This window comes from Emys orbicularis, chromosome 21, assembly GCF_028017835.1.
Source record: "Emys orbicularis isolate rEmyOrb1 chromosome 21, rEmyOrb1.hap1, whole genome shotgun sequence".
NCBI lineage: Eukaryota > Metazoa > Chordata > Testudines > Emydidae > Emys > Emys orbicularis.
This window is the reverse complement of record NC_088703.1, coordinates 5251987-5393014: the sequence shown is the minus strand read 5'-3', so window position 1 is coordinate 5393014 and position 141028 is coordinate 5251987. Positions and strand designations below refer to the sequence as shown.

The window sequence follows — 141028 nt, the reverse complement described above, 5'->3', positions numbered from 1 at the left end:
TCTGGAGCAGATTCTCAGCTGTTTTCGATAGGCCCAGTTCCTTCAGTGACCCTACACCGATTGACACTAGCTGGGAGTCTGGCCCTTTTGTTATTTTTTTTTTAAACTATAAACACGTTTCCTGAAAGTTGGAAAAAAATGTGTTTGAGTAAAAAAAAAATCTTGTTGTTTAAAGTGAATTCTTTTTACAGCTGGGATACCACATCCTGGGAATCACATTAGCTATTTGGTTCTATTGAGATTCTCATGACATTTTGCTCCGTTGCTTTGCCTTCTTTGTTTGCAGATCAATTTGATATTCTTTAACGATTACAAATAAACCCCAAAAACCTCAACCGCCAACTGGTTCAAAACTAGCCTGCCCTGTTCATTTTGCAAAGCTTCCGATCCCTTGTCACTAAGATTCCCCCCCCCGAAACGTGGTTGTTTCTCCAAAGAAGAATGCTCATCTAGGACTTGATTCTGCTATCAGCCGCAGACCGACCACTGCTTTTAATACTGGATCAATCCCTTCACCGAAGAATAGTCGGGATATGTAAAAGCAGTGGGACTGATTCCCTGGTTACTCACAAATCAGGACTACCTGTGTGGGCAGACAGTGGAGTCACATTAGCACCAACGAGATGAGAATCTGGTTTTATTAGCTAGATAGTCTGCATAGATGTGATGTCTTTAAACAACCATGACACCAGATAGAAATAAGGCTGATCATTAATATGTAATAATAATTCAGGTGATCATTAAATAATATGAATAATAAATACTAATGTGATTGTTCATAAATAGTAATAATTTAGGCGAGTGACCCTGAAAGTCTTATTCTGTCCAAACTCCCCTTGAGAAAGGCAGAATGAAGCAAAATCGACTTTTCTAGTCCTGCAGGGGTAACTCGATTTCACTGAGATCCATGGGACACACGTAGACTTTCTCATGTGTGTTAAGTGTCTGCAAGACTGGGGCTTTCTGTGGTTTTCTCTTTAATACTGAACACTTTTAAATAAATACTTTTACCAAAAGGGTCCTAAAAAAAGTGCATGCATATCCCCCGCTGCAACCCCCCCCCCAACCTCAGGATTTCCTCTTAAAACACAATCCAATAATGCAAAGAATTGTATCCCCTTTAAACAATATCACGGGCAATTATTTCTGCAGTCCTTAGATATGAAAGAGACAAGATGATACCAGGCCAGATGCCCACCTTGTGTAAACTGGCGTTGCTTCACTGAAGTCTGATCCGCACCAGGTTCAGGATTCTGGCCCCGAGGCAGTCTGGCGGGTTTTTTTGGAAAATTCAAAGCGTAATATAGAAATGAAAACAACTGAACCGCTACAAGAGTCAGGAAGGAACATGCAAAACTTAGCCAACTGCTGCTGATTAAAAACATTCCTAGCAACAAGACCAGGGGGAAAATCAGGAGCTGGGGGAGAATTTTCCAACGGCTCCGAAGTGCTTTAGGGGCTTTTGACAATTTTACCCCTGATCCTCAGCTGGTGTAGATCAGCATTGCTCTGTTGAAGTCACTGGTGATTTACACGGAGGTGGCTCGGGTCATTCAAAATATTAGCAAGCAGTAGGAGGATCTAGGGGCCAGATCTCCAGCTGGTGGAAATCAGCTCACGACGGGAGTCGCACCAACGGAAGATCTGTCCCTGTTTTGCACTGTTGTCTCAGACGGTTCCTAAGTGCCCAGGAGAGCAGGTGGAAATTGACCCAGCACGGGATAGAAACGAATCCACCAGAACTGACCTTTGGTGGCCGGACGCCGTTGGGTGCTCTAAACGCAAACCAGGGCCAAATGCCTCCTGCGCGGGCTTGGATCTAGCAGAGGGCGGGCGCGTTCAGGGCAGAGCCGGGTTAAAGGGAGAGCCCTGATTCAGAGAGGCCAAGTAGCCTGGGAACAGAGAGGCCCCGGCTGGGGCAGGCTGCGGTCTCTGGGCCAAGATGTAGCTGGCCTGTCCCGCCAGGAGATTGAAGGAGTTGAGGGTGCTGGGTGCAGAGAAGCCACAGGACATGGAGGAGGCCACGGCGACCTGCTGGCGATGTCCCCCGTATGGGACGTCCCCTCCCCCAAAGAGCCCGTCTGCCCCGGGGCAGAAGGCCGAGGAGTAGGAGCCGGGGTAGGAAGCGTAGCCGGCGGTCGGGGCGGGCTGCTGGGGCAGGGCCAGGAAGGGAGGCAGGGGCCAGTAGAGCGAGCCGGCGAAGGCCACCCCGGCCCCTCGGCGAAAGGCCACCTTGGCCCGCCCGGCGGGCGCCCTCCTCCGCAGCTTGCCTGTGGTGCCGCCGATGAAGACGTCCTCGCTGGACGGGTGGAGCGTCCAGTAGCTACCCTTGCCCGGGTCGTCGTAGTGCCGCGGCACCTTGACGAAGCACTTGTTGAGGCTCAGGTTGTGGCGGATGGAGTTCTGCCAGCCCTGCCGGTTCTCCCGGTAGTAGGGGAAGTTGCGCATGATGAACTCATAGATGCCGTTGAGGGTCAGCCGCCGGCCGGGGCTCTGCCGGATGGCCATCATGATCAGGGCGTTGTAGCTGAAGGGGGGCTTGTCGTGCCGCTTCCCCGGCGCCTCCCCCCTTCCCTTCTCCGGCTCGCCTCCTTCTGCTGCTGCGCTCCCGTCTTCCCCGGCTCCCCCATGGCTGCTGGCCACGGCAGGATCCGTCTCGGCGGCCCCTCCGGGAGGCTGCCCTGGCCTGTCACTCAGCGCCACGTCTTGGAGGAGGCTTGTGATGCTGAAGGAAGACTTCAGGGTGAAGCTGGCTCCGGTTAACCCTTCCATCACCGCGGGATGGCTTCCTGGGTCCCCGGCAGCACCCCGTGGCCAAGGGGCCCATCCAGCCAGCCCAGCCTTCAGCCAGAGACTTTCCCTTGACGCTTGGTCATTATAACCCCGGGCTCCCTCTCTGCCCGGCCAACCGGGGGCTTGCTGGCTTGCCGCTGAGCCAATCGCGCCCGGCAGATTATACTAGCCCTGCCCCCCATCTCTTGTCCCCTGAACCATCCTCACCAGCAGAATGGGCCTGATTCTCACATCGCTGGCACCGGCCTGACTGGTGACTGCTGGGGTGGATCCGGAGCTTGCTCGGTGCAATAGGTTTACACCTCATTTGCACCGAGAGGCGAATCGGCCCCACTGATTCCAATGGAGTTCCTCTGGATTTACACCATCTGGGGAATCAGGTGCCATCTATGTAAATCAGCACCGTTGGCCTACGGCGAAATCTCAGCCCGACCCAAGGAACGGAGTCGCGATCAGAAAAAACAGAGCTGACTTTCCCCTTCTGATCCATGTCAAATATTAAATATATTCCCCCTTCTAGCAGACTTTTCTGGCTAGGTCACATGGGAGAGATTGGTTCAACAATCCACTCTGCTTAAAACAGAATGAATAATTAATTGGCCGTAATTTGACTCAGATCTCGTATGGATTTGAGACGTGGCTGCGAAATAGAACTTCGGCATCAGAAATCGCTGTGCGATTGGATTGAATTGTCCGACGATCGGAGGGTCAGGGGCAGGGCGTTTCTGGGATGAATATGCTTCAAAAGGAAATCAAATCAAACCGTTCCTTCCCCCTGCCCCGCGAAGTGAGGCCCGTGTGCCTTTCGATATGGATAATTGCTGATTTTTGACCATTTGAAAATAATTCCCTTTCATTCGAGATCTGACTTTCCACGTGAGATTTTTTGAACTGGGTGAAGGAGGCTTTTAAATAATAATCATAAAAAAGTTTCCATCTACTACCCAGCTCCGCTCATATTACAAGTCGCTTTACAAACAAACAGGACTGTTATGGCACTGAAAAATACACAAATCACCAGTTATTTCTAGGGATTCGTTTCAATTCCCGGACTTTATTAGCTGCACTAAGGTCAGAGTCAAACACTACAGCCCGTGATGACAGCTGCAATTGATTTCAATAAAGCAGGATTGATCCCAGCCCCAAACAAACGGTTTTTATATTTTAGGGAAATCTTTGCCCATATGAAGTTATTGGCATTTTGCCATTGATTTTAGTGGGGCCCGAATTTCACTCTATTTACAACCCTATCCTGCTATTAATGGGTATGTTGACTTAATAACAAACCGACATGATGGAGCACTGTAAAATGGTTTCATATCAGTAAGGCGCTTGCGTTGCAAATTGCATTTAAAAGTAAAATATCGGGTCCTTTTAAAATCTCTGACGTGTCATTTTTTGAAACTCACAGTTTTTGTAGAATGACACTGTCTTTTTTCGGAGAGGAAACTAAAACAGAAACAAAGCCAAACCTGCCACCCAAGAAGCAGGCTGAAAGCAGAGAGAAATTCTGAAGTTCTCGCTTTTTCGAGATTTTTTTAATTGAGAAGGAAATACCTTCGGCATCAAAAAGCGTACACGGGAAACAAGACCTGGGAATGGTTTGTTTGGCGCGGATGATTTGAAAGTTCGATTTTGGTGGGCAACAAGATCAGATCATTTGGGGGGGAAGAATACACAGAAAGGAAGAAAGAAACGGGTAGATTGTTGGAAAGAAATTCAGGATTAATTTTGCACTGTCTTTCCCTTTGGTAATAACAATAAGGAAGACGCATACTTAGCTCTTATACAGAAAGCAACACAGAAGAAATGCAAACTGGTCGCTCAAGATAAAGCGGACTGATTTTTCAGACCCACATGATAAGTGACCAAGCTCTACTGATGTTCAGAAGGGTGCGTTCTAAGCTACTCTCGTGGGGCGTTCTCTCTCCGAGGGAAACTTGTTTCTGTTTTCATGTGGTTGCTCCGTTTGACCTGTAAAAGCAACTCGCGGCAATTCTTTAGCTGCTGTATATTTACAAGGCTGGCCCTTGCTGTTTAAGGGGGCACCGAACTGGGGCTTGACGGCACCAGATAACAGGCCTTTAAGGTACCTTTGAAATAACGTCCTCTTAGTCCCATGCTAGTGCTTTTAGTGTGTTGCTGTTTACAGCAGAGTGTGGACAGCGCGGGGAGATTATACGGCTTGTGTGTCACATACACAAATAGATATAGTTGCTCGCTCCTTGTACGTACGTCCCTGTGTGTACACATTTGTGTAGGGCGCAGGGATGCACACGCGCATACTCTTTACGGGCCTTCGAAATATACACAATGTACACACAATTTACCCAGACACACAAATACGCCAGTTATATGTACACACACTTACTACTGGGGGCACTCTGCGCCAAAAAATTAAAAATTCTGCGCAAACAAATTGAAAATTCTGCGCACGGTAATTTAAAATTCTGAAAATTTTGTCAAAATAACACTATATCATCATGCCACTTTCAATTATGTTGGTAATTTATTTCAAAATACCTGTCAGCAAGTATGTCTGTAACAATACAGAGACACAAAAATTCACCCAGGAGTAGAGAGTTAAAGAAACCCCATACGACAAACCAATTCCTGTTTCTCTGCCCCCTTACCCTCCCCAGAGGCCCGCTGGGGGGGGCCAGACACTCACAAGCCCTCCCCCCGGAGCCCACCTGCAGGGGCCCTCCCCAGCCAATACACCCAAACCCCCTCCCTCCCAGAGCCCAGCCATGGGGCTACCCCAGCCCAGATACCTGCACCCCCCCAGAGACCAGATGCAGGGACCCCCTTTGCCCAGTCACTCGCGCCCCCCCCCCAGCTCAGGGATCCAGAGGGAGAAACAGCCTAATGCTCCGTCCCAGGCTTGCATGGAGTTCCCTGCCTGCCTCCCTCTCTTTCCCTCAGGGCGTGCTGGGAACTGCAGCTGCCAGAAACCCTCTAGCTCCCTCTTCTTCTATGTGTGAGCTGGGCTCTGCTGGGTGCAGTGACTCCTAGTGGCGGCTAGCAGCACTGCAGCCTATTTCTGTGGGGGAAAGGAAATTCTGTGCATACAATGTTAATTTCTGCAAAATTCTGCATTGCGCAGTGGCGCAGAATTCCCCCAGGAGTAACACACAGTAATGCTGTTTATAGCTCTGTTTCTACCTAGTGTGTTGTTTGTGGGTATTGTGGTCAGTGTGTGGTTTGTGTTTTGTGCACTTACCAAGAACAATTTATGTGTGTACTGTGTGTGTGTGTGTGTATTGCACACAGCATGTGTGTATTGTGTACAGTGTGAATTGTGTATATTGTGAGTTACTGTGTATTGTGTGTGCTGTGAACAGTGGGTGTTGTGTTGTTTATATAGTGTATGCATTGTGCTTTGTATAGAGTATGTTCTGTATGGTGTCTTGATTCGTATATAGTGTGGATTGTGTGTGTGCATTGCACACGGCATGTGTATTGTGTCTGTGTACTGCACACAGTGTGTGCATTGTGCGTATATTGTATTGCACACTGCATGTGTGTATTTTGTGTGTGTGTGGACTGCACGCAGCATGTGTGCATATTGTGAGTTACTGTATATAGTGCATGCTGTGTGTTGTGTACACAGTGTGTGCAGTGTGTGTGTTGTATAGTGTCAGGTTGGTGGGCAGAGTGTGTTGCACGCAGAGCGTGTGCAGCTTGTGGGTGCAGGGACACAGGGGTACCCGGGGGCAGTACAGGGAGCGGTTCCCCCATGTGGGGACAGGGACAGACAGCTCCCCCGGGCCAGCGCCTGGATCCCACCTTCCTGCGCCCGCACTGGCGACAGCACCCATCTGACTGCAGGGGCTGAAGCCGGATACGCTTGTGTGTAGACAAGGGCTGAGCCCTGCCCCTCATTGCCCTCATAATCCCCTCCCCCTTCCCCTATCCCTGCCCCCAGAGCCCCCCAACCCCTCCCTATCCCCATCCCTGCCCCCAGAGCCCCCAACACCTCCCCCTTCCTCATCCCTGCCCCCAGAGCCCCCTAACCCCATCCCTGATCCCAGAGCCCCCAACCCCTCCCTTATCCCTTCCCCCAAAGCCTCCAACCCTATCCCCATCCCTGCCCCGCATAGCCTCCTAACCCCTCCCCATCTCTGCCCCTATAGACCCCCCTTCACCCTCCCCCTCCCAGAGCCCCTGCTCCTCACCAATCCTTCCCATCCTTTCCCACCATCCCTGCCCTTCCCCCTCCCTCCCTCCTACCTCCATCTCTGCTCCCCTGTAATCCCCCGGCCTGCCCCCCCAATCCATCCCATCTCCTCCTTTCCCTATCCCTACCCCCATAGCCACCTGCCCCTCCTCAATCCTTCTGATCCCTGCCCCCCCCTCCTACCCCTGTCCCTGCCCCCCCCAACCTCCCCTCCCTCCCCGTAGCCCACTTGGTGCATCCCCTGCTGCTGACACTCCTGCCCTGCCCCCTGGCACCCCCGTGCCTGCCGCTGCCTCCTGCCCCCCCTCGCCCTGTCTCTCAGCAGCCTCACAGCTGATCCCTCCAGCCTGCCCACCCCAGCCCCTCCCCAGGCCGGCTTCATTTCCCTCCATCATTTTTTGTTGTGGCTACGAGCCATTGTGCCCCCACATACCCACACACCGGGTGCACTGCCACCTCCCTTCCCTTCGCGCTGGGCCCAGGCCCCCACAAGCCGTCAGGGCTGGACAGAGGCCAGCTGTCGGGAGCCAACCCTGACTACAGAGTTTTCCAGAGAGGGGCTGTCCCGGTGCTGCAGGGAGGGGCTCCCCAGCCAGAAACGCCCCCCCCCCATCTCTGGGGTGCTGAGCCAGGATCCCCACCAACCCAGCCCACTGCTCAGCTCCTGCCGGCTTCTCTTTAACCCCTGGGATTGAGCCCTCGATTGCATCTGGTTCTGTCTGTCCCCTTCCTGCAAACACGGCGCGTGCTGGTTGGGGGGGGGGCCACCTTGCAAAGAAAGGGGTGTACTTAATGTGGGGTCGGACACGGGGGGGGGGGCAGGCTTGAGTTCCACCCGCACCTGCCCTATAGGCTCCCGCTGCTAAGAGGAGTTTAGAACACCCCCGTTTTGCAGTGTAGACGTCCCACGAATCCCGCGTTTCACGGCACCGTCCCTCTTTGACCCCCCAGAACTCCTTGGGGCTGACTGGGCTTGGCTCCCCACTCCGGACATTGCAATTAGGACTGCTGGCGGAGGGGGGATGTATGGCTGCTCAGGTTTGGCCCCGGCACCCCCACCCGGGGGACAGCAAGGCCAAAAGTGAGCAGGCAGGGGGCAGCCAGCACTTCCCCTCCTGCCCACTGCAGTGGGGCTGGCTCCAGCACCAGTGCCCAGGCGCTGGCTGGGGAGTTGCGGTCAGGGCCCGCACGGGGGAGCTGGCTGGGAGAGGGGGGCGGAGAGCCTTGGAGGAGTGCCCCGCTTAAGCCACTGGAAGTGTTGGGAGGGATGTGTTGGGGAGGAGGGGTTAGAAGTTGCTCCCTAAGATTCTGAATCCTTCTTCCACCATGACTGATTGGGACTGATGAGCCATGACGGAGTAAGGGGCCCAATCGGCTAGATACTCAATTTTTTAAAAATGAAAATTGAGATTTTCGGGTAATCCCGTGACTCCAAGAGCTGGGGCTTTACGAGAAGACCGAGTTAGGAAACCCTCATGATTTTTAAGCCAACCTCAAGGTTTGGAGGGGATGCGAGTCATGGTTTTTGACCTCATTGGGTTGGTAAGACTGAAAATGTGTTAAGTTGGCCCAGCTTCATTGGTACATAGATTTTAGGGCCAGAAGGGGCCACTGGATCAGCTAGTTGACTCCCTTATAGCCTCTGCTCGCACCATCACCCAAACACCCCTCTGTTGAGCCCCATAATGAGCTTGCAAAGGCCTTAAAAGCAACTCAATGGCAATGCGAGAACGTTTGAATGCCGCATCCAAACTTGCGGGGAGTGTTCTAGACAGCAGCGGGCCACACACAGAGGTGGCTAATGGGAGTTTTGGAGGGAGTTGGGAACAGGAGGCTGGGAGCTTTTTCTTCTAGGGGCAGCACTATGTGTGATATCAAGATGACCAGCAATGGAACAATGGTGGGGACCTGCAGCAGATGTACCATGTTCTCTCTCCTCCATGCCCAGGAAATCTCTTTCCTCTTCAGGAAATGCAAGCGGGTGGCTGTGCTGGAGGCAGAGATTCTTGGATTGGAGAGGCAAGTTGAGACGCTACTGTGAATGCGAGAAGCTGGGGAGTTCCTAGACAGCCAGGCTCAGGCAATACCAGTGCCCCAGGTTCAAGGAAGAACCACCAAGGAATTGGAGAGAGAGGGAGTCACCAAAGAGGCCTGGGAACTTGTAACCCCCCAGAGGCAGGAGATCACAGTGCCATCCGACATGGCTGAATATAGATGAGGATGGGCAGAGAAGAGGACCAGGCGGAATTCCATAGAGCTAGAAGTTTCAAAATCGATACCAAGTCCTCAACATGGAAACTATGGACGAGTCCTCTCAAGATCCAGCAGGGCCAAGGGAACGGAGAGAGGTACGGGACACATGTGTGGATGGCAGCTCGGCCCAACCTGTAAGACAATCAAGCTCACCTTCCAAGAGTTCTCCAACCGTCCAAGGTAGTCGGACGGCCCTCGTTGGAGATTCTGCACTCAGAAGAACATTCTGCAAGGGACAGGCTGACAACAGGGGAGCGTGCTGCCCGCCCGGAGCGGAGACACGAGACGTCGCTCTAAGATTGGATAGGCTCTGAAGTTGATGGGCCAGGATCCCTTGGTGCTGGGTCATATCGGCTGCATCACGGGATCTCTCACAGAGAGTGGGCGACTTCCGGGAACTCGGAAGTGTGCTGAAGGAGAATGTCCCAGCGATCCTCTCTGAGAAACTTCCGGTCCTTCAAGCAAAGGAAGAGAGACGGCAGAAGATTCTGGAAGGGAGCCGCGGGCTAAGGGAGTGGGGTAGGATGGAGGGTTTGGGTTTTGTGGAACGTTGGTTCTATGGGGAGAGGGGGCTGGATAGTTGCGCTAGCAGAAGCAGGACCAATCTCCTTGGGGACAGGCTGGCTAGAATAGTGCGGAGGGGGTTAAACTAGTAACAAGGAAGGATCAAGCCCATTTAGGAAGGATCAAGAGGGCACAGGGGAGGGACACTGTCAAAAATGGCCTTCCCTGTTTCCGAGCCACTGGTAACTCGGAAGACAATGCTGTTGAATGCTCAATGTCCTAACAGAGAAAGCACAAGATGGGGTATTAGTTGGTGTCTGCTACAGACCACTACAGCACGCTAGGAGACCGGATGACCGGCTCCTTATGCGCCTCACTCTACCGTCAGGGGGGGGGAGGGAATCTGTGTGATCACAGGGGACTTCAATCTGAGTGACACATGCCGGAGGTCTCCTGCTGCTAGGCTGAGCAGACAGCAAGTGTGAAAAATCAGGACAGAGGTTGTGTGTGTGGGGGGGTAATAGGAACCTATATAAGAAAAAGGCCCAAATATCGAGACTGTCCCTATAAAATCAGGACATCTGGTCACCCTACCTGCTGCCCATACTAACCCCCCCTTGGAATTTCTAAATGTTAGAGATGGCAATTTCCTAACTCAAGGAGCTCCCACCTGGGCGGCTCACAAACAGCCGTCCAGCATGCAAGCCCCACCCGGAGGGTCTGTGTGGAATTGCAGCCTGCCAGCCGTATGCTGGCTCTCACCAGCCTGGGTTATACTGCAGGGTGACCCCAACGCACCCCCAGTCTCAGATTCCCTCCCAGAAACGTGTGTCCTGCACTGCCCAGCCCTCTCCTGGACCGTACAAAATATTTGAAATCCATTATTCCTTAAAAGGAATATACCCGTTTATCTCAAATACTTATCCAGATGTTTCAATGTGAACACACAGGATTAGATCAAACAAGTTGATTAACTACAAAGAGATTGATTATACAAGTGAGTACAAGTAACGAGGCAAAAAAAAAATCAGAAATGGTTACAAGAAAAATAAAGATTAAAAGTGCCTAACTTAAACTGTATCAGAATCAAGGAAAGTTTCTCACCACATGCTTTCAGACGTCTTACTGTCCAGACTCCATAGGTCAGGACCCCTCGCTCAGAGTCCAACGAATGCTTCCTTTGTCTTCTTCAGGTGCAGTGAATGCACTGGACAAGGAGAGAGAGAGGGGTCCCTGGAGCTGTTTGTCCCTTTTTTAACATTTCAGAGCCCCTCTTGAAAAACATTTCCAGCAGGGCACTAGGAGACAAAGAGTCTATGTGGAAGGAGGTTCCCTGCCGGCTTTTTCTCACCTGTTTGAGCTTCCTTCGATTCCCTCCCTGCTTGATGACTCTGTTTACTGCTTAAATGCTAATTAAGCAGAGCACACATTCCTTTGTTTAGGACCTGACAAGAAGCCTGGGAAACAAGCAGGAAGTCCTGGCACAATCAAGGAACTATGATGTGATTGGAATAACAGAAACTTGGTAGCGCAGTTCACGTGACTGGCGCACTGTCATGGATGGGTATAAACTGTTCAGGAAGGACACGTACGGGAGGAAAGGTGCAGTAGCGTAGCTAGCCGGGTGCAGGGGAAGCAGCCGCTTCCGCTCAGCACATTTTCCAAATGCGGCGCCTGCCAGGCCGGCGCTGGGGGCAGCACGGCCGGAGGAGCTGCGGGGGGGCGGGGCGGCGGGCGCGGCCGGAGGAGCGAGGGGGCTGGCTCCTCGGCCATCGCGCTCCACGCTCAGCACGGCCCCAACATCGCCGCAGCCACCTCCTGCAGCGGCTCAGGGCTCGGCGGCCAAGCGCTCCCCGCCCCTTGCTAATGTGGCAGCAGCAGCATCTCCCAGCAGCGGCTCGCGGCCCAGTGAAATATTCCGCGGCCCCCGCATCCCATCGCGGCGGGCCGGGGGAGGCGAAAGGGCCCCTGCGCCTTTAAGGCCGCCTGGGTGGTGAGCCCCGCGTGGAGCGCACCGAGCGCCGGGAGTGGGGCAAGCTTGTGGATCCGGGCTGGCGTTTACCCTGGACAGTGACGGGAGGGTCAGGGCCCGGCCCGGCCTGGCCCAGCAGCGCCATGGAGTGAGGCTCGGCCAGCGACTCACGAGCCGGATCCGGGATCCGCCCGCGGCGCGGGGCCGGGATCGGCCGGGGACAGAGCTCAGCCCCCTCTATCCCCCCCAGCAGGGGGACACACACACAGACACACACACACACACACAGAGCTGGGCTCACACACCCACGCGGGATCCTCCACAGCCATGCTCCTGGTTTTCTCACGTGCACAATGCTCCTGCCTGGCCCGGCGGGGGTCCGGGGCCTTGCACTGGGGGGTCCGGGTGAGGGGCTTCCCGGGGCTGGGCCCGCAGGGCAGGGGCGCAGGCTGCGCTGTCTGGACGGGGGGCCCTGGTGCGGTGCAGGAGCCTGGAGCCCGGGCCGGGGGGGACGGGACCCTGCGGGTGGGACCGGGTGGTGCAGCCCGGCGGGGGACACCTGCAGAGCGGGCTGGGCAGGAGAGACTCTCTCGGGACCGCGGGGGGATGGGGGTATCCCCACCCCCGGGAAGCCCGCAGGAGTCCTGAGCCGGGCCCCGGGGTTAATCTGGGGGGGAAATGGGAGGAGCCAATGGGGACGTGGCCAGAGGAGGGGCCAAAGGGGGCGTGGCCAGAGGAGGGGCCAAAGGGGGCGCCTTTTTTATGTTTGCTCCCCCTACACTTAGAAGCTGGCTACGCCACTGGAAAGGTGGAGGAGTTGCATTGTGTGTAAGAGAGTGGTATGATTGCTCAGAGCTCCAGTATGAAACTGGAGAAAACCCTGTTGAGAGTCTTTGGGTTAAGTTTAGAGGCGAGAGCAACAAGGGTGATGTCGTGGTGGGCGTGTGCTATAGACCACCGGATCAAGAGGATGAGGTAGACGAGGCTTTCTTCGGACAACTAACTGAAGTTTCCAGATCACAGGCCCTGGTTCTCATGGGGGACTTGGACTTCAATCACCCTGACATCTGCTGGGAGAGCAATACAGCAGTGCACAGACAATCCAGGAAGTTTTTGGAGAGTGTTGGGGACAACTTCCTGGTACAAGTGCTGGAGGAACCGACTAGGGGCCGTGCTCCTCTTGACCTGCTGCTTACAAACAGGGAAGAATTGGTAGGGGAAGTAGAAGTGGGTGGCAACCTGGGCAGCAGTGACCATGAGATGGTTGAGTTCAGGATCCTCACAAAAGGAAGAAAGGAGAGCAGCAAAATACGGACCATGGACTTCAGAAAAGCAGACTTAGACTCCCTTAGGGAACTGATGGGCGGGATCCCCAGCGAGGCTAATATGAGGGGGAAAGGAGTCCAGGAGAGCTGGCTGTATTTTAAAGAAGCCTTATTGAGGGCGCAGGAACAAACCATCCTGATGTGCAGAAAGAATAGCAAATATGGCAGGCGACCAGCTTGGCTTAACAGTGAAATCTTCGGTGAGCTTAAACTCAAAAAGGAAGCTTACAAGAAGTGGAAACGTGGACAGATGACTAGGGAGGAGTATAAAAATATTGCTGGAGCATGCAGGGGTGTAATCAGAAAGGCCAAGGCACAATTGGAGTTTCAGCTAGCAAGGGATGTGAAGATAACAAGAAGGGTTTCTACAGGTAAGTTAGCAACAAGAAGGCGACCAAGGAAAGTGTGGGACCCTTACTCAATGCTTTTTTGCCTCAGTCTTCACAGACAAGTTCAGATCCCAGATGCCTGCACTGGGCAACACAGCATGGGGAGGAGGTGAGCAGCCCTCAGTGGTGAAAGAACAGGTTAAGGACTATTTAGAAAAGCTGGACATGCACAAGTCCATGGGTCCAGATCTAATGCATCCGAGGGTGCTGAGGGAGTTGGCTGATGTGATTGCAGAGCCATTGGCCATTATCTTTGAAAATTTGTGGCAATCAGGGGAGGTCCTGGACGATTGGAAAAAGGCAAATATAGTAGTGCCCATCTTTAAAAAAGGGAAGAAGAAGAATCCGGGGAACTACAGACCGGTCAGCCTCACTTCAGTCCCCGGCAAAATCATGGAGCAGGTACTCAAGGAATCCATTTTGAAGCACTTGGAGGAGAGGAAGGTGATCAGGAGCAGTCAGCATGGATTCACCAAGGGCAAGTCATGCCTGACCAACCTGATTGCCTTCTATGATGAGATAACTGGTTCTGTGGATAGGGGGAAAGCAGTGGATGTGATATATCTTGACTTTAGCAAAGCTTTTGATACGGTCTCCCACAGTATTCTTGCCAGCAAGTTAAAGAAGTATGAGATGGATGAATGGACTATAAAGTGGATAGAAAGCTGGCTAGATCGTCGGGCTCAACAGGTAGTGATCAACGCTCGATGTCTAGTTGGCAGCCTGTATCAAGCAGAGTGCCCCAGGGGTCGGTCCTGGGGCCGGTTTTGTTCAACATCTTTATTAATGATCTGGATGATGGGATGGATTGCACCCTCAGCAAGTTCGCAGATGACACTAAGCTGGGGGGAGAGGTAGATACGCTGGAGGGTAGGGATAGGGTCCAGAGTGACCTAGACAAATTGGAGGATTGGGCCAAAAGAAATCTGATGAGATTCAACAAGGACAAGTGCAGAGTCCTGCACTTAGGACAGAAGAATCCCATGCACTGCTACAGACTGGGGACCGACTGGCTAAGCAGCAGTTCTGCAGAAAAGGACCTGGGGATTACAGTGAACAAGAAGCTGGATATGAGTCAGCAGTGTGCCCTCGTTGCCAAGAAGGCCAACGGCATATTGGGCTGTATTACTAGGAGCATTGCCAGCAGATTGAGGGAAGTGATTATTCCCCTGTATTCGGCACTGGTGAGGCCACACCTGGAGTATTGCGTCCAGTTTTGGTCCCCCCACTACAGAAGGGATGTGGACAAATTGGAGAGAGTCCAGCAGAGGGCAACGAAAATGATTAAGGGCCTGGGGCACATGATTTACGCGGAGAGGCTGAGGGAACTGGGGTTATTTAGTCTGCAGAAGAGAAGAGTGAGAGGGGATTTGATAGCAGCCTTCAACTACCTGATGGGGGATTCCAAAGAGGATGGAGCTCGGCTGTTCTCAGTGGTGGCAGATGACAGAACAAGGAGCAATGGTCTCAAGTTGCCGTGGGGGAGGTCTAATTTGGATATTAGGAAACACTATTTCACTATGGGGGTGGTGAAGCACTGGAATGGGTTCCCTAGGGAGGTGATGGAATCTCCATCCTTAGAGGCCCAGCTTGACAAAGCCCTGGCTGGGATGATTTAGTTGGTGTTGGTCCTGCTTTGAGCAGGGGATTGGACTAGATGACCTCCTGAGGTCTCTTCCAACCCTAATCTTCTATGATTCTATGACCTGTCTGGGCAGGGCTGTGGGGTTTGGAACATATGTTAATAGCACCATACAGGGGAATCTTATAACTTCACATACAATATTGCCACACATATTTTACCAGGACAATAATGTTCAGCAGATTATGGGTTTTCAGATGATACCTTACAAGGCATACTTTGCACAAAGATTATTACAATAGTGTGTAGGGTGTGAATACAGGGATGTGTTCTGTCATACTATTGTCTGAACTGATCAAGAGGAACTGACCCCAGAACTAATAATAATCTTAACTTAGGTACAAGTTATCATGACTTGATCGCATTTATAATATGCATGCACAATAAAGTCCAGATCAGTATTATATACACTTGGTGCTTTCATAGGGCCAGTTTCACAAAGCTGAAAACAATCATGAGCCAAATCAGCTGGGAGGAAGAATTTAATCAGAAAAATGTGTTTGATAATTGGGAATAATTTCAGAAGACCTTACTAAATGGCCAAAAAGCCACACTCTAGGAAGAAGGCTGTGATGGTTACAAAACCAACCTGGTTTAGAGGGGAAGTGAAGGCAGCTGTAAAAAATATAAATTTAAATAACAAATGGAATAAAAGGGAAGTTGATAATAGTGCATATAAATCAGAAGTTTGAAATTGTAGAAAATTGATAAGGGAAGCCAAGGGACATAAGGCGAACTCTATGGCCAGCAGAGTTAAGGACAATAAGAAGGAGGTTTTTTTAATACATTAGGAACAAAAAGAATCCTGACAATGGTATTGGTCCATTACTAGATCGAAATGGTAGAATTATCAATAATAATGCAGAAAAGGCAGAAGTGTTCAATAAATGTCTTCATTTGGGGAAAAACAGATATCGTCTCATCATATGGCAACGATACCACTCTTTCCATTCCATTAGTATCTCTTCAGGATGTTAAACAGAAACTACTAAAGTTGGACATTTTAAAATAAACAGGCCCAGATAACTTGCATCGAAGAGCTTTAAAAGAGCTGCCTGAGGAGTTCGCTGGACCGTTAATGGTGATTTTCAATAAGTCTTGGAGCACCAGAGAAATTCCAGAAGACTGGAAGAAAGCTAATGTTGTGCGAAGTGTACATGGGATGACCCGGGGAATTATAGGTCTATCATCCTGACAAACATTGATCCTGAGCAAGATAATGGAGCAGCTGAGGCAGGACTTGATTACGCAAGAATTAAAGGAGGGTGATGTAATTAATGCCAATCAGCTTGGGTTTATGGAAAATAGCTCCTGCCAAACTAATTTGATATCTTTTTTTGATGAGATTACAAGTTTGGTGGATAAAGGTAACAGCCTCGATGTAATATACTCAGACTTCTGTAAGGCGTTTGATGTGGTACCGCCCGGTATTTTGATTTAAAAACTAGAACGATTTAAAGTGACCATGGCAAACATTAAATAGATTACAAACTGGCTATCCGACAGGTCTCAGAATGTAACAGTACGCGGAAAATCAACATCAAGCGGGTCTGTCTCCAGTGGGCAGAGGCGTAGCGAGTGCCCTCCGTACCCTACGACCGGAGGGGGCCCCGCAAGGAAGGGGGCCCCTAAAAGTGGCAAAATAAATACCGCATTCCAGTTTCTGCATTGTAAGGGGCCCCGCCCGGACATATGTTCGGAGGGGGCCACCATTCGGAGGGGGCCACGTTCTTTGTTGCTATGGCTCTGCCAGTGGGGTCCCACAGGGATCGGTTCTTGGCCCGACGCTATTTCACATTTTTATCAGTGACCTGGAAGAAAACATAAAATCCTCACTGGTCAGGTTTGCAGAGGACACAGAAATTGGGGGAGTGGTAAATAAGGAAGAGGACGATCTGGATCGCTGGGGAAGCTGGGCACAAGCAAACACTATGTGCTTTAATACAACCACACGTAAACGGGCACCTCTAGGAACAGAGAATGTCGGCTGCACTTACAGGCCGGGACCGTCTCCTGGGAAGCAGCGACTCTGAAAAAGATTTGGTGGGGGAGGGAGGCGGCTAATCAGCTAAGCATGAGCTCCCACTGCCACTCTGTGGCCACAAGGGCTAATGCCATCCTGGGATGTTGTAACCAGATTAGCTGCCACCCTGCGTGCCCCCCCCCCCCATGGCAGGGTTGCCCCAGCCCTGCACTTTCTTCTCCCTTTTCCAGGCCCTTTGGCAGAGACTTGCCCCCTCACTTGGCTCATCCCATCACAACCCACTTCTCGGGGTCTGGGTTGATTCAGAGAAATTAACGTCAGAAGTAAAACTCAAAGCCCCCCGCCCCCTCCATCTCCCCAGGGCAGGTCTCTTAGACGTCTTTTGATCTGTTTTTTATGAGGTGACCCGCTCTGGGGTTGGGCTTGCGGTTGCCCTGCTTGGTGCCGACACCCTTGCAGATGTCCCAGAATCAGCTCCCCCATCGGGGCTCCCTTATATCAAGAATTGGCTGGTTAAGGGCCCAAACCTGTCCCTGGGCCAAGTGCCTCTAGTTGGCTCCTGTAGACGCCTGATCCAGGGTTCAAGACTCCTGCAGGCGGCTCCCTCGCTCCTTTGCTCTCTCACCGATGTATAAACGGGGAGCAGGAGCAGAGAGGTGATTTTATCTCTGTATTTGGCACGGCTGGGATCCTGTGTCCAGTTCTGGTGCCCACAATTCAAGAAGGAAGTTGATCATTGGGGAGGAGTCAGAGAAGAGCCATGAGGATGATTAAAGGATTGGAAAACCAGCCTTGTAGCGAGAGACTCAAGGAGCTCAGTCTATTTAGCCTAGCAAAGAGACGGTGAAGGGGTGACTTGATCCCCGTCTATCAGTACACACACGAGGAACAAATATTGAATCATATTCAGGCTCTTCAGTCTAGCAAAGACAGGTGTCACATGATCCAGTGGCTGGAAGTTGAAGCTAGAGAAAATCAGGCAGGAAATAAGGCGTACATATTTAACGGTGAGAGTCATTAACCATTAGAACAAGTTATGCAGGGTTGTCGTGGATTCTCCATCACTGACATTGTTTAAATCAAGATGGGATGTTTTCATAAGAACATAAGAACGGCCATACTAGGTCAGACCAATGGTCCATCTAGCCCAGTGTCCTGTCTCTGACAATGGCTGGTGCCAGCTGCTTCAGGGGGAATCAGCAGAAGAGGGCAATTACTGAGTGATCCATCCCCTGTTGTCCAGTCCCAGCTTCTGGCAGTCAGAGGTTTAGGGACACCCAGAGCATGGGGTTGTGTCCCTGACCATCTTGGCTAACAGCCACTGATGGACCCATTCATCTTCACAACATCCCCTGGCAAGGAGTTCCACAGGTTGACTGTGCGTTGGGTGAAGAAATATTTCCTTATGTTTGCTTTAAACCAGCTGCCTCATCGGGTGGCCCCTGGTTCTTGTGTTATGTAAAGGAGTAAATAACACTTCCCACTTTCACTTTCTCCACACCAGTCATGATTTTATAGACCTCTATCATATCCCCCTTAGTCATCTCTTTCCAAAACTGAAGAGTGCCAGTCTTTTTAATCTTTCCTCATACAGAAGCTGTTCGATACCACTCGTCATTTTTGTTGCCCTTCTCTGTACCTTTGCCAATTCTAATATATCTTTTTGGAGATGGGGTGACCAGAACTCCGGTTAGTATTCAAGATGTGGGTGTGCATGATTTATATAGTGGCATTATGATATTTACTGTCTTATTATCAATCCCTTTCCTAATGGTTCCTAACATTGTGTTCGTTTATTTGATTTTTTTGACTGCCGCTGCATATCGAGAAGACGTTTTCAGAGAACTGTCCATGATGACGCCAAGATCTCTTTCTTGAGGGGTAACAGCTAATTTAGACCCCCTCATTTTATATGTAGGGTTGGGATTATGGTTTCCAATGGGCATCACTTTGCATTGATCAACAGTGAATTTCATCTGCCATTTTGTTGCCCAGTCACCCAGTTTTGTGAGCTCCCTTTGTACCTCTTCGCAGTCTGCCTGGGACTTAACTCTCTTGAGTAATTTTGTATCATTTACCAACTTTGCCACCTCACTGTTTACCCCCTTTTCCACATCATTTCTGAATATGTTGACCAGCCCTGGTCCCCCCTTGGGGAACCCACTATTTACCTCTCTCCACTGTGAAAACTGACCATTCATTCCTACCTTTTGTTTCCCATCTTCTAATCAGTTACTGATCCAGGAGAGGCCCTTCCCTCTTATCCCATGACTGCTTGCTTTGCTTAAGAGCCTTTGGTGAGGGACCGTGTCAAAAGTTTCTGAAAGTCCAAGTACACTATATCCACTGGGTCACCTTTGTCCTCATGCGTGCCGACCCCCTCAAAGCATTCTAATAGATGGGTGATGCATGATTTTCCTTTACAAAACAGTCTTACCTAAGTGATCTGCTCTAGGGATTACATTGGGGCAGGTCTCTGGCCTGGGCTATCTGGCAGGTCAGACTAGATGACCACACTGGTCCTGCTGGCCTTGGAATCTATGAGCCCTTTTGATTTAGGGGAAAATCAGGGAAGGGGGCAAAAGAGGGCCCCCCGGGGCCCCACCATCTGGTAGCAGAGGTAGCAGCTTTGGCTCTGCAACCGTGTCGCCATCAACACCTTCCCGTACAACAATCCGACCCCTCAGCGCTGCTCTCCCTCCCAATGGAGTTTAACAATGTGGACATGCTGAAAGACAAAAGAAAGGAAAATGGGAGGGAATGGGGGGCACAGAGAGCCCCTGGTACGGGGAATGGGGGGCACAGAGAGCCCCTGGTACGGGGAATGGGGGGCACAGAGAGCCCCTGGCATAGGGGAGGGGGAATGAGGGGGGCTGACTCTTTAGCTCAAGCAGAGCAGTTTGTGCTGTCAGCGCTGGAGGCACCAGTTCGATCCCCGGGACTGGGGTGAAGGCCTGGGGCCCCTCTCGCACAGACCCAGCCGGAGGGAAGAGCTTTAAGGGCTTTGCAGACAGCTTGGCCGCTCCAGCAAAGACCCCACCCCCCCGGGCTGGACTCCCCCCACCCTGAAGTCGGGGTCTGGTTCTCCAATCTCAGGGTGTGCCCGTCTCCTGCTGGTCAGGCCCTGCTCTGGAGCAAGGGCCGGTAGCTGCTGCAGGGCCAGCATGAGCCAGCCCCAAGGCCTCGGGCAGGGGGAGGAGGGGAAATGCCCTGGCCTCCTGCCCCACTCTGGGGTCCCCCAGAAAAGAGGGGGAGCAGTGTGGACATGCTGCTGGTGTGCACCTGGGGCGCTTGCCTCACCCCGGTATCTCCAGGGGGACGATGGCTCACCCCCCCCTCCAGCCCCTGGCAGCTCGGTCCACTCCCTGCTCAATGGGGGCTTCTTTCGACCACCCCCTTCCCTCAGAGTAAAGGGGCGTGTGGCAATGCTGTGCTGCCCCCTGCTGGGCACAGCGGGATGATCGGTCTCTCAGTTAATACCGTAGTCATAGGAGTAGGACTGGGTCCCTTGAGGATCTGAACAGCCACGGGGGGGGAGGCCTCAGGGAGGGAAACTGAGGCATCAGACAGGGAAGTGGCTTATCCTAAAGTCATCTAGCGAGTTAGTGGCTTAGGTATCAACGGCTCTGTGCCTTGGTCCTACTGCCCTCTGCGAGCTGGAGAGAGAACCCAGGAGTCCTGACTCCCAGCCCCACCCTGCTCTCATCACTAGATCCCAAAATCGTCTTTAACGGGGCCAAGATTTCACCCTCTGTGTCACTTTCCCAATGCAACTCCACTAGGCCACGCGCAGAGCTGATGCTGTGAACTGGGGGGCGGCGGATTCCTGGGGGTTCCGGGTGCAACCCAGAGAGTTTGGTAGCTGCAGCGCTCTGTGACTTAGCACCTGCCCGGAGATACAGGCTCCGTCCCTTCCCTGTCATGAGCCTCGTAGCCCCCCTGGCTGTGACTGACCCATGGGGGGGTTATTCCCAGCTGCAAGAGGGCTGGGAGCCAGGACTCCTGGGTTCTATCCCCTGCTCTGGGAGGGGAGTGTGGCTCTCGTGTCCACATGCAATGACGAGAGGGGAACAGGGTTAGACCCCCGGCTCCATCCCTGTCCCCACTGCAGGGCCGCGCCATGCACCATGTGTGCACACGTCATGGGAACATGGTTACAACATGTGTCGGTCTCCTCTGCGTTGCGTGATTCAACCATGTTGGGGATGACACACACTTGTCATGGTGCTGTGGTTTTCGGGTCCCCGTGTGTTAGCTTGGGGGACATGGCCCTGACACCTCTCTGTCTCGTGGGTAGGACAACACTGAAGTGCATGGGGACCGTGTCAGGGGCCACGTGCCCACACATACTTCCAGGGATCTGGTTAGCCTTGGCTGTGCGGATCACATTTTAAAGGGGGATTTTGCTTGACCCAGCTCCCCCGACCCAGAAAGGATTCTACTGTAGCCAGGAACTTCCTGGGTCAATCTGGTCTCAATTGACACTGGTGTAACTCCAGAGTGATCCCCACTAGAGTCACTCCAGATTTACGCCTGGGTCACCGCGAGCAGGATCAGGCTCCAGCTCCACTGATGTTAATGGGATCACAGTGTATTTCCCAATCGGGTCAGAACTGATTCTGAATTGCACTGGAGCCAGTCTGGATTGACACCAGGAAACAGATCAGGATTCAGCCCTAAACCTACTGCAGTGAGGCCAGATGGTGTAGCTAATGAGATCCAAATTGGGCCATGACTCCCTCCTCTTTGCTGAAGTCACTCCAGATTTAACTCAATGTAACGGATCAGAATCTGGTTCTGACTGTTTGGGGCCCCGATCTTGGCTGGTCCCATGACACTGCTAGAATAAACATGATTAATAATAATAACGAAGGGTTGTCTACCCGGGGAGCTAATCCAGAACCACTCTGTGTGTACAATCTTGTTCCTGCCTTGTTCTGGTTTAGCATAATTGACTTTGGAAGTGGATTCAGATAAACCAGAAAAGGGCACCCCTAATCTGGAATAAGAGCATCCACATATGGAGTTATTCAGGAATAGCTATTCCATTTTAAATTCACACCCTACCTTAATCCGAATTAACTTTTAAGTGTAGACAAACCCTAACTGCAGCCAGGGGAGGACTCCAGATTTACTCTGGGAGAGCTGAGATCAGAGTCTGGCCTGACCCTGTTGCAGTCGGGGTAATTCCGGATTGACCCCGGGGTGAGCTGAGATCAGAATCTGACCCTGTTAAACCCCATTGCAGTCAGGGGGTAACTCCAGATTGAGTTCCCCCAGTTTCCCAGGGGAGCTGAGATCAGAATCTGGCCCTGCCCCCATTGTAGTTGGGGTGACTCTGGATTAACCGGGGGTGGGAGGGGGGGCTGTGATCAGAGTCCGACCTGACTCCATTGCAATCAGGGGGTGACTCCGGATCGACACGGGGGGCTGAGATCAGAATCCGGATTGACCCCAGGAGAGCTGAGAGCAGGATCTGGCCCTGCCCCCATTGCAGCCGGGGGTGACTCCGGATTGACCCCAGGAGAGCTGAGAGCAGGATCTGGCCCTGCCCCCATTGCAGCCGGGGGTGACTCCGGATTGACCCCAGGAGAGCTGAGAGCAGGATCTGGCCCTGCCCCCATTGCAGCCGGGGGTGACTCCGGATTGACCCCAGGAGAGCTGAGAGCAGGATCTGGCCCTGCCCCCATTGCAGCCGGGGGTCACTCCGGATTGGCCCGGGGCCGATTCGTGGCCCGCAGCTCCCGCGGAGGGGCTCTCGCGGCCAGCCATCTGCCAGCAGCGGGGGGGGGGGAGCGGGTGGCCCCGGAGTGACACCCCCGCCGCCCAATCCCCTCGCGCAGCAGCACAAAGGCCCTGCGAGTGTGCAAGGGCTGCACGGCGGGGAGGGGGCCCCGAGCGGGGGGGGGGAGGGGGAGCCAATGGCACGGCTGGGGGAGGGGCGGCGGAGGGGGTGTAGCTTGCAGGGGAGTGGGTTTCGCTGGAGTTGGTGGGGGAGGACGGAGCAGTGCAAAGGGACGCGCCGCGGAGCCGAGCCATGGAGAGCAGCAGCCTCCAGTGTGCAAGGTAGCGGGGGGCGGCGCGGGGGGGGCACCCCTGCCCAGGCACGCCGGGGTTAACCCATGAGGCGCCTGAGGCGGGGCGATCTGGGGGCCCGGGCCTAGTGGGGGGGGGGGTGCACGGGCTGCAGCCGGGCTGCGCTGGCTCGATACAGTCCCTGCCCCCCCCCCCCCCCCACAGCCCGGGGGTCTTGGGAACTGCCGAGTCAGCAAGATCCCAAGCAGGGGCGTATTTAGTATGGGGCACGGGGGGGCAGTCCCCCCCCTGGATTTTTCATAGGTCTCTGCTCCCCCCCCCCGGGTATGCAGAGATAAGATCACCTGTAATGTTCAGGAGGCTGCACACAACTCTCCCCCCCCCCCCAGGAATTTGTCTGAAATGACACCCCGCTTTGCAATGCCCCCCCTGCCCCCCCCCAGTTTTGCTTGGAGTGGGGCAGTAGTCACAAGCGCCCCCTTCCCCGGCTTGCATTGAGTTCTCTGGCTGCTTTCGGGAAGGGGGGGAGGTGGGGGGGGCGAGTCTTTGCAGACATGGTCGATTGCGGGTGGGGGAGGGGCGATGACTTGATAATGCCAAAGTTTGGCTCCTTGTGACGTCAGCGGGTGAATTTCCCCCGGGGGAGTGTATGTGGAGGGGAGGGGTTTAGGGGGGTTATAGTTTGTTTGTTTGTGGGGGGGGGGGCGGCAGGGATGCACCCAGCGGAGCAGAAGCTACAGCTGTGCCAGGGTTGATCCGCTAATATGGGGGGGGGAGAATGGGCTGGAAGACCCCCCTCCCCCATCTCATCTCCAGGGCCAAGCTCACCAGTTTCTGTAGCCAAGGTATGAGGAGGGAGTGGGTGTGAACAGATTCCCCCCCCCCCCCCAACATACACACTCTCCTTCTTTGCAATCTTGCCCTGAGCGTCTCCCTGAGCTGCCCCCACTGGAGTAATCGGGTTTTGGGGTGCTGTGCGCGGAGGGGTGGGGGGAAGAGAAATGCAGCCCGCTCCATCCTCCCGGAGAGCCATGGGGACAGGTGTCTGATCACAGCAGGGACCTCTCTGGTGCCAGGCGGGGGCTGGGTCTAGACATGCTTGTGCTGAACCCGGGGCTGAGTTTTGCTAGTCTTTTAAACCCTGCTGGTTTCCAGGCAGCGCCCTGTGGGCTGGGGCTGAAATCTACCTGAGCTGTGCTTGGCGTCCGATTCCTTCATAGACGGGGGAGTTTGGACCCAGATCAGAACTTTCCCTAGAGCTGGGGGTGGGGGTGGTGGGGGAAGCTGGTGCTGGAAGGGGTTAGGTGAGGAGTTTGGCCTTGAATGGACACTCCCTTGAGCAAAGGTGCGGCTAACCTCCCTGAGGTTGATCCCAACCAGGCAATGGCTCTGGGAGCTTTACTGTCCCCAGGTGCTTACACCCCGCTCATCACCGTCCCGTCTGAGCACTTGGATCAGAACCGCCGGGGGTGGGGCGGGTGGGTTGGGTCTCGGGGGCTGGGTGTCCGGTTTCCTCTCTGTTATAGGAACGGGGCCGGAGGGTGTGAGGTTGGTGTGAGGATCGGAGCTTTCCCTGGATCTCTGGTGCGGGGATCGCATCCCGGGACTGTCTCCGCTGCGTACGGAGATGAGAACGGGTCTGGGGCTCGAGTGGGGGGCGGCCAGCCCCGGAGTTTGCCTTCCAGCTGCCCCGCCGTTTAACGAACAAAGTTATCCGAGGGCGGCTGTCGGGCCGGAGGTGCTGGGCTGTGCTGGGAGCGGGCTGAGCGCCAGGTGGGTGTGTCAGGCTGTTGTTTTTTTGGGATCGGAGGCCACCGTCAAAGTTTTTCCTGGCCCATTGGGGTAAAGGGGCCTTGATGCCAATGGAGCAGGGCCGGTCTACACCAGCTGGGGATCTGGCCCCTGCTGGTGTCTCTGTAACCCTTGCCAGTGTTCGGGGCACACAAGAAACCCCTTCCCCACCTGGTGCGGGGGATGACTGTGGCTGCAGCAGAAATCCAGAAGCCCTGCATGCCGATCTCCTCCGTGCTGCCCCCTCTTGGCCGGGGTGGGGATCCCTGCCTCCCCAGCCCCTCGCCGGTCCCTGCAGCCTGTGGGCCTGCGACAGAGATTTCCCAGCCCTGGGATTGAAGGTCGGGGTGGCACACTTTGCCCAAGCTGCACTTGGGTATCCCACCCCCTGCTCCTGCGGCTGGCACACTTGTCTGCCCCCAGGATGCTCCTCCGTCCGTCTCTGCACAGCGCCCCCTCGTGGCTGGGAGATATTTCCTTGGTGCCCTCTTCTCCCCCCCCCCTTTGTATGGTTGGCACAGGGGGCGCTCCTTGCCTGCAGTGCTCTCCTGGGTCGCTGTGGCACTCCCAGAACTGGGCGTGTATCCCCTGGGGCATGGCTCCCTCCTCCCCTCGAGGGTGCCCCCGCCTGGCACCAAGCCTGGTCCAGCCCAGGCACCTGACTCTTTCCCTCCTGGGTTCCTCCCCAGCGTAACGCGGCTGTCCGGCTGCCCGCGGGTGCTTCATGGGGGGGGGCGCGCAGGGGGAGCGCGCACGTGTGTGTGTGTGTACATCACATGTTCCAGCCCGGTGCCAAGCCGTGACGTGGGGGGGGGGGGGAGGAGCTGCGCCCTCTGGTGCCATACGGAGCAGCCAAGTCCTGCTGATCGGGGCGGCGCTGATCCGGGGCTGGTGGCGGAGGTTGGCGGGAGGTGCTGGCATTCGGGGCCGGCGGGGCGACTCGGTGGGATGTTGGCACGGCAGCCAGGCGGAAGCGGCACCTGTGGGGTGAGTCAGCACCTCTCGCGTATCTCACCAGCATCTTCCTTCCTTCTCCTCCCTCCTGTCTTCCTTTTCCCACCCATCCTCTGCCTTTTCTCCTCTGTCCTCTCTGTCTTGCTCACGCGCTCTCTCCTGTCCCCCCCCACCCCACTCACGGCCCTCTGGAGGCCCCCAGCGTCGCTGTTTAGCTGGGTCCCACCCCGGCGTCGGCGGGCATCTTTCTGTCACCTGAGCTGGGCTTGTGCTGCTGCCCCGGCTGGACTGAAGCAGGTGGTGTTCTCTGAGCCCAGCTTGGTCGGGGGGTGGCTGGGAGGGGGCAGAGCACGATCCGGCGGGAAGCTGGGAGCCGCGTAGCAAGGATGATCAAGAAGCAAGTTCAGAGGGGTGATCTCCCGCTGCCCCCGGCACACATCTGGGCTGCTGCGGACTGAGCTACGGGCACCGTGCGTGAGGTCCTGCTCCCCCCACCTATGGCTGTGCCCAGTTCCAGCTTGGGAAGCCATCCAGATGGCGTGTCACTTGAGAGGCACCATATTCTTCTGGGTCTTTTCTCTGCTTGGCAGCGTAGGTGGGTGAGTGAGGTCTAGTGGTTAGAGCAGGGGGAACTGGGTGTCAGGACTCCTGGGTTCTCTCCCCAGCTCTGGGAGGGGAGTGGGGTCTAGTGGTTAGAGCAGGGGGGATCTGGGTTCTATTTCCGACTTTGGGCCAGTTCCCATCCCCTGTCTGTGCCGCTGTTCCCACCTCTGCAGAACCTCCGGCTTCCTAGCGGAAAGGTTAACGGGATCGTGTTGCTGTGGGTGCGCAGGGCTCTGTCTGCGGGAGTGACCAGCAGGGGGCGGGATTGGGGGTGGAGGTATTGCCGCTCGGACCAGCTGCGCAGCTTGCAGGTGTCTGCTTCTGTCCTTAAAATAGAAGAGGAAATTGCAGGGAGTCGCCCCAGCATGGGCTGGTGTCCATCTGCCGGGGTGTGTGTGTGTATCTTGTTCATCCAGCTCTTTGTAACCCTCGGATGGAAGGTGCTTTTCCTGATTCAGTGTCATCTTACAGCTGGGGAACCAGAAGTGGGAGGGAACACCCCCGAGATCACCCAGTGAGGGATAGAACCCCGGAGTCCTGACGCCCGGCCCTCCTAGTCCAGCCACGAGACCCCACTCCCTTCCCTGATCTGGGGATAGAACCCAGGAGTCCTGACTCCCAGCCTCCTCTACTCTAACCACTAGACCCTACTCTCTTATCTGGGGATAGAGCCCAGGAGTCCAGCCTCCTAGCCTGTATTTATCGCCAAGGCCATCCCTACAGTCCTGAGCCCAGAGAGCTGGAGACCTGGGTGTAACGGGCACTAAGACGTGCCCATGGTTGTTTTGGGTCCCTTTTCCGCATGAATCCCCGAGTCCTGTCCCCGAGCCCTGTCCTTTCTTGACCCCCTCTCCGATCCCACAGCTGGAGGGCGGGCGACGTTTCCATGAACTGACGCCTCCAACTTCCAGCACGGTGCCCGGGGCTTGGCATCCAAGCCAGCCGGCCGGGCCCAGCTCCCAGCTGGACCTGGGGGCAGGGAGTTCGGTGGGGGCCAGTGAGGTTGGCAGGTGGGAGCAGTGGAGGAGGCTGGGGAGGTCACTTGCGGGGGGGGGGGCGCTTGGTCAGCAGCCCGGACTCCTGCTTCCCTTGCCGCCCCGCCCAGTTCTGTCCCTGGAGCCCAGCGGGGGAAGTCACTTGGGGTGAGGGGGGGGTCTCTGGGAGGTTACATGGCTCCTGCTCCCCCCCAGTTCTGTCCCTGGTTACCCTGGGTTACTCTCCTGCCAGTTTGTCCCCCCCCCCCACTTCTGTCCCACGTCTGAGCCCAGCCCCCCTCCACACCCTGTCCTCTATGTCCCACACCGGGTCCCCTCCCCCTGTTCAATGTGTGCCCCATAACCCAGCAGGGAGGAGGTGCAGGGGCTCCCTCCAGCTCACCAAAGGGGCATGACCCCCCCGTCCCCGGACGGGCAAACTCCCTCGCCCTGTCTGGTCTCTGCCCCCAAATCCCCCTGTCACTGCCTTCGCCCACCCTCCTCCTTGGAGCGGGGCCGTGGTTCGGGGAGAGCTGGCGGAGGAGGGCAATGGGGGGCTCGGGCCCAGCTGTGATGCTCTATGGCAGCACCCTGTTCCCGGCCAAAATTAGCTGGGCCCTGGGAGCAGCAAACAGGAAAAGGCCTGGCCTGGCCGCTGCCTCCCCCTCCCCTCGCCCGGCTCACGTAGGCCCAGCTGGGAGAGGGGCCTCTGGGCCGCCTGCCAAGGGCGGGGGGGGGGCAAGCGGGAGCTAGCACTCCTCCAGCCCCCCCCCCCATCAGTGCTCTCTGGATGGCTGGAGCCCTGCCCCTCCAGGAAAGGGGTTAACGACCCCCCCCCGGAGTACGACTCCCCCTCACTCAGGCAACCCCCACCCCCTTCCCAGGATTAGCTCAGCTCTGCCCAGCCACATTTCCCTAGCGGAGGGCTTCCCATGGGAACAGGGTACCCCCCGACTATGGGGGGAGCTGTGACATGGGCGGGATTTGCCCAAGGTCACACAGCGGAAAGAACCCAGGAGTCCTGACTCCCAGTCCCCTCCCTGCTGTAACCACTAGACCTCACTCCCGCCTTATCTGAGATCGAGGTGGGGCAGCCCGGACGCACGGGGTGCACTGAACAGTGAATGTCTGGGTGGCAAATTCCAAGTTGAGCTGCTTTTAAATGAAAACAACAGCTAGAGATCCAGCGATGGGGAGGGGAAAGGAAAAGGTATCCAGGGGGCCGTGAGCTGGGTTTGGGATCCAGAAGGCGCTGACTCTGGTTCTGGTTCAGGATGCGGCTCAGTTCTGGTTCTAGTTTGGCTTGGATCTGGTTTTGATCTGGATCTGTTTCTGGGTCTGGTTCGGATCGGATTCTGGTTTGGCTCGGATCTTGTTTTGAGCTGGGTCTGGTTCTGTCCCGGTTCTGTGCTGGCTCAGTTCATTCATTCCCACGCAGTGTACTTGGCTCCGTCGGCTGGGCCGTGGAATCGTGCCGAGGAAAGGTTGTGTTGCCTGCCAGCGTCGGCCGGCCGTCCCTCCCGCTCCCGGCAGCGCCAGGATGCAGCAACGTGGCCCGTGGCCATCCAGGCCCGTGCTGTTGGCTCGGCACCCGTGCACGGGCTGTGCGGGGCTGGGCGTGGCACGGGATCGGATGGGAAACCCAGGACAGATGCTCTGTCGGCTGTGTGACGTGGGATTGGTCATTCAGTAGGGGGTGCTCTCCCAATGCAGCCAGTGCTAGCCCCAGTGCAGTGCTAGGGGGCGCTGTGCTGCAGGGAGTGGGGAGGGGGCTCAGTAGGGGGGCGCTTTCCCCTCACAGTCAGTGCTGGCCTCAGTGCCCCAGCACGGTCTCTTCCTCTCCGGAGCACGTTGTTGCGAAGTTACAGCTGCCAAGCCCCAGCCCAGAGCTGGCTGCATTTCAGTGTTGGGTGAGGGATCCCTGTACCAAGCAGTCCTTAAAATGCTGTGTGTACCACTGCACAGTTGTGTGTCATAGGTCCCGTACTGCTCCCAGCTGATGGGGATTCTCCATTCTCATTTGGAGCAGGGGAAAAGGGTCTGTCCCTTGCTGTGGCTGCAGTTGATCTGCCCTTTGCCAGGGCGGGCGGGGGCTTCTTCCTCCCCCTCCCGCTGGCTCTCTCACTGCCTAGGGCACCACCTCCCTCCTTCCACCCATGCCGGTGGGGGAGGGTGTCTCCCCACCCTTCCCTGCTGCCCCCAACCCTTTTTGGTGCAGGGGAAGGGGCTGGGCAGGTGCGGAGGGCGATTGAGGGCAGGGAAGGGGATGGTACCAGCCCCTTGATGGATGGGGGGGCAGTGGGGCTTCATGCCCCTTAGACCTTGAGAGGCCTCAGGTACAGGGCCCCCTCCTCCCCCTGCACTGCACCCCCTCAGGTGGGGCAGCGGGGACAGAACACTCCCAGCCCTGGGGGGCCGGGAGCTCAGACTTTTTGCTCGCTCAGGGGTAGATGGGGGGGGTAGGTGAAAGGGGGTCCTGGGGACCCCCACTCCCAGGCATTTCTAAGAGGCCAAGCAGGCTGGGCGAGGGGACCCCTGCCCAGGGGTATATTGTTTGGAGGGGAGGTGGGCTGGGGAATAGGCTGGAGGGGCCGATCCCACCCCAGGGGGTGGCTGTAGACTCTAAGGGGAGAGGAGGATGTTGCCCCGGAGGGGGGGTGATCCTGCCTGGGAGGGTGGGGCTGGTTGGAAGGGACCTGCTGGGGTTGGAGGGAGGGTTGGTTAGCAGAGTGGCTGGGCTGGAGGCTGACAGCTCCCTCTCCCCCCCCCCCCCCCCCGCTGCTCCAGGCAGCCAGGCCTGGCACCCAGCCCGGTGTGCAGAACACGGTGTCCTGGACAGGCTGCCAAGTGCACGTGCGGACACGGCGCGCGGGGGGAGGGGGGGAGTGGACTAGAGGGGAGGGGAGGGGAGCTCTCCTATGGGGGGAGGGGAGCTTGATTTAGGGAGTCTGTGCTGTGTGGGGGAGGGAGGAGGCGTGATTTGAGGGGGTCTGTGCTGTGGGGGGGAGGGAGGCCTGATTTTGAATTCGGGGTGCCCTCTGGGGGGCAGGTGTGCTCTTATTGGGAGTGAAGGACCCATGGAGGGAGGCGTGGGGCAGAGGTGCTGTATTTCATGGGCAGATGGTGGAGAAGTGGGTTAACTCACCCAAGGAAGATTCCCACACTGGTGCCGAGCAGGGCACTGCTCCGGGGAAGCTCACAGCTTCGGGGTCCCACACTGGGTGCCGAGCAGGGCACTGCTCTGGGGAAGCTCACCGCTCCAGCGTTCAGCCCATGCTGAGAAGCAAAGCTGCTTGCTGAGCCCTGGCCTGCAGTGAGGGTGTGAAATCAAGGGGCGTACACGTTTTTGGGGGGGGGGTGTCCTGGCCTCTGAGCTGTCTGTTCCCTGGGGCTGGGCCACCTACTGTCACGTGCTCGGTGAGGTAACTCACAGCTGTCAGAATAGAACATGGAGGGGGGGAGGGAATGCTCCCTCCCCCAAACAAGCTTCATCTGGGGCAGGCGTCGGGGCACTGCTATGAGGAAGCTCTCAGCCACACATCTCAATTCACCCCCCCTCCCCTCGCACACACTTGCTCTGGGACAGGCATCAGGGCACTGCTGTGAGGAAGCTCGCAGCCACGCCTTCCTCGCCGCCCCCTCTCCTGCAACATGCCCCGCAGTACCTGTCGGACAGAGAACTCTGCAACTCGGGGCATGAGTGAGTGGCTCCCCCCGATGGCAGGGCTCGGTGTGTCGATGCCCTCCTGCCCCACGCTGCCCCCCAGATTCTAGCCCCCTTCCATGGCTCTGTCTTTTCCCCACTGGAGCATCCCCAGCTGGGGGCTAGCTTTTGCCCCCCACCTCCGGTGCCAGGTTCCCATCTCCGCCCACAGCTGGCCCCGAGCCCCACTCCCGCGCTACGTCGCTGGCGGCTAAGAGGTGGATACCTCTGGCAAAGCCCCACGTTCTCCCCGGGCGCCCGGCTCCCAGGGTGGGGTGGGAAGTGGGCAAAGGGCCAAGGACAGAGGCAGAACAGGCTGTTCTCTCACGGCTGAGGGGGAGGGGGCGGGCTCGGCAGCTGGGCCCGGCGGATGGTGGGAGGGTCCGGCTGGAGGAGGGCAAGCCAGGCTGGAGGGGGTGCCAGGCTGGAGTTGCGCCGGTGACGCTGGGGGCGCAGAGACGGGGGATGGTTTGGGTAGGAGCTGGGGAGTGGGGGGGGGGGTTGGTACTGGGATATTGGGGTGGGCAGCAGGTACCATGATATTTGGGAATATGGGGTGGGGAGCGGGCACAGGGCACTGGGATATTGGGGGGTGCTGGGGTGGGGAGTGGGAAGGGGGCACTGGGATATTGGGGGTGCTGGGGATGGGTGGGGGCACTGGGATATTGGGGGGCGCTGGGGTTGGGAGCGAGCAGAGGGCACTGCGATATCGGGGGTGCAGGAGTGAGGAGTGGACCGGGCTGTGGGATATTGGGGGTACAGGGGTGGGCAGGGGGCATATTGGGCGGTGCTGGGGTGGGGAGTGGGAAGGGGGTGGTGGGATATTGGGGGCACTGGGGGGAGTGGGCAGGGGGCACTGGGATATTGGGGGCACTGGGGTGGGGAGCGGGCAGGGGGCACTGGAATATTGGGGTGCTGGGGTTGGGAGTGGGAAGGGGTAGTGGGATATTGGGGGGCACAGGGTGGGGAGTGGGCAGGGGGCATATTGGGCGGTGCTGGGGTGGGGAGCGGGCAGGGGGCACTGGGATATTGTATGTGTGGGGGGGAGGGAGGGAATGGTCCTAGTCTCTTTCCTATGCATAGTTGGCTTAGACTCCCCTCCCCTCATCACACACTGCCCCCCTCCCCTCGAGGTTCCCCCACATCTCCCTTTGCCCCCTCCCCCAGTTCCCACCCCTAATATTAACAGTCTGTTGGGACCCCATGCGGGACCTGGCTCTGAGCAACCCTGCAGCTGCTGGGGGGTGGTGTGTGTTGGGGGTTTTCTGGTTGTGGGGGGCTCTGGGAGGTGTCCCTGTGCAGGGGGCTGCCCTGGCCCCCTGCTCTGTCCCCCCTCCCCCACATGGATATTCCGAGGGGCCCTGGGAGAAGCTGGGTGAACGGGGCTTGGGGTGACCCTGTTTGGCTGAGTACAATCAGGGGAGCCATGTCTGGCGTGGGTGGGTGGGGGGCTAGTGGGGTCAGACCATGGAGCCTTCCTGCCCCTCCCAAAATCAAACCAATCAGCAGTACAGCTGGAAATAGAACTCAGGAGTCCTGGCTCCCAGCCCTCTGCTCTAACCACTAGACTCCCCTCCCCTCCCAGAGCTGGGGATAGAACCCAGGAGTTCTGGCTTCTAACCACTGGACCCCACTCCCCTCCCAGAGCCAGGGAGAGAGCCCAGGAGTCCTGGTGCCCAGCCCCCCTGCTTTAACCACTAGACCCCATGCCCCTCCCAGAGCCGGGGATAGAACTCAGGTGTCAGGCTTCGCTCTGGGGCCTGACGTGTGTGTGCTGGAGGGGGGAACGAGCGTCCCCCCGGAGCAGGTGTCCTGACCTGGCGCCGTGTCTCCCCCCCCTCCCCCCGGCAGCCGGTCTACGACAGAGCTCCGCAAAGAGAAGTCGCGGGACGCGGCGCGATGCCGGCGGAGCAAGGAGACGGAAGTGTTCTACCAGCTGGCCCACACCCTGCCCTTCGCCCGGGGGGTCAGCGCCCACCTGGACAAGGCCTCCATCATGCGCCTCACCATCAGTTACCTGCGGATGCACAAACTCATCACCTCGGGTGAGGCCCCCTCCCCACCTTTGGGTGCCAGGACATTCCCGGCTCCCCGCCGGCGCTCGGACAGGGGCGAGGGGCGGCCCCAGCTCTGCCTGCTCCCGGCAGCCGGGTGGGCCCAATGGGATTGCAGGCTTCAGGGCGCCGGTGGGGTCAGGGTCAGGAAGGGGATCCCGTCCCCTCTGGGCATTGTGGGGGAGACTCAGCTGGTGCGGAGGCGTCCGGGATTGGCCATTGCTGGGCAGGGGCTGGAGGGGCCCATGGGTCTGAGCTGGTGGGGGGGGGGGGGAAGGGAGAGAGATACCAGGCTGGATGGTCCCTGATGGAGGGCACCAGGGGTCTCTTGTCACTGGGGGAGGGTTGTGGGGCAGACTGGAACCTGCCCCTCCCCCTGTTAGAGCCCTGCCCCCCCCCCGGCTGCCCTGGGGCGGGGGGCCCGCCCTGACCCCTGTGCTTGTGGCCGGCAGAGGAGTGGCGCGGGCAGCCGGAGCAGGTGGACGCCTGTTACCTGAAGGCGCTGGACGGTTTCGTCATGGTGCTGACGGAGGAGGGCGACATGGCATACCTGTCGGAGAATGTCAGCAAGCACCTGGGGCTGACACAGGTGAGTGTGTGTGTGTGTGTGTGTGTGGGTCCCCGCCCCCCCTCCGGCAGGGAGCAGGGCTGGGGGCTCCATCCCCGGCCCCACTCTGGGATCCCCTCCGCGGCCGCCACTGGGAATGGGAAAGGAGTGGGGGGGGGGGGGAGTTGCTCTGCGGGTGGGAGGTGGGGGAGTGTTAATCCATCAGCTGGTCGCCCTGCTCGGGTAGGCAGGGACCAGGGGCCTGCAGGGGAGGTGCTGAGTGTGTAGTGGAGGGCGGGGGGGGGGAGCAGGTCTGGCATAGGGTGACCCACCCCCCCTTCCAACACTGGCTGTGATTTTTCCCCCTCCCCCAGCTGGAGCTGATTGGACACAGCATCTTCGATTTCATCCACCCTTGTGACCAGGAGGAGCTACAGGATGTGCTGAGCCCCCGGCAGGGTGAGTGCCCCCCCCCCGCAGGGTGTGTGCTCCCCCAGGCTTCCCCGCCTCCCTTCTGGATCCCCCCCGCAGGGTGAGTGCTCCCCCCAACCCCCTGCGCAAGGTGAGTGTCCCCATATGCACCCTGTCCAATCAGCCCCCCCATCCTGGAGCCCCAGTCACCAAGATCTGACCTCTCACCCCCACTGTCACACGCAGCCCCTGTAACCGCCCCCACACTCACCCCACTCTTGTGATTACCCTCCCCCCCAAATCCCACAGCCTCCACTGCTCCTCTCTGCCCCCCAATCGCCCCCCCCCATGGGCACCAGCCTCCCCTCCTGTCACCGCCTGACGCTGCCCTGCCCTCTCCCCGCCGCAGGCTTCTCTAAGAAGAAGGAGGTGAAGACCGAGCGCAGCTTCTCCCTGCGCATGAAGAGCACATTGACCAGCAGGGGGCGCACTGTCAACCTCAAGTCGGCCACCTGGAAGGTGAGGGGTGCGGGGGAGGTGGCTGGAACCGGGAGGGGTCTAGAACAGCTGCGGGAGGGGGGAGATGGAACTGGGTTCTGGAGCAGTCCCCATAGAATTCTGCTCTAGAACGGGAGTGGAAGGGTTGCTATGGAAACAGTATCAGAGTGGCCGTGAAAACAGGGTTCTAGGGCAGTACCAGGGTGTTACGGAAATGGGGTTCTAGAACAAGGCGGGCGGTCGGCATGGATATGTGGTTCTGGGACAGTGGTCGGTCACTATGGAAACAGGGTTCCAGAACAACTGTAGGTAGGTCGCTGTAGAAATGGGGTTCTAGAGCCACACTAGGGTGAGATGAGAATGGGGGCTGAGGAGGTTGGCATGGATACAGGCTTCTGGAACATTGGGGGATGGGCCACTATGGAAACAGAGTTCTGGAACAGCTGCGGGTGGGTCGCCATGGAAACAGTTCTAGAAGAGAAACGGGGGTTGCTACGACAACAGGGTTCTAGAGCAGCAGCGGAGGAGTTGCTGGGGGATGGTGGTTTTGGAACAGTGGTGGGCGGGTTCCCATGGAGATGGGATTCTAGACCCCCTCCAGCGTGGTGTCCCAAGGCGGAGCCTTGTGAGAGTTGGGGGTGGAGTCTGGAGCAAGAGGGCTCTGATTGGTCCCCCCCCCCCCCCCAGGTGCTGCATTGTGCCGGCCACATGCGGTCCTACACGCCTGCGCGGGAGGGCCCGGAGGAGGCGGAGGGGGGGTATGCGGAGCCCCCCCTGCGCTGCCTGGTGCTGATCTGCGAGGCCATCCCCCATCCTGCCAACATCGAGACCCCCCTGGACAGCAGCACCTTCCTCAGCCAGCACAGCATGGACATGAAATTCACTTACTGTGATGAGAGGTGAGGGGGCGTGGCTGCTGGGGGCCCCGCCCCCATCACTTCCACTTCCCCACCCCCACGAGGGCACAGCTCCACCCCTGAGAGCCCCTGAGCCACCCCCACTGCTTCCCCCTCCCCCACCTTGCTCTCCTGGGGGGAGGGGGTTCTTCCTTGGGGTCCCCTCTCTTCACCCCATGCTGCTCTTTGGCCCTCCCAAGGGTCCCCTCTGCTCCTCTCTGTCCGTCCTCTCCCCCACAGGGCCCCCTCCTTTCTGCCCCTTGCAGCCCCCCACTCCGAGTCCCCCTTCCCCCAGTACTCTGATGCTGCAATGGCTCTGGGGGTGACGGCTGTTCCAGGATACTGGGGCACCACCCCTGTGTTGGGGGAACCCCTGGCGTGACGTTGCGGGTGGGGGATTACTCAGAGCTGCGTGGGATCTAGCCGGGGTGGTGAGGGGGGGTTGATACGAGAGCGGGGGAGGAGTGTTTCACTGACTGGACTCCCTCCTGCCCCCCCGGTCTCCCGGGTAGGATCGCGGAGGTGGCGGGGTACACGCCCGACGAGCTGCTGGGCTGCTCCATCTATGAGTACATCCACGCCCTGGACTCCGACGCCGTCAGCAAGAGCGTCCACACCCGTAAGTGACTCCCAGCCTCCCCCTCTCCTGCAGTGGAAGAGAGAGCCCCGGATCCCCCTGCTCGAAAAGTCCCCCTCCCCCGCTGCAGCTAAAGGAGACTCCCCATTAGCTACGAGCAGTACTGGGGCTATGACACATGGCGGAGCAGTTCCCATTGCATCCAGCAGGGGGCGAAAGTGCACCTCCTAGCCAGTGCATTGCATTATATGGGAGAAGGTGTGCCAGATCCGACCAGTGGCCCTCTAGCTTGGGGCACACCCCCCTCAGTCAGACCACGGCCCATCCAGCCTGGTATCCCCCGCCCAGTCAGTGCAAGAGCCTCCTTCCCTACAGCCCCCCACCTCTCGCCATGCCGTCTCTCTCAGTCCGTCTGTCCATCCTCTCTCTCTCTCTCTCTCTTTTTCTGTGTTCGTCCTGTCCCGCCTGTACTCTCCCTCTCTCCCGTCTTGCCCCGTCTCTCCTGTCCCATCTCTTCCGTCCCGTCCTGTCTCTCCCTTCCCATCCTGTCTCATCCCATTTCTTTCTGTCCAGTCTCTCCCCGCGGGCGGTTCTGACCCCTCCGCTCCTCCCCGCAGTGCTGAGCAAAGGGCAGGCGGTGACGGGCCAGTACCGTTTCCTGGCCAAGAGCGGGGGCTACCTGTGGGCCCAGACCCAGGCCACGGTTATCTCCAACAGCAAGAACTCCCAGCCCGAGAGCGTCGTCTGCGTCCACTTCATCCTCAGGTGGGAGGGGCCGGGATGTCGGGGAGGAGGAGGGGCCCGTCTGTTGGGTGGGGTCGTGTCCCGGGGCCCCCCAGAGATGTGCAGCAGCTCCAAGGAGAGCGGGGTCATGGCCCACCCGGCACCTGGCCACTCTTGCTCTGTGGCCCCCGCTGGCTCGGCCCAGGGTCGGGGGGGAGGGGACTGACCCCGGGATGGAGGGGCTGGGGGGCTGACCCCAGGGACCAGCTGGGCTCAGCTCAGCTGGGGAGGGTGGGGGGGGGGGGGCGCTCGGCTCAGCTGGGATGGGGGTGACCCTGGCCCCACTTAGTCCGTATCCCCTGGTTGTGCCGGTAGGAGCTGAGCTGTAACAAACCTGCGGTTACCAGGGGCTTCCTGGTCATCCTGTGGCTGGTGCTTTGTGGCCACTCGGCCTCCCCCGGACAGAACCCAGATTGCCTTGTGCCAGCAGAGCTGAAGGAGAATCCCCATCAGCTGCCGGCAGTATAAGGGCTACGACACGCAGCAGCGTGCCCCTGACTGCGTCCTGCAGCACTGGAACTGGTGTGAGCTGCTGGACCCTGACACCTTTGCCTTCCCCTCCTCACTTCTCCCCCCCCCCCCCACCCCGTTTCCTTTACAGCCAGGTGGAGGAGACGGGCGTGGTTCTGTCGCTGGAGCAGACCGAACGCCAGGGTGAGGGGCGGCGCCTGCCCCCGGAGCCTGCCCCTGCCCACCAGGCCAACGGGAGCCCTGAGGAACTGGAGCCAGACACCGGGGAGACCATCCTCAACCTCAGCTTCGGTACGGAGCATGGGGAACGGGAGCCAGTCGTGGACACTGGGAAGGGGAGCAGTCTGGCTCCAGTTAGTGCCTGAGGGGAGTGGGGTATGGGGTGGGTGTGCTGGGTCTCTGGGATGCCGGGGGAGTGAGCCATGTGGAGTGGTGGGGGTTGGGGGGTTGATCAGGTATGGGACAAGTTCAGTGGGGTTTCTGGCAGTAGAGATAGGGTGCAGGGCGAGGTGTTGGGGGTGTGTGTGGGGGTGGCAGAGGTGGGGCATGAGGCAGGGCGTTGGGGGCTAGTGGGGGCAAGGCGGCAGAGGTGGGCAGGGGGGCAGCAGTGGGGTATGGGGCAGGGTGTCGGGATTTAGTGGGGGTGGGGCAGGGTGTCAAGGGGCGGTGGGGTGCGAGGTGGGGGTCCGGTAAGGAGCCTGCTGTGGGGCATGGTGCGGGGTGTTTGGGGGTCTCCGAGTGCCGGGGGGAGTGAGGGCCGGCAGATTTGGGGCCCGGGGCAGGGTGTTGGGGGCCGTGAGGGCGGAGTGACAGAGGTGGGGTGCAGGGCAGGGTATCTGGGAGGTGAGGGTGGAGTGACAGAGGTGGGGTGCAGGGCAGGGTGTCTGGGGCGGTGAGGGTGGGGTGACAGAGGTGGGGCGCGGGGCAGGGTGTCTGGGGCGGTGAGGGTGGGGTGACAGAGGTGGGGCGCGGGGCAGGGTGTCTGGGGCGGTGAGGGTGGGGTGACAGAGGTGGGGCGCGGGGCAGGGTATCTGGGAGGTGAGGGTGGGGTGACAGAGGTGGGGTGCGGGGCAGGGTGTTGGGGGCCGTGAGGGCGGAGTGACAGAGGTGGGGTGCAGGGCAGGGTATCTGGGAGGTGAGGGTGGGGTGACAGAGGTGGGGCGCGGGGCAGGGTGTTGGGGGCCGTGAGGGCGGAGTGACAGAGGTGGGGTGCAGGGCAGGGTATCTGGGAGGTGAGGGTGGGGTGACAGAGGTGGGGCGCGGGGCAGGGTATCTGGGAGGTGAGGGCGGAGTGACAGAGGTGGGGTGCAGGGCAGGGTATCTGGGAGGTGAGAGTGGGGTGACAGAGGTGGGGTGCAGGGCAGGGTGTCTGGGGCGGTGAGGGTGGGGTGACAGAGGTGGGGCGCAGGGCAGGGTGTCTGGGGCGGTGAGGGTGGGGTGACAGAGGTGGGGCGCGGGGCAGGGTGTCTGGGGCGGTGAGGGTGGGGTGACAGAGGTGGGGCGCGGGGCAGGGTGTCTGGGGCGGTGAGGGTGGGGTGACAGAGGTGGGGCGCGGGGCAGGGTGTCTGGGGCGGTGAGGGTGGGGTGACAGAGGTGGGGCGCGGGGCAGGGTGTCTGGGGCGGTGAGGGTGGGGTGACAGAGGTGGGGTGCGGGGCAGGGTGTCTGGGGCGGTGAGGGTGGGGTGACAGAGGTGGGGTGCGGGGCAGGGTGTCTGGGGCGGTGAGGGTGGGGTGACAGAGGTGGGGTGCGGTGCAGGGTGTTTGGGGGAGGCCGGGCCGGGAGCCGGGAGGGGCACCGCTCCGAGAGCGGGCTGTCCCGGTCACCCGGGTGACCCTCCGCTCCCCCCAGAGCGGCGCGGCCCCCGGCTCCTGGCCTTCCTGCGCCCGGCCCACGTGAGCGAGGTGGAGCTGCAGCGCGACCCGCGCCGGTTCTGCAGCCCCGACCTGCAGCGGCTGCTGGGGCCCATCTTCGACCCGCCCGGAGCCCGCGCCAACGGGGAGGGGGCCCCGCGGGCACGGTCCTCCCCCCGCCCCCCCGAGGCCGGCCTGCCACCCCAGGACTCTGCCAAGAGCGCCGCCCAGGTAAGGAGCCTGCTGTGGGGCAACAAGGCGGCTGGGCTAGTGTGGGGGAAAATGGGGGGCTCACGAATGGGGGGAGCGGCTGCTTCACATCGGGGGGGCAGAGGATGTGTCTGGGGCTAGTGAGGGGAAATGGGGGGCAGTGGCTGTGCTTCTAGGGGGCAGCGGGGGTGATGGGATGGGGGGTGACGGGGACAGCGAGGGGCAAAGGGGGCAGTAGGGGGACTGTGTCAGCGGGGGACTAGGAGGGGAAGTGGGGAGCAGGGCTGCATCATGGGGGATTGGGGGGCAGCGTGCTGTGTCCATGGGGGCTGCATCACTGGGGTGCAGTGAGCTGTGTCCATAGGGGCAGAGGCCGGAATGGGGGTGGGGGGAGGGGCTGGGGGAGTGCCGGATGGGAACCGGGGTTGCACTATCAGGGGCCAGGTGCCGTGAAGAGGGGGGCTCCCAGTTGGCCCGTGCTCCCAGCCCTCCAGCCCTGTTCCCCTTCTCCCCCCAGGCCGAGCTGCTCTTTGACATGGAGAACGTGCAGAAGCTCTTCGCCTCCACCCAGGAGGCCGTGGAGACGGCGCTGCAGGTACTGGGGGGGGAGGCAGTGACCCCTATTGCCGGGGACTTTGTCCCCCTGGGGCTCCCAGCCCCTGCTCCCGCACCCCCCCAGGCAGACAGTTCCCCAGCTGGACACAGCCAGGGAGTCGCCGCTGAGATTCAAACCCAGTTACTGACTCCTGGATCCACGCGTGATCCCACCCCAGTCCTTATATAAGCAGCCCCTGGGCCTTGCCCCAGAGGTGGCTGCATCTTGGTGCTGGGCGAGGGGTCCCTGCTGCTGCTAATACCGCACTCCCCCTGCAGGATTACGAAGCGCTCGACCTGGAGATGCTGGCTCCATACATCTCGATGGACGACGATTTCCAGCTCAGCAGTACCGACCAGCCCCCCTGGCTGGCCGAGAAGCGAGGTGATCCTGCTGCAGCCAGGGGAACAGGCCCCCCGCCGCCACCTGCCTCGCCCCCACCGCGTCCTCGCTCCAGCAGCTTCCATGGGGTGTCTGCCCGCGAACCCGACCTGCCCTGCCTGCCCCGCTGGGGCAGTGAGACCAGCCTGAGCCAGCCCCGGTCCCTCCAGCCCCCAGAGGAGGAGCCCATGGAGCTGGAAGGGCCTGGGTCACCACCGACAGCGCCCCCAGGAGGCAACCGCAGGGATCACCCAGCCTCACACCTGGGGGCTAGGAAGAGGTGAGAGGGTGGGGCAAAGGAGACAGGGTGGGGCAGGAACCACAGGGGCCATGAACCTGGTATCCCCCCATCTCTGCCACCCCAGATCAGATCCATGCGCCCATGTAGCCTGGCACCCCCCATCCAAATTTTAACTCTAGTAAATTCCTGCAGCAGGGAGTCCCACGGGTAAATTATTTGCGGCCGTTGGTCCCTGTGAGGTTTGTCTGCCTTGTAGCTGCCCTGCCCTGGGTCCCCCTTGTTCCTGCGCCAGGAGTGAGGTGGGCAGGGAGGGCCCGTCTGGCCAGCTCCTTACGTGCCCCGCTTCCCCCCCACACCCTCCAGGGCCTTGGAGCTGAACCTGGAGGAGGAAGGGGCCGACTTCCTGGAGGCGGCGCCCCTGAAGCGCGCCCATGGCTCCGAGCCCGACGGCTTCCTGCTGCCCTCCCTCAACCTGGTACGTCTGGCGCCCTAGCACCGACGACTGGTCTGAGAGATTCAGGGACGTGGGGGGCAGGCCAGGGGTATCAAGGAAAGGGTGGGGGAAGGGGTCAGGTTGGGGTGCTTGGGAAGGGGGCCAGGTGGGGGAATGGGAAGGGAGGGGGTAGATTGGGGTTAGGCTGGGTGGGGGGAAGCCTGAGGGAATTGGGGAGATGGGGCTGGGTGATTTCCCCCATCCTCTCAGCTGCACTACTCTTTTTCCCCCCCCTCGCCGCCAGGGTTTCCTGCTGAGTGTGGAGGAGGGGCTGGACGCCGGGGTTCCCCGGGGCGGCATGGTGCTAGGGCGGAAGCTGCTGGCCCTGGAGGAACCAATGGGTGAGTGCTGCATGGCGTGGGGGCGGGGCTCAGTCTGAGTCAAGGTGGGGGAGGCTGGGGCATCCCTGGGGGGCAGGGCAGTGGATCCGACCATCCATAGCCCATCTTGTCCCCCCCAGGAGGCACCTCGCTGCAGATTCTGCCCCGGGATGGGTTTCCTTCCTGAGCCCCCACTGGGGAGCCACTCCTGCCCCGATGTGGGAGGGGAGGGACCTGCTGCCCTAGCTAAGGTCGCAGCAGACACTGCTCTCAGCGGGGACCAGCCTGGCCCCCTGCCTCTGGGGCTATGGGAGAATCAACCGTAACAGTACAGGGCATACACAGGCGAGCAATTCTGGCTGCATCCAGCAGAGGGCAGCAGCATACTTACTGGCTCGCTCCTTGCACTCCTTGGCTGGCACGCTTTGTTTCGCCTGCCTTGTTAACCAGCGGAACTCCCTGCCACATGAGATTAATTCCCCGCTCCTTTTTTTTTTTTCTGTCCTATCCTAACCACCCCCATCCCATTATCTTTCACACCCTGCACCTCGCCCCCTCCAGCCCTACTGGGTGACATGCTGCCCTTCGTGGTGGATGGTCCAGCGCTCTCCCAGCTGGCTCTATACGACGGTGAGGATGAGGCCTTGGAGCAGAGTGGCGGGCACTTCCAGCCGGGCGAGGAGCTCCTGGGGGAGCTGGACCAGGCCACCTGATGGGTCGGGCTCCCGCCCGACGCTCCCACTCCGCAGATGGGACAAACGGAACCAAACCCGACCCCAGTCCGTTCCGGGGGGAGGCACCTGCCTCTCCCCGCCATCCCCCCACCAGCAACACTCACCTGCTCGCCTTCCCCTCCGGGGCCCAGAGAATGCTACCTACCTCAGCCCTGCCCCCCCAACCGGGCATTCTGTTCCTTAGGCCTCCCCCGCCCCCCGAAATATTGGGGTGCGTCAGGGAGGGGAGCTCACTTGCCCTGGGGGGTGGGGAGGGGCAAATCTCTCTTTAATGCTGGCCACCCCTTAATGGTGCTGGGGGAAATCTGCCTCCTAGGGGTGACACTGGGGATTGCAATAGAAGCCAACCAAATGGGGGAGGGGCCAGTCCCCCCCCTACCCCCCCTTCCCCCGTGCTCTGGAGCTGTGTCTGGATCAGAGATCCAGGCTGTTGTGCTGGCTGGATCTTGGCCCCAATTGGGGCGGATCCCGATAGCCGGGGGATGTTGACGGGGCTGGTGATGGGGTACGGACAGTCCCCCTTGTCCTTCCTGCTCAGGGCAGGGTGCTGGGTGGGGTCCCTTCCCCCAGTGCGGTTGGGGGGATTGGCTCTCCCTATGTTCTGCTCACCTCACCGGACCCCCCCATCTTTCCCTGCCCTAGCTGGGACCACCCTGAGGGGTTGGGGCTGCTTATATTCCCCCTCCTCCCTTTCCCCCCCAGTCCTTACCCAGAATCCTCCTGGTGCCTCTTGCCGCATTTACCTCAGCAATGCCGTCTCCTCTTGCCCCCCGTGGGGGGAGGGAGCACAATGGGGGGCCCAAGGGACGACACCCCATCCATCACCAACTGGCAGCTATTTTCCCCCTGGCACAATTTGGCCCTAGGACCCCAAATCTCTCCATTTTTTTTTTTTTAGTGGCCGAAACAGTGGCTTTGGTGGCCGCAGTGCAAATGCTGCAGAGGCCAATTAAGCAGGGACCCCTCCCCCCTTCACCCCCGGTCTTTCGGCCACTCGGGATTGTGTTTTCCAGACCAGTTGCCCCGTCCGAGCCTCATGGCCCCGAATGGTCCTTTTCCAGCTGGCGGCTCCCAGTCTGTAGCCACAGCCCCCTCGCTCTGCCTAAGAGGGGATCCTGGAATGGGGGCAATCCATCCTGCACCCGGTGTGTTCCTTTGGCTGTCCAGGATGTTCTGGCAAGGGGGGGGGGTTGTTATTTCATGGGGGGGGCAGAGAATTCTCTTTTCAAATGGGTTATTTTAAAGCTTTGTTTCTGGTTGATTTGGGAGCAAGGGAATCTCCAGCCACCCTTTAGCGTCCGAGTCCAGCCTCGGGTCCAATTCTGCTCACGCTGACGCCGGAAGGGAGAGCAGCGCCCGCCGAGCGCCTCCAGCCTGCGGATACCACGTGCCCCGGAGCGGTGCCAGCTCCCCGTCCCCCTGCACCGCAGGCTGCCAGCTCACGAGGGCTCGTGCTCACTGCCGCTCGGCACCGGGCTCTGCACGAGCGGGGTGGGTGATGGTGAACCGGGCGTGACGGGGCGAGGGGCTGCAGGATCGGGACAGAATCGGGTCTGCAAAGTCGAGTACGTTGAGAGGTGAAGGACGTAGGCAGGGGAAATGTTCTTGTTCCGATCCCGATGAAATCCCACAGCAGGGTTTCAAACCCGCTCTGGACCCCCTTCCCACCGCATTTCTTTCTTTCTCCTACCCCCATCTTTCCTTCCACTCGGCCGGGCAAGACCTTACTCCCCTGCCCGCTTTGAACAATTTTTTTCAGTCACAATGGGATGTTTTCCTAAAAGCTCTGCTCTCGTTCAAACAGGGCCGAATCGATCAGACTAGACCAGTGGTTTTCAACCCGTGGTCCGCACGCCCCTGGGGGTCCACAGCCTGATTCCCAGAGGGGTCTGCACCTCCATTTGAAATGGTTTAAGTGTCCGTCACAGGTTGGAAACCACGGGGCCAGCCGATCGCAGCAGCCCCGTCCGGCCTTACGAATATGTCAGGGTTGTGTTTTTACTGGTAGCGTTCTACTAGTCCAATCTCGAATGTGGATGCAATTACTCTTGGATTAAGTTAAACCCGTGAAGCGTGTTCCCCTTCCTATACAGGAATAAGCTATCCTGGGACGACTGAGTCCACCCTAGGGGGAGTTGTACTGCATTAATTACCCCGGTGCAGTTAAGGCGGGGTAATTATTGTGTGACATAACCCTCTGTTTTCCCACCTAATCAGTTCCACTTCTCCAGCCCTTGGGTCACCAGGGGGGGAAAATTGAACTAGATCGATATTTAAAATCCGTTTTCACTGATCCCCTTTTCAAAGCCACTTAGCGGGAAAGTTTCACCATGATTTGAATTCTTTGAACAAAAGTTGGGGGGAACGAAAGTTGTGGGGGGTTTTATTGGTTTTTTTTTTCCCCCCTTTACCAAACCGAGATGTGGGGACTTGCTTCTTGTTTGGTATTAAATTGGATTTACAGGAATGGTGGCAGAGGTGGGACAGGGGACGACGCTTCCACCCTGGTTCCTTGTGCCATCGCTTGTGTTAGTGCAAGGCCTACGCTCCTCGCTGGGCACCGGGGTCGATGGTTGCACAAGGCGCGATTCAAGCCCTGTTTTTTTTCCTTAATGTCAGTGGGTTTTGTTTTTCTTTCCCCCCAGATGTTCCCTTTAAGCAATCATGGCCATGCCTCCTCTACCTCCCCCTTCCTACCATATTTCCCTGCAGGGCTGTCCCCCCCGCCGTTATCTTGCCCGATGCCAGTTGCCGGGAAGTAGGGTTGCCAATTTTGATCGGACGTGTTCCTGGAGGTTTGATCACTTGACATAATCTTTAATTAAAGATTCATCTTGAATTCCTGGAGACCCCAGGCCAATCCCAGACAGTTGGCAACCCTAGCGGGAAGTGGGGTGAGGGAGGAGAAAGAGGGGGGCTGAGCCGAGCCCCGCGTGGGGCGCCATGTTTCAACGCCGACTGTTAATTGCGTTGCGAGCGCAACACACCCACCCACACACGTGCACAATCTGTAGACGGGCTCCGCCCACCCAGGCAGCTGTTCAGAGCCGCACATGGCCACACGCACAGACTCCGAGCCCGGAGAAGGACGCGCCCAGGGCTGGGGGTGGGGACAGGGCCGTGTGCCCCTTTCTCCGGCCGCGGCCCTGCCCCGCCCTCCCAGCGCCAGCGTTTTTGGTTTTGTTTCGTTGATTTCATTTTCCGAGACTGTGGTGCTCTTTTTTTTCTTCTTGTCGTTCGTTATTATTGTAGGGTTAGCGTTTTCCTTGTTGTCGGGTTGTTACGCGCACACACCCCCCCCCCAAGCCTGGCGCCCCCCCAGCCAGCCCCACCGTTGGGGGGTGTCTGATGCCCCCTTCCCACCCACCTCTCTTCTGATGGGGTGTGAACCCTCTGATGGCTCCCCCATTAGCAACCTGCCTGGTACATGGCACTGGGGATCCAAGTTAGCCCCCCCATATCCCTGGGGTGTTTACCTTACCCCATGGCAGCTACTCCACACCGGGGCAACCCTCTTTTAGGAGCACCCCATTTTTAATTAGGGGGGGATTAGAAATACTGTGACTTGGATCCCCTCTTTCCCTCCTGTAATATGGGGGGGCAGAATCTGTGGGAGATGGTGGAGCAGGGGGCTACCCCAGTAGAACTTGGAGCCCCCCCACATTGTTTTGCATTAGAGCTGAGCAATTTCTTGGGGGGGGGGGAGCTCTTCACCTTGTGTATCTTGGCTCCTTGCAGCCCCACCCCAACCTTTGCCTCCCCCCTCTGAGCCAGGAAGCCCAGGGTCTGACACCCTGGAGCTGGGGTCAGGTCTGATTCGGATCTTGCTGACACCCTGGGACACTGAAGTCTATGGGTGTTAATCAGGAGTGACTCCAGTGGGGTGCTGGACGATCAGGATCGGGTCGCCCAGAGGAGGGATTTCTGGCGAAGGAGGTGAGGGGGGCAGCCCCGTGGGGGTTGGCGGGCGCCAGGCTCTGGGGCGTGGGTATTTTTTCTATCGTCTCCTCTCCCCGTGTGCGTCCGGTTTCTTTTGGGGCCGGACTCCTCCGGCGCCTTCTGGACCTATCACTGTTGTGAGACATAAACACGTCTGGTAACAAACCTCGGCTCGCCTTGTCATTGGCTGCAGGGACCAAGCCGGAAGGGGGCTCTGACCTGCGGGTGAGGAGAACCCCTCTGTGCCAAGCCCACCAGGAAAGGGGAACTCTAGGAGCCTACAGGCTGAGGCTGCCAGGCACTTCGGTGTTCTGGGTTGGCTTTCTTACAAAATCAGTCCCGTGAGAACTTGGCACCGGGAGGTAGCTCATTTCTCTGGCTCTAACCACGAGACCCCACTCCCCTCCCAGAGCTGGGGATAGAACCCAGGAGTCCTGGCTCCCAGCCCCCTTGCTCTAACTCACCAACAGTCTGACAGAAGCCCTAGGCTGGACAAAGCCCCTCAGAGGTGGGGGGAAGATGGGGGGGGGGGAGGGGACATGGCCTTGGGACCAGAGCTAAGGCACGGAGGAGCTCTGTTACTGCCGTGCTGTGTGACCTGCAGTTGGTCCCCTCCCCTCTCTGTGCCTCAGTTTCCCCCCCCCCCCCCACGCCTGCCCAATGCCTCGGGTACAGCTGGGAGGAGGGTGGGAGTCAGCGGTGCGGTCTCTGGGTGAATGCCCCCGCTGAGCGTCTGGTGCAGGGCACGGCGGGCGCGTACCCAGGGGCACGGGGGGAACCCGGAACTGGCTGCCTGTGCCTGCCAAAGTGGTGCCGGCAGGGGCCAACCCCCTCCTTCTCCCAAAGGGCTGGAGGGTGAGGCTGCAGCCCTGCCCCCTTAACATAGAGCCCCCTGGTATCCCATGGGCTCTGTGGCCCAGCTGGCCAGAGATGAGCAGCTGGCTGGAGCTGCACGGGTGCAGTCTTACCCCAGGGGTGAGGGACGCGGTGCTAATAGGGGGCACTGGGGGGAGGTATGGTGAAGGGCCAGCCAAGCTCAGCCACCCCGCCCCCAGCTGGGGCTCTGCCGTCCCGGCGGGGCAGGCTCCAGCGCCCCTCAGAGCATGGCATGGTGAAGAATGGGACATCGTGGCCCCGTCGGGCACACGGTGACCGAGATCAGGGCCCCGTTGCGCGAGGCGCTGCCCAGACACACAGTGACCGAGATCGGGGCCCCCTCAGGCCGGGCACTGCCCAGACACACAGCGACCGAGATCGGGGCCCCGTCGGGCCGGGCGCCGCCCAGACACACAGCGACCGAGATCGGGGCCCCGTCGGGCCGGGCGCCGCCCAGACACACAGCGACCGAGATCGGGGCCCCGTCGGGCCGGGCGCCGCCCAGACACACAGCGACCGAGATCGGGGCCCCGTCGGGCCGGGCGCCGCCCAGACACACAGCGACCGAGATCGGGGCCCCGTCGGGCCGGGCGCCGCCCAGACACACAGCGACCGAGATCGGGGCCCCGTCGGGCCGGGCGCCGCCCAGACACACAGCGACCGAGATCGGGGCCCCGTCGGGCCGGGCGCCGCCCAGACACACAGCGACCGAGATCGGGGCCCCGTCGGGCCGGGCGCCGCCCAGACACACAGCGACCGAGATCGGGGCCCCGTCGGGCCGGGCGCCGCCCAGACACACAGCGACCGAGATCGGGGTCCCGTCGGGCCGGGCGCCGCCCAGACACTCAGCGACCGAGATCGGGGTCCCGTCGGGCCGGGCGCCGCCCAGACACTCAGCGACCGAGATCGGGGTCCCGTCGGGCCGGGCGCCGCCCAGACACTCAGCGACCGAGATCGGGGCCCCGTCGGGCCGGGCGCTGCCCAGACACTCAGCGACCGAGATCGGGGCCCCGTCGGGCCGGGCGCTGCCCAGACACACAGCGACCGAGATCGGGGCCTTGTCGGGCCGGGCGCTGCCCAGACACTCAGTGACCGAGATCGGGGCCCCGTCGGGCCGGGCGATGCCAGAGTTGCAAGAGCCAGCTGGAGCTGGAGCCATCGCATCAACTTCTCGGCCACCAGAGGGCATCAGCGCACTGCACAGGGGGGTCCCGGTCCCGGTCCTGGTACCTGCTCAGCGTGTCCCTGTGGGGTAGAGCGGTGTTAGCCCGGGGATGGGGCAGAGTCCAGGTGCTAAACAGAGTGATGGGCACCCCCTGTTTAATCACCCCCAGCACTGCATTGGGAGGGTGAGGGGAGAGCGCCCCCTACTGGACCCCAGCTCTGCAACTTGCAGCACAGTGCCCCCTAGTGCTGCATTGGGGTCAGCACTGACAGCAAGAGAGCGCCCCCAAACTGATCCCCCCACCCCACTCCTTGCAGTACGGTGCCCCCTAGTGCTGCACGGGGGCATTGGAGCCAGCCCTGAGTGCAAGGGGAGAGCGCCCCCTGCTGGTTCAGCTACAAAGCATTCCTTGGGCTTTCCCATAACACTGGCCTAGTTGCCAGCCCAAAGCTCAAGGCTGAGCCACCTGGCATCCCTGAGCTACCCTCCTCCACCTGTCTCTGGACAGAGAGACAGACAGACTGGCCCCCCAGTGGAGGGTCCTTTTGCCATGGGGCTGACTTCCGTCCCCATTCTCCCCCCTCCAGCGCACAGGCTGCTCCATCCAATACAGGTGGGGTGGGAAGGGCAGCAGGCAGGTGGAAGTGACCCTGCTCCCAAGGGCACCCGGGGGGGGGATGAGTTCTCTCCCCGCTGGGGCTAGGCCCAGCCCTCGCTGCTCTTCCCAGGCCCCACAGGAGCTCTCAGCCGCTGGCTGCACGGGCCAGGGGGAATAGCTGGGTCAGCAGCAGACGTCAGAGCAGCAGGCAGAGATGGGAGCGGATCTGCCTCCAGCATCACTCTGGAATGTACACACAGGGATACACACACAGCCAGATACACATAGACACCCCCCCACACAGACCCCAGATACACACACACACACACACACACAAACAGAGCTACACAGATATCTAGTGACACACCCAGCAATAAACACAGACCCAGCAATACACAGAGCTACACAGATATCTAGACAGAGCTACACACAGACAGATATCTAGACACATACACGCTGATTCACAGATATCTAGACACACAGAGATACACACAGACAGGGATACACACACAGCTACAAAAATATCTAGATTTACACACTAAGATACACACAGACACGGATATCTAGACACTCATGGATACACAGACATACACACGGACACAGCTATACAGATATCTAGAGACGCACACACAGATACACACAAAAAGGACACACACAATGGAGGAGCAGTAGATGCTCCACACTTCCAAGACTGCAACTGACTTTCCCTTACAACCCTGATAATTTCCCCTCGCTAAAATGCACAAAGCCCCCAACCCAACACCCCCCCCACACACACACCCTCCCCTCCCCGCCCCACTCCGGTCGGCAGGTTCACTGCAGGGATAAGGGAGGACGTTTTCCTTCTACTAAACGTGCAATGGCTCCGACAGGGGCCTCCCGACCCGGGTCCCCAGCTGTCGCTGCGGTAGAAGCCGGCTAACTTGGCCTTTTTTGCCCCTCTGTTGCAAACTAATAACAGAAAGAAGGGGTCAAACCCGCGTCCTCGGCCCCCTCCCAGCTGGAAGCCAGCACCCAAGAGCTGCTCTAGGAGGGTGCAAGTGAAGCTACAAGCCAGTCGCCTTTTCTTTAGCCACTTCACTACGGACATCTGGCGTGGTCTGTTGTAGACACGTACCCATGGTCACAGGCATGTGCTCTGCCACACACGCTCACACGCACATGCTCTATCACACAACTTTCTCACAGCATACACGATCACACCCACACGTACTCAATCAAGCACAAAACACGCTCGATCACGCACCTGTTGTATCTCACACACATACATGAGCACATTCCATCACACAGACACACAAGCTGTCACACACAATCAGACCCATGCTCTTTCATGCACAATCACACATGCACACGCTCGATCACGCACCTGCTGTAACTCACACACATACACAATCAGACTCCATCACACAGACACACAAGCTGTCACACACAATCACACCCACGCTCTTTCACACACAATCACATGCACACTTTCTCACACGCACATACACACAAACCGCCTCCCATGATCACACTCACACTTCATCACACCCATGCTCACACTCTGCACTGCACGCCTCAGGCACAGACGCCCTCTGGTGGAAGTGGCTTCTACTGGACCCTACAGAAAGGCTGAGCCCTGGCTGGCAGACACTTAGCAGCACCTGGTGTTCAAATCCAGCAACAGCCACTGAAAACGCCTCTCCTCCCGCCCCACATCTCTCTCCCTTTACCAATTCTTTCCTTTCACCCCCTAGCACTGGCTTTTCCAAGTGGGTTTGTATGAACGCACCCGTCTCCAGGCCCTGGTTCTGGCCCGGGACGGAATGCTGTGGGGCCAGGACAGGCGGGATGCCGCGCTGACATCCCGTCACAGGGCAGAGGTGCCCGCATAGGGTGACCAGATGTCCCGATTTTATAGGGACAGTCCCGATATTTGGGGCTTTTTTTAATATAGGCTTCTATTACCCCCCAATCCCTGCCCTGATTTTTCACACTTGCTATCTGGTCAGCCTATGCCTGCATGGCTGCGGGTGGGGGGGGGGGTTGTGTTGTGTTGAGGACACCGGGAACAACGGGGGCGCCCCGGGGCAGAGTAGAGCCCGCCTAGCCTGCAGGGGAGTCTGTGCGCAGCATCAGGAAAGCGCGGGGCAGTGGTGCAAGCACCCGGACTCCTGGGTTCCAATCACAGCTCTGAGACAGACTCATGCTAGGTCCCACCCCCCCTGCCCGTCCCCAGCGCCCCATTCCCGGTTACCCAGAATCCCCCAGGGCCCTGCCCGTCCCCAGCGCCCCATTCCCGGTTACCCAGAATCCCCCAGGGCCCTGCCCGTCCCCAGCACTGAATTCTCTTTCTTTGGGGTTGAGGTCAGAGTCAGAGTCACTATCCAGGATCCAGATCTAAGGGTTGAACCGGAGGGCAGGAACTGGAGCAAGCAAGGTAGCAGGCAACCAGGGGTTCAAGGCAGGGGCAGGACAGAGGCCAGGCTGGGTGCAAGGCCGGGGCAGGAGCAACCCGGTCACACAGGAGTGGGCACAGGGGTGGACAGGAGCATTAAGAAGCCACCAAGAGGCTGTTGGCTTAAGAGCCAGCCTGCTGGCTGCTTGTGGCCAATCTGGTGGCGTGGCCAATCTGGTGGCGTGGCCAATCAGGCAGCCTGCTGCTGGCCAGCTGCGCTGATGCGGCTACCTGGGGACTAGCTCTGCCGCGGGCCCTGATTCCCGACAAACACCAACACAACTCAAGCGCGTGGGAAGAGAAAGCCGTGAGAATGATCTTCAACAGAGACCACACCCTGTGTTTGCTGATAGCGCAGCATTCCAACGGGGGATCCTATTCCACACTGAGTACGTCCCCTTTACTGGCGGTTTATTTTCCAAACGGTAGCCAATTTGCGGTTTCCATTCAACGTGGCACGCATCGTTTTCAGATTCAGCACGTTTGCATTACGAAAGAAACCGTGCTTACCAGCTTCTCCCCAGAAATGCTTTCTGTTCCCTGAACAGCAGTGCCGCTGGGAATCTGGCCCCGTCTACACTAGAAACGTATATTGGGATAGCTATGTCCCTCAGGCGGTTGAAAAATCCACACTCGAGAGATGCAGCTATACCGACCGAACCCCGGGAGCAGACAGCACTAACCTAGCTACCGCCTCTCGGGGAGGTGGATTACCTATGCTGATTGGGAGAACCCCTCCCATTGGCACAGGGGCTACCACGACACAGCTGTACTAGGAGTGGTGGAAGCTTCCTAAAAGTGGGGGGCCACTGGTGCCCAAACCGTGGCCCTGCCCATAGGCGCTGACTCCGGGGGTGCTCCGGGGGTGGAGCACCCACGGAGAAAAATTGGTGGGTGCTCTGCACCCAGCGGCAGCTCCCCGCCCCGCCCCAGCTCACCTCCGCCTCCACCTCCGCCCCTGAGCGTGCCGCCGCATTCTGCTTCTCCCCCCTCCCTCCCAGCGCTTGCGCTGTGAAACAGTTGTTTCTCGCGGCAAGCGCTGGGAGGGAGGGGGAGGAGGAGGAGGAGAAACGCAGCATGCTTGGGGAAGAGGCGGTGATTTGGGGAGGGGTCCAATAGGGGCAGGGAGGGGGCGGAGTCAGGGCAGGGCCGGGGATGGGGGGGCACAAGCACCCACCGGCGCCAAAGAAAGTTGGCGCCCGTGGCCCTGCCCCATGCACCGCCCCTTCTCCCAAGGCCCTGCCCCTTCTCCCCGAGCCCCCGCCCTCATGCCGCCCATTCCCCCAATGCCCCGCCACCCTTTCTCTCCAAGGCCCCGCCCTCACGTTGCCCCTTCCCCCAAAGACCCACCCCCGTTCCGCCTCTCCCCCCAAGACCCCGCCCTCTGCTTGCTCCTCTCCACTCCGTCCCCCTCGTCGCTTGCCCTTTACACTGACACTGCATCGACCTTTTATTACATTGCCCATGGAGGTGGAGTTATTAAGTCGGTGTGGCGGGGTAGTTACATCGGCGGGAGCAAAATTTTAGTGTAGACACTTCCATAGTTAGGTCAACTAAAGCTGCCTTGCGTTGACCTAACTCTGTAGCGTAGACCGGACCTCTACCCTCAAACGAGCATAAAGGACCCTAGCTCTGTGCACTGTTTTCAGGATGCATGAGCCACGGAGAAGCTAATGAGGAGCAGCTGCCAGACCCGCTGACCCTGCACCCCTCTCTTGGGCCCTTGCACAACATGACCATGGCTAACGACCAGTTCTGGGTTCTCAGCTCCCTAGATGGTTCCCAAATGACCCACGCTGTTGAAAACTCTCCCCTTGGAGAACTTCCTGGGGAGGTGGGTCAAGATGCAGGTTTACCCTGAGCACCTAACGATTGGGTGGGTCTAGATGATCATGGAAATAGCCTAACGTCTGCGTTCAGAGCCCCAGGGGCAGCTCCACTGATATCTGGCAGCGTGGCCTAGCACGTTGAGCACTGGACTGAGACTCAGGGCACTTGGATTCTGTCCCTGGCTCCACGGATGGGTGATCCTGGGCGAGTCACTGCCTCGCTCTGTGCCTCAGTTTCCCCATCTGTAAAATAGTGATGATGATACTGACCTCCTCTGCAAAGTGCTTTGAGATGTACCCATGAAAAGCACTAGATAAGAGCTGGGGATGATATTATTATTACTCCACAATAGATGCTGTGGGGGAATCATCCCATGCATCAGATGGGGGCTTGCAGTATTCAGCACGGCCACACGTCCTCGGCAGAGCTCTCAGGTTGGGAGGCTCATTCAGGGGATGACAGCCCCAAGCCCCACTCTGCATCAGCTCAGAGCCCATGGCACTCATCAAAGCCAGGTGCTTTGGGATGGGGCCACACGCTGGATCTCTCTGCACCTGCTGAGGTCCTGTGGCCCATGGCCACGCGTCCCATGACGGGACTCGGTGAGAGCGGGCACCCCCCATGTTGGCTCAGAGATTTTCCCTTGGTGCCGCCCAGTCATAACCATGCCATGTCCTGGCCTAAGCCCCCAATGCCGCCCAATCACGCCTCCTGCCCCGGGTGCTGCCCAATCATGCCCCCCTGGTGCCAACCAATTATGTGCCCCCATGATGCCGCCCAATCACGCCTTCTCCTCCAGGTGCTGCCCAATCATGCCCCCCCCATGCCATCCAATCATATGCCCCCATGATGCTGCCCAATCATGCCTCCTCCCCCGGGTGCTGCCCAATTATGCCCCTCCCCCGGCCCAGGTGATGCCCAATCACGTCCCACCGGGCGCTGCCCAATGGAGCCTTGGGGCATGGCCACTCTAGCCCCCCTTCCCTGGACTCTATGGTGCGGAGTCGCCCTTCCCTCGCTCCCCCGCCTCTCTATGGCTGAGCTCCGAGCCCCGCCCCCTCGCCGTCAGAGGGGCCCGGCGCCTCAGCGCGCGTGCGCCCGTTTGCGACACCCCTCGCGGCCCCTCCGCGTTGCTGTTTGCGGCAGCGCTCGGCGGGGCGGTCGGGTGCGCGCGGTTGCCAGGGTCGCTTTACGGCCCGGCGATGGCGGAGGGAGAGCGGGCGGAGCAGAACGGCGGCCTCGGGCGGCCCCCCCGGGAGGGGGAGGCGGGGGCGCTGGAGCGGGCGGAGGCCCTCAAGAGCCAGGCCAACGAGTACTTCAAAGGTAGCGGGGGGAGCTGCCAGATAAGGAGCTATTGGGGGAGCCGGGAGGGGCTGCCAGATGTGGAGCCAATGGAGGGGGGGGGGGCTGCCAGATGTGGAGCCATTGGCGGGAACCGGGGGGGGAGGGGCTGCCAGATATGGAGCCATTGGGGGAGCCGGGGGGGGAGGGGCTGCCAGATATGGAGCCATAGAGCAGAGTCATAGCGGGGAGGGGCTGTCCGATATGGAACCATTGGGGGAGGGGCTGCCAGATGGGGAGCCATTGGGGCAGTCGGGGGGGGGAGGGGCTGCCAGATGGGGAGCCATTGGGGCAGTCGGGGGGAGCCATTGGGGCAGTCGGGGGGGGGAGGGGCTGCCAGATGGGGAGCCATTGGGGCAGTCGGGGGGGGAGGGGCTGCCAGATGGGGAGCCATAGGGGAGAGTCCTAGCGGGGAGGGGGCCGGCACACAGGGCGCCATTGTAGGGCGGGGTTAGGGAAGGGGCAGCTAGATGGGGAACCAAGGGGCGAGTGGGAGGGATGATGGTGGGCAGGTCCTGCCAGCTGTGGGGGAGGGGCTACCAGAGAGAGAGAGAGTCCTATGTGGGGAGCAGAGAAGGTGGTAGGTCGCCAGAGGCAGCCTAGTCTAGTGGCTAGAGAAGGGGAGTGGGACTCGGGGCTCCTGCGAGTGGGACTCGGGGCTCCTGCGTTCTAGTCATGGATTCCAAGGCCAGCAGGGACCAGATCATCTAGTCTGACCCCTCGTACAGCAGAGGCCAGAGAACTGCCCCAGATAATTCCCAGAGCAGATCTCTTAGAAACCTGGCACTGGCCACCGTCGGAAGACGGGATACTGGCCTAGATGGACCTTTGGTCTGACCCAGTGTGGCTGTTCTTATGTAAACCCATCCCATCTTGATTTAAACATGGTTGGTGATGGAGAATCCACCATGACCCGTGGTAACTTGTTCCAAAGGTGGTTTACCCTCACCGTTAAAAATGCATGCCTTATGTGGGATGGATGGAAGTGGGAGGCTTGTGGGGTCTAGTCATTAGAGCAGGGGATTGGCTCCTGGTTTGTGTTCCTGGCTCTGCCAATGGTGTGTGGGGTGACCATGAGCAGGATGCATCCCTGCTCTGCGTTTCAGTTTCCCTATCTGTAAAATGGGGATAATGATATTGCTCTGCTCTGTACAGTGTTCTGAGATCTACTGCTGAAAAGTGCTGGAGAAGAGCTCAGGATTATCACCATGGCTATGATTTGTAGTTACGTGCAGGGCAGAGGCCTCATGCCAGCAGTGGAAGCACACTGCCCTACACGCTCCGCTCCGTTTGCAGGGGTGCCAACAGACAGGGCATTATGGTTTCAGAGCGAATGCTTTCCCCTTCTCTTGCTCTTTATCCAGGATCTCCAAGCAGTTTGCAAGGATTTGTTAATTCGCCCCTACATCCCCCTGGGCATCCTAATTTCACAGCTGGGGAAACTGAGACATGGGGCGGGGGAGGTGACTTGTTCAGGGTCACCCAGGCAGTCTGTAGCAGAGCTGAGAGTAGCACCCAGGAGTTCCGGCTCCAAGTTCCCTCTTCTAACTGCTGATGTCTGCTCTACACGGGAAAGCTTTATGGGTATAATTATTGTGACTCGGGAAGTGATTTTTATTTTTTAACTGAAATAGTTACACCAGTGCAAGCCCTAATGTAGAAGCAGTTACACTAGGATCACTTAGGAGAATAAACTATACTGGTCTACGCACATTTATACTGATGTAAGTGTGTCCACCCAATAGGGTTGTACTGCTGTACCTGTGCTGGCACACTTAAAGTGATTCAGTTTTGATGTGTAGCTGTTCCCTGATACCCATCACTGGGGTATTAAATCAGAGTAAGAGAGGCCGAGCTAGCAAAGGGCCTCAGGATGTGTGGGTGGGGTGGGGGGGAAGGTGTTCAGCTGAAGTGACTAGCATAACGATCTGATCTGTTGATGGGGTTAGTGTTAGAGGAGACGTTGATGTGTCAGAGGGTTTGTTTACATATGGCGCTATTCTGGAATAACTCCATGGTTGAATCAGTTTAAAATAAAACCTTGTGTGTGGACACTCTTATTTCCATTTAAACCAGGCTTATTTCAGTTGATCTTAAATTGGTTAAGAATCAGTTTAAATTAACCAAAAGTAAGCCCCTCTTAAATCAAACATCCACACGGCAGATTAAAACTTATATCTGGTTTGAAATCAGATATAAGTTAAACCAGTGCAACATTTTTGTGTAGACAAATCCTTATTCCAGAATAAGACCATCCACATGCACAGTTTATTCTTTTAAATTCACATCCTACCTTATTCCAAAGTATTTTATGTAGACAAGTTCTTATTCTGGAATAAGAGTGCCTTTTCCCAAATTAGCTTAGTCTGTTTTGGAAATGGATTAAGCCAAACCAGAGCAAGGCCCTCTTGTTCTTGGATAAGAGCGTGCACACATGGAGTTATTCCTGAATGGCTGTTCTGCTTTAAATTCACACCCTACCTAATTCCAGAGTGACTTTCATGTGTAGACATGTCCTGAGGTGAGGTGAGGGCAGTACCATCTGATGCAACAGAGGGCATATTCTCTCAGGGGAGGATTTGTGGAGCTGAGCTTAATAGTGAGTGAGATGAAATAAATTATTGGAGGAAGCGACTGGCGGGAGAGGGAAGACATTGCGGATGGGCGTCACAAATAGGGCACTGGTTCCCATAGGTTCCCACCTTGTGGCTTGGTTCTGAATGCTTCAGAAGCAGCCTGGCCTGTTTCTTTGGCATAAACAGGAAGAGACTAGCTGTGCCCTGCCAGCTGGGAGCCGCCTGAAGAAATACTTCAACTCGATTGTTGCTTTGCTTAACTTCCCTCTTTCCGTATTAGGAGGGGTTAATGTCCAGTCTGAGAGCAAACACGGCCCTCTTGGAATAGGCCATGTGTGTGAGCTTGTTAAGGCCACTTGTCCTTAGCCCTGAATTTCTGTCCATGGGAGTGTCTGGCTGGCCTTGTGCTAAAGAGACCCCATCTCCCCAGCTTTGAGAGCTTTTCAGCAGGAGATAGCCTCCTTTCTTCCTTGCTCTTTGTCAGCCATTTCTTTATCACTGTAACCCTCCTCTCTGCAGGCAGCCCTTCAGGGGGAGACTGGAAGTCATTTCCCCAACCCCAGGTACCGCTCTTACCTCTAGATATGATCTCTCCGGGGCAGGATGGAGGACTATGAGGAAGTCTGTGCTTCCCGTCCTGGAACTTAAACAAACCCTGTCACCGCCACTGACTCTAGGAACAGAGGATATGCCAAACTGGATCAGACCTAATGGGGGGTAGTTCCAGTTTCCCATCTCTCCCCAGCGCTCAGCACCAGCTGCTTCAAGGAAGGTGCAATGGTGGAATTAACTGATCAGAGCAGAAGGTTCTTCCCCATCAGTCAGCGATTTGGCTCTTGCTGATAGCACTTCTAAAAAATGCTTTGACTTGTGTCTAACCGACGTATGGAGAGCAGAAATAGGGAAGTATATCTATCTAGAAGCGATTACCTGGCTTAGCGTCTGGTGAGATCACGTGATCAGGTATGTCTTTACTAGAAGTGAAGCCCCTAAACTGCACACACAAAGTTCCACGCGTTGTGACTGGTCCCCTTGATTTCCATGGAGTTGCTCTAATGGTCGAAGTTAAACGTGTGTAGAGGAAGGATGGCACAGTGATCGTGGCACTCTGGTTTAGGACTGTAGAGATGCAGGCCTAGTTCTCTGTGCTGCCACAGTCTCCCTGTGTAACCTTGGAAAGTCACTTTGCCTCTCCGGGCTTTGCCGCATTGGGGTGTTGTGGGAGTATGTACACTAAGTATTGGGAAACGCTTTGAGATCTAGGGATTAAAAAGTGCTGTACAAGAGAGAGGTGTTATAGAATCATAGAATATTAGGGTTGGAAGAGACCTCAGGAGGTCATCTAGTCCAATCCCCTGCTCAAAGTAGGACCAACACGAACTAAATCATCCCAGCCAGGGCTTTGTCAAGCCGGGCCTTAAAAACCTCTAAGGTTGGAGATTCCACCACTTCCCTGGGTAACCCATTCCAGTGCTTCACCACCCTCCTAGCGAAATAGTGTTTCCTAATATCCAACCTATACCTCCCGCACTGCAACTTGAGACCGTTGCTTCTTGTTCTGTCATCTGCCACCACTGAGAACAGCCAAGCTCCATCCTCTTTGGAACCCACCTTCAGGTAGTTGAAAGATGCTATCAAATCCCCTCTCACTCTTCTCTTCTGCAGACTAAATAACCCCAGTTCCCTCAGCTTCTCCTCATAAGTCGTGTGCCCCAGACCCCTAATAATTTTCGTTTGTCCACATCCCTTCTGTAGTGGGGGAACCAAAACTGGACACAATACTCCAGGTGTGGCCTCACCAGTGCCGAATAGAGGGGAATAATCACTTCCCTCAATCTGCTGGCAATGCTCCTAGTAATACAGCCCAATATGCTGTTGGCCTTCTTGGCAACAAGGGCACACTGCTGACTCATATCCAACTTCTTGTCCACTGTAATTCCCAGGACCTTTTCTGCAGAACTGCTGCTTAGCCAGTCGGTCCCCAGCCTGTAGCAGTGCATGGGATTCTTCCTTCCTAAGTGCAGGACTCTGCACATGTCCTTGTTGAACCTCATCCGATTTCTTTTGGCCCAATCCTCCAATTTGTCTAGGTCATTCTGGACCCTATCCCTACCCTCCAGTGTATCTACCTCTCCCCCCAGCTTAGTGTCATCTGCGAACTTGCTGAGGGTGCAATTCATCCCATCATCCAGATCACTAATAAAGATGTTGAACAAAACCGGCTCCAGGACCGACCCCTGGGGCACTCCACTTGATACCGGCTGCCAACTAGACATCGAGCCATTGATCACTACCCGTTGAGCCCGACAATCTAGCCAGCTTTCTATCCACCTTATAGTCCATTCATCCAAGCCATACTTCTTTAATTTGTTGGCAAGAATACGGTGGGAGACCGTATCAAAAGCTTTGCTAAAGTCATCTTATCCAGGTTCCTATTTTTGGTTTGATAAAACTTCCAGTTTGTGACTTGCAATGAATCGGCCACTAGGGGGCTTCCTTCACAGTCCTTTAAAATATACGGTATTAATTTCTGGAGGCGTCAGTGCTAAGAGGGTGTCAATAAGATTGCAGTGATTTCAGAGAAAAGCAAACAAACGGTCAAGGGGCTGGACGGGAACGGATTTATTGGGAAAGGCCGAGAGAGGGAAACTTGCCTAGTTTGGCCAAATGACCACAGGTGCGGGGTGGTACATAATGACCTAGTCGCATTCATGGTAGAGAACGTTACTGCAATACAAGGGGATGAAGCAAAGCAAGGGGTGAGTATCAGGGAGAAGTTTCCTGGATAACAAGATCTCAACCCCAGGAAGGGATGGAAATTGTATCGGAACGGGACAAAGCCCTGGAGGAATCACCATAGTGAAGGGACAGTCTGGGCTGGAGCGTCATGCTGGATTCAGTGCGATGTGGTAGCTTGTGCCCTTTCCTGATTTCAGTGACCTCTGTGTTGACCAGTGACCTCATTTAAAAGGTGATGGGTGGGGAGGCGGGGGTGCCCAGGCTGGGCATCTGTCCATGCCAGGTTGCTCCATGTAGAACAGGGTGCCAGCCAGCGAGCGAGTGTTCCCAATACAGCAGCTGCTGTGTCCTGTGGGAAAGCAGCAGTCAGCCAGGTCTCTGCTGGGGGAGGAGGAGCTGGGTGCCTAGTCCTCAGCAAGGGACACAACCTCCAGGCTTTGTGTCCAAGGCCTGGTCTACACTGGGGAGGGGGGGCGGATCAATCTAAGATACGCAACTTCAGCTACGAGAATAGCGGTGCTGAAGTCGATGTATCCCAATCCGGCGGGTAGTGTAGTCGTACCCCATCTCTGGGCTGTCCAGGCTCTGCAGGGTATTTTGGGGGGATGTTCGATGACTTCAGCCTGATCTCTCTGGGAGGAAGCGGTCAGCGTGCGAGGGGCTCTGTGTGTTGTGAGTTGGCGAACGTGTGAGTTTTCTTCATAGGCTGTCCCAGCGATAGTCGGTTCAGCAGACCTCAACAGTGCTATCCAGAAAGCCCACAGGCTCGGGTTGGTGGCAGAAAGGCTCGGCTAAGTTTATTGTCTCCAAAGCACGTGATCAGCGTCCCACACGCTGCATGGGTGCACTGCTTGTATGCTCGTGACAAGGTACCAGCAAGTTCAACGTCAAGTCATCCCTTAAGTCAGTACAAAGAATCAAGGGGTGGTAACTCGATATTTATGGGATGAAACAAACAGCTTCTTCCATATCACCTTCCGTGCTTCCTGACATCTGCTTATTACCTCCCCTTGTACCTTGCTGCTGATGTCTCCCAATGCACAAACCAAATCCTTGACCAATTCTTTCTGTACCAGTCAAGGCCAGCCATTTTTTGTACTGTTAATGTCAATACTCGCGTAGCATTCACACAGCTACCACCCATTATTCTTTGTGCAGCCAGCCTGGTTGATTTCAGAACCTATTTCTGTCACCAGGTGCACACCAGGGTGGATAAAAATCAATGATTTTTTAAAAAAATATAAACAAAATCAGATTTTTTAATTTAAATAGATTTTTTTCATAAAATGCTTTTTGAAGAAAGAACCTATCTAAAGATAGTTTTAATTAAGATACATTATAGCTCAAAGATATCTCATCATGGAATAGGGATTATAAATTCTAATTCTCTAGTATGAGACAATATATTCATGTAATGTTTAAGAAAAGTTTTGTAAATGAGTTCCAATAGTTCATGGATTAGGGACCCAATTTTATGGGGTTCCAGGGGCTTCTGTATAGATTATTTAGGTTAATCTTCCTATCTACTCAATGGGACTCAGTGCTCAGTCTAGAAGATACCATCAGAGATGCTTAGTTTTGCAGTTCTCAAACTGTGGATTTGTGTTTCCAGAGATAACATGATTGTTAACAGCAAAAATGTTTTTAAATAAATAAATAATGTGGAGATAAGAAATAAGAGACCTCAACCCTATTGTCCCTCTGCAGATTTATGTACACAGAGTCAATCCCTTACCTCTCTCTAAAAGTGTAAAGTTTCAAAAAGTTCAATGAACAGAAGATTGTTGGGGGCGGAATAGATCTGGACAAGGAGAAGAAGTCTGGAGATAAATGTGAGAAGGGAGGGACAGGCAGTAGAAACAAAAGTGAAACTGTTTGAGCAGCATATTCCAGAAGTCTTGAGGTCTTTCTGAGTGTAGCCTTCATTGATTTGAGAACTACCATACCATTCTCTCACTAGAAGGGAAAACCTATAATGGCAGCAGGCCATAAAAGATACCCAGTTTGGGAATATTTTAATGATGTTCCTCTACCGGTGAAGTATATGTATTAAGGTTACAACACCCAACAAGAATGCACTTTTATGTAGAAATCCATGATTAAATCGAGTCCTCCTGACTAGTGATTTAAATCATAATTTAAATCAATTTGATTTAAATCAAATCCACCCTGGCACACTACGATAGGGTTGCACATAAGTGTTGTTTACTAAGGTTCCTACACTGTTGGCGTAAGATACCTTTACTGGAGCTTGGGTCCACCTTGGGATAGCCATCATAATTTGAATATTTTTACTCTTCTTACTACTGTCTAGAAAACAAATTGTAAGAAATCTGGAGTAATATTCTTTATTTCTTGCTCCTGTATCTGTTTTATAAAAGCGGGGCCATTTAATAAGCGGGGCCATTTTTGTAGCCTTATATGTAACAACCCTTGTTTGATTATTTCAGTTACCCTGTCTCCATAGGTTACCCAAGCCACTGCCAATGAAACATCATTATTTTCCAAACTATTGATTATTTACTTCTGGGGGAATTTTGCGTCACTGCACGCGTACAGAATTCATGGTCCCCGCATATTTCTTTGCTTCCCCGCAGAAAAATGACTTCTGACGGGGAAGCAAAGGGAAGCTGCAAGAGTGGTCATGCGCTCCCTGCCCGGCAGTGCAGGCAGGTCGGTTTGGGCACCCAGAGCAGCCGGCAGAAATGTAAATCACCACTAGGTGAGGAGGGGAGGCTGGGCAGTTGTGTGTGTGTGTGAGAGAGAGAGACTGTCCCTCTGGCTTGCTATTGCGGCATGCTCGGCATGGAAGGGCAGGGCTTTGGGGATGGTTCTGAAGAGGTACACATGGGGTGGGCAGGCTCTGTTCCCTCAGGCAGAGCAGAATGTAGCAGCCTGCCTGCTTAGTGAATTGTTCCCATTGTTTTTAGTGAATTCCCCCAGGAGTATAAAACAGGTGTAAAAATTTTAAGAGTCCTGTACATTGCCAGAGTATGGCCTTTTAAATGCTTGTGGTGCTTTAGTGATTAGAACTGGTCTACATTTTTGGGCTGAAAAAAATTCCTATCAAAATGTGCTCCATGAACTGTTTGCTACTGACCTTTTTGGAGATGGTCAATAGCCAATATAAATGGTGAGTTTGAGTCACCAGCCCACACTTGCTCTTCAGTTTCCTGTGATGTAACACTGAGCATATGGCTCCATTTATTTGTTGACTAATAACTAGAAGTAAAGGGTCAATACTAGCTACATTACTATTAGACAGAGGGGGTTTGGCGATTTCTGCCAATGCTCCCCACTCCCATTCTCCAGGTATTGTACTATAGTTTAAGTAAATTACCATAATAATTGAAACCAGCTTGATTATATTGCGTTCATTTGACAAAAAAATTGCAGAATTTTAAAATGTGTGCAGAATTTTTATTTTTTTGGTGCAGAATTTTTAATTTTTGGCACAGAATTCATCCAGGCGTAAGTCATTGAAAGGATAGTGGCGTTGAGGTATTCAAACCCGGGAGCAATCAAATGTATGTTAGCAATGGTTATTGTGTGTTGATAAAGCAACAGGTGACTACGTCGCCCAGTTTTCACTGCCTTTCCTACCCCATTGATGATGCTGTTCATTTTTAGATTTAGGTTTTCAATATCTCCTGTCTTCCATACAGACAGGCCGAGGCTTGTGCCTCCCCACATTGTGTCTGTGACACTTCTCTTTTCCCATCCTTGTCGCTTCATTAAAGGATTTTGAAAACCTTTCCAATATTGTATCTGTACCCTAATCTCTGTATTAAACCAGTCGTATTGGTGGATGTGCATAGCCATACCGGTGAAATTATAATTTGAGTGGCCCATCCATCCATCCATCCCACATTTTCCACCAGGAACTCAGTGGTAGGATGTAGGAAGAGGCCCGATTCCGGCCACGGTTGCAAATGTGGGCATTTCATTGATGGAGCAGTGATAGTGGTAGACTAAGTTGCGGGGATAAGATCGGTACCACGGTCGGACAGGTCCGTAATACCCTCGCATGATAAATATATTTGCTAATACCTGGAGACCTTACCCAAATTCCTGTGTATAAAGCCTCATCTTCCAGCTGGAGATAATTAATACAAATGGATGCACTGCACTTATCCTCTACGTTGATAAAAGTTACTCTATCTGTCAAGGCCCTGTATGTTTTAATGATTCCTTCCACGTGGTTCGTTACTGGGTTGACTGCTTTAAAATAAAATCAACTGCTACATCAGCATTCTCACGTGGGTATGATTTAATATTAGACGGCAAAGTAAGGTTATCCCCTACTATTGCTGTAATTGGACGGTCCACTCTTTGATGTGTGGTAAGTGAGACTTGTTCCCTCTCCTGAATTCCTGCTTCCTTTTCCGTAGCTTGCGGGGGTTCCTGTACAGTGGGGCTATTAATTGCAGGTGTGTCAGTGTTTTCTGTAACAGCTGAGTCAGTGTTGGGAGCTAAAGTACGGGTAATGGCTAGGGATGTAAATCGGGTTTAAAAATAGTAACAGTTTAACCTGTTAAAATTCTATCGGTTAAACATTAACTGTTAAGGAGTTCACATAGGCAGGAAACTAGGGGTGCGGAGGTGTGTGCTGCAGCAGCCCCACGTCTTATGCGGGGCTCCACTGCTGCCCGCACCCGGCATCCCAGCTTCCGCCCCGGGCCCAGGCTCCCCGCTAACGCCCCGCGCCCGGAACTCTGCTGCCGGCAGGGGCACGGGGCTCTGCTGCCAGCCCCTCAGCCGCTCTTTGCTGATGTAGCCCGACTACAGCCTTCCTTCTGTTTCACATATTACATTTAGAACTGTTCCTGCAGGCTGGCCGCTTCCAGTTCAGTGGGATTATTTGAAATTTCTACCCAAATTCTTTGGTCACGGAACGTGTCTGGTTTAGTCTTTGGGTGTTAGCCAGTCCCTCTGCACGTTGGATCGCTACCATTACACTCGGCAGTCCTCGTATCCAGATTAATTTCATGACCTGTGAAAACAAAAACAATCACTTCTTGGGGTTTTTTTTTTTTTTAAGCGGCTTAATTGTATGTATTGTAAACCTTATTTGATTGAGGTACATTGGAAAGGGCAAAAGCCATTTTCCTGCCAGCGCTCCACATCCAATTCAAACAAAATTTCATCCTCTGTCATGGGATTTCCAAAAAAACCAAACTAGGATTTGGTTGGATTGTAGGCCCGGCACTTGTCCATCCAACCTTTGGACCCAGCATCTAGAGTGTTTTCTTTCCTTCCTGTTCCATTTTCCATATTGTTGTGTATCTGTTATTTCATCAAATAGTTAGTACCTTGTCTATTTTCCACCATATTCATGCTTTTCCAGTTAACTTGTCTGACAGGATAAGGCCTACTTAATTCAACGGTTGTCATTTGATTCCAGGCTACTTATGTTAATGCCTGGGGCGCTGATACGGCCCATAGGCCCAAATTTAATAAAACTCCATCCCAATTTGAAAAGATTCCATTTTACTTGTAGATGGTTATCTTTTGAGATCGTCTATAAAAAAAAGCACAAGAGATGTAACGTACAGTTTAAACTCTGAACTCTTTGAACTGCATGGCGTGTTTCCACCGAGGTTGGTTCTCTCTTTCGACCAGGTACAGTGATGGTCCCAGTTTATTTATAGTCTGATGTGGACCAGGCCATTCCGTTTCTTTTTTGGGTGGTGGGACAGTTTTAACCATTAGTTAGTCCCTAATTGCCACTATTTTCATGAAAGGCTTGATTCACTTTTTGCTGGTGCTGCGGCTAACCCCTGGACCGGGCCCAGTCAATATTTAAAACTATTCATCCAGGTTTCTGTGGCCAATGCTGCTATCTGGGGGATATCATAGATTTTCTGATGCAGGCATAGGCCTTCCAAACAGTATTTTATGTGGGCTAAGCCCAGTCGTACAGTTTGGATGACTACGGATTCTTATGGGCACCCATGGGAGATCCAGATCCCAATTTGTGCCTAGTTCATCACGTACCGTAGATAACTCAATTTTAAGAGATTTATCCATTCTTTCTACTTGTCCTCTGGCCTGAGGGTGGTATGGGAAATGCAATGGTAAGGGAATACCAGCCCGAGCTCCCATGCTTTGGTACACGTCCAATAAATGCTGGCCCATTATTAGAATCGACACTGTGAGGTAAACCCCATCTAAGAAATACTTCTCTCATTAAGGCTTTGCGGTGAGATTGCTACCTTCCTTTCATGTGGGGAATGCCTCCACCCACTTACTGAAACTATCCACAATGACAAACAAAAATCAGTTCTTCCTAGATGTTATAGGCAGTGGCCCTACAAAATCCACCCGCAGGCTTTGGAACAGCCCTTTCGAAGCCTGATGCATTAGCTCACCTCTTCTTTTTCGTTGTGCAGGATCTTGTTTTGCACATGTTAAGCAGCGGTGTGTATGCATTTCCATGTCTTCCCTTATCCTTGGCCACCAGCCTATAGCCTCTTCTAACTTGGGGTGTCCCCCTACAAGAGAGTCACGTATCCAGCTCACCGATAAATGTCGTCGTTGCTGTGGAATTACTAAAACCCAGTCGTTCTCTGGATTGGCCAAGAGTAAATTCTTTTTTATTTATTGTAACCCCATGCCACTTTGAAGGGCATTCTGAAATCTATTGCTTGATAAGTCATCTTGCATTTTCTGCAGCGTCCGTGATCCTTCCTGATTTTCTCTACTTCTCTTTTGTTCTTCCCTTGCCCGAGCATGGGTGGTTACAGCCACAGGGGTGGTTTCACACAAAGTATCCTCAATTGCTGCTGCTTTGGCTAATCTATCTGCTTGTTCGTTTCCCCCACTGCAGTGGCCCCCTTTTTTTTAATGTGACTTTATTTTAACTCTTCTGATTTTTTTTTTTTAATAGCTAATTGCCAGGTTCTCTAATCTTTGCCATAGTGGTTTGTGTTTAATCTCAGGCCCATCCGTTCTTGTACAGTTTATAGTACTCTACCAGGGAAGGTAGATTGTAACACCTTTGTACACGTAGTCTGAATTGGTCCCAATAATGACTTTACAGATGCTCCCCGACGTACGCCTTGCGTAACTTGAATTTTGCATAAATCGGAAACGTATACCTGACCATTACGCCAAACAAACAAACAAACAAAACCTTCCTATTTCTAGCTTACGGAACTTTTTCCGTAAGTGCGGATTTGCGTAAGTCAGGTTTGCGTAATCTGGGGGGCATCTGTAGTTTGTTTTCCTTTCATTAGTTTTCACACTTCTCTGAGTGCAGCTGCTTTTGCAACTTGTGTTCCCCTCTATCCAGCTTACGTTGAAAGCACTCCTGTAGATGCAATTCCCCGTGATGTTCCTACATCGCAGGATGGTTTTGAGTTACCCGAGTAATCATTTGAGTAACGTTATTCTCAAACCCAAATGTGTGGGTACTTAAAGAGCCCAGTAGTGTTCGAAAAAGCAACGGCTCCTCCTCCCAATGGATTCCCACCTCTTGCAGCAACTGGGAATGTTTGTGTCTCTGCAACAGAAATTCATTACAATTTTCGAATGGTTCCCACTAAAGCAGTTAGTTCATTAATCTTTAATGCATCAAGTCTAAGTGTGAGTCCGCTGGATAGACTCCAGGCCACGTTTCCTCACTGTCCTTTTTGAACTCGTGTTTGCTTTGCACATCTACGTACGTGTGAGTTTTCGCTGCATGCTGTCCCATCTCTGCACAGATAGTTGGTTCAGCAGACCTCAGTAGTACTACCCAGAAAGCCCACTGGTTCGGTTCGGTGGTAGAAAGGCTCGGCCAGGTTTATTGTCTCCAAAACACGTGATCAGCGTCCCATACGCTGCACGGGTGCACTGCTTGTGTGCTCGTGACAAGGTACCAGCACATTCAACGTCAAGTTGTCCCCTAAGCCAGCACGAAGAATCAGGGTGGTACGTTGATATTGGTACGGTGAACAAACATGTTCCGTACCACCTTCTGTGCTTCCTGACATCGGTTACCTCCCCTTGTACCTTGCTGCTGATGTCTCGGACAAAACATCCCTGTTCATCACTTCTGTCAAACCATCTTATCTTGTGCTCGATTAGGGTGGACCTGGGTGAGTCTTCTCTTCTGGGATGTGTTTACACGAACACCCAGTGCCTAGTACTCAGGAGCACCTGGGTCTCAGCCCCACTAGCCGTGCCTTTGCCAAGTTCATGTGCCTCATGGTGAACTTGTAAGCAAGTGTCTGTTTGATGACAGGGCCTGACTTTGGCTCCTAGCATGGCCTGGCTTTGCTGACAGTGGTTCAGGCCTCAGGTCTTGCCCCAGGGCCCATGCTCCAGGCTCTCTCGCTCTACTCCACTGTACTTCAGAACGCCTCTCTGAGGGGGCTGGGGGTGGACGAAGGCTTTATAGGCTCCGCCTTCCTCTCTGGGCCTGAGATGTAGCACTGTGGGGCTGGGCCAATCCCAACATGCTATTGAGTGCGGCTCTGCTTCAGGGTGGGGAGGGGCCCCCGGCCACATTCTGGCAAAATCGCCGGGGGACGGCTTGAGTTCTGGAGAGGTGCAGGGGAGCCCTGGGTGCCTGAGGGCTGTTGTGAGTGCTGGATGGACCCGTAGGTGCCACCTTTACAGTGGGGAGGCGCTGCAGGAGTGGGAAAGGGGCCCTGCTGGCTTGCCATGGCTGGGGCAGGCAGGCTCACCCCCTCTGGAAGTCCTGGCTGGCACCGCTGGGGAGGTAGCTGGCAGTGCCCTGGGGAGAGCGGGGGGAGAGTGCCCTGCACTGTCACTGCTGAGGTGGGGGAACCTCAGTTCTGCTGACTCGTGCCCTTGATCCTGACTGGCGCGTCCGAGAGAGCTCGGGGACAGCCCAGGGCTGTAGGCCGCCTCCTGCTGCTGTTGCTGCCCCTGAATGGATCTGTTACCCCCGCAAAATGCTCCTGGGTCCCCCGGTGCTGCTCAGTCCTGGTCATCCCGCTGACGCCCCGTCTCTGTTCTGCTCCCCCCCCAGGCAAGGACTACGAGAACGCTGTGAAGTATTACAGCGAGGCCATCGACCTGAACCCCTCCAATGCCATCTACTACGGCAACCGCAGCCTGGCCTACCTGCGGACAGAGTGCTATGGCTACGCGCTCTCCGACGCCACCAAGGCCATCGAACTGGACAAGAAGTACATCAAAGGCTACTACCGGCGGGCGACCAGCAACATGGCCCTGGGCAAGTTCAAGGCCGCCCTGCGCGACTATGAGACGGTGAGTGCGAGCCGGGGAGCTCTGCTGGGAACCCAGCGTCAGCGCCGCAGTCCCCTCCGGCATTGCAACGCTCTGGCTCGAGTTCTGCCTTTTCCAACACCTGGTCGGTAACATCACCTGGGTGTAGCTGAGAGCAGAGCTAGCCGTGGAGGGCGTCTGCACCCAGGAGGGTGGTGGGTTGAAACGGGGAGGGGGACAGCCTAATGCCAAGTCTCACACTTCCCCGGGCCTCTACTTGTCATGCCCCTTTGTCTGCCTTTCCCTCTGTTTCTCCCTCCTGCCTGACGCTGGCCTGTAATGGACTCTGTGCTTTCCCCCTTCCAGGTGGTGAAGGTGAAGCCAAACGACAAAGACGCCAAGATGAAGTATCAGGAGTGCAACAAGATCGTGAAGCAGAAGGCGTTTGAGCGCGCCATTGCCAGCGACGAGCACAAGCGCTCTGTGGTCGACTCCCTGGACATAGAGAGCATGAGTGAGTTGGGCTGCGGGGCTCCGGGCCTGGCTTCTCTGGTCACGTGGATTCCAGGGGTGCTGGGGGAGAACTGGCTAACTTGAGGGAGGGGCAGTTACCACGAGCTCCCGGAGCAGCGCTGGGGCACAGAGGGCTAATGGCACCCTTGGATGTTGAAACGGGGATAGTGAGTAGGGGCGGGGAGGGGCTTTTCCCTCTGTACCCGGCCTTGGCGAGCCGACGCTGGATCCTGCGTCCAGCTCTGGTGCCTGCATTTTAAAAAAGGATGTTGCAGAATTGTCAAGGGTGCAGAAAAGAGCCAGGAAATGAAGGCCTCTGATGTCTGCGGAGAAAGGCAGAACAGGGACCAATGGCTGGCAGGTGAAGCCGGAGAAACTCCAGCTGGAAATCAGAGCCAAATGCTTACCAGTGCGGGTGACTAACCACTGGAACAAACAGCTCAGGGAAGTGGTGGGTTCTCCAGCCCTTGATGTCTCCCAGTCCAGCCCGGCTGCCTTGCTGAAAGACGCCTCAGTCACACACAAGTGATTAGGCTCGGTACAGGGGAAATACTCCGGCATGCGCTGTACAGGAAGTCAGAGGAGACTATGATCTGGTCTTGCTTCCTATTGCATGGATATCTTGCCATAAGTGCCTCGTGAATGATGCATGTCTCATGAACGCAGCTACCAAAAGGTGTGGCTCTGGGCCTAATATAATAGCTAGTTGGCCTCTGTGTCGCCTCTGCTCTGTGTAGTTTTAATCTGGGCTCTCACGCCACGATCACCCGCACCACACCTTGTGTGTGTGATCGGCATGAGACTGCAAGGACGTTGCTGGAGAGGAATATGTGTGTATGATTCCGACAAAGCTGGATCCCATGTGCCTCTGGCATCCTTACAGAGAATTGGGGCAGGTTCAGGGTGGTGTTACCCTGACCACAAAGGCTGCTGATTCATGACTAAAACCGAGGATTGGAAGCTGGGAAATCTCGGTTGCTTTTGAATCTATCTATACAGTAACATGTGCTAGGGATCAGCGCCCCCGTTCTGCCAGGCAGTGCACGTACACAGTGAGTCAGTCCTTGCCTATGAGAGCTTGCAGTCTGAACAGATAAGGCGAGGGAAAAAGGAACAATCGCTATCCCTGTTTTACAGATGAAGAGCTGAGACCCAGAAAGATTTAGGGATAAATCTTTCAAAAGCGCCTTAATCCCATTTGTAAAACATCCAAGTCATGGAGACTCGGGCGCCTCAGACCCTTAGGGCAGGTTTTCAAAGGAATTTAGGCACCTAAAGAGGCAGATTGGCACCTAGTGGGATTTTCAGAGGCACCTAAGCAGGTGAAATCAATGGGGGTTTTGGCACCTCACCTGCCCAGGCACCATGGAAAATCCCACCTTAGTTAAGCACCTAGCTGCATCTTTAGGCTCCTAAACATCTTTGAAAACCCGGCCCTAAGGGACTGAGCCACCCAGCTCCTGTTGATTTAATGAAAACCTGCGTAGTCACTTCTGAAAATTCTTGCCCCAGACCACACAGCGAGTTCATGGCGGAGGCAGGAATTAAACTCAGCTCTGCCAAGTCCCGATCAGGGGCTGTAACCCTCTCCCCCGTTCTCCTGCTAGTATCAGAAGGGCCCGTGGCAGGGACGCAGGCTTCCCGACTCTGGAAACCAGACTCGACTGGTAGCCCCTCGGAGTGAGTGCCGTGCCGAGCTTGTAAAAAGGGGTTCTGCCAGAAGTGCATTGTGGGCTGTTTTCTGTCAGCGACTTCCATCAAATTTGCTTCATTTATAAGAGCAAAAGGCTCCCTCTTCCCCTTGATGTTTCAGATGTCTCAGGAAGAGGCCCAGGTAGTCTGGTGGCTCGGGGAAGCAGGCTCTAGGATCAAAGCCATCTATTTCACACACCACGCAGGTGAGGTGGCTCGGCTTTGCTGTCGTCCCGTCCCCCCCCCCCCCCCCCTTTTTTTTTTTTTATGAATCACCCAAATCATTTTTCCTCGTAACCTCCTGGCTTCCGGGCTATTTACAGACATTCTGGGGTCTTAGATTTGTCAGCCTGGCCCTGTGTCAACCCAATCAGTCGGCATGGCAAGAGAGGAATGTGTGTCCTCTTCCAACCAGAGAGCGCCAGATTTATACAATGACAGTGTCCTTCATAGGGTGTGTTTGGGGGAACTGTGAAGGCTGTGGTGTATTGGCTGTGGAGGGGCGTGTCTGGCTGGACGAGTAGAAGATACAAACTCCGAGTGCCTTTGGGGGGTCTACTGAGAGCTAGGGTACAGCTGAGAGTAGGGGGGCGCTAAGGTGGCTTTAAGCCACTTTTATGCCCTCCCAATCTTGGGGTGCTTCAGGGGCTGGAAAGGCCCCACCGGCATATCTTAGATAGTCCTGGGGGCCTGTCTAAGTCACAGCACTATAGGTTGCGTCCTGACCCCAACACCCCCTTATGCCAGCGCTTCTGAAAGGGTCCTCTGCTGACAGCCTTACAGCTGTCTTCCACAGTGCCTGCACCGGGGAGAATCCTGGCCTGGCTGGATCTGGTGGGGTTTAGGCCCCTTTACACCACTTTGGCTCTTCTGCGTAAAGGGGCTGGAGCGTCGCTGATGGTTTCACCCCTTTTCACTTCTTTGCTTTCAAGGGTGTGTCTGCGGTAGATAGTAGATGTGTTGTCATGTGTTGCTGGCAGACGGCTGGCCGGGAGCCACTGGATTAGCTCTGGTTTATTGGGGCTCTTCACTTCTGATTTTTTGGTTCTCTGAGTCAGACCTGACTCCACAAACTGCGGTTAACTTCCCTCACCCATAAGTGAACTTTGTCGTGCGGGACGATAAAAGTCACCGCTTGTGTAAATCCAGCACACGCTGTTGGGAATTGGACCAGCATTCCTGTCTTGCTGAGCTGAGTGAATGGGGTGGGTTCCAAGGTGCTACAGTCATACAAATAATAATATGGGGAAAGGCCAATAAGTAGCTAGGCAGCAGCAGTTGGGAAAAGCTGAGCTGTTAAAGCAGTGATCCCAGGGTGTCTATAAATAGCCCTCCAGCTGGAAAATTACAAGGAAACACGATTTTATGACTCAAGAATCAGAGCAAAACATCACCTAGGCCAGATTTTCTGAAGAGCTCACGCGATTGGGTGCTGAGATCTCTTGAAATTCTGACCCTTTGGGGGCACAGATTCCTCAACTTTATTGCCGGGAGGGATTGTTAGGTCATCTAGTCTGATCTACTGTATAACACCCATCCCACTACCCCTGTGCTGAGTCCCTTAACATATGATGGGCTAAGTGTCTCTTCCGGAAAGGTCTTGACCTCAAGCCGTCGAGAGATGGAGAATCCACCCCTTCTCTCGGGAGTTGGTTCCAGTGGTTAATTGCCCTTGTTGTTCAACGTTCAGGAAGAGGAGTGCTTACAAATTCCGAGTGCTGGCCCCTTTACCGAGCAAATGGCTACAGGATCATCCGCCCACATGTTGATTTCAGCTCAGCAGAGCTTTGTGCTTGTGGTAGGAATCAGTTCTTCCTACCTGAGAGCAGCTCCAGTGCCCAAAACATGCACCTAATCCGCTTCTCTGCCTGTCCCAGCTCAGTCTCCTCTACCAGGCTCCCCTGGACAATTCATGGAGGGTTTTTGATCAGTGGCTTGTCCCTCTGTCAGGTGAATGTCTTTGGTTCCAGGGCCTGTTTGAGCCGATGGGGCTTCATCCCATGATGTGTCGAGCGCCCTCTGGAGTGGGAATCAAGGGGACTCTGCCTCTGGCAGGATCACTCCCCTGACGACACTGCCTTTGGAAGCTTCGACTCTTAAGCTGATGCACGAAGGAGTGGATTCCTGTGCAGCTGGGGATGTGTGGGGTGCAGCTGGGTGGAAGCGGGCAGCCCGTGGAAGCAGCGGAGGCGGGTGGGGCAGTGCCCGCAGGGCTCTGGATTATTGGGTGCCATCCTGTTGCTAATGAGTGATTCTGCTCTCCTCCTGTCTCCGCGTCTGCCAGCCATCGAGGACGAGTACAGCGGCCCCAAGCTGGACAACGGGAAGGTGACGCCAGCGTTCATGAAGGAGTTAATGCAATGGTACAAGGATCAAAAGAAACTCCACAGAAAATGTGCCTATCAGGTAATTGCCCGCCCGCCCTGCCATAGGGCGGGAGGCTCATGCGTGGAATCCTTCGCCTCTTCTTCAAAAGGAGCTGGCATCCTCTTTCCCGGCTGTGGGTGACAAAGACTGCCGCGGCAGGCCGACAGGAGTCCAGGGTGTAAAATGGAGCCAGCCAGTGTCACCCTGTAACATAGAGGGAGCCACAAAGACTACACGTCCCAGCATGCAGTGCTTCCGAGTCATCGAGATGGCACATTGCATGCTGGGAGATGAACTGTCCATCCTGCATGTCAGGACCCTTGTTTGCAAGGCCAGGGACTCGCCCAGCAAGACGCTGGGAAAGGGCGGGAGACAGGGCTGTCTCCTGTGTATCTGGAGATAGGGCTGTGTCGTTCATTTCCTGCCCTTGCTAACTCTTCCCTTTTCCCCTTGGGCAGATCTTGGTGCAGGTGAAGGAGGTGCTCGTCAAACTTCCCACGCTAGTAGAAACCACGTTAAAAGAGGTGGGTATCCTTCTCTGCAGCCTGGGGGTGGCAGGTCCTGGGATGTGCTTTGTATAACCGGGGGGTGGGTTCGGATCCCAAACCCGCAGTGCTGGGTGAGCAGAAGCTCCGGTGGCTTCATACCCCACCCCTCCCAGGCTGCTTGGGGGCCAAAACACCTGTGGTGTAACTTGAGCCATGGCCTGCCTGCACTGCCTATGAGCAGCTATTAAATCCATGCCATGTCTCCTCCCACATCTGACCTCACCTCCCTTGGAGCTTGCCCGGCTAACTTGTATGGGGCCCTGGACCAGTGGAGATCCATCCCTGGCCGGCTAAGCCGCTCCTTGCTGCAGCATGGGGCAGTGGAGTGGAAGGGGGAAAGGTGTCCAACCCTTATCTGAGAGCGTTTGCAGCTGGCTGAACAGCTGTTTAACAGCTTTCGGTATTGCAGTGGGAGGCTCTGACCTGTCTGTCCTTTGATCCACCCATTGCTGTTGTAACCAGGGTCAGAGCCCGCAAAGGGGCAGGGTTGTTTGAAATAGGCCATGGTCTTCCCCTTGAGTTACATACTTCCCTCCTTGCCCCAGCATGGTGATGCCGTTATTATTGATTCAGATGCATGCGATTCCAACCTCCCTCCCTAAATTCCTGGATGCAGTATAGTTGTAGCTGTGTTGGTCCCAGGATATTAGAGAGATGAGGTGGTCCAATAAAAGATATTACCTCACCCGCCTTGTCTCCCTAAATTCCTGCTGGTCAAACTGGACCCAGTCTTCTCCTTGTGTCTTCAATGCGTGCAGTGTTATTGTGCTCTGTTAATCAGCTGCCATGTCCAACCCCAGAGGTGGTTGCATTTCACCACTGATGTATTAATTTAGATGGAGCATATGGGCCCAACGAGTCAAAAGCGTTAACCTGGCCCTGTAACTGTCCAACATTAAACAGAGTTAAACAACGTGTGGGGACCGCAGCCTGCTTAGCATCACGGCAAGCGCACTATTAAACGTCATTTTAATCTTTTATTCAAGATACAGAAAATAAGGAAAAACAGGTTGAAATGTAAAATAGTAAGTCGAGCTTTCATTTTAACAGCATCCCTTGTTCCCTTTCCCTTTAGCTGGACAGATTTTAGAAAGAAACTCCCTGTCTCTGCCAGTATTTTAGACGGCATTACAGATGGTAGGTACTCTACCTTCTGGGGAAAAGAGACAAAGTTAGTTGAGATGCGCTTGAGCGGCCGCTGTTAAAGTCTGAAAGAGGAGAGGAGACCAGACAAACGGCCACAAGAGGAAAGACGGAAAAGGCAGCTTCTGTCTGCGGTTGACTTTTACTTGCAGCCTCGCTGCTGGAAAAACTCAGGCCCAGCCCCTGGTCTGATCAGCCACTCTGAGACCTGGCAAACTCGTACCAGCATCGGGCTGTTTAGGGCCTTGCTCTGGGCTGCCTCTTTCTGGTCCCAGGCTTACAGCAGTGTTGGCCGGCTAAGCCAGACTCATTAGACAGAAGGAAAATGGAGAGAGACAGGAAAGAGAAGAAATAAGGTAGGGAAGGGAAAGGGCACATTGCAGGAAGGAGACAAAGTCTCATGTCCCAGGTAGTATTCAGGATTTAGCCGGAACTGCTGGAGGTGACGATGTTGTCTGGCTTCCTCTCTCTGACCCGGTCTGGTCAGGGTATGTCTCAGGATTGGGATGACGACGTTCCAGGGTCCCAGGAGATGGTGGGCGTAGCAGCCATGATGGTGAAGCATCTGTCTGAGTCAGCCAGCCTCACGGTTTCATAGATTCCAAGGCCAGAAGGTCATCTAGTCCGACCTCCTGCATAACCCAGGCCAGCAAGCTTCCCCACAGTCATTCTTAGAGCAGATCCTTTGGGAAACCAGCTGCTCTGGATTTAAAACTTATCGGTGATGGAGAATCCACCATGACTCTTGGTAAATTGTTCCCATGGCTGCCAGCTTTCTCCTCCCCTGAAGTCTGTTTTGGAGGACCCCGGAAGGGCGTGATGGCTGGAATAGCCCATCCTCTCATTATTTTGTCCGCCATTCAGCCTGTTTTCCGACACACCAATTTTGGTTAGTTGATTTCCAGTCCCACACTTGTTTACCAGGCATGATCTTAACACAGTCGTTGAATTATATCAGTAGGCCTTTGGGTTTAGACTGATTCAGTCTTCTTGTCTCCCTTTGGCACCTTTTCCCATCAACAGTCATCGTTATAGGTTATTAAACATATACTCACTTTTTAGAATTGAGTTTGCAATTAGGGTAAATTTATAGGCCCAATTATTAGAACAGTGAGCAATCCCTGTTTAAACACCTGCCACGCCCCCTCCAGAGGTGGATGGGGAAGCGATCACTGGATGAACAGCTGCCACGCTCCACCCCAGACGTGGTTGAGTTTCTGTGCTGGGTGAGGGGATCCCAGTATAAACAGCTGCCGCGTCCCACCTCAGAGGTGGCTGTGTCTCCGCGGTGGGCTGAAGCCACTCTTGCAAAGTGCTTTGGGATCCTGCAGGGCGAGAGGAGCTCTGTCTGGCTTGAGTTTTACTTTTCTTCTGTCTTCTTTTCCTCTTCTCCTCTCTCGGCCTCTCTTCTTCCAGACAGAGAAGGTCACCGTGTGTGGAGACACCCACGGGCAGTATTACGACTTGCTGAATATATTTGAACTGAATGGGCTGCCGTCTGAAACGAACCCATATGTATCCTTGGCTGGTTCCCCCTTTGATCCAGCATGTGACGTGTGCGGATGGAGGCGCTCTCTAAGAACAGGAGGTGACAGGGCTAGGAGACAGACCTGGGTTCTGTTCCAGCGTTGGGATGTATTGCTTCCCCTCCCTGTGCCTCGGTTTCCCCATTTGTACTGTGCGGGAAACGGTCCTGATCGGCATAGAGGTTATACTCCCATAGTGACCCATTCCTGACTGCCGTGCTGGGGCGGGTGGCTCCTTTGTTGAGCTTGACAACCGAGCACGAGTCCTGAGTCGGAGGGCTTCGGGAATGAGTTAAAACTACGTGTTGGTGGTGCTGGACTAAATTCCTTCTAAGCTGCGCAGTCCCTCAGCAGCCTATTAAGTGCCACGCAGGCGCTCAGGGCTGCGGCGGGGAGAGATGCCTCTCCCCCAGCCCCGGACCTGCTGTGGTGGGGAGAGGCGCCTCTTCCCGCTGGCCCCAGCCCAGCCCCGGATCCCCCACGGCCGGGGGAGAGGCGCCCTGACCCCAGCCCAGCCCCGGACCTGCTGCAGAAGAGGCACCTCTCCCCCCCAGCCCAGGTGCTGCTGTGGGGAGAGAGAGCTGGGGGAGTCCTCTCTCCCCACTGTAGCCCCAGGGCAGCCTGCACCCCAAACTCCTCATTCCCAGGCCCACCCCAGAGTCCACACCCCCAGCCGGAGGCCCCAGTGCCCCAGCCTTGAGGCCCCTCCCACACTCCGAACCCCTTGGCCCCACCCCCCACCACATGAATTGTGACGTGTCACACATCACCTCCATATTGGTGCACATAACAAAATTCATTCCGCATACGCGTGGGAAAAATTAGAGGGAACACTGGCGCTGGGGTGTGCTGGGATGCCTCTGAGATGCTTTCCGGGGAGAGAAGCTGGGGGGGGGGGGGTCACCCACCATCTGTCAGGCCTTTGGGTGGGACTGGGAAAGAGGCTGCAGAAAAGCAGCATTGGGGAGAGGAAAGGGCGGGAAGGAAGGCCGGCCCAGTGGCTAGGGCTGCCAGCCTAGGGCTTGGAGACCAGGGTTTAAGTGCCTGTGTGATCTTGAGCCAATCCGTTAGCCTCTCCGTGCTTTGGTTCTGTAAAATGGCAATTCCCAGGGTTGCTTGCTCCAGTACCACGGTTGTGTGTGTGTGTGTGTGGTGAGGGGACACACGAGTACCTAAGGTGGATCGCAGTGTTCTTCATCCCAGAGTGACGCCTGGGCCCTTTTTCCTGAGCGCAGCCCCCTCGGCAGATATTCAATGGGGATTTCGTCGACCGCGGCTCCTTCTCCGTGGAAGTGATATTAACGCTGTTCGGTTTTAAGCTGCTGTATCCGGATCATTTCCACTTACTCCGTGGTAAGTGCAGTCCCATCCCACCTTGGGGGGGTGGGGTGGGAGAGGGGGAATAAGCCACTGGAGAGCCCTGCTTTGTACTCAAGTCGGGGCAAGAACTCCCCAAACTGTCCCCTCCGCTGACTGTTTTCCTGGTGCTTCCCCAGCCTGCAGCTGAGACCCAGAGTTGGAGTTCCCCTTCTTAGCAAAACTGGCTTCTCCAAATCCACCTGCTGTCTCTGGGATTCCCGAGCTGGAGAGGATCATGGGGATCATCATGGAAATGCAGAATTTCCTGGATGCTCTGGCTTTCGCTCCTTTCCCAGCTATCTCGCGCCCTTTCAGTTGGTCTCTGGCTCGGAGACTGTGACCCCACCCATTGATATTATTTCATGGCTATATCTAAGCCTGCGTATCTGAAAAGACCTGGGTGCATCCCTCCCCTAAAGCTAACTCAGCCGAACCAAACGGGCATGAAAATTCACCAGCCCAATCGCAAAGTCTGCTTTGAGTTAAACCCACCGAAAATTGACGCCCCCGTCCACAAGAGAACCAAGTTCCTCAGGGCGATCACTCCTGTATAGCAGCTATCACCACTCCCGCTGGGCAGCAATATTAACCTCTTCCCTGCCAGGAACGAGAGAAAGGTGCCGCCACTCACACCCTTCCGCGTGCTTGAGACGCTGAGCTTTGCCAACCAGCCCAGGAGCTGGATGACTCTTGTGAGGGGAGCGGTTACCCCAGCTAGCGGCCCTCCACTGAGCAGCAGCCGCGAAATCCACATTTAAGGCCTGCCAGTCCCAGAGTGCTTTGTTTTCATTGATCGCTTCCTGCAAGGCCAGAGGGGCCCACTGTGATCATGTGGTCTGCCCCCGTTATAGCACGGGCCAGAGAACTGCCCTGAAGCAATTCCTGCTGGAGCCAGTATCTAAGTCTATGTCTACGCTACCGCGATAAGTCGAGCTACGCTACGCAACTCCAGCTACGTGAATAACGTACACCTTAGGTCGAGTTACCGCGGGGGGATCGACGGGAGAAAATTTCCCGTCAACTTACCTTACTCTTCTCGTCGGGGGTAGAGTACAGGGATCGACTGGAGAGCGATCTGCAGTCGATTTGGCGGGTCTTTACTAGACCCGCTAAATCGACCGCCGGTGGATCAATCTCAGAGCGTGGATCCCTGCTGTAGTGTAGACCTGCCCTTAGAAAAGCCATCAGTCTTGATTTTAAAATGGCCACTGATGGAGAATCCAGCCCAGCCCTTGATAAACTGCTGCAATTGGCTGATTCTCTTCACTGTTAAAAATTAAAAATCCTTATTTCTGGTCGGAATTTGTCTCACTTCAATTCGCAGCCATTGGCTCTCGTTAGACCTTTGTCTGTTAGATCGAAGAGCCCGTGATCCCATATGTGTTCCCGATGTGGGTACTTACAGATTGTGATCAAGTCACCCCTTCACCTTCTCTTTCAGCTAAACAGATGGAGGTGTGGGAGCTGCTTTCCAATCCTGGTTGATCACTGTACGAACACAGGAAAGCATCCCAGCTCACAAGCCAGTTGGGGCTCAGTAGAGCCTCCAGAGAGGAAGGAAGGATGGCCCAGTGGTTAGGGCACAAGCCTAGCTGTTGGCAGAGTTGGGTTCAAGTCCCAGCTCTGCCACAGACTCCCTGTGTGACCTGGGGCAAGTCCCCTAGTCTTTCTGCGCCTCCATTTCCCCATCTCTCAAATGGGGATATTCGTCCTGCCTGGCCTCACCGCAGAGCTGGGAGGATAAATGCATTAAGGATTAAGAGGTGCTCAGATACTAGAGTGTGGGAGGCCAGGTTTAGCTTCAGGTTAAAAACCACTGCTTGAATTTCACTCAGAAATGCATGAGGGAGCCAGGTAGCGCAGGGTTAATGAGGTGACCCCACATCCCACTCCAGTGGGCCCAGCTTGAATGGCTAAGCTGTCCTAGGAATTGTTCGGGGGAAGTTCTCTGGCTTGTGCTATGCAGGAGTCAGACTAGATGCTCTTGTCTGGCCTTGGCATCGGTGAATCTCTAAAGCAATAAAACTCGCCCTCTCCCGCTTGTTACTGCTGGCTGTGAGCAGCCCATTTGCGAAGCCTGGGAACGACAGAGCTGTCAAATCAGCCCAGTGACCGGGGGGCTTCCTTGGGGATTTAATGCATTAAACCTTTCACTGCTGTTCTGGCGGCTCCGTGCTGCAGTGAACTGCTCAGACCCCATCCCTCCCTCTGCCCTGGGGAAGGGGCGACAGCCAGTCTTGGCTGTCTGTCGGCCGGAGCTGGGCGGCTCTCCCCTCTCCAGCTGGTCCCCCATTGGTTGATTGATTTTTGTTTTTTTTTCCTCCTTCCCCCATCTCTTTGGCCCCCAGGGAATCACGAGACGGACAACATGAACCAGATCTACGGGTTTGAGGGGGAGGTGAAAGCCAAATACACAGCCCAGATGTTTGCGCTTTTCAGCGAGGTCTTTGAGTGGCTGCCCCTGGCGCAATGCATCAATGGCAAAGTGTTGGTGAGAGCAGAACGCAGCACCGCGGGGGGGCACGTTTCCGGACTGGCAGTGGGCATTGAGAGTAGCCCAAGGCCCTGTGTGTAATCCTGGGCACCTCCATGGCTTGGATCTACCTGTAGCACAGGGGTGGGCAAACTATGGCCTGGGGGCCGCATCCGGTCCTCCAGATGTTTGAATTTGGCCCTCGAGCTCCCGCCGGGGAGCGGAGTCCGATGCTTGTCCCGCTCCATGCGGCTTCCGGGAGCAGCGGCATGTCCCGCCTCCGGCTCCTATGCGTAGGGGCAGCCAGAGGGCCCTGCATGCTGCCCCTGTCCTAAGCGCTGCCCCCACAGCTCCCATTGGCTGGGAACTGTGGCCAATGGGAGCTGCAGGGGTGGCGCCTGCGGACAGGGCAGCGCGCAGAGCCGCCTGGCCGCGCCTCTGCATAGGAGCCGGAGGGGGGACATGCCGCTGCTTCTGGGAGCTGCTTGATGTAAGCACTGCCCGGAGCCTGCACCCCTGACACCTTCCCACGCCCCTACCCGAGCCCTGATCCCCTTCTCGCCCTCTCAACCCCTCAGTCCCAGCCCGGAGTACCCTCCTGCACCCTGAACTCCTCATTTCTGGCCCCACCCCAGAGCCCGCACCCCAGACGTAGCCCTCACCCCCTCCCACACCCCAACCCCCAGTTTTGTGGGCATTCATGGCTAGATGTGTCCCTCGGGCCAAAAAGTTTGCCCACCCCTGCTGTAGCCCCTCCGTTACCTCCCTCGGAGCCGGTCTGGGAGGGCACTGAGCGTGTTAAACCCCGGTCAGAGCAGGGTTCCGACGTGCCCCCTTGCCGTGTACTCCCCTTCCCAACTGTTCGTGCCCCCCTCCCATTGGGGCGTGTGGAAGCTTAAGGCCAGCTCGTCGCTAGGGCCTGACCTATCCGAGCGCCCTCTCCCCGCCCCTGACCTGTGCTCTGCTCCCTGCCAGATAATGCACGGCGGGCTCTTCAGCGAAGACGGGGTCACGTTGGACGACATCCGGAAGATCGAGAGGAATCGGCAGCCTCCGGATTCAGGTCAGGACAGGAAGGCGCGCCATGCGCGGGGTGGGGTGTTGTCTCTGGCCGGGCCTTTCCCACTGCTAGAGGTTGCACTGGTGGGGCGGGACGGTCCCTTGGGTGCACAGATCCTGGCCCATGGGGAGAGATGGGGAGACCTCTTGGATCGCACTGTACAGCAGAGTCGTCAGCAGCTGCCTGCTTTTGTGAAGCACCCGTCCCTGTAGTACGTGGGCACCTCCGCTGGTGCTAGTCCGTGTCGCCTCAGTGACTACAATGGCTCTGTGCTGGTTTACATCAGTGGGGAGCTGGCCCGCATAACGCTCTGGGGCTGGGCATGACCTTGCCCCTGTTCCCAGCTCGGCCATCTCGCACCAGATCCTCCTCCCTTGCTGCTTTTGACACCCCATGGGACCGGGCTTCAAGAATTCCAGGCTTATCAGAGGCGTGCTGGTGTCAGGTGATGCAGCAAGGTGTGGAAACCACTGAGGGATCCCCTGGATCAGTTGCCTTGGTAAATCTGGAGGAAGTAACATGGGCCGTTTAAAGAGGCAGGACTGAGGAATGTAGAGGAATGTAAAGGAATTACGTTTTGGCCAGATAACATGGCCCCCTTCCAAGGGAGCTGAGGGAAACCTGGCAGTTGGGGTCTTTGAAACAAGGCTAAATAAGATACTAGAAAACACCGGCTAGGGACTGACTCTGCACTGAATGGAAAGTGATCACATATGTTGCGGACTTTCCATTGCTCATTTCCACGAGGGACTGCTTGGCTTGCAGAGTGGAGCGTTTTCCTTTGGAAACTGGAGGGAGTTAATGTTCAGCTCTGTAGTCATGTGCTGGGCCAAACTGATCGCTGCTGTCAACCCACCAGCTTTGGTAAAGTCACCCGGGGCTGCCTCCAGGCCACGGTGCTTGTGACGTGCCCTGCGTGGGAGTCCAGAGGGTGGTACGGTTTTAGCTGGATAGAAACGTCAGAGAAAAGTGTCAGGGAGCCGGTATCGTAGATTTATGCCGCATGCTGTAATATGTTTCATCCCACCCCCAGCTAAGGAGAGCCAGGCCATGTCAGTGCTTGGATGGGAGACCAAGGGAAAGGGAGTCCTGCCATGCTGCAGGAAGTGGGGCTGGTGGTAGGTAACCTTCCCTGTAAGTCAATACAGGAGCAGTGCTCTAGGGGGCGCCATGCTGCAGGAAGTGGGGCTGGTGGTAGGTAACTTCCCCTGTAAGTCAATACAGGAGCAGTGCTCTAGGGGGCGCCATGCTGCAGGAAGTGAGGCTGGTGGTAGGTAACTTCCCCTGTAAGTCAATACAGGAGCAGTGCTCTAGGGGGCGCCATGCTGCAGGAAGTGGGGCTGGTGGTAGGTAACTTCCCCTGTAAGTCAATACAGGAGCAGTGCTCCAGGGGGCGCCATGCTGCAGGAAGTGGGGCTGGTGGTAGGTAACTTCCCCTGTAAGTCAATACAGGAGCAGTGCTCCAGGGGGCGCCATGCTGCAGGAAGTGGGGCTGGTGGTAGGTAACTTCCCCTGTAAGTCAATACAGGAGCAGTGCTCCAGGGGGCGCCATGCTGCAGGAAGTGGGGCTGGTGTTAGGTAGCTGCCCCTGTAAGTCAATACAGGAGCAGTGCTCTAGGGGGCGCCGTGTTGCAGGAAGTGGGGCTGGGTGTTAGGTAGCTGCCCCTGTAAGTCAATACAGGAGCAGTGCTCTAGGGGGCGCCGTGTTGCAGGAAGTGGGGCTGGGTGCTAGGTAATTTCCCCTGTAAGTCAATACAGGAGCAGTGCTCTAGGGGGCGCCATGCTGCAGGAAGTGGGGCTGGTGGTAGGTAACTTCCCCTGTAAGTCAATACAGGAGCAGTGCTCTAGGGGGCGCCATGCTGCAGGAAGTGGGGCTGGTGGTAGGTAACTTCCCCTGTAAGTCAATACAGGAGCAGTGCTCTAGGGGGCGCCATGCTGCAGGAAGTGGGGCTGGGTGTTAGGTAGCTGCCCCTGTAAGTCAATACAGGAGCAGTGCTCTAGGGGGCGCCGTGTTGCAGGAAGTGGGGCTGGGTGCTAGGTAACTTCCCCTGTAAGTCAATACAGGAGCAGTGCTCTAGGGGGCGCCATGCTGCAGGCAGTGGGGCTGGGTGTTAGGTAGCTGCCCCTGTAAATCAGTACAGGAGCAGTGCTCTAGGGGGCGCTGTGCTGCTGGATGTGGGGCTGGGTGCTAGGTAACTTCCCCTGTAAGTCAATACAGGAGCAGTGCTCTAGGGGGCGCCATGCTGCAGGAAGTGGGGCTGGTGGTAGGTAACTTCCCCTGTAAGTCAATACAGGAGCAGTGCTCCAGGGGGCGCCATGCTGCAGGAAGTGGGGCTGGTGGTAGGTAACTTCCCCTGTAAGTCAATACAGGAGCAGTGCTCTAGGGGGCGCCATGTTGCAGGAAGTGGGGCTGGGTGTTAGGTAGCTGCCCCTGTAAGTCAATACAGGAGCAGTGCTCTAGGGTGCGCCGTGTTGCAGGAAGTGGGGCTGGGTCCTAGGTAACTTCCCCTGTAAGTCAATACAGGAGCAGTGCTCTAGGGGGCGCCATGCTGCAGGAAGTGGGGCTGGTGGTAGGTAACTTCCCCTGTAAGTCAATACAGGAGCAGTGCTCTAGGGGGCGCCATGCTGCAGGAAGTGGGGCTGGTGGTAGGTAACTTCCCCTGTAAGTCAATACAGGAGCAGTGCTCCAGGGGGCGCCATGCTGCAGGAAGTGGGGCTGGTGGTAGATAACTTCCCCTGTAAGTCAATACAGGAGCAGTGCTCTAGGGGGCGCCATGTTGCAGGAAGTGGGGCTGGGTGTTAGGTAGCTGCCCCTGTAAGTCAATACAGGAGCAGTGCTCTAGGGGGCGCCATGCTGCAGGCAGTGGGGCTGGGTGTTAGGTAGCTGCCCCTGTAAATCAGTACAGGAGCAGTGCTCTAGGGGGCGCTGTGCTGCTGAATGTGGGGCTGGGTGCTAGGTAACTTCCCCTGTAAGTCAATACAGGAGCAGTGCTCTAGGGGGTGCCATGCTGCAGGAAGTGGGGCTGGTGGTAGGTAACTTCCCCTGTAAGTCAATACAGGAGCAGTGCTCTAGGGGGCACCATGCTGCAGGAAGTGGGGCTGGGTGTTAGGTAGCTGCCCCTGTAAGTCAATACAGGAACAGTGCTCTAGGGGGCGCCGTGTTGCAGGAAGTGGGGCTGGTGCTAGGTAACTTCCCCTGTAAGTCAATACAGGAGCAGTGCTCTAGGGGGCGCCATGCTGCAGGAAGTGGGGCTGGTGGTAGGTAACTTCCCCTGTAAGTCAATACAGGAGCAGTGCCCTAGGGGGCACCGTGCTGCAAGAAGTGGGGCTGGGTGTTAGGTAGCTGCCCCTGTAAGTCAATACAGGAGCAATGCTCTAGGGGGCACCATGCTGCAGGCAGTGGGGCTGGGTGTTAGGTAGCTGCCCCTGTAAATCAGTACAGGAGCAGTGCTCTAGGGGGCGCCATGCTACAGGAAGTGGGGCTGGTACGTAGCTGTCCTGAGTCAATACAGCACCAGCGCTCTAGGGGGCACTGTACTGCAGGAAATGCTGTTTTAAGGACAAAACAAACCAGTTCCTGACTGCTTTTCCCAAGACTGGCTTGTTTAACCAGGGACGTCCTGGCTCAAATCCAGCTCTGGTAACAGTTCCGCCAGCAGTTTCAATTAGCTCCACTGTTCCAGCCACTGTTACACAGTCGCTTCCTGCCCCCAGTTGGCGGCTTTCCGTGCTGAGTGACGGATCCTTATCTGTTTGTATCTCCCAGGGGCTGGGTGTGCTTAGAACAGGCTCCCTGAGCCCCATGTCTCATGCCACCGCTTTCTTCTCCTCCTCCCCCCCCCCCCCGCCCCAAAGCTTTGTTTCTTTTTGTTAACTTTTCCTTCGAGTGTGAGGCCCACTTTAAAAGCACGTTCGGGGTCAAACTTGGATCCTTCACCCCCCTGTAGTTTCACCGCCTGCCACATCTTACGTTTAGCCTGAAAAGGCCTCAATGCCCAGCCTGTCTCTAAAGCACTACAACTCTCTGTGATCCTAAGTACCGGGGAGTCACTCCGCCTCATTCAGGTTTTTGTCTCGCCCTCATCACCCCACAATATTTACCATATTTATCCTCATAACCCTCCAGAGAGGCAGGGCAGTGCTGTAATCCCGTTTTTCAGATGGCGATAAGGTGCGTAGACCAGTCTGTGGCAGAGCAGTGAATTGGCCACGTAGCCCAAGTACTAGGTTAGTGCTCTAACCACTGGGCCCTATTCTGTGTACACCCCCGAAGCATCTGGCATCGGCCACTGTCAGAAGACTGGGCTGAATGGACCATTGGTCTGACCCACTATGGCCATTCTTATGTACCAGGAGAGGTGAAGTGACTTGGGAACTCTTCTGTTCTTCATTGGGAAACCAAAAAGCTTTTGTTTTTTTGATGAAATCCCAATATTTTTTGAGGGGGAATGAACATAAGAGTGGCCATATTGGGGCACACCAGTGGTCTGTCTAGCCCAGTACCCTCTCTTCCGACAGTAGCTGGTGGTAGATGAACACAACCAGGGCAATTATATAGCATTCCATCCCCTGTCATCCCATCCCAGCTTCTGGCAGTCAGCAGTTTAGGGACACCCAGAGCAAGGGGCTGCGTCCCTGAGCATCTTGGCTAATAGCCATTGATGGACCTCTCCTCCAGGAACTTATCCAGTTCTTTTTTGAACCCAGTTATACTTTTGGCCTTCACAACATCCCTTGGCAACGAGTTCCACAGGTTGACTGTGATTTATGTAAAGTACTTCCTTATGTTTGTTTTAAACCAGCTGCCTATTAATTTCATTGAGTGACCCTGATTCTTATGTTATGTGAAGGGGTAAATAACACTTCCTTATTCATTTTCTCCACACTAGTCATGATTTTATAGACCTCTCTCCTATTCCCCCCCTTAGTTGTCTCTTTTCTAAGCTGAACAGTCCCAGGCTTTTTAATCTCTCCTCATTTGGAAGCTGTTCCATCCCCCTCATCATTTTGCCAATTCTAATAAATCTTTTTCGAGATGGGGTGACCAGAACTGCGGGCAGTATTCTGGGTGTGATCGTACCATGGATTTATAGAGTGGTATTATAATATTTACTGTCTTACTATCTACCCCTTTCCTGATGGTCTCAACATTCTGTTTGCTTTTTTGACTGCCATTGCATGTTGAGCAGGTGTTTTCCGGGAACTAATCACAGTGATTCCAAGATCTCTTTTCTTGCATGATAACAGTTAATACATCATTTTGTATGAATAGTTGGGATTATTATTTTTTTCAATGTGCATTACTTTGCATTTATCAACCTTGCATTTCATCTGCCATTTTTTGCCCGGTCACCCAGTTTGGTGAGATCCCTTTTGTAACTCTTCATGGCCTGCTTTGGACTTGACTATCTTGAATACCTTAGTATCAGCTGCAAACTTTCCCCACCTCAATATTTACCCGCTTTTCCAGATTATGTATGAATATGTTGAACAGCACTGGTCCCATAAAGATCTTTGGGGGACATTGCTGTTTACCTCTCTTCTCTGTGAAAACTGACCATTTATTCCTACTCTTTGGTTCCTGTCTTTTAACCAGTTCCTGATCCATGAAAGGCCCTTCCCTCTTCTCCCATGACTGCTTACTTTGCTTACTCTGGGGAGGGACCTTGTCAAAGGCTTTCTGAAAGTCCAAGTACATTATATCCACTCTATCAGCCTTGTCCATATGCTTGTTGACACCCTCAAAGAATTCTCATAGATTGAGGCGTGATTTCCCTTTGCAAAAGCCATGCTGACACTTCCTCAACATATCGTGTTCATTTGTGTGTCTCATAATTCTGCTCTTTACTATAGTTTCAACCAATTTGCCTGAAAATTAGGAAATTTGTCTTGAAGTCAGGCTTACTGGCCTGTAATTGCCAGGATTGCTTCTGGAGCCTTGTTAAAAAATGGGCATTACATTAGCTCCCCTCCAGTCACCTGGTACAGAGGCTGATGTAAGCGATAGGTTACATACCGCAGTTAGTAGTTCTGCCATTTCATAGTTGAGTTCCTTCAGAAGTTGTGGGTGAATACCACCTGGTCCTGGTGACTTATTACTGATTAATTTATCAATTTGTTCCAAAACCTCCTCTATCGACACCTCCATCTGGGACAGTTCCTCAGATTTGTCACCTAAAAAGAATGTCTCAGTTGTGGGAATCTCCCTCAAATCCTCTGTGGTGAAGACCAATGCAAAGGATCCATCTAGCGTCTCTGCAGTGGCCTTGTCTTCCATGAGTGCTCCTTGAGCATCGTAATTGTCCAGTGGGCCCCACTCATTGTTCGGCCCACTTCTTTGCTTCTGATGTACTTAAAAAACAAAAAAAACCTTGCTGCTAGTTTTTGTGCCTTTTGCTAGTTGCTCTTCAAATTCTGTCTTGGCCGGCCTAATTATACGTTTGTACTTCACTTGCCAGAGTTTATGCTCCTTTCTATTTTTCTCACTAGGATTGGACTTCCAAAAAGAATGCCCTTTTGCTTCTAATGGCCATTTTACTCTGCTGTTTAGCCATAGTGGCCTTCGTTTTTTTGCTCCCTTTACAGTTTGTATGTATGTATGTATGGATTGATTGTTTACATTTAGTTAGGGCCTCTGTTATGATGTTTTTAAATAGTTTCCTTGCAGCTTGCAGGCACTTCTCTCTCTTAATGTCCATTTAATTAACTTTCTCATTTTTGTTTAGTTCCCCTTTTTGAAGTTAAATGCTACTGAGATGTGGGTTTTTTGGTATTTCCCCCCTAGAAGGATGTTCATGTAATAATTTTATGGTTGCTGTTACTGGATGCTTCCGCTAACTTTTTGGATCTTGTGCTCTGTTTAGGACTAAATCAGGAATTGCCTCTCCCCTTGTGGGTTCCGGGACTAGCTGCTCCAAGAAGCCGTCATTAACGGCGTCTAGATATTTTATCTCGGCATCTTGTCCTGAAGTGACATATACCCAGTCCGTATGGGGATTATTGGAATCCCCCCTTATTTGTTGGTTTTGGAGCTTCTCTAATCTCCCCCGAGCATTTCCCCATCACCATCCTGGTCAGGTGGTTGGTGTATATTCCTGAAGCGATGCTCTTATTGTTCAAGCATGGAATTTCTGTCTGTAGAGATTCCGTGCCACGGTCTGATTCACTGAAGATTTTTACTATTTTGGACTCTGCTTCCTTTCGCATACAGTGCCACTCTCCCACCAGCGCGACTTACTTGATTATTCCTATGTATTTTGTACCCAGGTATGACTGTGTCCCGTTGGTTAACATTGTTCCACCAAGTCTAGATGACCTCCTGAGGTCCCTTCTAACCCTGATATTCTAAGTTTCTGTGATTCCTATTATAGCAATATCCTCATTTAATGCCACCCCTTAGTTCACCCATTTTAGGGCTAGTCTACACTACCCGCCCGGATCGGCGGGTAGAAATCGATCTCTCGGGGATCGATTTATCGCGGCTCAGGCTAGCTCTGCCTTCCTCGATGTAATTGAATGGGACTCTCTTTCGTTAGATTGTTTCTCTTCAGCTCCTACCTGTACTTTACCAACTTCTACCCTCTCTTCTTTACTAGGATGCAGAGCAATGCTTCTCAACCAGGGGTACCTAGGGGTCTTCCAGGGGTTACGTCAACTCATGTAGATATTTGCCTAGTTTTACAACAGGCTACATAAAAGGCACTAGCGAAGTCAATGCAAACTAAAGTTTCATACAGACAATGACTTGTTTAGACTGCTTTATATACTATTATGCGGTAATGTAACGTGCGTATCCGCACTGTATTAGACATGCGTTTTATGTCACTGAGGCATTCAAGCACGTTAACGAGGCTGAAGTTGTCATGGTGTGGATGTAAAAGTGCCTAGATTTTTTTAAAATGAGGAGCTGGAAGTGGCGATGGTGAAAATTGTAGGAAATTGAAAATGACTGGAAAACCCCCATGTTTCGTTTGCGGAGAAACTATCCAATAACAGTCTGAAGCCGGTGCATTTGCAATGACACTTGAAGATACACCCTGTGCATGCGGGTAAGCCAGTAGAATTTTTTCAAAGAAAGCTTTCTGAGGTCCAGACTTACCAGCTTAAAATGAAAAAAGCTTCAACTGCTTTTACAGATTGCATTCAAAGCTTCATCTGCGGTCTCCCTTCTTGTAGCAAAATCAAAGAAGATGTACACAATTGCAGGAAATCTGATTCTGCCTCCCGCCGTGGCGCCTGCAGAAAACATGCTTGATTTTAAAAAAAGCAGCCGATACGCTCCAGGAAGTACCCTGATGAAATGACACCATGTGCTGTAGAAGTGACGAAATGGCTGAGGATATCGTCTCTCAGCTTATAGGGAAACTTAAAATGGCAAAAACATTTGCTCTTCAGCTTGATGAGTCCACGGATATCAGTGGAGAAGCTCAGCTGCTTACATTCGATACCGGAAACCACTGATATCAATGAGCACATACTGTTTTGCAAAAGGATAAAGGACAGCTCCATGGGCGGCGGCACGTATCAGAGGCCAGGGGAGGCTACGCCTCCTCTAACCCAGGCTGTGGCCGCACCCATGCTCTGCCCCGAGGTCCCACCCACGCTCCCCCTCTCCCCTGAAGCCGGTAGGGGCTCAGCTCCAGCTGGCAGCTGGGAGCTCGGGGCTCAAACCAGCTGGTGGCCTGGAGCCGCCAGGGGCTGCTTGGGCTGGCCAGGGGTCGGGCCAGTGCTTGGGCGGGTCGGCCGGGGCTCCTCCTGCCATGGGGGGGTGGGACTTGGGGCTTCAGCGGGCCAGGGAGAGCAGGGCCTCAGGCAAAAGGGGCAAGGCTGGGGGGGCTAGCTTCCCCAAAAGGGGGCGGGGGTGTTCACACACCGCCCAGGGCCCGCTCAACTGGAGAGGACATGTTTAACTGACTTTTTTTTTCTGAATATGATTTGAGTTGGAATTTATTCAGATTCATCTGCCCTAACGGGGCTGCTGCATTGACCCGGAGAGTGAACGAACTTAATAGCTGGGATCAGGACAGAAAACCCTTCCTGCCTGCACTGTGCCATCTACTTGCTTCAAAGGAGATGAGTTCTGAGCTGCCTGAAGTTTTAAATGAGTCTGCCAAAACTGTCAACTTTCTCCGGTCCAGGCCGCTCAATGCTCGCCTGTTTCCCGTTCTTTGCAAAGAGGTGGAGTCCGAACATCAGCAACTGGCTTTCAAGAGGGAAAGTACTGAACAGAGTGTTTGAATTACGCACGGAAGCTCTCTTGCTTCTGTCTTTGACAACACGTGTGGTTAGCTCAACTTGCCTGCCTCACAGATATATTTAGCAAGCAGAATGATCTAAATTTGTCCATGCTAGGCCGTTCAACACAACTCCGCTCAAGTCGGTAAAAAACCCATTCATTTTGTCAGATGTTAGCTCTCTGCCAGCCTGCAAGAAAATCTTCTTGAGCTATCCTCAGACCGTGGTCTGCGAATGATGTTCAATGACTCCACACTCGCCCAGTTCTGGTGTTTAGTACAGAGGGAGGACACTGACCTTGGGAACCAGGCTTTGGATGGTCTGTGACCAGGCTCACGAGTGGAAACCAGGCTCAGGTAGCGCGTTTGAAATGAAAGTACCGTATTCGTAGTCCCGTCTCCTTCGTTTATCATTTGATAGTAAAAATGAGAACGTCGGCAGTTGTTCAGTAACTGCGCTGGGACACCTGTGTATTTCGATGTCTGATTTTGTAAGCGAGTAGTTTGTAAGCGAGGGGAAACTTGGGGTACGCGAGACAAACCAGACTCCTGAACAGGGTTCAGAAATGTGGAAAGGTTGAGAACCATTGATACAGAGTGTCCACTTTAATAAATCCTTCCTTAAGGGAGGGGGAGGTCTGGGCTGGAGGGGCCCAGGGGACTGAGCCGGGGGTGGGGGGGAGAGGGTCCGGGCTGGAGGGGCCCAGGGGACTGAGCCGGGGAGGGTCCGGGCTGGAGGGGCCCAGGGGACTGAGCCGGGGAAGGTGGGGGGGAGGGTCCGGGCTGGAGGGGCCCAGGGGACTGAACGGGGGAGGGTCTGGGCTGGAGGGACCCAGGGGGCTGAGCCGTGGGGGGGGGGGGTCCCCGCTGGAGGGGCCCAGGGGGCTGAGCTGGCGGTGGGTCTGGGCTGGAGGGGCCCAGGGGACTGAGCCGGGGAGGGTCCAGGCTGGAAAGGCCCAGGGGACTGAGCCGGGGAGCAGCCGCTAACTGGTGTAGGATTGGCGCGAGGGTGGCGCTCCCCCAGCACGCCCTGCGTGGAGTGACATGTGCTCTCTCCTCGTTGGCAGGTCCCATGTGCGACTTGCTCTGGTCCGACCCGCAGCCTCAGGTGAGTGCCAGTGAAATGCCCCGCACCACGGGCGTGCGGCTAGTTCAGCTCCCGGTGTGGGCTCTGCGCCGAGCCACTGTCCTCTGCCAGGGTCCGGTGGGCTGACTCAGAGCGGCCTCTGCTGGCCCTCACCGGCATGGGGCATCCAGGGAGCTGTGTGGGGCCTGGCAGCTGATGCTGGTTCTCCGCCCCAGCTGACCGCTCACTGCGGGGGGAGGGAGGGACCATCTGCTGCTCTGCTTGGTGCTAGCCCAGGGTCAGTCCCACCCTCTGACAGTGGCTGGGGTGGGTAAGTTTAGTGGGCTCAGAGGCGTGGCAGAGGCTTGCCCGTCTCCGCTGGCACAAGCTCGTTTGCTGTGAGGCTGAGGGCCGTGGACACTGACTCCCCATCGCCCCCTAGAGGTTTATCAGTGCAGGGGTGACTAGGAGATTGCCCAGGGCTGTCTGTAGCACCTAGCGCCAGCCCAAAGCGCTGGCAGGTAGGAGGGAGTTAAGCGGCATCTGGGAGGTCGGAAAGGAGACTGGGAGCCGGTGGGGGCGTCCACACTGCATTGTGAGCCTGCGTCTGTGGGATCTCTGCTCCCCACCCCACGTGCAGACCCCTCCCCCCGCTCAGCCGCGTCTGGACATGTTCAGTGACTCCGCCGGGATCCCCTCCCCCCGCCTTTCCAGAACGGCCGGTCGGTCAGCAAGCGCGGCGTGAGCTGTCAGTTCGGGCCCGACGTCACCAAAAGCTTCCTGGAGCGGAACCAGCTCGATTACATCATCCGGAGCCACGAGGTCAAGCCCGAGGGCTACGAAGTGACGCACGAGGGCAAGTGCATCACTGTCTTCTCGGCACCCAACTACTGGTGAGTGCTCCGGGCTGTGCCCTGGGGACCCCTGGGTGGCCACGTCATGAAGTGAGCAGGGAGCGTCTCTGTTTCCTCCAGGGCCTGGCCTGTATGGGCCCCTGCTGCTTGTCCAGCCTGCTGCATTCAGCTTGTGAAGTCTCAACCCCAGGGATCACTGCTCCCACCCTCCCTCTCCCCCTCCGCTGAGATGCAGCCACCTCTGAGGTGGAACATGGCCACTGCTTGTACAGGGATGGCTCACCTGCTGCTGAGATGCAGCCACCTCTGGGGCGTGGCAGTTGTTTAACAGCAATAACACAACACTCTACAAGGTTAGGGCAGGACGTAAAGAAGCCTATGGCCGGGGGAATTTGCTAGATTTTCCCAGGAAGCCGAGTTTTGTGCTCCTGTGAGAAGTGCTGTCAATTCTTAACAACCCCCAGGAGGTCAGGATCTCATGCTTCAATCTTGTCCACGCTTCCTACACCCCCTAGCACCACTGGCCAGCACTGAGCGTGAGGGGAGAGCACCCCCGGCTGAGTCCCTGCCCCCTGCAGCACAGCGCCCTCTAACACCGCGCTGGGGCATTGCGGCCAGCAGGGAGCGCACCCCCTGCTGAGCCTTCTGCCCGCTCCCTCCCGGCAGTTTCTGGCTTTCTCCGGGAGGTCTCAAGTCATGGAACAGTACTGACCTAGCCCAGCTTCCAGGGTGAGATTCAGTGGGCTCCAGGCTGGTCTTTTCTGGGCAGGAGCAAAGCCAGCTTGGTTAGCGTCTGCATTTCCCACCTCCCCCCCCCGGGGAGGGCGGATTGCCTGGGAAAGGGGAGCAGTGCGGCCAGCAAGCAACTAACAGGCTGTGCGCACATATTGTAAAAGGCAGCGTTACCTAGTAGTTAGAGCTGGGAGGGAAGTGTGGTCTAGTGGTTAGAGCAAGGGAGGCAGCTGGGAGGCAGACTCAAGGGTGCTATCCCCGACTCAGCAAGTGCTTGGGCACGGTACTGCTCTGTGCCTCGGTTTCCCCATCTGTCGAATGGGGGTCCCAGCCCTGAGGTTTCAATGGAAGTGCTGAGCAGTACTCGCCCTACTCCTGAAGCAGATGCAGCAGACAGTTGTTTTCTCCCACACAGCAGCATAGTCAGGGGCGGTCCGGGCCCGCTGGGTAAAGGTCAGGGAGGTCTCTGTGGGCAGGGGATGGGATTCCCCTTTCCTTTGCTCGAGGTGACCAGCCCTCGGTGTGTTCTCTCCCCAGCGACCAGATGGGGAATAAAGGTTCATACATCCACCTGCGGGGGTCGGACCTGCACCCCGAATTCCACCAGTTCACAGCCGTGGTGAGTGATTGGATTGTCCCCTCGGGGCCTCCGGGCACTGACTGCACCCGCCCCTGTGGGCCTGCCCGCCTGGGGCAACCCCCTCCGGCCGTCGCGCTGCCCAGGGGCACTGCCTGGTTCCATGGCGAGGCAGACAATGCCAGTCCTTCCCCTGCTCCTGCCGCCTGCCTCTTGGGGTTCCCTGCCCGTCCAGACCCAGCTCCGAGCAACCAGACCTATTGTGAACTCTCTGAGCTTGTTCTGGGCTCTAGGATGTGTTTGTTCTGTCCCGCACCACCCTGTGCTGCAGTGTGCAGACGGAGGGGCTGCTTTCTTAGTTACACCGGGGCCCTATAGGCCTTTGAGGGGGGCAGAAACACCCCCCACGTCCCCCGCACCTCCCCCTTGTGTGGGGGGACGTGGGGGGTGTTTCTGCCCCCCTCAAAGGCCTATAGGGAAGATCAGGCTTGTGCTCAGAGCACACGGCGCCGTTGCTGTTTTCTGCCCCCCAGGGCCCATAGGGGGCAGAGAGCGTGAGTTAATTACAGCAGCTTCAGGGGCCCAGAATATGGCCGCCCCCTGTCCCTCTCCCCAGTGACAGGGACAGGGGCCCACTGTCACTGGAACGAGGCCGGATCCTGGAAAAACGTGCCCACCATGTGCCCCTCCGAATCTCCCAGCCGATGGAGTCCGCCTCCGTCGGATGCTTTGGACACAGGCCGATCAGCAGCCAGGCACCAGCCGCTGGGGAGCTGCAGTGTTAACCCTCCGCCCTGGGAGGAGGAATTGCGCTGAAGTTTCATCAGCCCTTGGCTGTGAGGGGATGTTTACCCTTCTCCCGTCTCTGCTCCTCGCTGCCTAGATGCCATGAAGTCATCTGCACTGGGGTGGGGTCCCCTCATCCCAGACAGAGGATCTCTGGGCTTGAGGGAGTTTTCCAGCCCCGCTGGCGAGAGGCCAGCAGTCGTGCTGAGGGGGGAGTCAGCCATTGGCAACAAGGCTCCTGAGGGGAATGAACCATGGGAGACAAAGGCTGGGAAGCTATTTAACCCCTCCTGTGGGGCAGTGGGGTCTGAGGGGTCTTAAAGGGACAGGGCCCGATTCTCAGAATAGCGGGCAGCCTCTGCCCCATCAAAGGGAAGGGGAGATCTAAGTTACGCGACTTCAGCTACGTGAATAACTGCCTGCATCAACTCTGCCTGCGCCTCTGGCGGCGGTGGAGGAGTACAGGAGTCGACGGGAGAGCGCTTGGGGGTCGATTTATCGCGTCTAAACTAGACGCGATAAATCGACCCCTGCTGGATCGTTCGCTGCCCGCCAATCCGGCGGGTAGTGTAGACATAGCCTCAGAAACATAGAGTGAAAACATCCATTAACCCACCAGAAAACAGACCCTTTAGTTCTACCCAAAATGGAATCCCCCCCCGCCCCCCCGTTTTTCGTTTTGGTCAACCTGAACGGAAGTGGGTTTGGATTTTTTTGGTTCAGCCGCTGAACGGGAAAATCAATTTGTTACCAGCTCTAATCCCCAGTCGAGGGTCGTGATCCACGTGTCTGTGGTGGCGCCCCATGTTACGTTTTTACCAGCTGTGTGGGCAATCCTTTTCCCCCCAGTGCCTCCTGACACCCTGCCTGGGCATTGGGATCTGCCCAGCGCCCTCTGGCTCTGCACTGGGGCCTTGGTGAGCCCCTGTAATAATTAATTTACCACCCACCTGGAGCATCTGAGCAGGGCCAGCTCTAGGCACCAGCCCTCCAAGCATGTGCTTGGGCGGCACTCCTGCTCCTTGTTTATTTTTTCTTTTTTCTTCGGGCGCTGGGAGCCGGCCCTGAGTGGAGGTGAGCTGTGGCGGTGGGGGGCACGGGGAGGGCCGCAGGAAGTAACCCGGGGGGGGGGGCAGAGGAACCGCTCCCCCCCCCAGCTCACCTCTGCTCCACTGCCGTCTGCTCCCCCGAGCGTGCCACCACTCCGCTTCTCCCCCCCCCCCGCTTGCTGCGCAAATCAGCTGTTTTGTGGCAAGCCTGGGAAGCGGAGCGGCGGCGGCGCGCTCAGGGGAGCAGGCAGAGCGGCGATGGGGGGCGCGGGGAGGGCCGCAGGAAGTAACCCTGGGGGGGGGGCAGAGGAACCACTCCCCCCCAGCTCACCTCCGCCTCTTCCCCCGAGCGTGCCGCCGCTCCGCTTCTCCCCCCTCCCTTGTAGGAGGGGAAATGCGGTGGGGCCGGGGATTTGGGGAAGGGGTTGGAATGGGGTGGGGAAGGGGCAGAGTTGGGGCGGGACCAGGGAGCGCGGGAAATTTTTTTTGCTTGGGGCGGCAAAAAACTTGGAGCTGGCCCTGCAACTGAGATCCCAAAGTGCTTAATGGCTCAGCGTGTGTGCGTCACAGTCACTTCCCCCAGCGCAGAAGCACAGCTGTAAAGCACAGAAGTTTGCCAACAGCTGTCAGCAAAACCACCCCCGTTCAGGGCTGGAAGTGAACAGAAACCCTGGGCCTGACATAGGGACACAGAACATATTTATCCAATTAGAATTTATCTGGGAAGAGGCAAATGCCCCAGCTCGGGTGTGGAGGGGAGATCCCATTTCCCCTCTGACAACCACAAGCAATCAAGACCTTGATATTATCTATTACCCCCAAAAACACTCCCTGCAGCACAGCGCCCCCTACTGCTGCTCCAGGAGATTGGGGCCAGCACTGACTGCCAGGGGAGAGCGCCCCCCACCCTGCTCCCTGCAGCATGGCGCCCCTTAGTGCCACACTGGGACATTGCTTGAGAGAGGACAGCGCCCCCTAGCCAGCACCTTGATTACCATCGCAGTCTCCCCACAGCCTCTTGGTTTGTGCTCCTGCTCCCCGAGTGGGCGGGGGGCTCTGCAGATACCACGGGAGGGGGGACAGTGCTGCCCCCAGAGCCCCGCCGGGCCCTAACCTGGCTGCCTCTTCTCTTTCAGCCTCACCCGAACGTCAAACCGATGGCCTACGCCAACACTCTCCTCCAGCTGGGGATGATGTAACCTCCCCTGTCACCACCGCCCCCGCCTGGAGGACCCCATGCTAGGCAGAGACGGCCCCTCGGCCTTTTTACTTTCTTCTGCCATCAGCCCGGGCTGCCCAGGCACCGGAGCGTCCATCACGAGGGCGGGGAGGGGGGGTTGCCGTGGTTCTCTTCCCCCCACGCCGAGCCCATTTGTAGTGTTGCCGTGAGCTGGCGCCGCACAGCCGAGAGGCAGGAGTATTTTTTTTTAATATATTGGAAAGATTGTATTTATTCCCAGGGCTCGCTCAGACTCCGGCCTGGAGCAGAGAGGCCGCTGGGCCCAAGCCGGCTCTGTCTGCGGCCCGATCTCTCCCGGCAGACGGTATTGGCTTGCAGGGTGGAGCGCGGAGGCCTCCCCTCCCTTCCCCAAGTGCTCTGGCTTTGAGGCGTGTCTCTGACGGGTGGTCTCTGGGCTTGGGGGTTTCAGGAGAGGCGAGGGGGCTAGGTGGGGTCAGAGGTTAGGATCAGGGGACGAGCAGAAGCAAGGTGTCGGCGCGGGGGGGTCCCATCCATAGTCATCCTCTCCCTCTGCATCAGAAACCCAGGGTGGGCAGGCAGGGCTCTGCTTTCACCAGCTTTGGAGGCACTCACTGGCTCAGCTCGGGGGGGGGGCGGTGAGAGCTCGGCCCAGTAGGGATCAAAGATCACATCCTTGGAGGCAGTCTGTGCTCGGTGGATCTGGGCCTGGGATCCCCAGCTGTCAGTCTGACAAGAGCTCTCTAATACCGAGACCTGGGTCCCGGTACCTCTGGCTGCTGGGATCTGGGCCCTGGGACCCCTGGTTGCTGGGATCTGGGCCCCGGGATCCCTGGCTACCAGTCTCACAGGACCTCTCTAATACTGATATCTGGGGCCGGAACCCCTGGCTGCTGGGATCTGAGTCCCAGGACCCCCAGCTGCCAGTCTGATGAGGTCTCTAATACCGAGACCTGGGCCCCGGGACCCCTGGTTGCTGGCATCTCGGCCCCGGGACCCCTTGCTGCTGATTGCTGTTATCTGGGGCCGGAACCCCTGGCTGCTGTGATCTGGGTCCCAGGACCCCCGGCTGCCGGGATGAGTCCCAGGACCCCCAGCTGCCAGTCTGATGAGGTCTCTAATACCGAGACCTGGGCCCCGGGACCTCTGGCTGCTGGGATCTGGGCCCCGGGACCCCTGGCTGCCAGTCTTTCAGCAGCTCTCAAATACCGGGATCTGGCTCCCAGGACCCCTGGTTGCTGGGATCTGGGCCTAGGATCCCTGGCTACCAGTCTTACAGGACCTCTCTAATACTGGGTTCTGGGTCCCAGGACTCCCGGCTGCTGGGATCTGGATCCAGGACCCCCGGCTGCTGGGGTCTTGGTCCCAGGACCACCAGCTGCCAGTCTCACAGGAGCACTCTCACCCCAGAGTGCCCCTCTTCTAGGTCCCCTGTGAGCTCTCTGATCTGAGGCGTGTAGCTCCCTGCTGCAGAGGACAGGGGCAGCATACACCCCTCCCTCCCCGTGAGACATTCCTCCTCCCCAGGCGTCCGGCCCACCACAACAAAGAAGTAAGGTTAAGACTGTCAGTTTGTTTAGTAAAAGCCGGGGATGGGTCACAAGCAGTAAACAAAAATTCTCAGAAGCCTGTGACCCGTCCCTGGCTTTCGCTCAACAGAGCTGTGACAAAATGGGGCTGACGGGTGGGATGAGAGCCCGAGCCCTGCTGCAGGGGAGGTAAGGGGGGGAGATGTGGGACCCGCCCCCCCATGGTGGCTCAGAGCTCCAGGGGGCCCCCTGCTAGCTGACAGCTGAAGTCCCACCGCCCAAGGGCTGAAGCGGAAAATGTCACGGAGGTCTCAGGAAGTCCTGGAATCCGTGACCTAATCTTAGCCTTACAAATAAGCAATAGGTGTGTGGGTGTTGGGCTGGCAGAGGCCCAGCCTCCAACTCATGCCGGGAGTGTGTGGGTGTGTGTGTGTAGCAGGAGCAGTGGGGGCAGCAGACTGGATTTCGCGGGGTGCTTTACCTCACTTGCCCACCCCCACCTTTGCCCCCTTCTCTCAGCCTGGGGAGCGTTGGGCACCTCCTCGAGGAAGAGCGACCGGCCTTTTGTGCCACCTGCAGATGCGTCCAAAGCACTTGGGTGTCTCCGTGCGCACCACCGGATCCAGGAGCCCACCCCCCACCGCCACCTCTCGAGCTATTTTACTGTCTGTAATTAAAGATGTTAAAATAAAGTAATTATTATAAGCCTTGCGGGCTAGCTGGCCACTCCTGTGTCCTGGCCTGCCTGTGCCCTGAGTGGCTGTAGCGCCCCCTCCTGTTCTGCTAGCTCTGCGGCAGGAGAGCGAGGGAAGCTACGCCCCAGGGGGCTTACGCAATCAGCTGCCAGTGCTAGCAGGCTTGAGCTCCAGGTGTAACCAAGGGTAATTCCTTGGGCCAGTTCCTTTGGGGTGGGATCTCCCACTGGGCAGATCGTGGGAGCAGTGTCGTCCCTAACCACACATGGAGCTGAAGCATCAGCTCAGCCTTTAACCTGCGCTGGCCCCGAGCCTTGTGAACGGTGCTTTGTGTTTTCTGGCTGTAGATTTCGGGGCAGCCTCCTCTCTGTTTTACAGCTAGAGAAACTGAGGCACAGAGACGGGAAAGGAGTGGGCCTGCGGCCTCCCACGCAGAGACGGAGCTGGGAATGGAACGCAGGTTGCCTGGGTCCCAGTGCTGTGCTCTAACCATTGCATGATGCTGCTTCCATCTGCTCCTTGAACTAATGCTTTGTCCCATTCCCGAGGGCCTCTCGAGTGCTTCTCAGACCTTGCCAAGTCCTCCCCCCCGAGTGGGACTGGCCTGGGCTGCTAAAGGCCCCCATCTACCCAGGGAAATTGACCCGTGGAGCTAGAGCAGAATGACTCTACTTCCCTAGTGATGCCAATCAATTTCCCCAAGCCATTTGTCAGCTTACCTCCTGCTCCTCGGGCCAGACATTGGAGGAGCGGTGGGGTTTTGCAGGATGGCGCTCAGGGCTCGTGATCAGCTGCTATGAAAGGGACTGGGCGGATCTGGGGAAGGGGCGATGGAGCTTTTTCCTTGCTGGGGGCTGGCTTGCAGTTCAGCCCAGAGCTGACACCCAGTCCCTGCCCTGGATATCATCCGCCAGCTACCGATCACACACCTGCTGCTGGCATTCGTGTTGGCGGAGGGGCTTGGACACAATAGAACAGGATGCATAAGGGCCTCTGAAGAGACTCTAGCTGGGCTCTCGGTCAGAGTTGGCAAAAAAAATTGGCTAAAACTACTTTTTAGTGAAAAATTTAAATTTTGTCCACGTGAACTGTGGCGTTTGACCCAACCCTCATTTCCCCCCCAACTTTTCAATTGGTCGAAAAATTTCATTTTTGGTTTGACTCCAAATGATTTCCCCCCCTGAGTTTTTGAAATTGCCAGTGGACTGAAAAAAAATCTGTTGTTTGCCCAGCTCTAGACTCACTGGCCTGATCCCCCAGATCCATACTCTGGTGCTGCCCTGAAAATGGCCTTTGCGTTTAGTTCCTCAGCATATCTGCTTCAGAACCCCAGGCCCACAACAAACATGGCTGCCTCACCCTCTAACCTTCTCCCCACCTAGCTCCTGGCTTCAGAACCCCAGGCCCACAACAAACATGGCTGCCTCACCCTCTAACCTTCTCCCCACCTAGCTCCTGGCTTCAGAACCCCAGGCCCACAACAAACATGGCTGCCTCACCCTCTAACCTTCTCCCCACCTAGCTCCTGGCTTCAGAACCCCAGGCCCACAACAAATATGGCCACCTCACCCTCTAACCTGCCTCGGGTATCTCCCGCTTGGCAGGTGGGGGAGTCTTAGTCCCTCCTCTCCGCCCCCCCACTCTTTCCTTTTGTTGTAGTTAATCGCATCCCCCAAAAGTGACACTAAAAGAACCGTATCGAGCTTGCAAAGACAAGCATACAGCTGTTACAAAGCACTTGGTTTAAGGATGTCCCCATAACCTTAATGCTGCCCCACCTTGTGTGCATCATTGGGAGCAGTCTTTATCACATGCTATTTTAGAGGCAGCGTGGCCTAGTGGCCTGAGACTCAAGAACTCAGGGTTCTATTCCAGGGTCTGCCATTGGCTGACTTTGGGCAAGCCACTCCCCCTCAGTTTCCTCATAGTGTTATTTTTTTCCATTGAAAATAGCTGAGTTTGCGGTGTCTGTTTTAAATTGAAAAAAAATGTTGGCTTTTGGCTGCTGCAAAAGAACATTTTGGGGGTTTGAGAAGCTTGTTCAAAAAATAATATTTGTTTCTGTTGACCTTTTTCTGGGTGGGTGGATGGGGATAAGTGCCGCTGCCTCTTAACCCCATAGCAGCCACAGCCCAATCTAATGAACTCTTCGGGGTTTGTTTCCTGTAAATTTCCTTGGCTTTTAGCCATTTGTCTGGGCTTTGATTAGGATCTTGTTAAGCTAGGAAGTCCCCCGAGCTTATCAAAGTCCCCATGGTCTATGAATGAGGTTGGCTGAACCAATTCGACTCCGCCTACGTGAGTGACGCACACACAGAGATACCGCCGCGGGTCTGTTGGCACGCGCCAGGGTTGAGATCACAATTAAGCTACGAACAAGGCTCAACTGGTCACGCTTTTCCACTCGCTCTGTCCCTGGGGCGCGTGAAGCCATCAGGAAACACACTGCGGCCTGGTCACTCTGCGCAATGTGCAGCCAGGAGAGAACGAGCAGTGAGAGGAGGCGGCTGGCACGCAGGATGCCTGGGTTCCCATCCTGGGGCTGGACGGGAATGGAGACTAGTGGTTAGAGGAGAGGACCGGTGTTCAGGACATCTGGGATCTATTCCTTTTCCTGATGCTGTAGTCCGCTATTTATTCTTAATTTTGTGTTAGCACCGAGGAGCCAGCCCCCATTGTGCCAGGTGATGTACAAAGACAGCAGAAAGATGTCCCAAGAGAGTGGACCAGCTAAGTTATAGTAGCACTATATAAGTTATAGTATGAAGGGTTATTTTTTGCAGATGGGTATGGAACAGCCTCCATATGTGGAGAGATTTAAAAGCCTGGGACTGTTCAGCTTGGAAAAAAAGATGACAAAGAGGGGATAGGCCGGAGGTCTGTAGAATCATGATCGGCGTGGAGAAAGTAACTAGGTAAGTGTTATTTACCCCTTCACATCACTCAAGAACCAGGGGCCACCCAATGACATCAATAGGCAGCAGAAACAGAAGGAAGTATTTCTTCACCCAGCGCACATTCAACCTGTGGAACTCGTTGCCAAGGGATGCTGTGAAGGCCAAAAGTATAACTGGGTTCAAAAAAGAACTGGATAAGTTCCTGGAGGAGAGGTCCATCAATGGCTATTAGCCAAGATGCTCAGGGACGCAGCCCCTTGCTCTGGGTGTCCCTAAACTGCTGACTGCCAGAAGCTGGGATGGGATGACAGGGGATGGATCACTTGATAATTTCTGTGCTCTGTTCATTCCCGCTGAAGTATCTGGCAGTGGCCCTTGTCAGAAGACAGGACACTGGGCTAGATGGACCATTGGTCTGACCCAGTGTCATGGGGTGCTCTGTTCACCACTGGCTAGCGCCTCCCCCTAGCTGTCCTGGGGATTAGCTCTGCCAGGTGCTACGCCCCTTCCCACAGTTCGCCCGTCGTCGCGTCGTCTCTCTGCATTCCCTCGCTCAGTCCAGGAACCACAGCCGCCTCTTTATGACTCAGCCCTCCAGCTCGATCACGGCCGTGGTTTCCCCTTCCGGGGTCCTTCACGTTCTCTGTCGCTCCCACAGTAACCCAGGCAGTCTTCCCGTTCGCTACCCCGCCAGTGCCACTTCCCCAGAGGCGGGTAGGGGAACCCGGACCTTTCAACACAGCAGTTCTGGGCTGTAGTCTCTCTGCCCTCCCTGCTCCTTCCCCAGACTGCTTCCCACCACTCCTCATCCCCCCGCTTTCTCTGGGTGTACCCCCTCCAACTTCCAATGCCCAGGGAGTGGCTTCCCTTTCCCAGCACTGCAGCCCCTGTCTGTTGCCAGCTTCCTGGCTTTATAGGCCCTGCCTGTTTCTGCCCAGCTGGACCTGTTTGCAATCTACTCCCTGGCTTCTCCTCCAGGTGCAGCCTGTGGAGTTAATAGGCCTACCTGGCCACCTTCCTGTCCTGTGTGGGGTGGACACCCCCTCACAAACCCTCCCGCTCAAGACTGAAACTCTTGAGTGGGAAGGTACCTTCTCCCCCAGAACTGTCATAGCTGGGCCCACAAAGTCGTCCCGTTCGTGCTCCAGGTCTCCTACCATGAGAACCAACTTGCCCTTCTCCTCCACGGCATCTCTGAATTTCTCCCTCTTCGAGATCAACCGATTCTGAGGGCTAGGGGTTATTCCAAATATCTAAAAATCAGGCCCCTTTAGGGGGTTTTCGGTTGGGCCCCTGAAATCATGAGCCCTTTTAGAAAAATATAACCCTAAATGTGTCAGCGGCACCATCAGTGCATGAAAGTGAAAGGATGTCATGACTGACGGAAGCCAATTCCTGAGAACTGAAGAGGTCTTTACATGCGGTCGCAGCATTTGGGCTATTGCGTCCACGTGCCTTGATAAGCAGTCCAGCTGTAGCCCCAGCTGCATGTGGGAGCTGGGAATTTGGTTAGTCGTGGATCAGGAGTAGGGCTTCCCCCAGGTGCGTACCGGACCTGGCAAAGCGCGTTCAACACATTCCCGGATTGTTGCTGGCCCGAGAGGATTTGACACACTTCCAAACAGAGGGGCAAGACCATGAGCGCTGCTTTACAGGTGGGGGAAAGGATTCGGCCATGGCCACAAAGCAAGCCAGGAATAGAACCCAGGAGTCCTGATTCACCCTCCCCTCGCTCTAAACCACTTGACCCCACTCCCCTTCTAGCCCAAAACTGGGATCAGGAAAAACCCATATGTCTGAAAACCAATTCTTTGCTCTAACCCAGGGGTGGGCAAACTACGGCCCAGGGGCCACATCCGGCCCTCCAGACATTTGAATTCGGCCTCGAGCTCCCGCCAGGGAGTGGGGTCCGGGGCTTGTCCCGCTCCGTGCGGCTTCCGGAAGCAGCGGCATGTCCCCCCTCCGGCTCCTATGCGTAGGGGCAGCCTGGGGGCTCTGCATGCTGCCCCTGTCCCAAGTGCTGCCCCCGCAGCTCCCATTGTCTGGGAACTGTGGCCAATGGGAGCTGCAGGGGTGGTGCCTGCGGACAGGGCAGCGCGCAGAGCTGCCTGGCCGCACCTCTGCGTAGGAGCCGGAGGGGGGACATGCCGCTGCTTCTGGGAGCTGCTTGAGGTAAGCACCGCCCGAAGCCTGCACCCCTGACACCCTCCTGTGCCCCAACCCGCTGCCCCAGCCCTGATCCCCTCCCGCCCTCTAAACCCCTCAGTCCCAGCCCGGAGTACCCTCCCACACCCTGAACTCCTCATTTCTGGCCCCACCCCAGATCCCGCAGCCCCAGATGGAGCCCTCACCCCCTCCCACACCCCAACCCCCAATTTTGTGGGCATTCATGGCCTGCCATACAATTTCCATAGCCAGATGTGGTCCTCGGGCCAAAAAGTTTGGCCACCCCTGTTCTAACCGCTAGACCCCACAGCATTGCTGCTCTGATCCTTGGTTGTTTAATAAAATACACACGTACAAACTAGTAGGAACCCATGGAAGGCATTGGAGTGACTTCCTTGAAATCACTAGAGATGCACAAGCTGTGCCAGCTGCGAAGCAGATCGTCTGGCTCGGTCTGGGCCGGGCCCGCCAAACCCAGACCGTTCACTGAGGCTGGAGTGACGCAGCACTGGTGTCGGAGATGCTGGCAGGAAATCCAGAGGCAGCGTCTGGCTGCAGGAGACAGAGCGCCCGGTGGCTTGGGGCAGCGTTCCTGGCACAGACCCTGGCCTTAACGGGACCCAGCTGGGATCCTGTGTTAAAGCAGAAGCCGTAAGGCCAGCAGCTGAAAGGAGGGAGAGGACCCTGCCCGCTCCTGAGCACAGTGGGTCCTTTTGACACGTCCCTCTTTCCTCCTGGCATCACCAGCCTCCTCCCCCCCTCCCCCCCGGTGCCAAAGGCAGGGGCGTTAGAATCAGAAGTGGGCCCCCCCGAGCGGCCACGTGTCCCACACGCGCTGACCCCATCTGTGGAGCAGCTGCTCCAGGTGGAAGGAGCGACGAGAGGCAGTGCCGTCCTGCGGCTGGCGCTCAGAAGCTGTAGGTTCAAGGCTGAGCTCTTCCATGGACGCCTTGTGCGGCCCAGGCACGTCCCTCCTCTTCTCCGAGCTTCGGTTCACCCAGCGGGTAAATGGGGAGAGTGTTTCTGTCTTGCCTGTTGACTTGGACTGGAAGCTCTTTGGGCCGGGACTGGCTCACATCCTGGGTCAGCGGGGCCCTGGCCTCGCGCGGGAGCCCGGTACCCGGTACAGCCAGGGCCCTGGCCTCAGGCGGGAGCCCGGTACCCGGTACAGCCAGGGCCCTGGCCTCAGGGTGCACTCACTGCTAGTGGCACCTCCTGCTGGCCATCCCGGGGATTCGCTCTGGCCAGCCATTGTGCCCCCCGCCCCTCCGGCAGGATCTCTCCCACTCTCACTCCAGGAACCGCAGCCTCCTCTTCAGGACTCGGCCTTCCGGCCAGGTCATCCTACGTACTCCCCCTTTCCAGGGAAGCCGTAACAAAGGTTTTCCAGGCCTCCCAGGCAGTCTGCTGTCCTCTGCCTGGCTTGTGCCACGTCCCCAGTGGCTGGGAGGGGCACCCAGGCCCGCCCTCTACTCCGGGTTCCAGCTCAGGGTCTGCACTGTTATTCCCCTGAGCCTTCTCCTACCTTCCTGGGTTTGCCAGCCTCCCAACTCCCTCCTCCCAGGGAGTGACTGCAGCCGACGTCCCTGCAGCCGCCTTCTGTTGCCAGCTACCTGGCTTTATACAGGCCCCACCTGTTCCTGCCCAGCTGAGCCTGCCCCCTGGCTCCTCCTCCAGGTGCAGCCCGTGCAGCTAATTGGTTGGCCTGGCCATCTTAACCCCTTCCAGTCCTGTGTGGGGTGGACACCCCATCACAGGGCCTTGATCTCGGTCAGGGTCCCCTGGCACAATGGGGGCCCTGAGCAGGGCCTCGGAATAGGGGGGGGGGCCCTGCCCCTCCCAGTTTTTGAAAGTGGATGAGCCTGTCATGTCCACTTTTCACCATGGGCCCCGCTCCCGCTCCTCCTCTCCACCCCAAAATCCCCCCCCGCCCCCTCCCCCTCCATCTAGGCCGGCAGCAGGAGCCTGGCCGGGGAGCCCAGGCAGCTGTGGGGAGCCGCAGACCCTCCACCTGCCCAGGGTGGGGGGTCCGTAGGGCGGGGACACGGGCTGGGGGCTGCTCTCGGGCCCCCCCACCCTGGGCAGGTAGAGGATCCGCCGCTCCTGGCCCGCTCCGGCTTCCGGCTTGGCAGGGCTTGGGCGGAAGAGAAGCGGGCAGGGGCGGGGCCACAGAGGGGGTGGGGCCCCTGGCCCCCCACTTTTGGGAAGGCTCCACCTCCCCTGGCCTTGATCTTGGTTGGGGTCTGTGCAGCGCCTGGAACAATAATATGGATTTCCTCCTCAGCTGAAATGGTGCAGAAATCCACTGTGCTGGAGAGGAAGATCCACTCCTCCCTTGGGGGGGATGATGAAAACCGGCCGCTTGGCGCCCCTTTCGTTCGCCACTTTCCCGAGCCGGCCAGATGTTTGCTATTCCAGCTGCAGCAAGGAGGGAAGTGACTTCCCATAAAGGAGGAAGGGAGGGGGAGAAAACCCAACCTGTTCTGAGTGGGGGGGAAAGCAAAGCAAAGCGAGAAAGCAACAAAACCCTGGGAACATTCCTGCTTTTGCCGCCACCCTAAGTTTAACCCACCAGCCGCCCTTACAATGGCAGCATAGTCTTCCCCTTCAGCCTGTCAGCAGCCCCTCAGCACCCAGCGCTCGCATGAGAGTATTCGGTGCTCTTTTGATTTCAAGAGGATTGTCTCGGGCTCCCCATGGCCTATGTCCCTGCCCGCCCCCCTATCTCCCACTTGGCCCTCGGGGTCCGGGGCTTGTCCCGCTCCGTGCGGCTTCCGGAAGCAGCGGCATGTCCCCTCTACGGCTCCTATGCGTAGGGGCAGCCTGTGGGCTCTGCATGCTGCCCCTGTCCTAAGCGCTGCCCCTGCAGCTCCCATTGTCTGGGAACTGTGGCCAATGGGAGGTGCAGGGGTGGTGCCTGTGGACAGGGCAGCGCGCAGAGCCACCAGGGCTGGCTCTGGCTTTTTTGCCGCTCCAGGCAAAAAAGCCTCCCGCTGCCTCCCGCCCCCTGGCGGGAAGCGCGGCAGGGGAGGGCGGCGAGCCTGCCGCAGCTCCGCTCTCCCTGACTGGCCGGAGCGCCGGGAGGAGGGCGGAGAGCCCGGCCGCGGCCCCGTTCTCCCCGGCCGGCCGGAGCGCCGGGGGAGGGCGGCCCCGCTCTTCCCGGCCAACCGGAGCGCCACGGGGAGGGCGGCGAGCCCGGCCACGGCCCCGCTCTCCCCGGCCGGCCGGCGCGCTGGGGGAGGGTGGGGAGCCCACCGCGGCCCCGCTCTCCCCGGGTGAGCGCCGCCCCCCTCCAGGTTCCGCCCCAAGCACATGCTTGGAGGGCTGGTGCCTGGAGCCGGCCCTGCTGGCCACACCTCTGCGTAGGAGCCAGAGGGGGGACATGCCGCTGCTTCTGGGAGTTGCGTGAGGTAAGCACCACCCGAAGCCTGCACCCCTGACACGCTCCTGTGCCCCAACCCCCTGCCCCAGCCCTGATCCCCTTCTCGCCCTCTCAACCCCTCAGTCCCAGCCCGGAGTACCCTCCTGCACCCTGAACTTCTCATTTCTGGCCCCACCCCAGATCCCGCAGCCCGAGATGGAGCCCTCATCCCCTCCCACACCCCAACCCCCAATTTTGTGGGCATTCATGGCCTGCCATACAATTTCCATAGCCAGATGTGGTCCTCGGGCCAAAAAGTTTGGCCACCCCTGTTCTAACCGCTAGACCCCACAGCATTGCTGCTCTGATCCTTGGTTGTTTAATAAAATACACACGTACAAACTAGTAGGAACCCATGGAAGGCATTGGAGTGACTTCCTTGAAATCACTAGAGATGCACAAGCTGTGCCAGCTGCGAAGCAGATCGTCTGGCTCGGTCTGGGCCGGGCCCGCCAAACCCAGACCGTTCACTGAGGCTGGAGTGACGCAGCACTGGTGTCGGAGATGCTGGCAGGAAATCCAGAGGCAGCGTCTGGCTGCAGGAGACAGAGCGCCCGGTGGCTTGGGGCAGCGTTGCTGGCACAGACCCTGGCCTTAACGGGACCCAGCTGGGATCCTGTGTTAAAGCAGAAGCCGTAAGGCCAGCAGCTGAAAGGAGGGAGAGGACCCTGCCCGCTCCTGAGCACAGTGGGTCCTTTTGACATGTCCCTCTTTACTCCTGGCAACACCAGCCCCCCCCGCCCCCCTCCTGGTGCCAAAGGCAGGGGTGTTAGAATCAGAAGTGGGCCCCCCCGTGCGGCCACGTGTCCCACACGCGCTGACCCCATCTGTGGAGCAGCTGCTCCAGGTGGAAGGAGCGACGAGAGGCAGTGCCGTCCTGCGGCTGGCGCTCAGAACCTGTAGGTTCAAGGCTGAGCTCTTCCATGGACGCCTTGTGCGGCCCAGGCACGTCCCTCCCCTTCTCCGAGCTTCGGTTCACCCAGCGGGGAAATGGGGAGAGTGTTTCTGTCTTGCCTGTTGACTTGGACTGGAAGCTCTTTGGGCCGGGACTGGCTCACATCCTGGGTCAGCGGGGCCCTGGCCTCGCGCGGGAGCCCGGTACCCGGTACAGGGCCCTGGCCTCAGGGTGCACTCACTGCTAGTGGCGCCTCCTAGTGGCCATGCCAGGGATTCGCTCTGGCCAGCCATTGTGCCCCCCGCCCCTCCGGCAGGATCTCTCCCACTCTCACTCCAGGAACCGCAGCCTCCTCTTCAGGACTCGGCCCTCCGGCCAGGTCACCCTACGTACTCCCCCTTTCCAGGGAAGCCGTAACAAAGGTTTTCCAGGCCTCCCAGGCAGTCTGCTGTCCTCTGCCTGGCTTGTGCCACGTCCCCAGTGGCTGGGAGGGGCACCCAGGCCCGCCCTCTACTCCGGGTTCCAGCTCAGGGTCTGCACTGTTATTCCCCTGAGCCTTCTCCTACCTTCCTGGGTTTGCCAGCCTCCCAACTCCCTCCTCCCAGGGAGTGACTGCAGCCGACGTCCCTGCAGCCACCTTCTGTTGCCAGCTACCTGGCTTTATACAGGCCCCACCTGTTCCTGCCCAGCTGAGCCTGCCCCCTGGCTCCTCCTCCAGGTGCAGCCCGTGCAGCTAATTGGTTGGCCTGGCCATCTTAACCCCTTCCAGTCCTGTGTGGGGTGGACACCCCATCACAGGGCCTTGATCTCGGTCAGGGTCCCCTGGCACAATGGGGGCCCTGAGCAGGGCCTCGGAATAGGGCGGGGGGGCCCTGCCCCTCCCAGTTTTTGAAAGTGGATGAGCCTGTCATGTCCACTTTTCACCATGGGCCCCGCTCCCGCTCCTCCTCTCCACCCCAAAATCCTCCCCCGGGCCCCCCACGGCTAGGCCGGCAGCAGGAGCCTGGCCGGGGAGCCCAGGCAGCTGTGGGGAGCCGCAGACCCTCCACCTGCCCAGGGTGGGGGGCTGAGAGCAGCCCCAGGCCCGTGTCCCTGCCCCGCGGGCCCCCTCCAGGTGGAGGGTCTGCAGCTCCCCACAGCTGCTCGGGTGGGTCTTACCATGGCCAGGCTGCAAGGTAAGAACCACGGGATCAGCTGTGGGGAGCTGTGACGGAGCAGGGAGCGGGGCAGATTTGACCTGGGAATGTTGCAGGAGAGTTACATTGGGGATGGGAAGGAAGATCCCTGAGCTGGAACCTGAGCCAGGAGAGGGGTTGGGAGAAGTGACACCTTCTGCCTGGGAGACGGAACAAAGGAGAGGAGGGGCAGAGGGGTGGGGGGAGAAAGTTGCTGGAGAAGTTTTTTAGTTTTCAGTTTGGGCTGGGTGGTGCAACGCAGGGAACCCCAAGCTGGGGTCTAAGCTCCCTAAACCCCCCAGAAGGACTTATAGATTCATAGATTCATAGATTCTAGGACTGGAAGGGACCTCGAGAGGTCATCGAGTCCAGTCCCCTGCCCGCATGGCAGGACCAAATACTGTCTAGACCATCCCTGATAGACATTTCTCTAACCTACTCTTAAATATCTCCAGAGATGGAGATTCCACAACCTCCCTAGGCAATTTATTCCAGTGTTTAACCACCCTGACAGTTAGGAACTTTTTCCTAATGTCCAACCTAGACCTCCCTTGCTGCAGTTTAAGTCCATTGCTTCTTGTTCTATCCTTAGAGGCTAAGGTGAACAAGTTTTCTCCCTCCTCCTTATGACACCCTTTTAGATACCTGAAAACTGCTATCATGTCCCCTCTGTCTTCTCTTTTCCAAACTAAACAAACCCAATTCTTTCAGCCTTCCTTCATAGGTCATGTTCTCAAGACCTTTAATCATTCTTGTTTCTCTTCTCTGGACCCTTTCCAATTTCTCCACATCTTTCTTGAAATGCGGTGCCCAGAACTGGACACAATACTCCAGCTGAGGTCTAACCAGAGCAGAGTAGAGCGGAAGAATGACTTCTCGTGTCTTGCTCACAACACACCTGTTAATACATCCCAGAATCATGTTTGCTTTTTTTGCAACAGCATCACACTGTTGACTCATATTTAGCTTGTGGTCACTATAACCCCTAGATCCCTTTCTGCCGTACTCCTTCCTAGACAGTCTCTTCCCATTCTGTATGTGTGAAACTGATTGTTCCTTCCTAAGTGGAGCACTTTGCATTTTTGAGGGGTTCTGGTTGTACCTACACGCTCTGCTTGGGACTGTGTTCCTGTCATCTAATAAACCTTCTGTTTTTACTGGCTGGCTGAGAGTCACGGTGAATCTCAGGAAGAGGGGTGCAGGGCCCTGACTCCCCCACACTCCGTGACAGGAGCCACAAACCCTCCACCTGCCCAGGGTGGCGGGGAAATGGGCCGGGGGCTGCTCTCGGGCCCCCCCACCCTGGGCAGGTAGAGGATCCGCCGCTCCTGGCCTGCTCCGGCTTCTGGCTTGGCAGGGCTTGGGCGGAAGAGGAGCGGGCACCCCCACTTTTGGGAAGGCTCCACCTCCCCTGGCCTTGATCTTGGTTGGGGTCTGTGCAGCGCCGGGAACAATAATATGGATTTCCTCCTCAGCTGAAATGGTGCAGAAATCCACTGCGGTGCAGAGGAAGATCCACTCCTCCCTTGGGGGGGATGATGAAAACCGGCCGCTTGGCGCCCCTTTCGTTCGCCACTTTCCCGAGCCGGCCAGATGTTTGCTATTCCAGCTGCAGCAAGGAGGGAAGTGACTTCCCATAAAGGAGGAAGGGAGGGGGAGAAAACCCAACCTGTTCTGAGTGGGGGGGGAAGCAAAGCAAAGCGAGAAAGCAACAAAACCCTGGGAACGTTCCTGCTTTTGCTGCCGCCCTAAGTTTAACCCACCAGCCGCCCTTACAATGGCAGCATAGTCTTCCCCTTCAGCCTGTCAGCAGCTGCACCCAGCGCTCGCAGGAGAGTATTCGGTGCTCTTTTGATTTCAAGAGGATTGTCTCGGGCTCCCCATGGCCTATGTCCCTGCCTGCCCCCCCCCCCCCACCTCCCACTGCTCCCTGCCTGCCTTCCCGGAGTTATTCTCAAGCAAGAAGTCAGCTGCTATTGTTATGGTATATTAGCCTGTGGGAATCCACCATGTGCTGCACAGACAGACAGCGAGGGCACCAAAGGGCAGGAGGGGGAAATGAAGGGGACACATGGCGGGTCACTTTAGTGGCTGAGCCAGAAACCATTCTCTATATCAAGTGCCTGCTGTAGGATGCTGCCTCTGGGGTGGGGCCCAGCTGCGCTTTATCACCCAGGTTCACTAGCCCCTGCGTGGGATTTCGGCAGCCGTTGAACTTCCAGCATAGCAGGTCTGCTGCCGAAGCTAAAGGAGCGGCTCCCATCGCCGGTGGCAGCAGTAGGCTGTTATCCTCTAGCGGGCCAGCTACGAGATGGGGCGGTGGATACAACCCCACCCTGTGCTCCACACGGGGCATGGAGAGACATCAGTCCGGGCACCAGGCATGGCCCAATACGAAAGCCTACCATGATGATGCTCTAAGATATTCAGGGTAAGAGATCACAGGCGGTGGGTATAATAGGCTAGGGAAGGTGCAGCCACTGGCTGACACCCGGACCGTGGTGGCCCCGCCTCTTCCCCTCCCTGCTCCGCCCCTTCCCCGAGGCCCCCGCCACCTGCTGCTGCCTGGTAAGTCTTCTTCTACTCCACCCCCGACCTCCCAAGGTCCCCACCGCTCGCAGCATCCCTCCTCACTCTCCACCCCCCACGGGAGGGTGGGGGATGTCTCGCGGCGGGAGGAAGGTCTGGCGGGGGAGCGAGGAGGGATGCTGTGAGCCAGTGGCGAACGGCAGGCTGGGGGGGATCTCGCCACGGGCGGGGGGGGGAGGAGGAACACGGCAACGGGGGGGGCTGAGCAGGGAGGAGGCCAGGCGGGGGTGCGTGGAGTGTGGCTGGGGCTGAGGGCGGAAGAGACGGGACAGGGAGCTAACCTCCCCCATGGGAAAGCTTCACCCACTGCCCATGTAAGAGATTGAAGTCCAGAACCTCCATGGTAGCATTCGCTCAAATGCTCCCAGTTCCACGCGCAGGGCCAGTTAGACAGGCAGAGATGCAGGGTCTCGATGCGTGGATGAGACCATGGTGTAGGGAGGAGGGGTTTAGATTTATTAGGAACTGGGGGAACCTTTTAAGAAAGGAGGAGCCTATACAGGAAGGATGGGCTCCACCTCAACCAAAATGGAACCAGATTGTTGGCACATAAAATTAAAAAGGTCGTAGAACAGTTTTTAAACTAAGGGCGGGGGAAAGCCGACAGCGACATCCCTTAGGGGAGGATCTATTAATGGAGATTCTCTATGTCCTAGTAAGAAGGAGAGGATGGAAGATGATAAAATATGGATAGGATCTGATGAGGAACAGTCAAATGAAAAAGAGGCCCATTTAATTACATCACGTAATGGGAGACAGCTAAAAAGCAGGGTGGATTTGATTTAAATCACTAGTCAGGAAGACTCGATTTAATCATGGATTTCTACATAAAAGTGCATTCTTGTTGGTTGTTATAACCTTAATACATATTCTTCACAACTCAGAGATAGATGTAGGTTTCATTTTTAGAAGGTACACACTATAGATTTTTAGACAGTGATTTATTTTGAAAACTTTTCAGATTAGTTTTACAGCTATATCAGAAAATGAATGATGGTTAGGTTATTTCATTTACCAAAGGTAATTGAAGCAGATATTTATGAAGTCATTGGGAGGTGAACTGTCTCCAATTCAACAGGTTAATCATTAATATTTGGAAGATTTTCTTGCCATGCTGGATTAGGAGGAGAACATCACCAGACAGACATTTAAATTGTTTTATTTAACTAAAACAACAACATTAAGTATTCTGGCTTTTTTTTCAACAGCAAACATACAATATTTTAACAAACCAAGCATATGTCCCTCGCTTCTCACATTTATCTCCAGACTTCTTCTCCTTGTCCAGATCTATTCCACCCCCAACACTCTTCTATTCATTGAACTTTTTGAAACTTTGCACTTTTAGAGAGAGGTAAGGGATTGACTCTGTGTACGCAAATTTGCAGAGGGACAATAGGGTTGAAGTCTGTTATTTCTCATCTCTATATATTATTTATTTAAAAACATTTTTGCTGTTAACAAGCATGTTATCTCTGGAAACACAAATCCACAATTTGAGAACTGCAAAACTAAGCATCTTTGATGGTATCTTCTAGACTGAGCACTGAGTCCCATTGGGTAGATAGAAAGATTAACCTAAATAATCTATACAGAAGCCCCTGGAACCCCATAAGATTGGGTCCCTAATCCATGAACTATGGGAACTCATTTACAAACTTTTCTTAAACATAACATGAATATATTGTCTCATACTATAGAATTAGAATTTATAATCCCTATTCCTATATCTTTGAGCTATAATGTGCCTTAATTATGGCACCACACTTCTGAAGGACAACGAAGCCATCAATTCTCGTTGGAAAGAACATTTTGAAGATCTCCTTAACCGTAATTCTATGGTTGTAGATGAAGTTCTTGAGCAAATCCCTCAACGACTATTTAGGGACGAGCTCGCAGACCCTCCCAGTTTGTATGAGGTACACAATGCCACCATGCAGATGAAGAACAACAAGGCAGCAGGTCTAGATGGGATCCCCGCTGAAATCTTCAAAAACGGTGGACCAGAGCTAATTCGGCAGCTTTACCTGCTTATCCTTAAAATCTGGATAAAGGAGGAGATACCCGGTGAAATGAGGGATGCCTTGATGGTCACCCTCTTCAAGAAAGGGGATAAAGTGGATTGTGGAAATTATCATGGTATCTCCTTCCTAGCCACTGCAGGCAAAGTTCTGGCATGGATCCTTGCAACCCGCCTTCTGCCCCATCAGAAGAAATTTTACCGTAGTCACAGAGTGGTTTCTGACCATGTCGTTGAACTGCAGATATGATCTTCACAGCACAACAGCTGCAAGAAAAGTGTCAGGAGCAAAACCGACCACTGTACATGGCTTTTATTGATCTAACGAAAGCTTTTGACTCAGTGAATCACCGTGCCCTCTGGACTGTATTCTCTAAGATTGGATGTCCTGATAAATACATCAATGTCCTAAAATTGCTTCATGCTAACATGAAAGTGACTGTTCTGAGCAGCACTGGCTCCCAGAGCGAACCTTTCAAAGTACAAACAGGAGTCAGACAGGGCTGTATCATCGCTCCAACCATGTTTGCAGTCTTTATTGCTGTCATTCTTTACCTAATTGCTGGGAAGTTTACAGCTGGCGTTGAAATCACTTACAGAATGGATGGACAGTTTTTCAGGCTTAGCAGGCTGAAAGCCAAGAGTAAGGGTACATCTATACTTACCTCCGGGTCCGGCGGTAAGCAATCGATCTTCTGGGATCGATTTATCGCGTCTTGTCTAGATGCGATAAATCGATCCCGGATCGATCCCGGAAGTGCTCGCCGTCGACGCCGGCACTCCTGCTCCGCGAGAGGAGTACGCGGAGTCGACGGGGGAGCCTGCCTGCCGCGTGTGGACCCGCGGTAAGTTCGAACTAAGATAGTTCGACTTCAGCTACGTGAATAACGTAGCTGAAGTTGCATATCTTAGTTCGAAGTGGGGGGTTAGTGTGGACCAGGCCTAAGATTTTCACAACATCTATCGTGGAACTTTAGTATGCTGAGGACAACGCAATCTTTGCCCACTCTGGGAAAGATCTTCAAACTATCTTGAATGTGTTTGCCGATGCTTACGCATGTCTTGGTCTCACTCTTAATATCGAGAAGACTAAAGTGCTCTAGCAGCCCTCTTCAAATGAGGTATTACATGCCCCAGCTATCAAAATCAATGGAGTGGCACTGGAGAATGTTGATCATTTCCTCTACCTTGGAGGGGGGAGGGATAGCTCAGTGGTTTGAGCATTGGCCTGCTAAACCCAGGGTTGTGAGTTCAATCCTTAAGGGGGCCATTTAGGGATCTGGGGCAAAAATCTGTCTGGGGGTTGGTCCTGCTTTGAGCAGGGGGTTGGACTAGATGACCTCTTGAGGTCCCTTCCAACCCTGATCTTCTATGAAGTCATCTTTCATCCAAGGCAGATATTGATGCAGAAATTCAACATCAGCTGTGCCAGTGTAGCCTTTTCTCATTTACAGCACAGGGTCTTTGAAGATCACGACATTTAAACAGACACCAAGCTTCTTGTTTATCAAGCCGTTATTCTCCCAACACTGCTGTATGGGTCTGAAACTTGGACAACTTATAGACACCACTTGAAAGTCCTTGAGAGGCACCATCAACGCTGCCTTCGTAAGATTCTGAAGATCAAAGGGGAAGACAGGCACACCAATATTAGTGTTCTGGAAGAGGCAAAGACCACCAGTATCGAGGCAATGATCATCCGTCAGTGATTCCATTGGACTGGTCACATAGTCCAGATGCCAGATCATCGCCTCCCAAAACAGGTCCTGTTCTCTCAGCTGAAAGAAGGGTACCATAACATGGGTGGACAACGGAAGCGTTATAAGGACTTGCTTAAGGACAACCTAAAAAAATGTAATATTGACATTGATACTTGGGAGACACTTGCCCAGGATCGCTTAAAATGGAGTGAAGTCCTACGTGATGGTCCCCTGCATTTTGAACTTGCTCGCCGACAAGCCGAAGAGGACAAGAGGCACAGGAGGAAGGAGAGACTGATCTCCAGTCATGATCAACAGCTTCCCGCTGAGCCTGAAAACATCTGCTCTCATTGTAATAGAACTTGTGGTTCAAGGATTGGCCTTATCATCCACCTGAGGACCCATAACTCCCATGGAAGATGATCATACTTGATAACGAGTGATCGCCCATCATCATCGTAATTAAAACTATCTTTAGATAGGTTTTTTCCTCAAAAAGCATTTTATCAAATAAAAATCCGCTTTAAATAAAAAAAATCAGATTTTTTTTATTTTTATTTTTTAAAATCACTGATTTTTATCCACCCTGCTAAAAAGTGACAAGTGCTTATATACAAATGCTAGAAGTCTAAATAATAAGATGGGCAAACTAGAGTGCCCCGGATTAAATGAGGATAGTGATTAATAGGCGTCACAGAAACTTGGTGGAATGAGGATAATCAATGGGACACAGTAATACCAGGGTACAAAATATATCGGAAGGACAGACCAGGTCGTGCTGGTGGGGGAGTGGCACTGTATGTGAAAGAAAGCGTAGAATCAAAGGAAGTGAAAATCTTAAATGAACCAAACTGTACCAAAGAATCTCTATGGATAGTAATTCCATTCTCCAACAATAAGAATATAGCAGTAGGGATATATTACTGACCACCTGACCAGGATGGTGATAGTGACTGTGAAATGCTCAGGGAGATTAGAGAGGCTATACAAATAAAAAACTTATTAATAATGGTGGATTTCAACTATACCCATATTGACTGGGCAAATGTCACCCCAGGACAGCATGCTAGACACCATTAATGATGGCTTCTTGGAGCAGCTAGTCCTGGAACTCACCAGAGGAGAGGCAATTCTTGATTTAGTCCTAAGTGGAGCACAGGATCTGGTCCAAGAGGTGAATATAGCTGGTAATAGTAACCACAACATAATAAAATTTAACAATGCCCAACATGGTAGCATTTAATTTCAGAAAGGGGAACTGCACAAAAACGAGGACGTTACTTAAACAGAAATTAAAGGTACAGCGCCAAAAGTGAAATCCCTGCAAGCTGCATAGAAACTTTCTAAAGACATCATAATAAAGGCGAATACCCCAAATGTATTTATATCCCAAATTAAAAAAAAAATAAAACAGTGTAAGAGAACCAAAAAAGTGCCACCGTGCTTAAACAGCAAAGTAAAAGAAGCAGTTAGAGGCAAAATGGCATCCTTTAATAAGTGGAAGTTAAATCCTAGTGAGGAAAATAGAAAGGAGCATAAACTCTGGCAAGTGAAATGTAAAAATATAATTAGGAAGGCCAGAAAAGAATGTGAAGAACAGCTAGCCAAAGACTCCAAAAGTAACAGCAAAACAATTTTAAGTACATCAGAAGCAGGAAGGCTGCTAAACAACCAGTGGGGCCACTGGACGATCGAGATGGTAAAGAAGCACTCAGGGAAGACAAGGCCATTGCTGAAAAACCGAATTCTGTGCATCAGTCTTCACGGCCGAGGATGTGAGGGAGATTCCCACATCTGAGCCCATTCTTTTCAGGTGACAAATCTGAGGAACTGTCCCAGATTGAGGAGGTTTGGGAACAAATTGGTAAACTAAACAGTAATAAGTCACCAGGACTGGGTGGGATTCACCCAAGAGTTCTGAAGGAACTCAGATATGAAATTGCAGAACTACTAACTGTAGTTTGTAACCTATTATTTAAATCAGCTTCTGTACCAGATGACTGGAGGATAGTTAATGTGATGCCAATTTTTAAAAAGGGCTCCAGAGGTAATTCCGGCAATTACAGGCCATTAAGCCTGACTTCAGTACCAGGCAAACTGGTTGAAACTATAGTAAAGAAAAGAATTATTAGACACATAGATGAACAGAATTTGTTAGGGAAGAGTCAACATGGCTTTTTATAAAGGGAAATCATGCCTCACCAATCTACTAGAATTCTCTGAGGGGGTCAACAAGCATTTGGACAAGGGGGCTCCAGTGGATATAGTGTACTTAGATTTTCAGAAAGCCTATGACAAGGTTGCTCACCAAAGGCTCGTAAGCAGTCATGGGATAAGAGGGAAGGTTCTCTCATGGATTGGTAACTGGTTAAAAGATAGGAAACAAAGGGTAGGTATAAATGGTCAGTTTTCAGAATGGAGAGAGGTAAATAGTGGTGTCCCCCTGGGTCTGTCCTGGGACCAGTCCTATTCAACATATTCATAAATGAGCTGGAAAAATGAGTAAACAGTGAGGTGGCAAAATTTGCAGATGATACAAAACTACTCAAGATAGTTAAGTCCCAGGCAGACTGTGAAGAGCTACAAAAGGATCTCACAAAACTGGGTGACTGGGCAACAAAATGGCAGATGAAATTCAATCTTGATAAATGCAAAGTAATGCACATTGGAAAACACAATCCCAACTCTACATATAAAATGATGTCGAGTATCAGAGGGGTAGCCGTGTTAGTCTGAATCTGTAAAAAGCAACAGAGGGTCCTGTGGCACCTTTAAGACTAACAGAAGTATTGGGAGCATAAGCTTTTGTGGGTAAGAACCTCACTTCTTCAGATGCAAGTAATGGAAATCTCCAGAGGCAGGTATAAATCAGTATGGAGATAACGAGGTTAGTTCAATCAGGGAGGGTGAGGTGCTCTGCTAGCAGTTGAGGTGTGAACACCAAGGGAGGAGAAACTGCTTCTGTAGTTGGATAGCCATTCGCAGTCTTTGTTTAATCCTGATCTGATGGTGTCAAATTTGCAAATGAACTGGAGCTCAGCAGTTTCTCTTTGGAGTCTGGTCCTGAAGTTTTTTTGCTGTAAGATGGCTACCTTTACATCTGCTATTGTGTGGCCAGGGAGGTTGAAATGATGGGGTCTAAATTAGCTGTCACCACTCCAGAAAGAGATCTTGGCGTCATTGTGGATAGTTCTCTGAAAACCTCCATTCAATGTGCAGTGGCAGTCAAAAAAGTGAAGAGAATGTTGGGAATCATTAGGAAAGGGATAAATAATAAGACAGTAAATATCATATTGCTTCTATATAAATCCATGGTATGCCCCCATCTTGAATACTGCATGCAGTTCTGGTTGCCCCATCTTAAAAAATATATATCGGAATTGGAAAAGTTACAGAAAAGGGCAACAAAAATGATGAAGGGTATGGAATAGCTTCCATGTGAGGATTGATTAATAAGACTGGTACCTTTCAGCTTGGAAAAGAGACGACTAAGGGGGATATGATAGAGGTCTATAAAATCATGACTGGTGTGGAGAACAGAAACAAGGAAATGTTATTTACTCCTTCTCATAACACAGGAACTAGGGGTCACCAGATGAAATTAATTAAAACAAACAAAACGAAGTATTTATTTACACAACATGGAGTCAACCTGTGGAACTCCTTGACAGAGGATGTTGTGAAGGCCAAGACTATAACAGGATTCCATAAAGAACTAGATAAGTTCATGGAGGTTAGGTCCATCAGTAGCTATTAGCTAGGATGGGCAGGGATGCAAAACCTTGCTCTGAAGTGTCTCTAGCCCAGGGGTGAGCAAACTATGGCCCGCGGCCCGCATCTGGCCCGTCAGACCTTTTAATCTAGCCCTCGAGCTCCCGCCAGGGAGCAGGTTCAGGGGCTTGACCTACTCCGCAAGTGCCGTGGCTCTGTGTGGCTCCTGGAAGCAGTGGCATGTCCCCCCTCTGGTTCATACACATGGGGTAGCAAGGGGGTTCCGCACGCTGCCCCTGCCCCAAGCGCCGGCTCTGCAGCTCCCATTGGCCAGGAACCATGAACAATGGGAGCTGCAGGGGTGGTGCCTGTGGACGGGGCAGCACGCAGAGCTGCCTGGCCACACCTCCGCATAGGAGAGATATGCCGCTGCTTCTGGGAGCTGCTTGAGGTAAGTGCCGCCTGGAGCATGCACCCCTGACCTCCTCCTGCACCCTAACCCCCTGTCCCAGCCCTGATCCCCCTCCCGTCCCCCAAGCCCCTCGATCCCAACCTGGAGCACCCTCCTGAAACCCAAACCCCTCATCCCCAGCCCCACCCCAGAGCCCACACCCCCAGTCAGAGCCCTCACTCCCCCCCACGCCTCAACCTCCTGCCCCAGCCCTGATCCCCCTCCCATACTCCGAACCCCTCATCCCTGGCCCCACCCCAGAGCCCGCACCTCCAGCCGGAGCCCTCACCCTCTCCTGCATCTGAATCCCCTGCCCCAGCCCGGAGCCCCTTCCCGCACCCTGAACTCCTCATATCTGGCCCCACTCCAGAGCCTGCACCCCCAGCCGGAGCCCTCACCCCAACCCCCAATTTTGTGAGCATTCATGGTCCGCCATACAATTTCCGTACCCAGATGTGGCCCTCGGGCCAAAAAGTTTGCCCATCCCTGCCCTATCCTCTCTTTGCCAGAAGCTGGGAATGGGTGACAGGCAACAGTGCAGGTAGGGCAGTCCCCTCCAGTATGCAGTACCGGCAAGAAATTTTTAGCAGGTACGGAGTACCGGAAAGACTTGGGGCTAGCCTGCCCCTCCCTCTGGAGGGCGTGGGTCTGCGCTCTGCTCCTTAAAGGAGCAGAACACGGCTAGGGAGGACATTCATTTTTTAAATGTCTTTAACAGCACAATATATATGCTAACAAACTTAAACAAAGGCTTTGGTCGGGAGTCCTCGAGAGGGGAACGGTGCGGGGGTGGAAGCTGTTTAAAGAGTGGTTTTGATTCTGTTTCTCCCCATTGGTCTTAATTATCCATGATATCCATACTGCATCACATCAAGTCCAGCTCAGTAGAAGAATGCCTCTGCTTGCACTGACCAGAGGATGTTTGGATTCTGATGTCAGCCCAGTTCTGCAGCCTGATGGGAATTATGTGTTGTCCCCAGTGTACATAGAATTCGTCTTTGCAGCCAAACTAATCTAACATACATTTTGTTAACTGGAACTGGAGCAGCAAAACAAAGAAAAGAAATGCCTCATTTTCCAGCATTGTGAGTGAGAGAACTATAAGTGAAGATTATAATGCCGCACACTGACGGCCTTAAACCTCAGGCATCTGCCAAGAACTTTGCTGAAAATATGTTCCTCATCTTAACAACGGAGCTAAGACTTATCACACATCTGCCCACCTTTATTCGAATGACGCTCCTTCTGAGCTGACAGCTGAGGCATTGTCAGTTTCATCGAGAACAATTTACAGACTTGGAACCTAATCCCGTAAACCCGTAATCATTTGATCAATCCCATTGAAGACAATGGGACTATTTGCATGAGTATGGACCACTTTTGTGGACTGGTAAGCGTTTCAGGAGTCTGTTCCGTTCTTATAAAGGAAGTTGAATCTCCCATTGAAATGCAATGTTTGGGTGCAATATCATAATGCAGTTTAGGATACAGTTCTACTTAAAATTTGTCTTTGAATAAGTCAGACATATGCTGAAATGGCTCCTCACCCAACTCCCATATTCCATATAAACAGACTGAATACTGCATACGTGGAGGGAAAGTGAGTAGTTAAGCATGTTGATGTTTGTATATACAAAGGGGGGTGTAAGGAGGGGACAGGGAGAGCGTGGGAGCCCCAGGCTGGGGGGGGCGGGGGCGGGGAGGTGTCACATGGAGGGTCACGTGGGGAGGTCACGTGCTGTCCCTTGTGTCCCTCCCATGAGTGCAGTACCAGCAAGAAATGATTTCCACTTGCACCACTGGCGACAGGGGATGGATCGCTTGATGATCACCTGTTCTGTTCGTTCCCTCTGGGGCACCTGGCATTGGCCACTGTCGGAAGACAGGACACTGGGCTAGATGGACCTTTGGCCTGACCCAGTACGGCCATTCTTATTTTCTCACAAGGCATTTTAAGGATACCGATCAATTTAGCACCCTTGCCCATCCCCAGAGGAGGGCGCTGAGGCCTTGCCTAGAGTAGCTATTCCGAAATAGTCACCCCACCCCGCCCCGGACACCTTTATCTCAGAATAGCTCCAGCACTTTAAATTCCCTCCCTCCCTCATGCCAGGACACCTTCCCCCTGCAGACGAGCTCTTGCACCCGAACCGGGCCAGGTGGGGGAAAGGGCGCGTGAGAATCTCACCTTTCACAGCAGGGGAGCTGAGCTGCAGAAGCTGTGATTTCCCGAGCTGGGGTCAATATCCCCTCGTGAGCTGTGAAAGCAATAGAAATGTACAGTGCCTGGCACAATGGGGTCCTGGTCTTCCTGGGAAATACAGATACAAATAATAATAATGAAGAGCCAGGTCCTGGGATCTGGGCTGAAGGGACATGCCCAAAGGTTATGTGGTGGGTGGCAGAGACACAAAGGGAAAAGGAGTCATCAGCATTCCAGGCCGGGGCCTTAATCGCAAGACCCACCCCTGCTCTGCTAGCAAGCTCCTTTCGCCGTCCGGTTCCAAGAGACCCAGATGTCCTTCAGAGCAGGCTCCCCTCTGCTGGCAAAGCCCCGAGTGCAGCGGGATGTAATCCCACTCACCTCTTCCCGGAGGGGGGCAGAGCCTGGGAGGCTCTTCCCAGACCCGACGGAAGGAAGGGCAGGCTTGTGGTTAAGGCACCGGCTGCAGACTTGAGGAGCCTGAGTTCATTTCCCAGCTCTGCAACTTACTCATTGACTGTCTTTGGGCAAGTCGTTAATTTAATGGATGTGATGTAATCTAGAACATAACTCTCCTGGCTCAGAGTAATGGTCCATCTAGCCCAGTATCCTGTCTTCCAGCAGTGGTTGGTGCCAGATGTGTCAAAGGAAATTAACAGAAGAGGGTGATTATCCAGTGATCCATCCCCTGTTGTCCACTCCCAGGTTCGGCAAGAGGTTTAGGGACACCCAGAGCAGGGGTTGTGTCCCTGACCATCTTGGCTAATAGCCACTGATGGACCTGTCCTCCAGGAACTGATCCAGTTCTTTTTTGAATCCAGTTATACTTTTGGCCTTCACAGCATCCCCTGGCAATGAGTTCCACAGGTTTACAATTCGTTGAGTGAAGAAGTATTTCCTTCTGTTTGTTTTAAACCAGCTGCCTGTTAATTTCATTGAGTGACCCCTGATTCTTATGTTATGTGAAGGGGTAAATAGCACTTCCTTATTCGTTTTCTCCACACCAGTCATGATTTTATAGACCTCTCTCATATCCCCCCTTAGTCGTCTCTTTTCCAAGTTGAACAGTCCCCGTCTTTTTAATGTCTCTGCATGTGGAAGCTGTTTCATCCCCTAATCATTTTTGGTGCCCATCTCTGTACCTTTTCCAATTCTAATATAGCCTTTTCCAGATGGGGTGACCAGAACTGCATGAAGTATTCAAAGTGCGGGTGTGCCATGGATTTATCTAGTGGCAATATGATATTTACTGTCTTATTATCTGTCCCTTTCCATTTGTTCGCTTTTTTGACTGCTGCTGCACGTTGAGCAGATGTTTTCAGAGAACTATCCACAGTGACTCCAAGATCTTTCTTGGGTGGTAGCAGCTAATTTAGATCCCATCATTTCATATGTAGAGCTGGGATTATGGTTTCCCCTGTGTGCATTACTTTGCATTTATCGACACTGAATTTCATCTCAAGCAGGCACCTGACAAGCAAACAAGCACCCAGCAACACCCCCACGGCCATGTAACAGCTCCTCCTTCACCAGGTGGGCTCCCTGGCAAACCCCCCATTTGCTGCTCCCGGGCCATAACGGCGTGCTTTCTGGCCGTATACACTATGAAACTTAAGCTATGTCTATAGCAGTGAAATTAGTACCCAGGGGCAACATAAGAGAAAAGGATCTTAAAAGAACAAGAGGCTTAAACACACGTCTGTATTTAGGAACACCTAATTTCAGGAGACACGCTAGCAGGCATCTGTGTCTGTCTGTCTTGTCTGTGTCCCCGAGGACAGATTTCCCACCCTCGCTCTAACTAGAGCCAGGAGACTAACGCACTGATTGGTTCATTGGCTGCTAGTCTGAAAAATCCGGGGGAAAAAATGCATTTGAGGCTCAACTGCAAAACAGAATTTTTCAGCTCATAGACGCCTCGTGCGTGGCTGGGTTGTGGGCGGCCAGCCATCACCATCAGAGCCAGAGACCGCAGTCGCAAATCAGGACACTGGCAGGTCAGAAGCAGGAGGCAAACTGGATATCGGGAGCTACAATCAGAAGCCAGGCGTCAAGCCAGCTCTGGATGCCAGGAAATCAAGGAGCAGGGTGGAGCCCAGTTATTCATACAGCTTCCAGCACATCTGCTGGCATCAGTCGGGCGGGATTCCACCAATCGAGGGTCCCAGCAGCTATGGTCAGCAGGCTGGCGGCTGGCAGGGGGGTGCTCCTATGAACGTTGTGGGGCTGGGTTTGTGCCCCGGGGGTCATAGAATCATAGAATATCAGGGCTGGAAGGGACCTCAGGAGGTCATCTAGTCCAACCCCCTGCTCAAAGCAGGACCAATTCCCAACTAAATCATCCTAGCCAGGGCTTTGTCAAGCCGGGCCTTAAAAACCTCCAAGGAAGGAGACTCCACCACCTCCCTAGGTAATGCATTCCAGTGCTTCACCACCCTCCTAGTGAAATAGTGTTTCCTAATAGCCAACCTAGACCTCCCCCACTGCAACTTGAGACCATTGCTCCTTGTTCTGTCATCTGCCACCACTGAGAACAGCCGAGCTCCATCCTCTTTGGAACCCCCCTCAGGTAGTTGAAAGCAGCTATCAAATCCCCCCTCATTCTTCTCTTCTGGAGACTAAACAATCCCAGTTCCCTCAGCCTCTCCTCATAAGTCATGTGCTCCAGACCCCTAATCATTTTTGTTGCCCTCCGCTGGACTTTTTCCAATTTTTCCACATCCTTCTTGTAGTGTGGGGCCCAAAACTGGACACAGTACTCCAGATGAGGCCTCACCAATGTCGAATAAAGGGGAACGATCACGTTTCTCGATCTGCTGGCAATGCCCCTACTTATACAGCCCAAAATGCCGTTAGCCTTCTTGGCAACAAGAGCACACTGTTGACTCATATCCAGCTTCTCGTCCATGACACATGGGCTTTAAGGTCCCACAGGACCATCCCGATTAAGGCTGCGGGTTTGTTATGCAGGGTTGCTGAAGTCACGGATTCTGTGACACTTCTGCAGCTGCAGCGGCCGGCGCAGCTGACTCCGGGCCCCCCAGAGCAGCTAAGCTTTAGTCAGGGGTATTTATAGTATAAATCATGGACAGGTTCCGGGGCGTGAATTTTCATGTATTGCCCATGACCTCTCCATGACTTTTCCTAAAAATACCCGTGACTAAATCGTAGCCTGAATCATGACCTAGTGCAGCGCTTCTCAAATGCGGTCACTGGGGCGGGCCACTGGCCAGGGGTATTTCTTGCTGCTTTTTGCAGCACTCAGTAACTCCCGGTCTTGTTCGGAACTGTAGGAAGGGACTGTTGGCCACCCTAGAAAGAGCAATCAGAGGGGGGGCACCTTGGTCCAGTCGAGGGGGCAGCAGAGGGTCGCCCCTTCTCCCTGAGACCCCGCCCTCGTACCGCCCCCTTCTCCCTGAGACCCCAACTCCGCCCCGCCTCTTCCCCTCAAGACCCCCCCCCCGCTCCTCTCCACTCCTTCCCTCCATCGCTCGCCCTTACCGCCTGTAAAAAGTGGGAGGGGCCATGTCGCCCCCCCCCCGTTCCAGCGCCCCTGGTTTGGGGGGAGGGGTTTATTTACATTTTCGATTAAAAAAAACAACAAATAAAGCAGAAGGAAATTTCTAACCAAAAAATGAAAACATTTTGATTGTTTCGGATTCTTCCCCCTCTCCCCTCCCCCCCCCCCTGAGAACAAGCTGGCAAAACTGACATGAAATTGGCATCTCGGGATCTGCAGTTTACCACCACAACCACATTTCAGGTGACATTTTTTTTCTCGCAGCTCTAAACCTCTGGCCAGAGAGAAGCCTTGAGGCTGGTTCTCGCCCTTTAGATGTGCCGGGCCCAAGCCCGGGAGGCAGGGGCCAGACGGGCGCATTAGATCATCCCGTCTGGCCTCCTGTATCACACAGGCAGGAGAATTTGCCCAGTTCGCCCTCTGTGACTCCCGGTTTTTCACTATTAATAGCTTTGGCCATTGTCTCTGGACTGCTCTGAAGCTGTGACTGGTTCCCAACAGCCTTGTTGATTTAATCCAGCCCAGGCAGGCAGCAGTGTGTGTGTGCGTGTGTGTGCATGCGTGTGTGTGCGCGTGCGTGCATGTGTGTATGCATGTGTGTGCGTGTGTGTGTGTAGCTGCAGGTGGGTGATGAGCTCTGGTGCTGGGGGCCGCCTCTGGGGGTAGCAGCCTGTGACGGGCAGTGGCGCGGCTTTTTCATTTTGCCCCGAGGCTTTTCTGTTGAAGGACCAACCTGTGCCCCTTAGCCACAAAGCAGCCGCCGCAGCCCCATTGCCACCAGGGGGATGCCTGTGCCGAGCCACGGAGGACGGCTGCTGCTCAAGATCTTCGTCGTGGGCCATCATCATCCTCCTCGCTGCGCAGGGCAGGGCCTGCCCAAACCGCAGCCGAGATTCAGAAACGACCATTGCTATGAATGATTCGTATTGGAGTAGCGCCGAGGGGCCCCAAGCACGGAGCAGCTCCCATGATGCCCGGTGCTGTATGTTTTTATTGCTATTAGGTGTATTATGGTAGCACCGAGGCGCCCCGGTCCTAGCCCAGGCCTCCACGGTGCAAGGTGCTGTACGTTTTTATTGCTATTAGGTGTATTACGGTAGCACCAAGGCGCCTCAGAGCAGTCCTAGCCCAGGCCTCCATGGTGCAAGGCGCTGTATGTTTTTAGAGTCCTGACAGCTGATCCCTCTGCTCTAACCACTAGACTGTCGCCCTAGAGCTGGGGCTGGAACTCAGGCGTCCTGAATCCCAACCTGTTGCTCTGACCAGCAGGGAAAAGAACCCAGGAGTCCTGATTCTCAATCCCCCTTGCTCTCTCTACTCAGCAAGGCTCCCTCTCCCACAGCTGGCTAGTTCATGGGGCTCAATTCCTTAAGACACAAAGAAAGGGGCCCCTGGCTGAAGATGGCAAAGAGGGGGGGAGGGGTTCTCCCTGAGCCCCCAAACTCCCTGGCCGATGTTGCATTCCGGCCATGTGCAACTGCATTATCGGAACCATGTGGCCCTTGTCCTGCGTCATCTCTGGCTCTGCTGCCCACGGAGCTTGTGAAGGGAATGGGGTTACACAAGAAGGGGTTGGGGCTGGCTGGTGGTAGCGGTGGTTGTTTACTAGAATGCAGCTCTTTTCGTCTGGAAGCGGCCTGGTTTCCTATCAGTGACTCACGGGGAGGGTGGGGTGCTCTTAAAAGAGGCCAGATGAAGCTGAGAACAGCTGTTGGGTCCCGTCCGCTGGCGAGCGACCTAGGAGCCGCTGCTGGAATCTGGATCCCGCCTCAGGGTCAGGGATGGTGAGATATAGCACGTATGTGGTCCGAGGCAGGAGGAACAGCCCATGCTGACCACAGAGCCTCAGTTGGTAGCTGGGGAAACTGAGGCATACACAGGGGACAAGGTCACCCATCAGGGCCAGGAATAGAGCCCAGAGCTCCTGATTCCCAGCCCCTCCACTCTAACCCGTTAGACCCCACTCCTCTCCCAGAGGTGGGCATACCACACACGCACACACACACAGCCCCGATTCTCCCCTGGTCACACACACACACACAAGCCCCGATTCTCCCCTGGTCACACACACAAACACACACACACACAGCCCAGATTCTCCCTTGCGCTCTCTCTCTCTCTCTCTCTCTCTCTCTCTCTCTCTCTCTCTCTCTCACACACACACACACACACACAATTTTCCTCTGCTTTCACACACACAAATGCACACAGAACCCTAATTCTCCATGTCTCTCTCTCTCTCTCTCATTCACACACACACACACACACACACACACACACACACACACACACACACAGCCCCGATTCTCCCCTGGTCTCACACACACACACAGAGCCCCATTCTCCCCTGGTCTCTCTCTCTCACACACACACACATACACACACACAAGCCACGATTCTCCCCTGGTCACATACACACACACACACACAAGCCCCGATTCTCCCCTGGTCACACACACACACACACACACACACACGCCCCGATTCTCCCCTGGTCACACACACACACACACACACACACACACACACACACACACACACACACTCTCACACACACAATTTTCCTCTGCTTTCACACACACACGTGCACACACAACCCTAATTCTCTATGTCTCTCTCTGTCTCTCATTCACACACACACACACACACACACACACACACACACACACACACACAGAGCCCTGATTCTCCCCTGGTCTCACACACACACATACAGCCAGGAGTCTCCCTGGTCTCACACACACACACACACTCCTGCCCACTCATGCCTCTCACCTTGGTATGGAAATGCCACGAGCGGGCAGGAGTGTGTGTGGGGGAGAGACCGGGGAGACTCCTGGCTGTGTGTGTGTGTGAGGCCAGGGGAGAATCAGGGCTCTGTGTGTGTGTGTGTGTGTGTGTGTGTGTGTGTGTGTGTGTGTGTGTGTGACCGGGGAGACTCCTGGCTGTGTGTGTGTGTGTGTGTGTGACCGGGGAGACTCCTGGCTGTGTGTGTGTTCCCTCCCAATTGCTCCTCTCCACAGAACCCGTCCCCGCACCCGTCTCCCGCCCACGCCCTGCGCACGGGCTCCATCGAGGGCTGCACGATTCAGGTCAGATCTCACTTTGAAGCCCCCAGCCCTAGAGCTGGGGGGGGGGGGGGGGAGGGGGAGAAGACAAGAGCCAGAGTTTTAGGATCCAGCCCAGGAATCTGCTAGGTACCATCCAGCCTTAAATGAGAGCGGCCAAGCCAGCCCCCTCCGCATGCTGGACCCGAGGCAGCCACGTTGTCCCACCAGGGCAGGCCACGTGGGCTCCACGACTTGGAGATGGGGCCTTTGGGCTGCATCCGCCCTTGTGTCTCTCTACAGCTCTCTGCAGGTAGCGGAGTCAGTCCCCGGAGGGGATGTCTACACCCAGCCGCCGCAAGTCTCCGAGCCTGGTTCTCCAGACTTGGGCTTGTGGGGCACATGCTCTGGGGCTGTATCATTGCAGTGGAGCCTGGGCTCTGAGATCCCACGAGGCAGGAGGGGTCCCAGAGCCCAGGCTCCAGCCCAAGCCCGAAAGTCTACCCTGCAATGTCATAGCCCCGCAGCCCAAGCCCGAGTCAACTGATTCGGGCCAGCCGTGGGTGTGTGATCGCTTTGTAGACGTACCCACAGTGGCTACATGCCCTAAACACCTAGTCCTGATCTCCCACGTCCCAGGGAGTAAATCCATTTCCCCCCGCCCCAAGGGGTAGCGATACCAAGGGGTTAGGCACAGCGTCAGACAGACAGTTCATAAAAATATTACAGCAAACGTCTCCTTTTTGTTACAGGTGCCTAGTGGGTAGTGCAACAGTCTGATACTCAGGACTGCAGGGTTGGCCACGGGGTGACCTTGGGCAAGTCACTTCCTGCCTCAGTTTCCCCATGTATCAAATGGGGGGTGATGGTACCAATCTCCTTTGTACAGCATGTTGAGATCTGTGGCTGAAAAGCGCTAGATAAGAGCGTGTTATTATGAAGGATGTTCACCATAGAGACTCACCCTCTCCCCATCCCTTTGGTTGGTAACAATCCGGCTCGGTTGTGTTTCTGGGCTTGCCTGTGAGACGTTACCACCCCCAGCCTGTGGCACAAGCCCTCCCCCCACACGCGCTGTATGTGGCCCACTCCTTGGGGTGGCTTCCTTAACCCTGCAAGCAGCACAACAGCCTGGCCCCAGCCTTCTCCCCTCAACCCACGGCCCTGGATCTGGGCAGTCCAACAATCCCAGCGGGAGTCTGGCTACTGAATGTCCTAGGGGCTGGGAAAGGCACAGACGAAGCCCTGGCCTGTTAGCAAGTACCCAGATGACCAAAGCTTTCGAAGCCTGGATAACTTTTTGACCCCCCCCAACCGTCCAGCCAGAATCTTGCAGCTGGGCTTTCCAGTCTAGCCAGAGACTTGGTAGCTTCTGTCACACTGAAGATGTTATGTCTGCCGGCGAGTCGCCTTATGGGAAGCCACCTGATGTCTCTTGAGAAGTCTCCAGCTCATGATTTAATTTCTCTTGGCCAGCTCTTCTTGCTTTCAGCCGGCACCTCCACTATCTGCTCCTCTCATTGTCCACCCCGGCCCTGGTGTCTTTTCCCGAGTCATGGAGCTCCAGGATAGAGTCCCCCGTTTTATCAGGGGGACTGCGATGGGGTGTCCACCCCACACACAGTACTGGAAGGGGTTAAGATGGCCAGACGGGCCAATTAACACCACAGGCTGCATCTGGAGAAGGAGACAGCCAGGAATTGACTGGAAACAGACTCCACTGGAGGGGCCTAGGGGAAGCTGGCAACAGAAGGGTCTGGAGGGATGGGTGGGGTGTCTGGGCCTGGAGGCAAGTAGCCTACAGTTACTCCCTGGGAAGAGGGATTGAGGCTTGGCAGGCCCAGAGAAAGGGGAGAGCCAGAGAGGTAGACAAGGCTTGGGGCCCTCTCCCTGGCAGCCAAGGTTTGACCTACTCTACGTTGTCAGTTGTCTCCGGGTGCCGGCCCAGCAGACCTCAATAGCCTCGGTTGGGCGGTGAAGGTGCTTGGCCAGGTTTATTGCCGACGAATCACAGTCCGAGCACTCAGGTACGCCAACGCATCTGTGCCCATGGCTATGGTACCAGCTCAGTCCGCAGCTGCCCCCTCGCCGCTGGACAAAGGTGTCCCTCCCATGACTTCTCCTTGTACCCGTTGCTACAAACACGTCACGTATTACACTCCTGAGGTTAGTTTCCAACCCGAGGCCTTGTCCCAAACCTCCCAGTGCACCGTCCTGTCCTCCCATACAATGAAGATGTCCTCAAAGTAGCGCAAGTAGAGGACGGGCGCTAGGGGACGAGAGCTGAGGAAGCATTGTTTTAAGTCAGCCATAAAAATGTTGGCATACTGTGGGGCCATGCGGGTACCCATAGCAGTGCCGCTGACTTGAAGATATAAGTTGTCCCCAAATCTGAAATGGTTGTGGGTGATGACAAAGTCACAAAGCTCAGCCACCAGGTGTGCCGTGGCCTCATCAGGGATACTGTTCCTGACAGCTTGTAGTCCATCCTCGTATGGAATATTGGTGTAAAGAGCTTCTACATCCATGGTGGCCAGGCTGGTGTTTTCAGGAAGCTCACCAATGCATTGTAGTTTCCTCAGGAAGTCGGTGGTGTCTCGAAGATAGCTAGGAGTGCTGGTAGTGCAGGGTTTTAGGAGAGAGTCCAAATAGCCAGACAATCCTGCCGTCAGAGTGCCAATGCCTGAGACGATGGGGCGTCCAGGGTTTCCAGGTTTGTGGATCTTGGGTAGCAGATAGAATACCCCTGGTCGGGGCTCTAGGGATGTGTCTGTGTAGATTTGTTCCTGTGCTATAGCAGAGTTTCTTGAGCAGATGGTGTAGTTTCTTTTGGTACCCCTCAGAAGGTTTATTAGTCGACAGGAACACAGCGTAGAACAGAACTTGTTAGCATAGAAATCAGTGACTTTCAGCCAAGTCCATCTTGGGAAGTCCTGGGCCAGGCGGCATGGACTCCCCCTCTTCCAGTCCCCCCAAGCAGACTGCCAGCTTCCAGCGACCCGACCTCAGAAACCCCCATTGCTCCTCCCCCTTGTCTTTGTCTCGTTTCCTGGGCAAAGAGGCACCTGGTCATCACCTGGTTGCGTCCCCCTCCTGGGTCTCAGGTTATAAAGGGCCCCAGTCATACCATCCATGCAGATAGTTGGAGCAGCCTCACCCGCCCCAGAGGTCTCAGCCAAAATCACACACCTCTCTTCCCACCACCGGGGTATTGGTGCAGCACACAGGGAAACTGAGGCACCCACATGATTCATGCAAAACAGTAAAACTCAAACAGTAAGACTCACGTACAACATAACAAGGGAAAATCCCCACTTTCTCACAACTGGGGGCGGAGGGGAAACAGAGTGTAGAGGAATCCGGTGTGGTATTTTGGGGAGGTGATGGAAATGCATCTGCAAATTCCAGGAAGAATCATGGGTGGTTCAGAGCTAGTGGGAGCCGAAGAATGCACTGCAGAATTGGGAGAATGTCAGCTGAGTGCCAGAGGAACGTTCCCCACATTTGCTCCAGATTTTCCCAGGGGAAGGCCGCCCCCACTGTAAACAGCGTCTCATGCACTGCCTTTCCCCGGGAAAATCTGGAGCAAATGTACAGTACTGCAGAGAGCAATCCCAGACAGGGGCAGGAGCAAGAGGGCTTAACAGGACTTTTCCACTGCTGCATCACAGGGCTTTGTAATGCTAAGAGCAGCCAAGATTCTCAACAGGCAGCTTGTGAGGTTGGGTGTATCCAGTCTACACAGGTTTCCCTGCTTGGGCTGCCTGAAAAGGGCCTGATTCCCGGAGTGGCGGGTGCTCAGCGCTTCTGGAACATCAGGTGTCTTCAGCTGGGGGCCCCAAACACAACCAGGCGCTGGCTGATGTTCCTCTGAGATGGTCACCCAGAGGGGAAACAGTCTCAGATGTAAGGCCTGAGGCCTTTTTCTGCCGCTACAGTAGGACAGCAGCAGCCATGAGCTAAAAAGCAGAAAGTCCCATCCTCACATTCTACCTAAATTCCATTAAAACAATGAGGAATCGGCCTTTTTAGAAGGCGCCTGTCCTAACAGTGCCCACCATCACCAGACAAAGAAACAGATGTAGGTGCCAACTCTGTGGGTGCACCGGCAGCCCTGCAGAACAGCTCCTCCCCCAGCGCCATCTGCCCGCCCGTGTTCAGCTGTTCAGCGGTGGGCAGGAGGCGCTGGGGCGGAGGGAGAGGAGGGGGCCAGGCAGGAATGGGCATGGCAGCGGCGGGAAGAGGTGTGGTGAGGGCTTGGGGGAAGGGGTGGAGTGGGGGCAGGGCCTGGGGCGGAGCGGGGGGTCGAGCCCTCCCCCCCCCCGGTGAACTGGGGAAGTTGACGCTTCTGGAAACAGATGTTTAAAGAAAACATTGTTTGATGGCATTCTGTCTGGCAAGGAATCACTTATCAACAGTGTGAATGTGAAATCTCTCCTTCTTTATGGTCCCTACTTCGCTGTTGTTGATCTGTACGGTTTCCGTCTGTTTTTTTTCCATTGTTTGTCTGCTGCATAAATAATTTTGCCAGATTTAAATAAACTAAGGGAGTGGGGTAGGATTGGTTAAAGAATTGTTTCACAAGATGTTAGGATTGGTCAAAGAATGATTTCGTAATATTTTAGGGAAATGATTGGTTCAGGGAGAGCTGAGCGGGACTCGAGTTTCACTATATAAACTGGGGTCCAAGAAGGAGACCAGCTGGGAAAGAAAGGAAAAGAAAAAAAAGAAGAAGAGGAAGGAAAGACCCGGAAGATGATGAAGAAGAAAAACTCATCTCCAAGACACAGCCCAAGAACAGAACAGCTAGAATCCTCTGCATGACCATGACCAGAAACCAGATGAGCCCAACCTTGCCTGGCCAACAAGGAAAGTCCACCTGCGTGCTGAAGGTGGGTGAGCATTGTATGCTTAGCGTGTGGTGATTGTTAATAAATAGAGGTTAAGGATATTACGGTGTAAGGCTCTTTCACTGGGAAAAGGCCCTGCCAACCCACAGAAGAGTATGCCCTGAGCCCTAGGAACTGGGTACACCTCGAGGTGCCTAAATTAATCGGGGTACGCCTTGAGCCCACGGAAGGGTAAAGGTGGGGTGTCCCAGCGTGTGCGGGTAACAGCAGGTGTCCACGCCCAAGTCTCGCAGGTGGGTTGATCCTGGCTCTAATGTTGACTTTGGGCCATAGGTCATTAGGCAAACGTCTGGAGAAGCGTTACTGGTGAGGAGCAAAGACCGGGGAGGTTGTAAGTGCCCAGTGAGCCACCAGTTCTTCCCCCGGCTTTGAAGGAGCTCCCGTGATGATGTCTCCAAGGCTGGTCTGGTGGGGCTGGAAATGGCTGGGGAAGTCCTGGCTTCATGCCATCCACGTGTCCTGTGGGGCTCAATTGCTCCCTCTCTCTTGGCTTCGGTTGCCCTGTCTCTGACGTGGTGATGATGGCCTCTTCTCTGCTTATATTCCTCTTCCACGCCAGTCATGGGTTATGTGAGGCAGCCTCCCCCCCCAGTCAGGGTACAGGTTCCGTCAGGGAACAGGTGCTATTCACCCTCACGCTAGCCCTGGAGGGGTTAATATAGGCAAGAGAGGCCAATTAGCCGAAGGCTGCACCTGGTGGGGAGTTAGGACGCACGACAAGGTCAGCAACTGCATGACGGGGCATCAGACCATGCGGCGAACTAATTCCCAGATGGGCCAGTAGGAGGCGCCGGAGCGGGACGAGGCCACGCCTCTGTGACAAGGTGGGAATGCCCCTGGGGAGAGAAGGTGAAGACAGCCCAGCCAGGAGGTCAGATCACAGCATTGGCGTGTCCCACCCTGGAGGGAGGCTGGCCGCTCCCCAGCCAGATCAGATAAGGTGTAGGGCTCACCTCCCCATCCCACGAGTCAAGACAGAAGCCAGGAAAACAGCCCGAAGCGGAACAGCTCACCGGCTTGCCTAGCGTTCTTGTCGCGGTTTGTCGGGCTCCCAGCGGAGCGGTAGCTAAGCACCTCGCAAGCACTAATGGTTTATTCTTGTGATGCCCACGTGAGTGGGGAGAATACCCCGTCTGTCCCCCACCCTCTGTCATCAGATCTGTTTGTGCGTGTTTTGGGGCAGGGACTGTCTCCGACTGTGGGTCTGGGCAGCGCCCGGCACGACAGTGCCCTGATCCCGGTTGGAGTCTGGGTAGCCCCTGGCATGGTCAGGACCTGGGCAGTGCTCAGCACAGTTGGACCCCAATCTCAGTTGGGTCTGGACAGTGCTTGGCACAATGGGGCCTTGATCTCAGCCGGGGTCTGTGCAGCACCAGGCAAGGCGGGGCCCTGATCTCGGTTGGGGTCTGGGCAGAGCCTGGCACAAATGCGGCCCCGGTTTCGGTTGGGGTCTGGGCAGCGCCCGGCTCTGTGGGGGCCTGATCTCAAGCGCGGTTCGGGCAGCGCCCGGCTCTGTGGGACCCCAATCTCGGTTGGGGTTCAGGCAGCACCCGGCTCCGTGGGACCCCGATCGCAGTTGGGGTTTGGGCAGCGCCCGGCTCCGTGGGGCCCTGATCTCGGTCGGGGTCTGGGCAGCGCCCGGCTCCGTGGGACCCCGATCTCGGTCGGGGTCTGGGCAGCGCCCAGCTCTGTGAGAGCCCGATCTCAGCTGAGCCCTCTGGCTGTCATCACGCTATGGAAAGGGAAAGGCCCCTATCCCCGGCTTGTTCCGTATGGCACTGCGGTTCTTGGCTGGGCTCCAGCGCATTCCGGAGGCGGCTGGAGCAGATGGAGACAGCTTCGTGCGTGCTGCAGGAAACCGTAGAAACCAGCCAGCTTGCCGGCCCACACGGCAGTCTAGAGACGCCCAGCCTGTGGCAGGACGAGAGGCCAGACGGTGTTAACCAGGGACACGCTGCGGACAACGTTCGGACTTGGAGCCGCCTGCGAGCGACGTGCCCGGCCTGGGCTGTACCTGCTCCATGGGTAAATAGAGGCCTCTGCCGTTTGGGGTGAAAGCTAAGGTGGTAGTTTGGACCTACAAAGCCCCAAGTGGCTTGGGCTCTCCCTGAGAGACAGCCTCTCCCTCCGGGCCATCCTGGGGTCAGGGGGGTAATGAGCCGGGGTCCCGCGGCGGGAGATGCTGCCGGCCGGGTGTTCTCCATGCAGAACAGGTTGATTTTACTGCCCTCCAAAACAGGTTTTAAGGCCCTTTGTCTCCCTAATCTACCCCGCACCCCTGCCCCCAAGCCCCAGGCCCTGACCCCCCTCATCCACCCACCCACCAGCCCCAGGGCCTCTCACACCCCAGCACTCGTCTGCCGGCTCTCCATCCCAGCAGCCGTGCTGGGTCAACCCGGGGCTGGCGACAGACAGGATGTCCTGCAGCCCCCAGGGCTTGGGGGAGGGAAGGCAGGATGCTCCGTGGGGTCCTGTGTGGTGGGCAGGGGGTCTCCCCGGGCTGGGATGGAGGAGGGGAGTGGGTATCCCCAGGCTGGAGGGTGGGAGATGAGTGGCCCAGGATACCTGCCCAAGTACCAGCAGCCCCACTCGGTGCATGAGCCCCTCATCCCCTGCAGACCCACTCCAGACTGGAGCTGGGGGGGGGGCACACTGGGGGCTGGGAGCAGCAGCAGCCACTGGCTAAGCTTGGGACTCAGATCTCCCAGCCGGGTAGGAAAGGAGGAGGAGCTGGAGGCAGACTGAGCCTTGGCTCATGGTGTGGGTGGGAGAGCGTCCCCTGGGGGGTGAGGACGGCGCTGGTGGGGGTGGCGGGTATATCACAGGCTGACGGGCCCTTTAAGGGGAGAGGGTCCCAGCTCCTCCCGTGACTGCTCGGCTGCCTCCCAGCAGTGGTCGTGGGGCTAGGGCTCGGGGATGGCTTGAAAGCACCTGGCCCTTATGCAGGCCAAAGAGAACTCAGCTGAGCTGCGAGGGGCTTGCAGGAGTCCCAGACAGGTGGGAAGTGCCTCTGGGAATTGCAGACGAAATTGCTGATTTTGACTTTTTTTGCTCACTGTTCAGTTCCACCGACGCATTGTGCTCGGCGGCAAGGGCATGGCAGCAGACTGGCCCAGCCCGGCTTCTCCCGGGCTGGAGAGGCAGCTGGCAGCAGCCAAGTGACATTCCTTTTCCCGTGCCGATGTGGTGAGTATTGCTTATTAGGTGTATTACGGTAGCGCCTAGGAGCCCAGGCCATGGCCCAGCAACCCATTGTGCTAGGCCCTGTACATTTTTATTGCTCTTAGGTGTATTACAGTAGCGCCCCAGCACCTAGGATGACCAGATGTCCCGATTTTATAGGAACGGTCCCGATATTTGGGGCTTTTTTTAATATGGGCTCCTATTACCCCCCACCCCCATCCCAATTTTTCACACTTGCTGTCTGGTCACCCTACCAGCACCCCAGGCCACAGGCGTCGACTTCTGCTTGCGCCGGCGGGTGTTCGAGCCCCCCCTGCCCCAACTCCACCCCTGCCCTGCCCTGTCCCGTCCCTTCCCCAAAGTCCCCACCCCAACTCCGCCCCCTCCCAGCCCCTATTCCGACTCCTTCCCTAAATCCCCGTCCCAGCTCCGCCTCTTCCCCGCCTCCTCCCCTGAGTGCGCCACGTTCCCGCTCCTCCCCCTCCCTCCTGGAGTTTGCTACGCGGCCAAACAGCTGTTTGGTGTCGGCAAGCGCTGGGAGGTAGGTGGAGGAGCAGTGACGCGGCGCGCTCTGGGGAGGAGGCGGAGGAGGTGGGGCACGGGGGAGTTTGGCTGCCAGTGGGCGCAGAGCACTCACTAATTTTCCCCCATAGGTGCTCCAGCCCCGGAGCACCCACGGGGTCGGCGCCGATGCCCCAGGCATGGGCCCCACTGTTGTCATAACTGAGCCTGCGTATTTATTCCAGTTGTGAGCTCAGCTGTAAAAAGCATGAGGATGTTCCTAAGAAGTCCCAATAATTTACGATCACAAAAGCTGGTGGGAAGAGGCACGCCAAGGAGACAGCAAACCGGAATTAGCCGACACAAAACAGCTTCTGATAGAACTCCGGGACTGGGTTAAGTCCGTGCCCGACGACCAAGAAAATGTAAATTCGGAAGCCAATGAACCAAAATTGGTGGCTCAGAAATTCTGCCAGTTGCCTCTCCACTCCCAGCCGAAGCCATGCCATGCCAGTCTGCTGCGGTGCCCTTGCCTGATTGGTGGACAAAATAATGAGGGGAGGGGCTATTAAACAAAAAGACTTTGTGGGCACAATACGGAAGCACAGACGGATGCTACTGGAGTGAGTGTCACCATGGAGTTCGAAGGGACTGCCAAGGTCATCTAGTCTAAGATGCAGGATTTGTTGTGTCTAAACCATCCAAGACAGCCTCTTTTGAAAGTCTCCAGTGAAGGAGCTTCCACAGCCTCCCTAGGCATTTGTTCCATTCTCCTACTGCTCTTTCAGCGAGGGAGTTTTTCCCTGAGATTTCATCTAAATCTGCTGGGCTGTCGTTTGAACCCTCTGCCCCTTGTCCTGTCCTCTGTGGCAAGGGAGAACAACTTTTCTCCATCTTTTTTGTGGCAGCCTTTCAAATATTTGAAGACCATCACAGCGGCCGCCCCCCTACTGTTTCCTGGGATGCTGGACTTTCGTCACCTTAAATCTATGTTCTGAGCAGACTGGGCCAGAGAGAGGGACCCAGCTGACACCGTGACCTCTGCTGGCACCAGCTGAATCCTCAACACCATCCAAGTGACTGACAAGGTGGGTGAAGTAATATCTTTTATTGGACCAACAGAAGATATGACCTCACCCACTCGGTTTCTCTCTCATCCTGGAACCAACAAGTTATATATAACAAGACTCCAAACAATCTAAGAAACTGTCAAAGAAGGGAGTTTTTCCTTCTAAAACTCTCTCCTGCTAAGGGGAACTAGGGATGTTGTTAAAACGAAAGCCTTATTTAATACCTGACATTGCAAATGCTGTCTCTGTTTTTCCTTCTTTTCTTTATCTTTAATAAAAGGTTACAAGAATTTTGAATGGTGTGTTTGCCATGGGACGAAGCAGGCTGACATCTCTGTATACCAAACTCCAAACCTTGTTGGACACTGTTTAATGTTGGACAGTGACTGGGTTGTGTTGATACCCTTGGCCCATGTATTCCATCTAAATTAATACAACAGTGCTGTACGTTTTCGTTGCTGATAGGTAGGGCCCAGGGTTTTTGCAGCAATGAAAACAAAGTCATTTCAGATTTTCAAAGCTGTATATTTTGGAAATATCAGATATGCATTATATTAATACAGAAAATACACAGATCGACAAACCCAAGCAAGATGTAACCCTTTACAGCACCAAACGGCAGTAGCCTGCATTACAATGTTTACAGACACTTTTGAAATTGTTTTTGACAACCAAAATTGTCAGTTTTAGAACATAACAAATGTATTAAGTGATCATCTTCATCGCTATAAACACAAAACAACATTCTTGCCGCGCAAGACTATGCAATTAAAATAATCTAACAGCACAGGGAAATTTGGCATAATTACATTTCTGCTTAAAGTAAACCAACGTTCTATTGTATATCGCCTGCATCAGCATACAAATATTCACTGACACACACTTAGGGCACATTACAAGTACATCGTCACGCTTTCCAATGACCTACAGTGACATGGCAGGGTTAGCCCTTGTCCAAATTTGGAGAAACCACGTTCAGCGTCAACCGAATTGCATGGGATTGCCAAAAGACCACGAGCAATCTGGCTAGGTTTTGGCAAATGTTTTTCCGTGCTTTTACCAAAACCTGGAGAGAGAAATGTCATTGGGACGAGGAAGTTCATTTACAATGCTCAAATAAACTGCCCACTCACCCACAGGTACAAAGTGCAGCAGTGAAATACTCCATTCCCAGTCACTGCAGTTGTGGGAGAGTACACAAACTTGCTTGAGATCGAGGATTCTCACATCGTGGGCAACCTATGCTGGCTGTTTGTCTGTATTTATGTACCCTGCATTTTCTCTGCACGGCTTTGAAAATCTTGACCCTTGGGATTGTCCAGTGCATGCCGTCCTTTGAACGGAAGCATTGCTGGCAAATCAGATGCAAGGTTGTACACTGCTCTTGATAATGCCGACTGTGATTCAAACGTAAGTGGAGTTGGATCAATTAAATTTGCCACAAGCGATTAGCTCTGCAATAAAACATGTAGCTCCTCTAAAACGGCGGTCGTGTCCTCCACGTCGATTTCCTGAGCAACGAACCCCTTGTCTTACTCCACACAATGGTTGTGATAGTCTACAGCTTTAAACCAAGTATTCCACCTTGTTGCAACTGGTTCCGGAGGTAGTGTCGGGCTTTCAACTCTTTGGTCCATAAGGTAGTCTCTAAAGCGAGCAGGTCTGAGTGGAGGGTTTATTAGAGCACACAGACCATCCACTTCTGTATAGAAACGGTGCCTGGTAAAGCTGTAACATGTGCCCAGAAGGTCACAGAAATGCATTGGTTAAAATGCCACTTAACCTGTCTTTGAACGACGTCCACAGGGATTTTGCATTACCTGCCACATAAGCCCCTGCATTTGACAAGTCAACGTCATCTTGTACCAGGGTCTTTGTAACAGCTTGTGCAACTAGGGAGTAGTTAACACGTCCTAACTCCACTGTTTCGACGAGCTTGGCAGCAGCTGGGCGACCGTCTGAAACCCGCATGCGCTGTATTCGAATATTTGCAACGTGCCAGTGTAGGCTGTCTGTGTCGTCATCCAGAATTACAGCTACTGTCTGATCCTTCTGTTCGGCGCTCAGTTGTTGCTTGTTTTGTTCAAAGATGGGCGGGGGCGGGCGGGGAAGATGGACTCGCTTGTGGGATACAGCCCCCATTTCATTAAGGAATTCTCGCATTTGGGGATGGTCCGTTTTTTTCTAATGGGATGTTTGCACTGCCACCGGCCTCCACCCGATCTCGTGCTATCTTTTCTCTGTATTTCTGGTTTTCCTTTTGCCGTGTATGCACACCAGTAATTGTGAGCTGGGGCTTTGCTGCTGTCACGGCGCCTTTCCT

At 55.3% G+C, this 141028-nt stretch overlaps 2 protein-coding genes across 2 annotated transcripts; both read left to right on the top strand.

Annotated features, from left to right (window-relative positions):
- Positions 1 to 24705: 24705 nt before the first annotated feature.
- On the top strand, positions 24706 to 42144 carry HIF3A (hypoxia inducible factor 3 subunit alpha). Its single transcript, XM_065420808.1, has 15 exons — positions 24706 to 24851; positions 32955 to 33148; positions 33610 to 33746; positions 34079 to 34163; positions 34525 to 34634; positions 35301 to 35512; positions 36022 to 36128; positions 36704 to 36851; positions 37471 to 37631; positions 39190 to 39422; positions 39919 to 39996; positions 40275 to 40657; positions 40982 to 41093; positions 41356 to 41452; positions 41993 to 42144. Exons 1-15 carry the CDS (start codon positions 24706 to 24708, stop codon positions 42142 to 42144), a joined length of 2355 nt encoding a protein of 784 aa, XP_065276880.1.
- A 12068-nt stretch (positions 42145 to 54212) lies between these two features.
- Positions 54213 to 97023, top strand: PPP5C (protein phosphatase 5 catalytic subunit). The gene is made up of 13 exons (XM_065420954.1): positions 54213 to 54333; positions 68647 to 68888; positions 69213 to 69360; positions 73336 to 73457; positions 73877 to 73942; positions 76526 to 76624; positions 77883 to 77988; positions 80343 to 80485; positions 81443 to 81530; positions 91828 to 91868; positions 92541 to 92719; positions 93950 to 94031; positions 96961 to 97023. Exons 1-13 carry the CDS (start codon positions 54213 to 54215, stop codon positions 97021 to 97023), a joined length of 1500 nt encoding a protein of 499 aa, XP_065277026.1.
- The last annotated feature ends 44005 nt before the right edge of the window (positions 97024 to 141028 follow it).

Excerpts from the sequence above, each read along its gene's own strand:
- PPP5C (XM_065420954.1), top strand. The coding sequence starts at position 54,213 with ATGGCGGAGGGAGAGCGGGCGGAGCAGAACGGCGGCCTCGGGCGGCCC. Across the intron at positions 69,361-73,335 it reads CCTGGACATAGAGAGCATGA|CCATCGAGGACGAGTACAGC; the intron begins GTGAGTTGGGCT and ends CGCGTCTGCCAG. Across the intron at positions 81,531-91,827 it reads TCGGCAGCCTCCGGATTCAG|GTCCCATGTGCGACTTGCTC; the intron begins GTCAGGACAGGA and ends CCTCGTTGGCAG.
- HIF3A (XM_065420808.1), top strand. The coding sequence starts at position 24,706 with ATGAGAACGGGTCTGGGGCTCGAGTGGGGGGCGGCCAGCCCCGGAGTT. Across the intron at positions 33,747-34,078 it reads AGCACCTGGGGCTGACACAG|CTGGAGCTGATTGGACACAG; the intron begins GTGAGTGTGTGT and ends CCCCTCCCCCAG. Across the intron at positions 35,513-36,021 it reads TTCACTTACTGTGATGAGAG|GATCGCGGAGGTGGCGGGGT; the intron begins GTGAGGGGGCGT and ends TCTCCCGGGTAG.